Source organism: Plecotus auritus (assembly GCF_963455305.1).
Source record: "Plecotus auritus genome assembly, chromosome: 4".
Classification (NCBI taxonomy): domain Eukaryota; kingdom Metazoa; phylum Chordata; class Mammalia; order Chiroptera; family Vespertilionidae; genus Plecotus; species Plecotus auritus.
Window position 1 is genome coordinate 149,294,282 of NC_137775.1, and position 144,179 is coordinate 149,438,460.

Here is a 144,179-nt window from a genome sequence, read left to right on the forward strand (position 1 = left end):
AGTGGTGGGTGCAGTGTTGAGGTCACAGGCTGGGCGGGCTGGGCTGGGAGGGGATCTTAGAGTGGAGACGTGAGGAAGACTGTCCCAGAGCATTGACAGAAACAGCCGCAGTCCTCTTGTGCAGTAACCACTTACAAGAGTTCTCCACCCGGAGCTCATCAGAGACCCTGGTCCTCCCCTTGGCATTGGGCCTTGGGCTTGGTGGTGGCATTAAAGGTCCATGGTCACTGGGCATTTGTGGTTCTAAGCATGATGTCCAGAGGCCTCTCGGAGTAACTAGGTATACCGTGTCCAGGTGCTCTGCCCTGTGGGTCCCATCTGGGTTCCTCCCCAGGTGAACCATGTTTGAAATCACAGAGCATGGTTAAGGAATAGGCTTGGGGTGGGGTAGGGGGCTCACAGGTCCAAGGAGAGCAGAAACACACAGGCAGATGTCCCCCATCCTGCCATCCTGCCATCCTTCCCAGGGGGCAGGGGAGCCAGGCCTGCGGGCAAGTCCCTGGAGGAATGCATAGGCTCCCTGGCTCCGGGCGGAGAAGATGGATAGACAGGCACTGTGTGCGGTGTCTCAGTGCTCCCTGGGCATTGATGGGCAGGAAGCCTCTGGTCCACAGGAACTGAACTTGGGTGCAGACCCTCCCACTAGGAGAGGGGGCCTGGTTCCACCAGCTCACCTTCCAAACAATGCAGAGAGAGCCCCCCGGGGCTCATTCTGGCACACCAGCCCTTTTTCTGCCCACCCAGGGGAAGCTGCGTGCTCCTCAGTGCTCAGGATGCCTCTGGCCCAGCCCTCTGGACAGCCAGCTGATGGTCTGAAACCCTTCACGTGCAAGGCCCCCTAAGTCATTCAAGATTCTGGGAGGTCTGTTGCATGTGCACTGATTGCCTCGGTCACAACCGTGAGCTCACACAAAGAGCTGCGTCCCACGACTGTCTGGAGCCCACTACTGGACAGACCTGCGGCAGCCACCCCATATCAACTTGCAGCCTGTTACAGAGAAAGCCACAGGCCCAAATGGCATCACTCAAACTACAAGCCCCAATACTAAACCTAGATTTAATAACTGATCTGATTGCAGTTTCAACTTCTCCCAGAACCATAATTTTTTTAAAAAATTGATATCAGAGAGGAAGGGAGAGGGAGAGAGAGATAAAAACATCAATGTTGAGAGAGAACCATTGATTGGCTGCCTCCTGCATGCCCCCCACTGGGGACCGAGCCTGCAACCCCAGCATGTGCCCCTGACTAGAATTGAACCTGGGACTCTTCGGTCCTCAGGCCAACACTCTATCCACTGAGCCAAACCAACTAGAGCCCAAACCACAATCTTAATAAAGCAGATTAGAATTTTCTGGTCAACCTCAATAAGAGGTTCTGTCACGTGGGCCAGCTATACCCCCCTTCCCCCCTTGAAAGAAGAGGCAATCTGCCTGACAATCCTTCCTGCTTTCTTCCCTCTCCCCCAAAGGCTCCTGACCCCCAAATAACCCTTTCTTTTCTTCTGTTCATAGCTCCTTTGCCCCACCTTCTTCCTATGAAATCCTTCCACTTTGTACATTCCCTCCCAGCGCCCTTCTAGTTGCTCTGGGATGCTCCCAATTCATGAATCACTTAGTAAAGCCAATTAGATCTTCCAATATAGTCAATTGAATTTTTTTAATATATCTTTATTAATTTCAGAGAGGAAGGGAGAAGGAGAGAGATAGAAACATCAATGATGAGAGAAAAATCATTGATTGGCTGCCTCCTGCACACCCCCCACTGGGGATCGAGCCCACAACCCGGCATGTGCCCTTGACCGGAATCAAACCCGGGATCCTTCAGTCCTCAGGCTGATGCTCTATTCACTGAGCCAAACTGACTAGGGCTGAATTTTGTTTTTTAACATCAAATTTTCCCTTCTTGCTCTTGGAGTCAGTGTTTGGTTGCAGTGTTTTGTTCTGTGTTGTTTGTTCTTTTCTCTTCTTTTTTAAAAAAATATGTTTTTATTGACTTTTTTAAAGAGAGAGGAAAGGAGAGGGAGAGCAAGAGCGAGAGCGAGAGCGAGCGAGCGAGAGAGAGAGAGAGAGAGAGAGAGAGATGGCCTCATATACACACCCCAACTGCAGACCCAACCTGCAACCTGGGCATGTGCCCTGACCGGGAATCGACAGGCAACCCTTTGGATGATGCTCAAAACCAACTGAGCCACACTGGCCACACAGGGCTGTTATTTTCATTTCTTCATGCCCTTCCCACCGTCTGTGGGTGTTGTTGCAACCCCTCTCCTATCCTGCATGTCATTTGAATATGAACTTAATGGATGCTAAATAAGTCAGCAAAGATGCTGTTTTTAGTATGGTTGAGCAGATGTGTTTCTGAGGAAATGTGCTTGTACAGGCAATGTCACCCAAAAGGCACCGCGAATCAGTGCCTTGCCACCCAGACAAACCACAGGCACACCAGCCTCCCATGGCGCCACCTCTCTGGGGAAGTGAAAGTATAAATGCCACCCCCTCTCCCCCCACACATTTTCTCCCCCTGCCCCACACTGCACTAAGGACTCTGGGGTCCTTCACCAAGGAAGGGACAGTCCCCGACCTCAAGTGGCACAGACCAGCCAGTGCTGGGAAAATAGTCCGTGCTCAATAATTTTGATGGATTAAAACCAGGGATATATCATTCAAGTTCTATCCCAAGTTCCAGCACTTTAGGGAATTCTGGGAAAAGCAGTCCAGGCCAAGGAATGCTCTCCAAGCCTGGCTGACTCATTCTCAGGGTTGAAGAATTCTTGCCCTGAGAAGAGGTCTGCTATTCCTGGTTTAGGACTTACAAACACTCACAGTGGCTCCTTAGGGCAGCTGAAAGTGGAGCGGTGACTCAGGGGGCTCGGTCCCCTCTCCCCCACAAGCACTGTGGCTGAAGCTGCTCTCCTCTGGGGCTTTCAGGCGCTTTCTTCCCAAGTAGGCTCAGCACTGCGTGGTGTGGGAGCACAGGGACCGCAGCGCTGCTCCTAATTAGCTCGGTCACCTTGCCCTCTCTGGGCTTTCCTCTTCTTACCGAGGGTTGAGGCAGAGGGCCTCGAAGCTATTTGCAGATTTAAAACTCCCCAGGAGTTTTCTCACCTCCACGCTCAGTCCAAACCACAAGATTGTTCGGAGGTTGGCACGAGGTGTGTGAGGTCCCCTGCAAACTGAAAAGCACTGGGCACATCAGCTCTCCTAACGACAACGAACCTGTGGGCCCTGGGGCTGCCGGGGCCATCACCTCCCAGATACTGGGCCAGCTCCTTAGATCAGCAACTTAACAAAAGGCTGCTGAGCCCAGGTAAAGTTCTCGGAGCCTGGCCTTGGGGCCTGTCCTGGTGAGCCACCGCTGTGCCAAAGGCAGGGGACTTTCAGAGACCAGGCGGGATGGCAGGGGGGGCTCCTCCCCAGGCACATGCCCTGCGTGGAAAGTCCTGGGCCCAGTGACATCAGACAGCAATAGGCCCGAAAAGGAAACCCCAAACAAAGAGTGTGGGTCACTCACACCCAGCAGCACTCAACACACTTTCCACCTGGTGAGTGGCCCCCGTTCAGACTCATACGGTCCGCATCAGCTGTTGCCTTGACTGTCTTCCCTCAGTCCAGTGACGTTCGGCCTGAGGCCTCTGAAGAGAGGCAGGAGGGACCGAGCAGAGAAAAGAATCCACGGTGCCTGGCCGCGGTGTCTCTGCCACCTCATCTGGGAGGCTCCACCGTGCAGGCGAGCCCAGCAGGCTTAAGAAAAAAAACCCGTGGCTCATGGGGGAAATCCTACCCGGCCAGAAAACAACAGTGAATGTTTACTGCTTACTCTGCACATGATCTCCTTTTAATATACACACTCTGCTCCCAGGCACACTGTGCCGGCTCCCTTTTACACGGAAACATAGCACAAAAGTGTTAAATAACTTACGGTCCCAAAGAGCTGATATTTGACCCCAAGTGAATCTAATATCAAAGGTCACACTCTTAGCCACTAAACCACATCTTCTCCAGAGCGGGAACAGCTTACCTTGGAGTTATTCATCTAAACTAGAGACCATTTTACGTCTTGAGATACTATTTTGCAGTGAAGGTCAAGTGTCATCAGAATTTGGTGGATTGAATAGATAAACCTCAAACAAAGACCCTACCACTTTGGGTTGAGAAGTTATATCTTTAGGATTCTAGGAGTCTTCAAATACAAAAGGGATTAGACTTCAGTGATGGTGTTCTAGGTCTCAGCAGAAGTCGGTCCAGGTGGAGAGGTCGCTTCCCCAGTGTCATACTCAGCCAACCTGGGCAACGCCAGGCCAAGGCAAACACCAAGTTGAAGTGGAGACTTCTGGTCCAACCCACCCAACTCACTAGATTCCCTCCCACTGCCAACCAAGGTGGTTATGGTTATTTTATTAAGAAAGGAGGCATTCTGGTGTCTTACAGTTCTAAAAAAAATCACACTGTGAGTTAATGGCAGAGCTCCCAACACTCTGGCTGGTCTGAGACAGGTATGAAGCCCCAGGTATGAAGCCCCTCATTATTTTGAAAGCGCTTTGGCTTGAAGCGGGAGGTTCTGGAGTTGGCTTTTGGGGGGTTGATACAACACTACAGAATAAACTAAGAGCAAGTTAAATGCCAGCATGTCGATATCCACAGCCCTTTCCCAGTGTCAGGGGACCGTTAGAGGGGAAATGGGCCCTTGCCTGGCTTAGGGAAAGGAGTTGAGAATGGCCACTGGACTCAGTGGACTCAGTGAGGGTTGCAGCTGGGTGCTCTGTGTCAGGGAAGAGGAGTATTTAAATCGATGCTCAGCAGTTCTCTCCTCACAGTCCCTCAAAGAACATGAAGCTTAGAGGAAAATAAAATTTGAGAGCTTTCACAGAGACAGCCAGTAAGTGAGATACAGGAAGAGTAGAGGTGTTGGAGGTGAAGCCAGTCCTTCACAGTTATTAATATTCCACCCCTATCATCATCATGAATTTATTCTGTTACTTATAGGAAAGAAGACATATCTATCATGAAAGCTGTTATACTCACCATTCCTGGCTAAGAAAAACTGCCCTAGTCATGACCCTTAAGGAGGGAAGTGTCCCCTACATGTTCCTCATCCAGATTTTGCCCTGTTTTTACCACATGACCCTCTCCCGGACCCATGTGCTTGAGCATGGGTAGATGCCTTGCCCAGGGTCGGCCACACATGGACTGACTAGTATTATCTGATATGGCCCAGCTCAATAACCCTGTCCAAATTAGAATTAGAATTAGCAATTAACCAATCAAATTATATCATTCTCTCCCAGGGAGTTGATTTTGGAAATTAAGAGAAAACAAGCCAGTGGGTAGCAGAACAAGAATCACGAAGTCACACTTCAAAGACTAAGTGAAGATTTTAGCCACTGAGTCACACTGATGCCAGAGCCCCAGCCCCAGTGGCTCCGCACATGGGCTGGCAGCATACCTCACAGGTGGGCACCGTCTTGTGCTCAAGGTGGAGGATGTACCTTTTGTTGCAACTGAAGATGTGTATTGTTACAACAATGCTCCTCAGACAGCATGTTGGGAGGAATGCTTCACGTAAAATGGGAGAATCCCAAACTGGTACATTGGAAGGGAGAGAGAGGGAGAGTGTAATGACAGGCATGTGCAAGGGAACCATGTGTTTGCCAGGAGGTGTGAATACTTGGACTCGTGAGTGTAGAAGAGAGCACAGTTGGGGCCATAACAGTTATCCGCAAATGAAGACACAGGCTTGAAGTGTAGCCAAGTGAATGGTATGATAAGTAGGGATGTAATTTAATCCCTTTAAATACTTGCCAAACATCCTAGTATTTGAACATGCACCATTATATTAGTCAGGACCCTCTTGGTTTCAAGTGACAGAAACTTAACTCGAATTAACTTACGAAGGAATTGGATGGCTCACACAATTGAAAAATCTAAGGATAGATTCAGGGATGACTGGATCCAAATGCATAATATCAGGGGCCAGTACTTCTCTATCTCTTACTGCTTTCCTCCAGTTGGCTTCATTTTTTGCTTGGCAGGCTCTTCCCATACTTGCTATAGTGGCCAAACATTGGCTTCATGTTTCATGCTTACCTCCTTCCAGCTTAGCAGCCTCAACAACAAAAAAAGAGTAATTCACTAGGTGTATAGCACAAGTCCCAGAAACAGCTCTCTTTGGTCTCCTGGGGACATGTATCCATCCCTGAACCAATCTGTGGGACCAGGAGAAGCAGCGATCTGATTGGCATGGCCTGGGTCATATGCTCAGATCTGTATCTAGAGCATGATGTCAGCCCATCAGAACACAGGGCCTAACAGTAGAAAAATGGCTGTTACTGGAGGGATGTTGAACAAGACAGATATCCACCTCAGCCCCAAACAAAAGAGTTGAGTACAACCTCTCTGGAGCAATGATCCTTGAACTCCTGACATACAGCTGCCTTGAATGCCAAATGAATGACTTTCACGTATATATTGATTTCAGGGAGGAAGGGAGAGGGAGAGAGAGAGAGATAGAAACATCAATGATGAGAGAGAATCTTTGATTGTCTGTCTCCTGCACGCCCCCTACTGGGGATCCAGCCTGCAATCTGGGCATGTGCCCTTGACCTGAATCGAACCCGAGACTCTTCAGTCCGCAGGCTGATGCTCTATCCACTGAGCCAAACCAGCTAAGGCCCAAATGACTTTCTGATCCCAATCTCCATGCGGCCTAACCATACTTTCATGATGGGTTTATCAATCAGAATTCTTCTTTACAAACAACAGAACCCATTCTAGTTTGTTTAGATGGAAAAAGAATGTATTAAAGGATATTCACGGCTCACAGGATGTCTGACAGAGTTAGAGAGTGGGGCGGGCGAGAGGCTCTGCAGCCTTGAACAGTACCCAAATCCCTACTGGTCCGGTCACAGACTTGATTCCACTGCCTTTGGCGCATGCTCCTGGGGGCATCTCGGTCTCTGCTGCCTCCATGGCTCCATATCCCCCGCCATGCTCTGTCCCCATCACCAGGATGCAATCCCACACAGCCGTCGCTTCCTTGCTTTTCACTCCTCCATGTTGAAGTTTCATGTTGCCACATCTAATCAGCAGAGCCTAGCTGAATTCAGTGAAACTGAATTCTGACCTCCAACCTGGTGAGGTAATGCCCCTAACATGACCACTTTTCCTTACTTAGGAAGGCTATTCAAATGATGCTGGGCAGGCATCAATATGTCCCACATCCCCATAGCATGCTTCGAGTAGTCGGGTCTTCTGGGTTCTGGAGAGACCAAGCAATGGGGCCAAGGCTCCTTATTTCCACATGCGGCCTCCCAATAAATCTGTGAGTCTCTGATTTTTGCCACCAATGAAACCCAGTTAATGCAAGTAATTTGGCCAATGCAATTTGGGTAAATTTTAGCTTGGAAGTGGTGTTTCCTTCCCAGCAAAACTGGATCACAGAAGCTCAGGGTTTCTTCTTCAAAAGGAAAACCCTCAATGGGTCTTTTGAGGGAGCCTGTAAAGCAGGGCCACGTGGAGCCCTCCCAGGAGGGCCAACCCACAGCCACTTCACAGGCCTTTTTACAGAGCTCTACAAATGCCACACTGCGCTGCTATTTAACCACAGACCATCCCCAGCCATTGACAAGAAGCTGAGTTGCCAGGCGGGGCTCCATCGCAAGGGTCTTCCCACTCTGATACATTTCCTTCAGAGTCTAGAATCCTATAGCTGCCTTTGCCAGGAGTTTGGATTCTCTGACCTCCCTCTTGTGGCTCCCACTGTCTCTAGTCAGGAGCTTAAGTCATTCAGTTGAGAAATAGTTTTTGAGTATCAGCTATGTCCCAGGCATTGTACTAACACTGGACATACTCTGTCCCCAGGAAGCCTTCAGACACGTAAGTTAGCCAAAGCTTAAATGGAGGGGGTGGAAGGAGGGCAGGAACAACAAAGTTTAAGCATCATTATCTAGAAAGAGATGCCTACTTTGCATTTTTAAGCAGACTTATTGATCAGGGTCACTATGGAAGCCAAGGTCTTTGACCGAATATAGAAGTATAGTCATTTTATTTTCCAAACACAGTCTAGCAAAGAAATGTCTCAATTGGAGAATTCATTTGTGTAGAAGTCTTCAAAAGATATCACTATAAAATACATTTTGTTATACTTAATAAGTGAAAAGAATAAAATCAGAAGAAATGATGACCACTTCAGAAAATCTAACCAGTGCAGCCAGTTGAATATACACTGAGTGGCCAGATTATTATGATCTCTGAACGCATGATAATCTGGCCACTCAGTGTATATAACTGGTTATACTAGGAAGTCCAGTCTTTGACCAGTCTCCTGCCCCCCACCCCTGGGAACCCACCCGTGGGGACGTGCAGAACTCCCCTCAGAATATTGACATGTTCCACAAAGCAAAATATGGACTCTGACAGCAAGGAAAATGAGGAAATGTCGGCTCTAGACCTCAAATATTTTCTTCCACAGACCACAGACCTCTTTTCCACCGAGGTGGCAGGTGCCCACGGGGACCACTAGGTGTCGCTGTGAACCTGCGAGAGCGAGGCCTCACGCTGCAGGCACACACCAGCTTGGTCTGTTTTCAATCAACACGTTGTCAGTTTTTCTCCCCAGGCCCCAGGAGTGTGCTTGGAATTTTTATTTCTTGAGAAATCCTGTGATTCCGCTGCCCTTTGTTGGCCCTGCTCTAGCTGTGCTAGCTCTACCAGCCCCCAGGCAGGGGGATCTCCCGCAAGCGTCTTCAGGACACCAACCACAGTGCCACCTCTCTCTCTGCTCTTCCTCTGAACACCCTTTGCCGCTTCCTTACTATCCCTCCCTTTTTGCCTCTTCACAGCCCTTATTCCCGGTGCCCAGTGACACCAATGAGTTCCCAGCTGCTCCGTGCCAAGGGCCCCATCCAAGCAAGGCTTGTCCAAACCCTGGTGAATTTCAAGGCACCTAAATCAGCTCCCACATAAAGCAAATTCCTCCTCACTTACCCGTTCTGATTCTACCACCAACCTTGCCCCCCGCCCCCCCCCCCCCTCAAGCGTCTGGGCAAGATTTAGTGTTGAGATGGGAGCCACAAGAGGCTAGGTTTCTTACCAGCAATCCCAGACCCTAGTCCTGGCATAAAAGAGCATAGAAGCCACCCCTGCTTTCAGACCCCACCTCCCTCTGCCCCTTACTGGGTGTGGGACCTTTGTCAGGTCCCTCACCCTTTCTGAGCCTCCATTCTTCCTAAGTTAAATTAGATAGCACCTCCAGATGCATGTATTAAATACAATGATAAAAACAAAGGACCCACAGGATCTTGCACAGTACAAGCATTCAATAAATGCAAAGCGCTTTTTATTAGTATTACCCGGACACTTTCACAGACACATCAGCACTCACTCAACCAAACAAAGGCATAGCGTTTAGGAGCCTCATTCTCAGAATCTGTTGGGAGATGGTATGTCAAGGAAACAAAAGCCCAGAGTATGCTGTATTCAGAGATACCAAGTACCAGGGCAGATTCTAACCCTCTCCACTTATGTCAACAGCAATAAAGTTGTTCTGAGCCCAGCCGGGAGCTGTCCTGGTCAATAGCCATAGCTTGCTTGGCAAAATGCCCCATAGCTGCCCTGGGGCCTTCCGGGAAGAGGCCGCTTGTGGGTGGAGCCAGCACTCACTCCCTTCCCCAGATTTGGCACTCCCTGGTGTTGAGCTATCACATTGCTGCAGCGGGTTTTGTGGGTACCCACATGGAGGAATTCTGACCGTGGATGCCCTGCGGCTGCTCTCGGCAGCCCTGAGAATACAAACGCTGGAAAGCTTGGGGAAAGGTGGGAAGAAAGAGCCTGTCTTTTAAAAGACTTCTGTACCACTCAGTGGAAGCTAAATGGCAAAAGAGCCCCTGCTGGCCAACTTTGGTTACTGCAGCCCCTTCCTCTTTGGGAAGAGGGGGCTGTTTCTGAGTGAGGAATCTTGATTTAACGTCTTTGAAAGGCGTTTGGTAACTCATGCTGAGGCGAGACTGCTTTTGTTGAGCAGTAGACAGGTAGGGAATGTGTATAGAAGAGAGAGAAGAAAGAACTTAGCCTTTTATCCAGCCCAAAGCCTTACGTGCTGGGCTCACCAGGGCTGTGGGAGGACAGGGATTATTTCGGATCCCAACCCAAGCCATGAAGAAGAGGACACTCTCAGAGCTTGTATTGATGCTGCACCGGAGAAGGTTTGATTTCTGTGGCCTCGAGAAGCCTTCCTCAGGGAAGAGAGTTACTCCAACAGAGGACTCATCTGAGGGTTTGTCTGACACCTTTCCACACCAGAACACAAATCAAAGGCCACAGCTGAGCCCTTCCCACTGGAGAGGACACACCAGGTTTCTGTCCCAGCTCTGGGTCCTCCACAGGTTCCCTTATCTCTCCACCCTCAGCTTTCTCATCGGTGAAATGCAGATAACCAGACCATCCTCAGAAGAGTAGTGTGGGGATTAGAGACAGGCAGCAGCTCAGCGCATGTTAGACACACATTGCAATCCTGAGGTGTGGGGGGACCTATATGCAGAGGACTCAGGTGCAAGGGAAGATGCTACTGTGAAGCTCAGTGCGATGGACCAGCATCCAGACTGCTCATGCCAGAGCTGACAACACTGGGGAAAGGCTGAATGTCCCACGGTGACCTGGGCTGAGGCATCTCACCTGCCGATTCTAAAAGTTTTTCAAACCCTTACGCATCGTTAGTGAGAACATATGTTTGCACAAGAACTTGTACATGAACATTTATTGCAGCATTATTTGTAAGAGCCAAAAGGTAGCAACAACCCGAATGTCTATCAACTGATGAATGGATAAACAAATGAGGTATATCCATTCAATAGAACACTATTCAGCCACGAAAAGGAATGAGGGACGGATATTTGCTACAACATAGATAAATCTTGAAAACATGATGCTAAGTGAAAGAAACCAGTCGCAAAAGGATAAATATCATATGATTCTATTTATATAAAATATATAGAAGAGGCAAATTCATAGAGACACACAGTAGATCACTGGGTGCCAGAGCTTGAGAATGGGGAATATCTATTAATGGCTACAGAGCTTATTTTGGGAGTAATAAAATGCTTTAGAATTCAACAGCAGTGATGGTTGTACAACTCCGCAAAACCACTGAATTTTATGGTATGTAAATTAAATCACAGAACAAACAGTAAAGTCGTTACCAAAAATAAAATCAAAGACTGCTTAGCATGCCAGCTGGAGTGTGCTCTGACTGCGGACGAACAGATGAGATGGGCAGCGCAGGGAGTGGAGCTCTTATGAGCCTCACCTGCAAATCAGATTAACCAGCTTCCTTCCCTCAGTCCCGCCTGGTCCTGTAGGGGCCACAGCAGCCACAGACTGTTTCCGAATACCCCTGACATTAAAGGGCTTCTGAGGACCGGGGGCGCCCTGCCAGGGCAGCGGGGTGCTTACCTCCGAGCAGGCACCACACAGGAAGAATGCAAAGCTCATAGGCACGCTTTGCCTTGGTCTTTTTTTTTTAATTTAAATTCTTTATTGTTTAAAGTATTACATATTTCTCCTTTCCCCCCATTGTCCTCTCCCCTGCCTTGGTCTTAAGACTTACAAGAATCATGTTTTTCAAAGCAAAAATTAGGACTGATAATTACGGCTTATACTCATAGGAATGGTGGGACACACCATTTTAAGTAGGGACTGTCTCCAAAAATCTGATCATATGGCTCCAGGTTCCCAGGACGCACTCATCTCCTTTTTCCCTCTAAAGAGAGGAGTTTCCTAAGAACTTAACTTCTCTTGGGAGTCACAGGCAACCATTTTTCATAAAACACAGATCTCCTGGTGCAAGGTGTTTAATCAGAGTTGTACTTTTTCAGATTGAGAGCTTATCTAATGCACTGTTCAGGTTGAATGGGGTGCCTGCCACCTTTCCCACTGCAGGGCACCACATCCAGACCTAGAAAACACCGGTCAGGCCTGTTTCCTCTGTTTCTTTGAAGCTGGTTTGAAGTCTTGGCAGGAAGTTCGATGTGGCAAAAACTTTACTCTTTACTCCTCCAACACACACCTGACCACCGTCCCCAGAGCAGTGGATTTCACAGAGGAGGCACGGGGCATTCAGCAAGAGCTACCTCGTGTGATCTGAAATAGCTGTATCTGGTAACGTCCATTGAGCGGGGCGCTAACCCTACAGGGCCCCTTTATCTAATTCGGGAATAGGGCCCAAGAGAGGTCAGAACTCCTCTTATAGCTAGGGCACTTCTTCTGGAAGGTCCTGCAAGGTTTTTACGCACCGGCTTCCACCATCCTCCACCTCTGCCACCCGGGACCAAGCCACTGCCATCTCATGTCCAGATGAATCCAATAGCTGCCTAATTTGTCTCTATTTACACCCCTGTTCCCTGCCTCCCTGACATCTACTCTCAAGTCAGCAATCAGAGAGATGCTTTTACTTTTATTTTAAAAAATTGATTAATTGAATTTTTAGAGAGAGAGAAACATTGATTTGTTGTTCCATCTATCAAATGCACTCATTGCTTGATTCTTGTTTGTGCCCTGATTGGGGATTGAACCTTCAACCTTGATATATCAGGATGATGTCCTAACCAACTGAGTGAGCCCCTGGCCATGGCCCAGAGAGATGCTTTTAAAACATAAATCAAATTATGCCACTCCTCTTCTCAAAACCCTGCAATGACTCCCCACCACACTCAGAGTAAAAGCCAAAGTCCTTACAACAGCTCCCAAGGCCCTACGTGATGACCACACATCCCCACCCCCAGGTACTCACCCACTTCCCCTGCCTGGAGTCATCTTCTCCGGTCCATAGGCTCATCACTCTGTTCCTTCTACTGATTCTCAGCTCCTCCTTGCCTTGGACTCTCTACTGGAAGGTTCTTCCCAGTTACTTGCATGGCTCTTTCCCCACTTCCACTGCTTCCCTCTCATGTTAATGGGGCCTTCCTTGACCACCCTACTTACCATGGCCATCCCCACCCTCCATCACCCTGACCCTGTTCACTTTTCTCAATAGCATTTACCACCATTAACACACACACACACACACACACACACACAAAATCTATCATCCCAGTAGAAATAAACAAGGAACAACCATATGAGAAAAGCAAAGACTACTTATTCATAGGTCACTATGGCCAGGGTGTCAGCCACTGTCACTTGCATTTTAGCAGAGACTCAGAGGTGAGCAGAGGAATGGAAAAGCTTTATCGTGGAAAAAAAGGAAGGCTTCAGGTGTGCCTGGATTGGAGGCTGTTGGCATGGGGCAGCTGTAGGTGGGTAAGTAGGAAGGGGGCACCCTGTGTGATTGGTTGTGGGTGCATATTTAGCTTTCACTGATCAGTCCTAAGTTGGAAGCAGAGACAAAAATTAGGGAAGCTCTGAATTATGTTAATTAAGTTCTGGCCACTTGGGGCTGGTTGTTACAGAAGTGATGCTCAACTTCCTGGAAAGGGGGTTGGTCTCCTGGACAGGTTGCTGCAGGTTGTAGGTCAGAGTTCTATTTCTATATATGGTCTGGTGCTTGTCTGTTTGTATATTCAATGCCTCATCTCTCATTAGGATGCAAACACTAAGAACATTGTTTTATTTACGGATGGATCCCCAGAGCCTAGAACCATGCAGGTACTAGTAGGTACTTGGTAACTGTTTTGATTATCATGATGTTTGTCTGGATCTGGTTAGAAAAGTTGTGGCTGCTACATGATCTGAGTAGAAAACCAACTACACCCATGCTTATTTCAATCCAATTCTACAAATGTCTGCTGAGTACTTGCTATATACCCAGGAGGCTCTGTATTGGGTTGAGGTTATTCACTCCAGGTTACACAGGACAAGTATTGGTGGAAAATGGATTAAAGATCAGAATTCGGAATGCTTTAGTCTTTGCTCAAATTTCTCTTCTCTCCCACTTTGAACTCATCTCTACCTTTAAGATCCTTCTCTAAGGTCCCAGGTCTCCCATCATATGTTCAGAGTCTGGTCCAGCACTCACTACCTATGAAACTCATTTAGTTCTTTTGTCAATCAGCCTGTTCTCTTCTCAGTTGGTTTTTTCCCTTAGAAGAGGAGCCGCATCTTGCACCAATACGGGTGACACATAGGAGAGTCTCAGTGACCTGAGTCTCCCCACAAATTCTCCCACCTCTGTTTGACCTTTTCCCTGAGCTCAAATGTTTCACTGACCTCAGGACACTTCCATCTTCCCTGCTTCCAAGCTGCCATCTGGAGGTGTATAAACAGGATGCTAGCCTGATAACCCAAGGCTGGGCCCGTGTTTGGGAATCTCAACTATTTTCTGACAATGGCTACCCATTACGTTTGTAGAAATATTTAAATGGTTCTGAATTATCTGTTCTTTCAGAAAGGAGATTCCAGGTTTTGGTTAATTTATTTTTCAGATAGAACTCTCAAGGAACCAAGAAATAAATAGGCCAGGATGGACCTGGAAATAGAACCTTTGGGGATGCTTACGAGCAGGCTGCACCCAGCCTTAGCAGACAGGATGTAAGCTCCTCAAGGGCAGGGGTCTCGCTGCTGTGTTTACTTATGAGTCTACACCTTGTGCACAGTAGATGCTCCATAAATAGTTATTGAATGAGTGGGAAGTATAAACACGCACATGAAGTTTGAAATTAGAAACATCAAGTTTTAATTGCAGTCATTTTCTATATTCACTCATTTTGTTACTTTAATTTTCTCAGCCATCACAAAACACATTTCATAAAAAGGCAAACGATAGAACTACAGATGTGAACAAGGGCTCTGAGGAGCGAGCGTGTCACTGCCCATTTCTGTTATTGAGCCACACGTGCTTTTAACACAGACAGAGATGTGGTCCCTGGTCCCTGCCTCCTACTGAGCACACGAAAAGCTCAAACTTGAGAATTCACCACATGGTTTTAAATCCCTCAACAATTAGGGATCCCTCTAATTGTGGTCTAATCCCTGAACGTCTTTGCCCCAATTTTATAATGACTCAAAATCAGACAGGTCAAAATTAGCTGTAATAAATTCATTTGTGTCTAAGGCTTTGGGAGAGAAATGGGGGAAATATTTCACAAGATCTGCAATGATCCCTGGCTTCATTTCATTCAGATCACTTTAAATATATATATATTTCAGAGAGGAAGGGCAAGAGAGAGAAAGACAGAAACATCAAGGATGAAAGACAACCATTGATCAGCTGCCTCCCGCACTCCCCCCACTGGGGATAGAGCCCACAACCCAGGCATGTGCCTCTGACCAGAATCAAACCAGGGACCCTTCCGTCCACAGGCCGATGCTCTATCCACTGAGTCCAACCAGCCAGGGCCAGATCACTTTTATTTTTCCCAAACCTGGTCAATGTTAGAAACCAATGGCCTTAATCCTGGACCTCAGACTTCTGATTTCCACTAATTAAGTAGCCAAATGGGCAAAAGAAAAAGCAGGTTTTCTCTTGGCCAAAGCCTCCTGGTGCTCCCCTGACCCCACGTTTGGAGTTCTTCAGGGTTCACATGTTGGGGCTGGGAAGACAGGAAACTCTTCCTGCCCATCACCAGGGAAGAAAGTGAGGTCTTCAAGCAGCCCCCAGCCTTCGGGAAGTCCCTCCCTCTCTGCGCTTAAATCTCTTCTCCTGGCCGAGAAGCACAATTCCCTCTAGCCCTGTCACCGCTGAAGAAAGGAGAACAGCTGCTCACCGCCCTCCTTCTAATCATCCTTAATGGGCTCATAAACAGTTATTAGGTCCCCCTTCAGCCTTCTCCAAGCCTCATTCTATTTGCATTGAGGCCGAGAGCTTCTGAGGAAGGCGTTTTACTCAGGGCTCCACAGACTTTCAGAGTCTTAAATGGGTAATCGGCCACTTCACCCACTTTAACCTCCACAAATGAACAGCTCTGCCTTCTTTTGCAAAATTTAAACCTATTCAAGGGAGTTCCCTGGCAACCAACCCTTATTAATTAATCATTGCCTGCTCTAGGCCAAGCATTTTTTGAAATGTTTCTTTTTCTTGTGAAGTCACACTGGCACGCAGGCACACGATAAACCAGCGGCGTCACCCTCTGAAGTTCTGCATTTGCAGGATGAACCTTGAGTGCCCCCTACCGGCCACTGTGGGGAGTCCTCAAAACTGGGCAGGGGCTGGTGCTCTGACAGACTCTCGCCTGGTCCTATCTTGTGGGTTTTGGACTGATGCCTCTGCCATTGGGGAACAGGACATGGAGGGAAAACAGATTGCTCAGTCTCCACAAGTCACACGCTGAAAAGTTCCATTTCTTACCCCATCGTGATCTGGTTTATTTTCAGGTCACTGCTCACCCCAGCTGCAGGGTTAGTTAGAGTGTCCCACTGTGTCCCCAATTGACTCCTGGCTCCCTCAATCTCAGGAGGCAGGAGAGGAGCAGGGTAGGGAGGTTGCAAGGTTCATGTGTGTGTGTGTGTTTTGTTGTTGTTGTTGGGGTTTTTGTTGTTGTTTTGGCTTTAAGAAAAAACATGATTTCGTTTCATGAAAAATTTTAATCTGGATGGCTAAAATTAAAAGGACTGACAACACCAAGTGTTGACAAGGAAGGAAGGCAACCAGAACTCTCAGTCATTGCTGGTGGAAGTATAGAGTGGAGCCACCAACTTTGGAATTCTCAGCAGATTCCAGCAATGGCTCAAGCATGTCCACTCCTAGGAACATGCTCCCAATAAATGTTTGTGCTCACAAGAAGACTTGCACGAGAAAGTTCACAGGACGAATTTGTGAGAGTGAAAAACTTAAAGCAGCCTCCACAACAGTGAAGAGAACTGGACTGATGACCTACAGTACGACACAGATGAATCTCACAGACATGATATACCCAGCAAAAGAAGCCAGGCATGAAAGGGCACATCTGTGAAGCTCAAATAAGCAAAACTAATCTATGATGATAAAGACCCTCCTGCCTCTGGGAGAAGTCTGTTATCGAGCTGACTGCCTCAGTTCTGTGCACTTTACTGAATACTAGAGGCCCGATGTACGAAATTTGTGCAAGGGGCTCGGCCCTCGCAGCCCCAGTCGGCCCTCCCAGCCTCGGCTGGTCCTCCCAGCCCTAGCTTCATCTGAAAGGTATTCCAGACAGTCATCTGGACCATTGTTCTGCTATTCGGTCTAATCAGCATATTAGCTCTTTATTATATAGGATAAGTTGTACCTCAATAAAAAATAAAAGCAGGTGTTTGCTGTTTTCTTCTTCCCAGAAGAATAACCCACTCTTTATTCACCCATTTCTTTTTCACTGCATGGCTTCTTTTGAAAAAGATTTAAGGTGACTTACAAAGGTGGATGGTGTTGAACTGTATTTATAAATGAAGAATTCTGGGTAATGCTAAAAGGAAGGCAGGAAAAGAAGATGAAATCAGATGTGTGGGTAGTCCTCAGCATTAATATCATAAAGTTCTGTGTTCTTCCTAGGGATGGGCTGAATGGAGCTTCCTAGCAATCAATGGGAAGAAGAAACACAATAATTCCATGTCCAAAAGTTAGCAGCCCAGCTGATTAGAGGCACGGAGACCTGGGACCAATTTCTCCTGTGCTGTCTCAGAAAAAGGCAACTATGCCATCAAACCCTTTTGTGCTGTTTTAAACATCCCATTTGGGACCCTGGGTCTCCGAATCCCTTCAGGCCGTATTTTTCCTCCCGTGGCACCTCATAGGCTCTCGTAGAATTTAGGGGGAGGCAGCATCCCTCAGAGTGTCGAGGTCCCTCTCTTGCTCTTCTGTGGGACCAGCAACCACACACTACTTACTTCCCTGGGTGAGGTTTGGGGGAAGCTCTACTCTTGAGGGCGGGGTCTCTGTTCTTTGGGGTGCCTGGCTTGCCATCGTCGTTTCTGGAACCTGGGCCTGCATCCGCAGCCTGTGCTTGGCCGCTCAACCCATCTCCTTCCTTGTCGGTGCTCCTCAGTGGCCCGGTCCCTCCCGCGGAGACAGCGCTGCTTGCAGCAGCTCCCTGGCGGCTGGACTCTTTCCAATTTGACATTTGCATTAAGGAACCTTTCCACTTTCTGGCTCCAGTTCTTGAGTTGAATTCATATTTTGCACCCGTAACTGGGGGGAGGAGGGGGAATACAATGACCATGTAAACAAATGACTCTCTCCTCCCCATCTCCACCCTGTCTAGCCCCAGGCCCAGAGCAGATGAGGAATGCCAGAAGGTGAGAATCTGAGAATCGCCAGGATGGAAAGCACGCTTGTGAACAGAGCAAACAGTCCTCACCAGCCTGCCCTTTCCGCGGCTGCGTGGCTTCAACCACACTGGTAGCAAATACTATGCCTCCGGGGGTAGGAAGGTTCAGGGAGTCTCAGGCCGTCTCAATTGCAAGATGAGAAGGCCACATAAATCTGGAACTCCATGGGAGCTTCGGACAAATTAGGTTCACTTTCTAATGGGGTTACCCATCTCATTCTGACTTGTTTTAAAAGACCCCAGAACACCTGCTATTAAAAGGCATTCACCAAGGGAGGAGGAGAAGACTTTGATTTGTATTTATGTTCGGGTAGCAGAGGTTTGTGGACACAGACACACAAATCTGGCCCCCGTTGAGATGAAGCAGGGGAGCCATTTTTATTGTGTCGGAGCCAGCAGACGCTAATTGACGTGTCTGTTCACATTTGTCCGGTTGGCTCACTTCTTCCTTCTTCCTGCTTCAAACACACAAACACAGAGCGCCGGCCCTGGTTCCCCCTGGCCTTGCCCTCGGAGCGTCAGGCGAGCCCCTGCACCTGCCATCTCCATGCAGCGAGAGTGGCCTCTCCGCTGAGGATCCACCAGCACTTATGCTAATGTGGGCACATTATGGTAACAAGTATCTAATAATAGAGGGAAATTTAATTCCAGCAGCAGCGGCAGCAGCCCATCCTGGAGAGGAGCCATCCTCCTTCCGAGGACGACCGAGCCCTTTGCATGTGAGCGTGGCAGGGAGCCAGCACACTTGCCTCCTGAATGTGGTTTCCTTCCCTTTATTCATGTCTATAATTGAGCCTTTGTAAGTGGAAGGATGTGTGTAAAGGAGCTAAATTTGGAGCTGATTTCATGGGGGTGAGGAGAGCTCTGGAGGCCAGCTTTACCTTCTGTTTATCTTGCCAACCAAGAAGAAATTCTTGGCCCTGGTCTAGGAAAAAAAGAAGCCATCCGTCCCATTTCTCCATATCTCTCACTACCACATAGGATGGCGTTGGAAGCATTCAGAAAGGATCAGGGGTGGAGGCTCAATCCCAAAGAGCAGGAGAAAAATGTGGGCTCTTGAATTCACCAGTTCCTTGACTTGGTTTGTGATTTATAAAGGAAGGCTAGACAGTGGCATGGTCCTTGAGTAGCAGCCTGGAGGTGGAAACCTCTGAGGCCTCGCACACGATCACGTGTCTGCAAACCAGCTCAGCTCAGAGCTGGTCTCACTTTGTACTGCAGCCTAGAAGGGTCAGCGCTGTATAGCTGACCAAACGGATCGAAACTGAGGTAAGGGCATGACATTGGACAAGGTTCTACCAGCCTGGAATATGAAAAACACTCTAATGGGTGGCATTGCCACTTAGTTACCTGGGTCTGTGGCTTCACCATCAAAGACAGTGTTCATCTGGATTGTTTGCTAAGGAGAGAAGAGAGACAGCTTCTAGCACAACCTCACACAGTTTCAAGCACAATCCTCCTCCCAGGCAAGGCCACACCCTCACAGCCTCAGGTTCTTACCCAGGGCCTTCTGGGCACTTATTTACTTGATGGGCACCGTGCTAGATGCTGGGACACAGCAGTGAACAGGCAGGAGTGGTTACTGCCTGCACAGAGCTTGCAATCAAGTGGAAGCCACTGACATGCAGGCACTACAATACAGAGTGAGAAGGGCTAAATGAGGGGCAGGGGATAGAGATGCAGGTGGTAGTGGTAGGAGGACATTTAGCCCAGACTCGGGGGTAGGAAAGCATCCTGAGTAAAGGTGTCTAAGCTGCATAGAAGAAAGAGCAGAAACACCACAAGCACCGGCTAAGCTCTGCCTTGCCTAAGCCCGCTGCCGGGCACATGTGGAAGGCAGGCACAGATGAGCACCCACGTGCTCCCACCCTGGGCTCTGTCTGTGTCCCTTAAGTCAGTGCAGCATTGCATCAGGGCTTGGCCTGCCTTACCTAAGCCCTGTGCTCCATACCTTTTTCTCCCCCGATCCATTTTCTGTGCCACCCTCTTGGACCTGACCTCCGACCCCATTGAAACACTCTCTTCCCTCACACGGTGTCCTCCAAGGCTGTCATTCTTTGGCATGCTAATGAGGACGGTGTTTGGAGTTTCGTGGGCCCTTCAACCCCTGTATTTATCACTTATGCCAACACCTACTCACTTGTCCACCGCTCCCCAGCACGGAAGAGAGAGGAAATGCAGACTGGATGGGTTTCATCGATTTGATCAGCTCAGCAGCCCCACTTTTTATGGTCATGGAGATTTTTTTATTTAATTGATTAATTTAATATTACATAAGTCTGAGGCAGTCTCTGAATGAAGGGTACTGTCCTTAGACAATAAGACCTAGAAACAAGAGATCACCTCTTCTTCTTATTTGTATCAAGACCAACACATATAAATACTTAGCTGATGAGCCTGAAGCAAAAATTCCAGTGCACTGAATTGTCCCCCTGGCTGTGCTTATCACTCCCCAAAGTTATGGGTCTGGGATCATAACAAAGTCTTATTATTAGAGGTTGGGGGAGGTGTGTGTGGAGGGGTGTCTTCTCCAAGTATCATCATCCAGTAAAAGAAAAGCAAGGCGTTAAGCGGGGAGTAACTCTCCAGCTATCACACTTTGCATTTGTGTGACTCTTAACATTTTCCAAAATATCTCCCCACCTGTTATCTCCGGGCAGACATCCTCACTCCCATTTCACAGATGAGGAATCTAAAGCTTAAAGAGGCTGAGGGAGCCCTGGCCAGTGTGGCTCAATTGGTTGGGCATCGTCCCATGCACCAAAAGGTTCGATTCCTGATTAGGGCACATGCCAGGGTTGTGGCTCAATCCCTGGTTGGAGAGTACGGGAGGCAGCCGATCAATGTTCCACTCTCACAGAGATGTTTCTCTCCCTCTCCCTTCTTTTCTCTCCAAAAAATATCAGTAAAAATATATTTTTTAAAAGGAGGCTGAGGGAGTCTGCAAGATCATATGTCCAAGTGGGCAGAGCCAGTCCTAGACCCAAGAACTGCACTTTCTCTATCACTTTTTCCGCAAGGTTATGGAAGGGCAAAGGAAAGAAATCCTATTGAAGGCTAAAGCTTAAATATTGGTCTTTAAGCTCCTCTTCCCCAACTCACTCTCCTGGAGAGCTGGTGTAGATAATAAACACCACTATTCAATATTTATGAAATCCAGTTCTTCTGCAAATATATCAGCAGACATGTTCAGTGGAGGGAACAAATTCTACCAGGAGCACGTCACACAGCAATCTGTTCCAGTGGCCAAATACAAGCATCTCCCTGAATGATAAACACCCCTCCACCCCCCGAGGCTGTGGCAGGGCCTGCCTGGGAGGGGGACAGGAGCCCCCCACAACCCTCCACCCAAGTCAGGTGCCCTGTGGCCAGCCAAGCTTACCACCACCACTTCTCTCTTTGTGCTCTTCATTTCTGCAGGGAATAGAACAGACAGAAGTTAAGCTTCTTGGACACTAAATTGACCTTAAAATTCTACCTCCACATGGGATTTCTCTTAAACAGGCTTTGAAATCAGAATGGCAGACACGGCAAAAAATTTTCTCTGTAGACATGTTTGTTGATGGCTTTCCATCTCCTCAGAAACACACACACACACACACACACACACACACACACACACACACACCACAATACACACAATACATAGAATTAAAAAACAAAACAAAAAAACTTTTTTGCTCTTTTTCCAGCTTATCATTATTATTGGACCTAAGAAATTAGTTTTTAAATGGAATTTAGTTTTAAATAAGTTATAGGTAAAAAAGAAAGAAAGAGTTGATATATTTGTTCATAATATGGGGATTCCTTGTATCCATTCCCTATGCCCTTTAAAAAAGGAACTAGGGTGGGAGACTGTTTGTGAAAATCTCATTTATTTAAATCATCCCATTTGATATGATTAATAACCATTATAATTAAATTTCTAATCCTGCTCAGATGTGCTGTGTGCATGTCAAACACATACATTGGAGTGATTAAAACAATCATTTTTAAAAACACATTTTTCCAATTTTTTGTTCTGTCTCTCCCCATGGCCTGGGTTCTCCTTGAGGCAACAACTTGTTGGGACCAGGTGGCAACATCTCCTTAGGCTTACAGTTAGTTGGTCAGATGGACCTTGCTCAATTCACCAACGTCCCTGAAATCATTCCGTTCTCCCAGCCCATATGACTACACCACCCCCCACCCCTTTTAACTAGCCTGACCTAAATAACTTGGGAAATAATAAAATCCATTACAATCTCAGAATAAAGTATCATTTGTTCTTTAAAAAGAGGCATCTGTCCAATAGCATTAGCTGTCTTCAGGAGGGGTCAGCAGAGAGTAGATACCGTCGATATTTAATCCACAGAGAATTCTTTGATCCTGTCCCACCCAGTGGGGAATGGACCTCTAGGTGCTTAGGTTGAGCTGATTAGAAGTGACTCTGGGTAGGGAAGAGGCGGGGCCAAAATGAGTGACTTGAGTGGGCCAACGGCACCATGTATCCTGACCTTCCTTTTCTCCAGCTACGCCTGACCTCAGTTTCATTCCACCCATGGATGATGAGGCTAAAAACCCACCCATGGATGATGAGGCTAAAAACCCACCCAGACAGGATTGCATCCTGATTCTACGCCAAGTCGGAGCCCTTTTATGTACTACAACAGAACCAGCAAAAATGATGATGATGATGATGATGATGATGATGATGATAATAATAATAATAATAATAGCAATAAAGGGAGTAGGCACCATACATACCTCCTTTCTTCACCCTATGGGGGGGGGAAAAGGAAAGGACAAGAATTAACCTGAGAGCATTCTGTACTCGTACACTCATAACACGGGGGCCTTTGGGCAACTGTGTTCCCTGGGATTCAGGAGTTGACTGAAAGGGGTCAGGGATGGGGACTAAATTGAAGGCTGGGCTCCCACCCTTGCTCCAAACAGAGCAGCTCCATCACTCTTGGTTTGGGACTAAGGAGGTCCTGATAGTTTGATAAGTTTGAAAATTATTGCTTTATAAAACTTCAGGGAAAACATCCTCTCTGACAACTGGGTGAGGCTTAACAACCCCAATCAGACTGATCGGCAATTCTTCCTGCCCCATTTTTCTCCCTAGTAGCTAGCTGAGCAGAAGTGTTAGCTCACAGCAGGATGGTTCAAGGGCTGGCAGCTAAACCTTGATTTCTGGTAACATAAAGAGCTGGCCTTGGACTCTAAGACCCTTTCCCTGATAACCTTGGATTCTCTGATTTTATTCTATTTTGCTATTGAACAAATGTTGGCTGCCACGTGGTATAACTAACTTCCAGAGAGAGAAGGTCTGAGTCTGAATTACTAGCGAGTTTTTCTTTTTTACGTCAACCGTGTTGAAAATGACTAATATTTAGAATGTAAGTTAAAGCAAACAGGTACTAGGTGCATATTGAACATTTAACCATAAATTGCTTGTGAGTTGCAGCAATTTGGATAACTGACTTGCTTTAAGAACTTCTGCTCAAATTCCACTACAGAGTACCATCATTCTTACAAGTTTAAGCATCACTTTTGGGAGCCAATTTTCTTTTTTCCAAATCAATTTGTGAGCAGAGTCCAAACAAAAATGCCTTTTTAAATTTCAGCAGATGCTAAAGGATTTCTTACCTTGAAGTCAAGGTTGCCAATAGCAACTTCCCCAATAAATATAGCAAAATGCAAAGCACATCTTTATGCTAATGCCTTATAGTTTTATTCTGAGTCTCTCATCTATAGATTTTAGATTATTTGACAATACTAGTTAGTCTTCAAAATACCTTTAAAAGGCACATGAGTCTTATCACCCTTTTCTTTTGCCAGTGAGAAATTCTAAAACTCAAGTTCCAACACCATAAGATTCTTGGGCTTATTGCTGAACTGGGAATCTAGAATCCTGAGCTCAATGAGCCATGAAAAACAATATAACAAGCTTTTAAAAAACAGTGTGTTGAAGCATTTATATCAGGAACAGTACTAAGTGCTTTCTTTGCATTTGCTCACTTAATTGTTTAGTTTTCAAAAAAGGACACAGGCTGCCACTTGCCTAAAGCCATATACCTAGAAAATGGTAGAGCTAAGATTTGAACCCAGGCCTGATCTAACGCCAAAGCCCAGGCTCTGAACCATCCTGTTCTAATTGTAAGAGCTTCTGAAACTCAAGAAACTGGCTCTGGGGGAAGCTTATAACAATCTAGTGATCTCTTTCTTCACTCTCGTACCTCACGTGGCCAGTAAAAGAGCCCCTGCAGGGTGTTGCAGTTAGAGGTGTGTTAGTGGAGAGCAGGCGGGAGAGGAAACAGGTCTGTATTTACAGCCCTAGAGAGTGAGAGATCAGGGCCATGTGTAAAAGAACAATGATTATTTGGTTACACGAAAGCCCAATTGAATCACTGGAGCCAAAAGCTTAATTTCCTTATCAGTTTTTTGTGCTTCCTCTAATTCTATTCCATCCTTTAAATATTCTACAAAGATGAGCACAGCATAGCTAACATTACTCACAGTTGGGCTTTTTTTCTGAAGCATGTATCCAGGGCAAGTCACCGAGGGGTTGAAACCCAGTTTCTTTGAGAACAAACATATCGAGGACAGGACAGTGCCCAGGAAAACCAAAGGAACTGTCTCCTGACCCAGCATGTGAGGAAGAGGGTACACCGTGACTAAGGGCAGCTAGGATTCTTTCCCCATGTGTCCTTTTCCTTCCTTCACACCAGGCACCCTCTCTACCCTGTAAAAGAATTTGAATTTTCTATCTTTCCTTGGCCTGACATCACTGGAAACAGTGTCCCAGAGGAAGTTGTGGGAAGGGCCCAGCCCACTGGCAACTTACAGAGGTTTCTTGTGCTTCCCAGTCTTGCAGGGACAGTGTCTGGGGATGGCTTTGGCCAACGGGATGATCAGAGCCACCAGGAGAACCAGAAGCAATAGGGATCCCAACGTGATGACGAAAGGCACATACCATGCCGATGGAGAATAAACGTTTTTCCTCCGGATCTGGTAGGTGATCCTGGGCTTGAATGACAGAGAAGCAGGAGGGGGAGTGGAGGGTGGTGGCATTCCTGATATCAGCACCTCCCCATGTTGAGTGTTTATTTCACTCTTTGTTCTTGTTCTATAAATGGGACATCTTTGTGTGCATAGTTCTTGTTGCGTCAACCCATTGCCCTATTTATAGTCTTTCCAGAAATCAATTAGATCAAAGCACAGAAAATTTAGGGAACTGGAAAGCAACTCGAGGCCTAATTTTATTCTCTGTCTTTCTTCCCCTTCCCAAAAGCTAAAAATTCCATTGGCTTTTTTCCCTGCCCCAAAATGGCATAGCTCAGGGACTAAGAGCTCCGTTGTCTCTCACTGGGAAGGCATGAGCCACGAAAGTTGTTTTTTGTAACACTTTGGTAGGTTTGTTGGTGTTCACTCACTACAAGCTGCACTGCCAGGTGAGTGGGCTGGTATCACACAGTGAAACCTCAAGCTCAGCGCTTGCTTCTTAGAGTGGGAGACAGATAAACAAGCGATGGGGATTTCAGGAGTGCGCATGCCACAACTGGGTCATGCTGTAAGCCCCAGGAATGTGGCAATTCCTCACTCAGGAGCTTACTGGCTCCTACTACAAATGAAAACCCTTAAGGTTACCTTATGCCTCCATTCACTGGAGTGATACTGACTCAAGCATCTGGAAAATGAACATTAACCCACCCACTCTTGGTAAGACTGAGAGGCAAAATTTGACCATGTGTCATAGGTGATTTTCTAAGGTTTTGATTACCATTCCTTTGGCATACAACAAGCGTGGGGCTGCCGACCCAGGGCATGACTTTTACTGGGAACAAAAGGAAAGGGGACGAAAGAGTCAGCACAAATATAAGTCGGTTCCTCCACAGCGCAGGGGCAGCGGGTCCTGTTGTCAGAGTCCAGATCTCCCTCCCTTCGTCACACTGGTTCTCTTTCTGTGCCTGCTTATTTTTCTTCCTACCATTTGTCACAATCTCTAGTTATTTTATTAAATCGCATGCCTTTATTAAATTGCATGTATTTGTATTGTCTCCCCCTTTAAATCGGTTGCTCTCAAACTAGCACCCATGAGAATCCAAGAGTTTAAAAACACAGATTGCTGGACCCCACCCCCAGAGTCTCTGATCTATTAGGTCTGGGGGTTCCAGGTTCCACCGTCCTTTCCGTGAGGGTGTGGTGATGATCATGGTTGGGTGAGGTACAACTCTAATATTCTGGAATGGGCCCAGGAATGTGCATTTCTAACACATGTCCAGGTGATGTGGATGCCGCGTGTCAGGGACCACACTTTGAGAGCAACTGACCCAGATTATAAATTCCATGAGAGCAGAGATCATGTTGGGCTTGTTCACCAAAATGAATGGCATATCATAGGTGTTAAATCAATCCTTGTAGATTGAATGAATTAACTTTGATGGAGTGAAGACAGGGAGTAGGGTACAGATTGGTGCATGATAACTCTTCAAAAGAAGTGCAGAAGAGTACCTGGCGGCTACCTGCTCTCACACACAGACTTCATGGCCCTTAAGAGCAAGCAGAGAAGGTCTTGTGAAGGTAGCAGCTAGCCACATGCCCATGAAAATTGTCTCTTGTACCACAGCCGGCCAGTACCTGATCTAGCACAAGTTCCTACACAAGGGTACTCCCTTATTTAGCAGAAGAGGAAAAGTTAATGGTTCTACAAGTCTCAGGCCTCACCCAGATCTCTGTTTACCCACAGTGACTACTCCAATTTAGCCCATGGGTGCCATTTCTGGCAACATCCTAACACCTCAACTCTGTTCAGCCAACCCACATATTTCCCCCTCCATTGACGTTAATCACAAGGATCTAACTGAGGAGTGCAGGTCCTAAAATCCTTACCCTGGGGGTCGTAGTGACAATCGTGGTTGGGTGAGGAATGACGCTGATACTCAGTGTCACTGTCCCTGTTTCAATCAGGGCCTCAGCTTTCTTCCTGCCAGACAGCAAGTTGTCATCAGTTATGTAGACAAGTAGCTTATAGTCCCAGGTCTTGTCAAGCCCACCAGGATAGTCAAAACGAGTTGCAAGGAGCAAGTGTGTGATGTTGGACCCAGCATTGGGAGAAAAGGTGAAATGACTGTTGACATTGCCTAAATGAGATTTGAGACAAGGATTTGGGGCAAAGGAAGAAAAGAGAGTGAGAAAACAAATGTTTACAGGAAAACTACATCCAGTCTTTTCCACAAACGTCCATACCTCTGTGTAGACTACTTCTGATGTACCAGGGTTACAATATCGGCCTTGTCTGTACCAGAAAGTTCCATTAGTATAAAGAAACTCTTGCTCACAACCAGTGTGGCTGCAATGAGGATGAGAGCAGAGAAAGCAACAGCACACCTGTCCCAGGATAATGGCTGGTATCTTGCAGAGCATCAGGCAGAGATTTCATAATCCTGGTGCAACCTCTCTAGCCAATCCTTATCATGCAGCATTTATTTGGTAACCACATGTAACTTGCTCTCAGACCAATAAGTTGGCACAAGAGGGTAGAGGGGGCCACATCCCTAGCCATAGGCCAAGTTCACCTCATGCATTTCATGGAAGTTGGTGGGCCACACAGAACTGGTGACATATGTCCCTGGAGTTCCTCTGCAGGGATTGTAGTCCCAGGCCCTCCTGAATCTACCCCATTCCCACCTCCCCGCTGCAGTCTGTTAGGGCTCAGGGCTCACAGCTTAGGGAACAGGGCAGGAAGGCTGCCTGTCCAAGCAGCCCTTGCTCATTCCTCCAGTGGCTCCAGACTCATTACCGACTGAAAACCAGTAAATGGAGCAGGAGATGATGCAATTTTTACTTCCTTAGCAGTGAAGTGCTCCATAAAGGCCTGAGGGTTCTCAGTATGCGTTATTTCCATCTTCAGCAACTGCAGTCTCAAGGCTGCCTCTGCCCCTGGTTTTGTGACACAGCCTGCTCAAGAGGCTCCCTACTGTTCAGAGTTCATGCTCACCAGGGCTCAGCAGGCGGCCAAGATGGGTTTTCAGTCTTTCACTTGGAATTGTTCTGCTTGTTTGGGTTTAAATCTCTGACCCCAGCACTTCATTAGATGAGCTATTTTGGTCTCATTTCCATTGAGGGGTGCTCTTCCCCCTCCCCGCCGCCACCCCGTTTGCTACCTCCCCCCACCCCCACAACAGTGGTATATTTTTAAAGAGAGCAAATGAATGGAGCAGAAGAGAATTCCTGAGGATACATTTAAAATGCATATAATCTATTTTAATCTATTATCATCCAGAGAGAGGACTGGGATTCCCTGCCCCCACTATAAGCTTGCAGGTCGAGCAGTTGGACTAAAAAATTTTTAACTACACTAATAATACTCATGAATCATGTGATAGTCTGGGAATTTGGGGGTCACCATCGGTGGCATACACCCTCCATTGGACCTCTAGGCAGCCTTGTGTGGGAATCTGGGAGGAGTTAGGTGAAGAGAAGAGGAAGCCAAGATGAGGACTGGGAGGCACTGGGACCAGTACGCTCCTTATCCCTGCTTTCCTCATGTACAACCCCACACCCATACACACTGTGCCCAGATCAGCATGAGAGCACAGGCCCCCCACCCATTCTCCATGACCAGCGAGCAGCTAAGGCCTCCAACCCCAGGAGCCAGGCCATGTCAGACACCGTACCTGGGCCAATGGAGTAACGAAAGGACCTGGGGCTGGAATCACGATCAGTACACATCAGCTTGAAATTTTGAATGTTTGTGCCAACTTTCAGATCCACTGGGATGGCCAGGAAATAAGAGTTTGGGATACAAATTGGCTTTTCATCATTTTCTTCCAGGACGTTAACAGTAACCTGGAACAGCAAGAAGGTGGCCATTGTTAGCAGCTAAAACTGACTGAGTGCTTCCTGTGTGCCCGGCCCAGGGCTCTGCGCTTTTGTGGTCTAGCTCATTTAACCTTTCCGGAGATAGATGATATGATCATTCCCATTTTACAGATGATGAAACTGAGGCTTAGAGAGGTTAGGTAATTGACCCAAGGCCATTCAGCTGGTGAGTTCCAGAACTGGGGTTTGAACACAGGCCTGTCCTACTCCAAGTCTTATACTATTAACTTCTATACCCTGTGTGTGTGCACATGTGCATAATATATGTATACATTCATAGAGCCCCACATAAACGCACCTAGACACACGGGGCTCATCCCCAGGTAATGCTGGGTTGTTTTTCCAGTAACAATGATGGGTTTATGGTGAGCCTCTGTACTTCCTTGCTCACTGCCCTTGTGAATTGGAAGTGGCATCTTTAACTTTGGAATATTGAGCAATGGTTCTCAACCCTGGCTCTACTTTCTCAGGCCCACTCCAGACCAAATAAATTGGACTCTCTGCAAGGTGAGGCCTGGGTACCTTTTCTTATGTTCCCCAGCTGATTCTAATATGCAGCCAGGATAGAGAACCACTGGGATGAAACGAGAGAACCTGGCTTAGCTGGGATCTCATCTGTAACCTGGGCTATTAGAACGCACTAAGCGGGTGGTCATCACCTGCCACAAGCAGGGCCAGGCTATTCTCTTTCACTGCTGTCTTTTATGCCTGGCGGATTGGAATATGGACTGGGACGCCTGCCAGCACAGAATCATAGACTGTCAGCCCCGAAAGGGACTTATGTGATCATCACCCTTTTGAAAAGCTTATGAATTTTGAGTCAAATTTATTCTACCTTTGAAATTTGGGGATTTCAACAATTTCCGAGACCTGGAATAAATTGAAATGTTCACTCTAGTCAGCTCCCAGAGTGGAGTCCATTCATTTTTTTTTCAAAAAGCCGGCCTCACAAACACTACAATTATCTCCAGCTTAGCACGTCTCTCCCTCAGCAGGCAATGCTGAGCCTCACGCATCATTAAAACCATCGTCCAGTTAATTCAAAGCAAGTCATGAGAGGAGCTGGACTAGTCAGGCTTTGGGTGACCGGGTACTTTCCATTTAAAAGATGGAGAAATTGGGACACGAAGACAAGCACGGCTCAGACCCCCCTTGGAAAATTGGGATCAAAGTTGAGAAATGAACTCTGTCTCCAGTCATTTTCTCTATCACACAGGGCTGCCTGCCGCTAGCTGAGAGTTCATTTTGCCTTATGCTTTTTCACTTTACTAATGGGAAAGAGCAAGACGTCCTTGTGGCCATCATATTATTCCCAGATAACCATAACCACTGACAGCACAGACCTGTTAAACCTTGTTACTCCAAATGCGGGCCTGGACCAGTGCAACGGCACCACTTGGAAGCCTGTTAGGAGTGCAGACTCTCAGGCCCTCCTCAGACCAGAGGATTCAGAATCTGCATTTAACCAGGTTCTCAGCATCAAAGGTTGAGAAGCCCCAGTCAAGCCACATCATTTTAAGGGTAGGAACACAGCAAAGCTACTGGGAGGGGGAGGACATGCATAGCTACAAAACCACACCCCACTTCTGGCAGCGTGCATCTCACCGCCAGCCCACTGTGAAAGCACGGGGTTGTTTAAAGGGCAACAAAAAGACACTTGTCCCACAGAGAGACCATCAATCTCAGCGCTCCTCCCAGTCCCCCACACACATGGGCGTCAATCTTTATTTCCTGGACACTGCTCTGTGAGTCCGATTGTGCTGTCTTGGACACCACTAGTCATTTCCTGTCACATCTGGAGGATGTGCCCTATTAAGATATCTTCACATCTGGAGGGTGCCAGAGACACCCTATGTCAGCCATTCAGGCTGGCGTGAACACACCAAAACAGACCCACTCACAGTGACTGAGCTTGTGTCCTCGTGGTTGGTGGCCTGGATGCTGAGAATATAGAATGGGGTTGTTTCATAGTCCACTTTAGTCACCAGCTGGAGCTCTCCTGTTTTGGGATTAATCCAAAATATGTTTGGGTACTGGAGGCTGGCCCCCCCAGTGGAGATGGAATACACAGTGCTGCTCTGGGGGAAGTCTTTGTCAGTGGCCTGCACCTGTCCAATCCGGGCTCTGGCTGGAAGAACAAAGTACCTGAGATTAGTTCTGCTCTGGAGGTGCAGGGAGGGTCCAGGAGCAGACACTCTCTCTGCTAGGGCAGAAATGCTTTTGGAGGTCCCTTTACTGTTCAAACTCTGTATGTTTTATATCTTCAGTTCTATTAAATTCAGATTATGCTAATGAACACCCACTAGGTCACTGGTCCTGTGATCCTAGCCATACTGTGAGACGTAAAAGACAATTCATGCCTTTATGTAGATTCCAACATCGCCAGTCATTATGCTACCATACACAACACTGCAAAGAGCATTCTAAAAGTCTTTTGTATTTTTCACATTTTCTGTAATACATGAGATGAAAAATAAACAATTTTTTGTTTGTTCTGTTTTTTGTTAATCCTCACTCGAGGATATTTTTCCATTGATTTTTTTAGGGAGAGTGGAAGAGAGAGGGAAAGACAGAGAGAAACATAGATGTGAGAGAGGCACATGGATTGGTTGCCTCCTGCACAAGCCCTGACCAGGGCCTGGGCCAGGGAGGAGCCTGCAACCGAGATATGAGACCTTTGGTCCAGAATCGAACCTGGGACCCTTTGGTCCACAGGCCGACACTCTATCCACTGAGCCAAACCGGCTAGGGAGAAAAATAAACAATTTGTAAGAGTTTAGCAATGGAGGATTACAGAATATAGATTTTAAAAAATGTTTTAATCATTTTTTTATTTTTCAATTAGTTGACATACAGTCTTATATTAGTTTCCGGTGTACACCCCATGATTAGATATTATATTACAGGGTATTGATTTTTAAATACTGTTCCATTTTGTTTATTTTACAAACCTTGTTGGTGGGACTGCTGCATTTCTGGCTTGCTTGTTTTGTGGAAGTCCGTTTTCCTAAGTTTTACTCCTCAAGGGCAGAAACCTTCTCTCATCCAACTACTTAACCTCAGCACCAAGCGCTTGACTCAAAGTAGGGGATCAATAACTGGAGGGAGATCTCTGAATTGATAAAGAGCCTATCCCTATTGCACTTGTTAGGCACTGGGTAAGGGATAAAGAATTAAAACCATTTCCTTTAGACCCTCTTTTGATGTTTTATTTAAAACTTAATGTCAGGAAATAGAGACTATCATAAAGAGAATAAAATGGAGAGGAGATAATTTTAGGAGTGTTTTGGTTTAGCCTTTTGTTTTAAATATAGAAGTATCCATGATAAAAGGATCAAAAACTGAATACTGGAGTTAACCAGACCACTTTCAAACTGAAGGAAAGGGGTGGGGGGAGTCCCCTCTTTAAAGGGGAAGAGCCTGCAGAAATCCAGGCATTGTAAAGGGCAAAAAGGAGGCCTCCAGTGAACCGTAATAAGGGAGAGAAGATGTCTTTATTTTGTTTTTAAATGAAGGAACTCTAGAAATGGGAAACCTTTTCTCTATTTTTAAATTTCAATTCTCCGAATGAGCTAGATAAACATCACAGTGGAGACCGAGGGAAAACTTTGGATACAACAAAGGAGGATTAGGGGAATCAAGCACTCAGGCAAGCAATCAGCGGGTTCAGAGAAATGCAGTTTAATCAACAGTTTTCAAAATCTAGAGTTCACCTGAAGGGCTCCTCAGCAGTGAGGACGATTTAAAAGAATAAGAGATGCAATAAACTCGATTCAGCTGTGAATCACTGTGCACAACACCTCTCAGGGCCTCTGGAATGGAGCTTCCCCTCCGCTGAGTGCACATCTGGTTGGAGTCTGTCAAGAGCACTGTGGCCTGTTTCTCATCTATTACTCACCTGGGCTTATTTCTGACACGTCAAAGACATAGGATGGCTGATCAAAGACAAGAGGAAACTCATTTTCTGGGCTTGTTAGGACATAAATGTAGATGTTATCTAAAAAGAGAAATAGAAAAAATTTAAATCACAGTATTCTATTCTCATTGACTTGTTTATTAAATATTGGAGAACCGGTGCACAAAATTTGTGCACTGGGGGGAGAGGGACAGGGGGGCACGGGTCCCTTAGCCCGGATTGTGAGAGAATACAAGCCAGGCCAAGGGACCCCATTGGTGCACAATCAGGGCCAGGGAGGGATGAGGGAGGTTGGCCAGCTGGGGAGGGACTGTGGGAGGGTTCAGGGTGTGCCTGGCCCATCTCACTCAGTTCTAATCAGCCAGACCCCAGCGGCAAGCTAACCTACCAGTCAGAGCATCTGCCCTCTCGTGGTCAGTGCATGTCATAGCAAGTGGTTGAGCAGTCTTAGCATATCATTAGCATATTATGCTTTGATTAGTTGAATGGCCGATCAGATGACCAGACACTTAGCACATTAGGCTTTTATTATATAGGATTTTAAAAGTATTTTCTGCGTAACAGGTGCTGTGCAAAATATTGAGAATGCAAGGAGAATAAGACCTGGAAGTTTCTGCCTTCGAGATGCTTCAGGCAGTTCCTTTTGATAAACACATGTACAGGTCACTACGGAAGCCAGAGGAAGTGCAAGCTGAGCTACACAAAGATCATTAGAGCTAGACAAATGGGGGTAGGGGGGTCATGGGGGTGTGATTCTAGGCATGTGCATGGATAGCAAGGTATAAACTGCATGATTCAGTCAGAAAAACGGCAAGTTGTTTGGCTTAGTTAGAAAAAAGGGGGTTTAGAAGCAAGCAGCTGGAGCTGAAGCTAGAGAGTTAGGCAAGGGCTGAATGATAAAAGTCCTTGTGTGCCAAAGAATTAGAACTTGAATTTGACAGCTATGGGGAGACCCTCAAGGGCTTTAAGCAAGAAAGTAATATGATGACATTCGCATTTCCTAAAAATTACTGTCAGAAATGTGGAGGATGCTTTGGAAAGGGACAAGACAAAGTCAGAGAGATCCTTAACACGTTAAGCGCCCAGCCTGTTTTGTCTTCCGGACGGAAAGTATAGTGTCAGTCACTGGTGACTGACAGGGCACTTAATGTGTTAAAGATTCTCAAATGTTGTAATTCAGCCAAGAAAGAGGAGGTTCTGCATTAGAGCAGGACTAGAGGGATGGGGGCAGGGTAGGGAGGGCAGCAGAAGCTTGAGATTTTAGAAGGTGACACCGAAGAAAAGCTTGGAGACCACTTCAGTATGCTTGGTGACGGACAGGAGGAAGCAGGGCTGATTCCCAAGTGTTTGGGTTTTTTGAAGTCTCCTCTTTAACACAAATACCTAGCCCAACACTGAGCTGAGTACTGCCTGGCAGTCTAGTCACTGCTGCTCAAGGAAGATGCTTCATGACATAAGTCAAAATGATACTTGCTTTTGTAGTAAGGAGGGGCAACATCCTGCACCTGGATTGTCACACTGTATTTATTGCCGGCTGCTAGATTGCTTGGATTTTCATAATCGAGATCACCAATCAACTAGATTAAAACAGAGATATCAGATTACACAGAAAAGCAATCCTTTTAATTCAACTGATGAAGACATTTTTCTATCTATAAGTAGAAATGCAAATTGAAAAACCTTTCTGGAAAGCATTTTGCCTGCATAAGGAACTTTAAAGCGTTATGCCCATAACTGTCCATTGTGTCCATTCTCTGCTCACTGCTAAAGAATTTATTGGAAAGAATCTATGTTTAAAGATGTTCATCAAGTACTATTGCCCAACAGGCTCAAGACTGCAGGTTAGTTGAAGAGAAGCACAATATAGAATCCTATATGCAGGAATAATTCCATCATTTAAAATACTTATGCATATATGTAGAGAATATACATAAAATCTAGGTATAGTGAAGAAGGAAATATACCAAAATGCTATTCGTGGTTATCACTAAATGGCAATGCTTTTCTATGTTTTCTACATTGAGCATGTATTAATTTCTTAAACAGAAAGAAATTAAAATTATTTTTTAGCTGACACTGTGAATAAAATTGGTAAAGATGTGCTTGGGGACAGAAGAAGAGCTTGGGATGGGAGGTGGAGAAGGGGGTAGGTGAGAATATGCCTCCTAGTGGGCTGCTTGCTCTCCTCCCTGAGGATTTATCTCTGATGCAAAGCCCCCTCCCCGCTGGAACCAGGACCACTGCCCCCCCCCCAACTCCCCCCACAGCCTCCCTCTGCCCTTCCTTTTCCCTTCATACAGCTCCTTGAGATCTGCTTTTCTTTTCTCTTTTTTAAAATATATTTTTATTGATTTCAGAGGAAATGAGAGGGAGAGAGAGACAGAAACATCAATGATAAGAGAGAATCATTGATCGGCTGCCTTCTGCACCCCCCACACTGGGGATCTAACCCGCAATCTGAGCATGTGCCCTGACTGGGAATCGAACCGTGACCTCCTGGTTCATAGGTCAATGTTCAACCACTGAGCCACGTCAGCTTTTCATGCGAGATCTGCTTTTCATGCCCACCCTGCTTCCAAGTCTGCTTTTGCCCCTGTGGGGATGCTGTTGAGTGAGGCTACCTAAACAGCCTCACTTTCTCATTCGCCTCCGGGTCTGCAGTGTCTTACAAGGCTGCCTTTAGCAGGACACACTCACCAAGGCCCTAGACCTGCTTTCTCTCATCTCTCACCTCCACTGTCCAGAAGGAGCACTCAAATACACAAGAGTGCTTGAGCCCAGGGGGCACTAACGTGACTATCGAGGCAGCTAAGCAGGCACAGCAAACTGCAGCTACACAAGAGAGAATCCAGTCTTTAGCACCCCAGGCATAACTATGCATAACAGACGATTCCGGAACTTGGGTAAAATAAAGAGTAAATGGGGAAAACAGAGTCAGGATTACGTGTGTCAGTTACAGCCGTGCAGTGAGGGAGTCACCTTGGAAATTTCTCTCTCAGAGGCAGCAAAAGCACTATGCATGTTAGACCAGCTTCCCCCATGCCCTCTCAATGATGCAATGACCATTAACTGACCACCATTTTCCCAGATCCAGCTGGATCCTGTGAGAATCTGCGGCGGCTCCCCACTCCAGATGGCTCGGTGAAGTTGAACTGGCTGTTTGGTGCTTCGCTGTCATCATCAAAGCAGACCATGTTCAGGTCCAGAAGCAACGTCCCCTTGGCTGCTCTTTCGGGCACCATAATGCTGGCGGAGAGACATGATTCAATATTTCCCCCAACAAATGGCGACTGAGGCTTCCTTCTGAATAGACCCAGGCTGCACATCTCTGCTTTAGTTCCAGTTCAGAGCAAGTCCATGGCAATTGCAGTAACGGCCTAGCTAGGGTCCCTGCTCTGCCCCGGCCTCCCTTCTGGCTGTCCTTAACACACCCGCCGGAGGGATCCTGATAAATGCTGTCAGGTCGGGTCACTCCTCTGCCGTTAAATCCCACGTGGCTCCTCACTGCACTCAAAGTCCTCACTTTAATCTGTGCACCACCACCACTCACGCTTACCTGTCTGAACTCATCACTTCCTTGTTCCCTCTACGCGGGCCTGGTGCTCCTTGAACACTCCCCAGGCTCTGCCCTTAGGGCCATTCCGCTTACTGTGGGATGCCCTTCCCACCAAGGTCCACGTGGCTGCCTTTTCACTTTCTTTAGTCTCTAATCCAATGTTACCTTCTCAGGAGGCTATCCCGGCTCTCCTATCTAAACTGTGAATGAGCCCTGCCCATTGCTTCCTCTCCCATTCCCCCTTTTATTTTTAATTCTTGGCACTTGATGTTTCCCAATATACTAAATAGCTTACTTATTTACCCGGTTCATCATATTTCCCCCCACTAGACTGTAAGCTCTACAGGGGCAGGGATCTTTGTCTGCTTTGTTCTGGGCATGCTCACTAGATATTTGTTGAATGAATGCGTGGTAGCTTATGAGACTAGCACAGTAGTAAAGAAGAATATAAAAAAGAATATAAGAAAAATATAAATTCTTACACTTCCTGTCAGAGTTTATAATCTGGTTAGGGGAAACCCTGCACCCCTCACCTTCCATGCTTTGAAGATTGGGAATTCCTCTACTTGTGTTCTAATAGCATCAATATCATAAAAGGGTCTCCTAACACCTTAGTATTATTCATTCCATAGAGGTTTATTAAGAGTAAAATTCAAGGCTCCCAACCTCCAATGATCCCAGGGTCTAAGCAAACAGCACAAGTAAAGCTGCCCCCAAACAAGAGCTATCTGGTCAAGCCCAGCTTGGTATGGGAGACTGAGGAAGCATGATTAACACCGAGAGGCTTCAATTCATTGAGGAACTTTATCATGCTTCCAGGTTTCAGTTTTCCCATCTATAAAATGGACGTAAATGATGCCAGTTAGCTTTTGTTACATAACAAACCAGCCCCAACTTAGTGGCTTAAAACAACAGGCACATATTGTTTCTTACAATATTAAGGGTTATCCATTCATTCTTTGGGTTCTAGTTCAGCTTGGCTGTGGTCACTGGCAGCTTGGCTGGGGCTAGATGTCTAGGATGACCGTGTGCACACGTCTGGTGGTAGGAAGGTGGTCTGTCTGTTTCATGGTGTCTCCCATCCTCCAGGAGACTAGGTCGGGCTCTTCACATGAAGATCTCAGGTTCCCAAAAGTAGCAAAAGAGGGCAAGCCCCAGTGCACGTATCCTTCCCGGCCTCTGCTGTGCCACATTTGTGAATGTTCCAATGGCCAAAGCAACTGATGTGGTCAAGGGCAGATTCAAGTAGTAGAAAGAGAAACCCTATCTTGATGGGAGGAATGGTGAAATCACATTGCACGGGGGCCGCAGACAGGCAGGGAGGGATTTGTGGCTAGTGTTTTGGTTTGGGGTTTGTTTGGGTTTTTCGTTTTGTTTGTTTATTTGTTTTTGCTACCTACCTTCAATCACAGTTTGCCTGGGACAGAATTTCTTACAAAAGTGTAGTTGGCTGCCATGAGAATCTGCCTGGAAGACCTTCAATCACAGGAACATAATTGACCCCAGATGCCAGCTGCTGGGCTCTGAAACCCATTGCTATATTTGCAGTGAGGCCATGAGCCCATGACTGGGAGTGGCAGAGATTAAGACAGGCTCATTCCTGTGCTATGACAGCTGACTTTGGCATCAGGACTCCCCAGTGCCCTAGACCCGTGGTCGGCAAACTGCGGCTCGCGAGCCACACGCGGCTCTTTGGCCCCTTGAGTGTGGCTCTTCCACAAAATACCAAGGCCTGGGCGAGTCTATTTTGAAGAAGTGGTGTTAGAAGAAGTTTAAGTTTAAAAAATTGGCTCTCAAAAGAAATTTCAATCGTTATACTGTTGATATTTGGCTCTGTTGATTAATGAGTTTGCCGACCACTGCCCTAGACGAACCTTCCATGGACAGCATGCATGCTAGAACATTTCTGCCCACCTCGTCCCCTCTTTCCTTCATTCAGGTCAGACTTGCGTCGTGGTCTGGGGACTCTCCCAGCCTCCTCATTGCCTTCTGCAGGCATTTCCCCTAATAAACGCCTTTAACATTTAATCCTATGGTGTCTTCTCAGAGCACCCAGACTAATGTGTTCACTTCTTTAAAATTTTTAAAAAATAGATCTTATTGATTTTAGAGAGGAAGGGAGAGGGAGAGAGATAGAAACATCAATGATGAGAATCATTGATTGGCTGCCTCCTGCACGCCCCTACTGGGGATCGAGCCCACAACCCAGCCATGTGCCCTTGGCCAGAATCGAACCTGGGACCCTTCGGTCCACAGGCTGACGCTCTATCCATTGAGCCAAACCAGCTAGGGCAATGTTCACTTCTTTAATCCTCTGAACTATCACCTCTCTACAACCAAATTGTGCTCCCTTCTACTATTGGCAGCTAAAATGGGCTCTGGGCTCAGCAAACGTGGAGCAAATTCTAACAGCAAGGATGGTCTTAGGCTGCTGAGGATAACTGGGTTTGCTTCCTGGAAAGCACTTTTCCTGACAGGTGTAACTGAATCTCCATGATGCCTCATTGGCAAAGATCACCTCCGTGTTTCCGCAGGACTGGAGTCCAAGCATTTCTATTCCTGCCTTGCATACACAATGTCATGGTTTTTATTCATAAGTACTTGGAATAGATGCCATTTATTAAACACCAACTATATGCTGAATCACTTTAAAAATATCATCTCCAATCCCCTCATCTCCAAAAGGTTTATATTCTTGTCCCCTTTTCAGAGGTGAAGAAAGAGTCATTTGGAGTGGTTTAAAGACCTGTCCAAGAAAGTTGATGCATACAGGCACAATTCTCTATTGTCTGCATTAGAGTCACAGTAAATATTACTTCAAGTTCCAAGATTCAGTGAGTCTCCAGGCCCACAGATGGTTTGGGAATCTGAGCCTTGATTCTAACTCTGCAGAGACCAGGAGGTTGCATCATGCAAAGAATCCAGGGTCCCAAAGCCAGATGATTCACTATTCACACACTCAGCCCCTGAGGGCTGCCTGGCATGTGCTTTTCATTCATCTCTGACACTTGGTATTTTCCTCCTAAACACTTGACTTGGAAAACCACTCCTCATTCATCAATCCCTGCCTCAAAAGCAGGCTGCCCCACTCCCAGCCATCTGACCACGGTTCCCTCCCCAGGCAAAGGTGGCTGGCCCAGTGACATTTGAAATCAGCTGACCTTCTCTGGCTCTGGCTCTCAGTAAGCACTTTCAGCCTCATAGTTTACAACTAGAGTGGGGCTGTCACAGGCTTTTGATGCCTCCATCAGGGACCTGGGCTCATTCATCGCCAGCCTGGGAAAAGTAGGGGCCTGGGTCTAAGGGACATTTCCCTCTTGGCCCAGCCTGAGAGCCTACGACTCACGAGGCAGCTGGGGGCCAGGCACGCAGCCCTGCCTCCTCCCACCCTCTTCTACCTGCTCTCCCAAACTCCAATGCAGGGACAGCACCAAGAGCCTTGAGCCCTGAAGGAGTAAATATTCAGGGACAAATGTTGTTAGAGTCAGGTGGCAGCACTATTCCTATTGTCTGGTGTGCTTTTGACCTTCCTGTGTGCTTGGACTCTGGCATGGTGGGAAGGGGAAGGAGATAAGGAGGTATGGAGGATGGGAGGTGATGCAGGGTCAGGGTTCCCAGCCCCTGCAGTATGCAAATGAGGCTGGGCTTTGGAGTAAAGACCTCCAAGGAGCTTTTTGTTGTCCTTCCTCACATCTTGGCTGCGAGTTACTCTCACTTTAAAAGCCCGAGGAGGGACTTGAGCATTATTTAGAGTTACCTTTAGTAATAAATACAATTAGTTCATTTACTTCTGGCATTGACTATCAGAGCTAATTTGGAGAGAAGATTATCAAGAGTAGGATTCTGCATGGGTTTGCCTGGACAGTCCAGGATATTTAAAATGTGATTTTACCAGCCAATATGGAATGCTATCTGCAAACGGCCATCCCGCCATCCCATGCATTGGGGTTCTCCAGAGTGCAGGAAGCCACAGTGTGCATTTAACAGCACTGCACCAAGGGGAGACACTGACAAGGAAGCGTGGAGAGAGCACAGTCCTCTTTAGTAAGTACTCAGACTTCTTACTCTTCAACCCCTGTCCTCGCCTTTAGGGCAGGGAACAGAAGAAGAGCAGCAAGGCCTAGCAGGGCAGCATATGAGGAGAGGAATTCCCCAGGATGCACTGCAGCCACCCAAGAATGCTAGCATAGATTTAGATTTATAAAGAAAGTAGAGGTGTGACTCTGCATATCATCTCTACTCCATCCCCAGGGCCCAGACTTCTGGTAACAGTGGTGGATTCGATTTATACATGTAATGGGGTAGAAGTCACAATCCTAACTACACCCATCAAACAAACTCTGAGGTTACAGTTGGAATAGAAAACTATCACATGATCAAGGTTATTATTGACCTGAGGGCCTCAGCAGGAAGAGGATGGCAAATTAGGATAACTCTAGAGGAGGTTTAGTAAAGGGACTACCACAAAGGCACACACAGGGTATATGGGAATATCAATGAGTGGTGCAATATCTCTGGCCTGATAAGAGTGGATCTTCCATTTCTATGTCAGAGGAGTCAGTGCAAGAAGCAGTCCCTGAAACTGGAATCCAGGGATGGACAGTGCCATGTGCTGAGGGCTGCCTTATAAAAACTGAGACCTTCAGGGGGTGGAGGGACTCATCCAGCTGACAGGGAGGGAGCCAGGGGAATAAATATGCTGACTTCATGCTTCCCCCTCCCGTCCCCCCCCCCCCCCCCCCCCCCCGCCCACAACCCTTACTGGCCAACCAGAAGCTGCAGGGCAAAGGAGCCCGTTGATATATACACAAGTCAGCCTCCTGGGGCACAGAGCAGGGAGGGAGGCTGGAGGCTGGGTCTTATGGGGCAATGGAATGTGTCTAGAACAGGGTTTAACAGTTTGATATCAGGCTCAAAGCCACACTTAATCCTAGCATGATGCTGGGCATGCCAATTGGGAGAACAGGGAGACATTCACCAACATAATAAAGAAATTTATATTTCTATTGCTTGCCCTGCCTAGACAATCTTTGTCCAGGATCTTTTCCTCTTTCCACAGCCACACTATGGATTGTGCCTGTGTCCAATGTCCCCTGGAGTTTAAAAAGTCAACTTGCAAAACCAGTCAAAGATAAACTGACAGACTTTGAAGGAGACTCTCCCTGTGGACATCTGAACATGGAACTACTCTGGTTATCAGCTTGCTCCAGGGGAGCCACCTTCAGATTCCTAAGAAACTGGAGCTAGCTATTCCAAAAGCACTGTGGAGATGAAGCTAACCCAGCAGTTGCTAAACTTGTGGCATTTAGACAAACTACTTAGTAGAAAGACAGTACTGTTTTCAAAAAGGCATATTAACCCAGAGTCACAAGGGACTTTTTAAAAAATAATGATGAATAGATTGTGAGACAAACAACAGATCAAAACACACAAAATAACTTGCATCCCACTTCTATCTGCATTTCCCCTTTTCTATTGCCTTTCTTTACATGCAATTAAGTTGCGTAAAGTGAATTAGATGCTTTGTTTTGTTTTAAGTAAATACTTGGTTTGATTTATTCATATTACTGGCGGTGTGTTTCTCTCTCAACTGTATATTATAACCACTAACAGCACCATCTTTCCATGAATGGCAATAAATAAAGGGAAGGCACAGCCCAGATAGAGTCTAACAAGTCCCCATAGTACTTTTCACCGATGGAGATGAACAAGTTGTAGAAGAGAGCAAAATAAAAATATTTTTTAACCCAGTTCGAAAGTGGAGAAGGAGAAAACGAAGAGGAAAGAAAATGAAAGAGAGGCAAGAAAAAAGGATGATGGAAGGAAAACCTATCAACTAAATCGGACATTTCAAATCTACTTATTTCATGAGCCACTTCCTAGTGCCCGTAATTCTTCAACTTTACCTAATAACCAGCGCGGCCAAAGGGCTGAGGACCACTGAGGAGGTAAAATCCCCAGCACGTGTCTCAGGGTGTGAATACCTGAAGGTGAACTTGGTGCAAGTAGCAGGGTTGTCATTAATGTCCTTCACCAGGAAGGTTATCTGCATGCGATTCTCCTGACCCCCCAAGGGTCTGTCCTTCACCAGAACTTCCAGAGAAATGGCGGGATTTTGTCTTAATTCACCTGCATCTCGGTCTAGCCTGTGGGCCACTTGGATGGTACCAGTCACTATGAAGGCAAAGATTAGAACATGACTCTTTGGAGAGAAATGAAGAGTAAAGGCAGATGGAGACCTATAGTACATTGAAAAGAACATTCTGATATGGGGCTAGGCTTACACAGAGACTATCCTCATACAAACACATTTTTAAAAATTCATGTGTAAATTCATGTATTGGACATTGATTGGGGTATCTGGCCTGACCCTTCTAGAATTGTTCACCCCATACTTCAGGGTTGGGCCCATGGATGACTGGACTGGTAGGCAGCTAATTCCAGCCTGACCCCCTGGGTTCCCTTAATGGAGATTTTTGTAGCTGAGAGACATAAGTTGGGTAACCATTCAGATTAATAGTAGAGCTACAGGTAAGAGGCCAGAACTCGAGCTGCTGAGGTTACTGGAGCAGTGCTGGTCCCCAGCCTTTCCAGGTCCAGACTGCCCCACTCTTTCTCATGAGATCCCTAGCATCCTATTGATATGTCCCTATCTTTATTTATCCCCCCTTGCTTGGTTTGATTTGCCTTAATTTCTGTTACTTGCAACCAAAGAGTCTTAAATATGCTCCCCCCACAAAACACTGTATTTGTTAAAAGTTCCATTTTGCAATACTGGCATGAACAACATTTTAAACCGTGGTTGTCTGTCCCTATACTCTCAGTTGAGTGAGGTCCTTGATGACAGAAAATTAGGAAGTTTTCAGAGGTAGAGCACAGTTATGGCCTTTGCCTATCTCTCCTGGGAGCAAGTATCCTTTGCCCTAAAGCCTATGGGGCAAATAACACATTGACTTTCTGGGATTGTTCAATGCTGGCCTCCACAAAACCATTATGTAAAGTGAGGTCTCTTTTGGTGATGTATAGGAACTCTTGCGGTGATACAGTCTAGGAGTGGTGAAGAGGGTCAGATCTGAAGTTGGGCAGCTTCAATTTGTAACTCAGACTCACAACCTACAAGCTGTGAGAGCTTGGACAAGTTGTTTAACCTATCCGAGTCTCTTTCCAAGCCTCTGTTTCCTCATCTGTCAAGTGCAGATTATGATAGTTTGTTGAGTTGCTGGGCTGAGTACTTTGTTTTTTAATTTTTTTATTGATTTTTTTAGAGAGAGGAAGAGAGAGAGAGAGGACCATCGATGTGAGAAACAGCGATTGGTTGCTTCCACTATGCACCCAACCAGGTATAAACCGCCCCTGGGTATATGCCCTGACGGGGAATCAAACCCACTACCCTTTGGTGTATGCAATAACGCTCCAATCAACTGAACCACACTAGCCAGGGTGTGCTGAGTAATTTAGATGACAAGCATGTGGGTCACTCAACAGAGAGCCTGGTATATATGAAAAGAAACTCCCCTTCTCTGCACCAAAACACCTAGATGGGAAAATAATGCCCAGTAACCCAGCAAATTGATCTAGATCAGTGTGGTCCAGTACAGTACCATGAGCCACATGTGGTTAGCACTTGAAATGAGGCTAGTCCAAACTGAGATTTGCAGTAAATACAAAATACACAACAAACTTCAAAGCCTTGGTATAAATATATATATATATATATATATATATATATATATATATATATATATATATAATACTTCATTCATAACCTTTAAATATTAACTACATGTTAAAATATTTTGATCTCTTGGGTTAGCTACAATGCCTTATTAAAATTAATTTCACTTGTTTTTTTACTTCTTAAAAATGTGGCTACTAGAAACTTTAAAATGGCTTATGTGACTTCTATTTCTATTGGACAACACTGATCTAGACCCTCTTTTCAGGCTAATGAACTCACCCATCCTTACATAAGAACCTGCCTCAAGGGTGAAACAGTGATACATCCGTTGACTGTTTAGTTTCTGCAACCGCCAGCTGGGTTTTTTGTTGTTGTTTTTATATTTTTGTTAAACCTCACCAGAGGATACTTTTCCATTGATTTTTTTTTTTTTAAGAGATAGCCGAAAGGAGGGAAAGAGAGAGAGAAAAAGAGAAACATTGATTGGTTGCCTCCTGCATGTGCCCGGACCAGGCCAGGGATCCAACCTGCCAGCCAGGTAGACGCCCTTGACCGGAAATCGAATCCACGACCCTTCAGTGTACAGGTCGACACTAACCACTGAGCTACCAGCCAGGGTGATGCCAGCTGTTTTTAAGAGGCTTGTTACCCTATTAACTTATGATATTCTAGACCAAAAGGCATGCTCAGATCAGAAGGCACACAAACTATTTGAAAAACAACCCAAATGGCTGGCTGAATTAAAAGATGCACATAAATGATGTGCGTGTGTGTGACTTACACTGATTTATCACGAAATAGCTGTTACCAGTAGTGATGCTGTAGAGGAGGAAACTGGTCAAACCTTCATTATCAGGGTCCTCAGCTGTGATATTGGCTACGATGGTTCCTAGACCCATCTCCTCTGGAATCACATACATTTGCGTTGGGCTGGAACAGAAATACAGCAGACACAGCTAATTTTCAGGGACACGGGAGGGTAGAGACTGGGAGGTGGGTATTTTGGTTCATGCTAAATATAGCTCTGAGCTGTTGAAGTTGCATCAGCATGCTCAGAGGGAGGACGCAGCAGCTGAAAGGATGGGAGGCTGGCTTTTGTATTTCCAAGGATCACATCCCTGTGGATGCAAAGAAAGCACCACGCGGTTACTGCAATGGTTTACATGGGCCGTGGTCTCTGACTTCACCCACACCTGATGCCATTTCAGATCAGCGTTAACGTTGTTGCAAAATAGGCATAGTTGGTTTGTCCAGCCATCTTCTCTTTTTCTTCCAATTCTTGTGCAGAAGTCCCCTGAATGATTTTTAAAATCCATCTGGAAATAACGTCCAGAATGACAGATTTCTGATTCCCATCACATGGCAGCCACCAAAAGCCAGACACATTGTAAACCTTCTCTATTCTAGTTTTTTGTTGTTGTTGTTGTTTTTTTTCATCTCTTTCTGCTCAGTTTTTTTTTTTTTCTTCCTTGTCTTTTTTTGTTTCTTTGCTTAAGGAGGCAGAATTTATGCACAGAACTTGTGTACCTTCCCAAATAGCATTAATCATAAGGTCAGCCCTCTGAATGGAGAAATGAGCGCACTGCCCCCCACCCACCCCAACCTCTCCACAGAAGCCAAGGTCAGAACACTGCCTTCCAAGGATGACTTCTACAAAATAGCCTCAAATCACCAATTTACCCATCTTCCTCAGACCTCCGCTGCCTTTAGAAAAGGCTGGTAATAAGATAGGGAGGTTTGAAGTTTTAACTACATAACTTGGGTAAATTGAGTGATTCTGAATGCACCAAGGGAGGCTTATTGTTTAAAATTACTCTGCAGGAAGTCCTACTGCTGAGGAAAAATCATTTCAGTGGGGCAAATAGTCACCTCTAATTTGCCAATTTCCTAAACGTGGATTTTCCCACATGAGATCTTCTTTAAGAGGGAAGGCTACACCTCAGATCTAAATGATGGCATTCATTTCCTGAGCTCAGAATATTTCTGCAGCCTGGCCAGTGTGGCTCAGTGGTTGAACATCGACCCATGAACCAGGAGGTCATGGTTCAATTCCCAGTGAGGGCACATGCCTGGCTTCTGGGCTCGATACCCAGGAGTGGGTATGCTGGAGACAGCTGATCAATGTTTCTCTGCCATTGATGTTTCTGTCTCTCTTTCCCTCTCCCTTCCTCTCTCTAAAATCAATAAAAATTTACATATTTTTATGAAGAATATTTCTGCATCTCTGTCTCATCATCCCTGGAGGGCAGGTGGGGCCAGAGCAAGGAAAAGGGAGAGGGAACCTCTGGTAGAGCCAGAGGCAGGAAGAGAAACCTGGGCCCACGCCCTCCCCCACCTCTTCCTCTGTGCACCCTGGGCCTGCCCCACTCATGAAGTGACCTCCCAGAGGTGAGGCCACTGATGGGGGACAGTAATCTTGTTCCGATCAAGAAGCCACCTGGTGCTCTGGACTCCTCCTCCTCCAGAGTCCCACTGAATCAGCCTGTTAATCCATTGACTTACCTCACACACCCGCTCTCAGGGGATCTGTGCTGTGCCCACTGATGGGTCCAGGATTAGACAAGCGAGTAGGGCCGAGGAGGCAGGATGGCAGGAACCGAACCAGAGCCAGAGGAGAGAGGGGCCAGCCCCAGCTCCTACGTCGCGACTAAGCCCTTATGTCCATCATCTGAGAGCCCCCGTTTCTAACCTGTTAGAGTTTTCCTTTGGTTACTTGGCGTGGGTTCTGCTAACCTCCACCAAAGAGAGTCCTGTGACACCTGTGCCACCATCCCAGCCGTGTCCCTGCTACCTCAATCATGGTCCCTGATTTCTAACAGGCTCCCTGGGGGTGCAGACCTCAGCACACTCCAACCCATGAATTCAAAATCTGCATTTTCAGAAGACACCCGGGGACTGACATGCATTTTAAAGTTTGAGCAGGGCTGTTACAAGGAATCACCAGAGGTGACAAGTACAGGCTCCCAGCTTCTCATAGGACAGGCCCAGGACACCTTGGGAGAAGAATTCCCCCCTCCCCTCTCTCCCTCCCTTCTCCCTAAGGCTGTGGTCTCTCTGGGGGTGATTATGTTGCTTGTCACAGTAAGGGAAGGAGGCTGCTACTGGCATCTAGGGGGTAGAGGCCAGAGATGCTGAGAAACATCCCACAATGCACAGGACAGCCCCTCTATCACAAGGAAGTATCCAGCTCAAAATGTCATCCGTTTCGGACTGTACTGCTTCTGAAGGCTCATCTGGTCCATGCCGGACACCCCAGGGAATCAGGTCCCTGGGAAGGGGACTGGTCAGGCTGCTGGTGGTGGCACAGCGGCTCAGGTAAAACATTCTCCCCTTGGCTGACCAGACACTGAGCCTGGCAGAAGATGAACTCTTTGGTTTATTTGGTTTGGGAACCCAAGTATGAGTAAAATATCATTTAATGTAAAGATGTTACCCTCAGGCCACAGTTAAGATCCATTCAAAGCACAGTGAAACCAGGGGCCTTGCAGCAATCCCATAGGGTAGAGCTCTGACTCACTGCTGTACCTTTTTCCTCCTAACAGGATCTCCAGAGCCTGGGTGATGGGTAGACAAGGGCCAGTGGCCACGCTCAGGGGGAAGGGGGTGAATCCTGGGTGACTGTGATGTGATGACTTCATCACTATGAATAAATATTCAGTAGGTGCATAAGGTTGTGTATATACTGCCAGGCCCCAGGTTGAAAAGGACTGTGAGTAAATACCAAAAAAAGGGTGGAAGGGGAGAAAGACCTACTCTGAAAACAGTGCTCTGCAAAAATAGCAAGCACTGTGCTTGGCACGTGGAGAGGAAATGTAAGTCCAGTACTTTTATAATCAAGTGCTCCACCTGAATAATAGCAGAATCCCAGAGGGCACTCATGAGTCCCTAAAGCATTCAGATGTTTGTTACACCCAGGGAGACTCTTTCAACAACGGAAATAGTTCTTGCTTTGGTCTTAGTAGGACCTTAACAAACAGTAAAGATAGAAGAGTTGTTTTCACAGTTTACATTTTAACTTCACACTCAAATTCACTATACTTGAGTCAGTTTGAGGATTTAATTTTGTTAATCCTGAATTAAGCAACTTATGGTTAGTCCTAGCTCTGATTCAGGGAGCGGGGGGTCGGGGGTGGAGGAAAGAGTCATGGCTGAACCATGAAAACCCTCAAAGTCAGCACCTAGTTTGAAACCAAGCAAACTCTTTTGGATCGTGGATGGCTGAGGGACTAGGCTGACTGACCCTGAGGAGCTGTGCCACCACCAGTAGTCCAGGCAATGTCAGGGCAACTCCTGCCCCAAATCCTCCTTCAAGAACCCAGACTTTCACAGACCCATCCCTACCAAAAGCCATGGAACACTGTTTGAAATACAGACGACTGGTTTTTTTAAATGGTTAGATGGTCACATAGGTCATGCTCTCTGTCTGGGGTGGAGCCTAACAGGTTCATCTTTCAAACCAAAAGTGAGAACCAGAGTTTCAGATTGATCTCTGGGGCCCTAACAACCAGCCAAGGTCATGTTCTCTCTCTGCTGAGGTCAATTGCTTTATTTTGGAAGACGTAGTCCAAACCAGATGGTCTACAAGTTCTGCCCCTTGGGGGACATTATTTTCTCCTTTGCAACCCTATTAGCCTGTTTTCCCACCTCACAGACCGGGGGTGTGGGGAGGGCTGCAGAATGCGTCAGCTCCAGCCCCAGCCCCATCGCCATCACCTTCCTCTGGGGGTTACTGATGAATCCACGGTGCTGTGTGGCCAGTGCTGGAGTCTGAATCCAGGCTGGGATGTCATAACTATTTATAAACTGCCTGGATTGTGCCCCTGGAGGAACCCATCAGCAGAAGTGCACTGCCTCATGCTTTTGAGCTTAACCTGGCAACAGATATCGGCGGGAAACATTACCTGGGGATGTATCCGCTGCTGTTCCCTCCACATCAACATCCAGCAACTGGGCTGTAGACTGCTAAAATCCAGAAGTTTCACAACTGTGCTGTGTTTTGTTAAATGGCACCAGGTTAGCCTGGGAGTGAGGTGGTCTTAATACCTCCCAACTTCAGAGAGATAAGAGGCCCAAGCATTCTGTGTAGTGAAGCCTCCTGGCTGAATTTATTCACAGCCATTAATGCAGTTAATCCCAGGCAGGCGGTTTTGCTTGTGGCTGCCTCTGAGCCCACCAGTGACTGGGGCAGGCAAAGTCTTCTGCAGTAAGCCAAGCTGTTTGCAGGGTCATATGCTATCTCAGAACCCTATCTTCCCCTCCTAAATCCCCATCTATGACAGGCTCAGGTCTCCCCTTTGTGCCCGAGCTGGTGCTGGGCACATTCCCACAGGCTGCCTCCATCAGATTCACTTACCTTCTCACCTCTGCTGGATGTAGGAGCTGCCAGATCTCTTTACTGGACCCGCCATGGCAGGAAGGAACTCAGAGCACCCAGCATGTTTTACAAATTCTTGCGGCACACCGTTTGAAAAAATCACTGGTCTATCTGATAACCAGAGGGCTCCTAAGTGACTAAGGGGGTGGAGAGGTTCATATACAGTGTGGCTACGCTGGACAAAGAGATGATTCATGTCCTAAGTGTAATGGAGCAGACATTGCAAGATTTCATCACACCACTCAAGACTGTGTGCAATTGAAAACTTATGATTGTTTATTTCTGGAATCTTCCATTTAATGTTTTCAGTCTGTGGTTGACCCCAGGTAACTGAAACCACGAAAAGCCAAACTATGGAAACATTATACTGTATTTACCTTCTCCATAAGCCCAGTGGCAAACCTCCAATGGGGGCATCGTGTTCAGCCATACCCACAATCCTTTGGTGCATGTGAATGTGGAGGTGCAGAGTCAGGGGGAGCAAAGGTGGAAGACGGAAGCCCAGAGACCCAGGGAAAGGACACTGATGATCTCAGGCCTCTTATCTCTCTTCCAGGCCAGAGCAGGACACCTCTCTGTCTTGTATTCAATGTGTCTGAGGAGGCTCTGTCACCTAAGAGACATGTGCCCACAGCCCATGGAGCCCTGATTGCCCCAGACCTACCTGGTAAAGCGTGGGATTTCGTCATTGATGTTCACGATGTTCACCCGCAGCCACGTAGAGGCTCTGAGCCCTTGGCTATCCCTCACTTCCACAGTGAGAAGGTAACTGTCAGGAGAACAGTCGCAGTGTGCATGTCAAGCTTTGAAATGTGGGGTGGGAGGAGGGAAGAAAGTCTGTTGCCTTCCTGCCGCCCCCTCCAGGTGCTCCTGCAGAGTCCGGCCTGCTATGCCCACTCTTCTTTCCTCACCTCTAAAACCCCACTCCTGCATTTCTTGTCCTGTAGGTCTCATTCATGGCCACCACCTCACATGTGCTCATGCCCACCATCTTGCACACTCCATCTCCATCATTCCTCACAGCATCTCTGCAAAGTGTGTATTGCACTCATGTGAGGGAACCGAGGCTCCTGTGGATTAAGCCACTAGCCCTGGTTCTCACAGCCAGTGCAGAGCCAAGAGCCTGTGTGTTTTTATCTTCAAACCCTGGCCTCTCCTCACGTCTTTTCTCAGAGGCCTGCTTACTTCCACCCTGCTGCTTTCATGTTAGCCAAGAGCTCTGGCAGCTGCCTCTCCCCATGCTTTGGGTGCATTCTCCCACACCTTCATTCTTATTATCTGCAGATGAAGATTTTGGATGGGGAAGGAGGCCTTCCATATAACTGCCTTATTCCCTTTCCAGGGCTCCCTACCCTCTTCACTTGGCAGGAAGGCAGCAAACTGCTCAGGGCCTCCCTAGCTGTCCTCACTCAGGCTGCACTATGCCTGCTCCTTGACCCTCAGATAAAGGAACTTCAAGCAAGGTCATCGGCAAAGGCTACCTGTTATGCCCTGCTTCAAAGTCAAATCCTGTTGTGGAGAAGAGAGTCCCATTAGGAGACATGCTGAAGCTCTTCGAGGGAGAAATCAGGAAATACTAAAAAACAAGGACAAAAAGAATGTGACTAAGCACACTTATCTTTCCCCAGAAGACATGTCTGTTCAGTTCCCATTTTATATTGTTGGCTCATGGAACATTCTTGATGCATCAGGATGAAGCCCAAATAGTGAGTTCTCAGGTGTAATGGCTCTTGAATCAAGAAACGTCTGGAGAAACCAAGATAGTGGCATAGGTAAACACCTAAACTGCTGCATCGCACAACAATTTCAAAACTACAACTAAAAGACAAAACGGACATCATCCAGAACCACAGGAAGGCTGGCCGAGTGGAAATTCTACAAATAGAAGGAAAGAGAAAAGCACACTGAGACTCAGAGGAGCTGCGGAAGGCAGAGGTACGGAGGCGCACGCATGGAGAGGGAGGTGCGCAGGTGCGGAGAGGGCTGGCAACTGAGTACGAGGCTGGCTTTCTCAATCGGGAGGGAGACAAAAGCTCCTGACTGCACTGAACTCCAGTTCCGGGTAAGACTCTGGGGACCCAGACTCATACGGGGAAAAACTGGACTGTCTGGCAGCGGGCAAAACTCGAGGGTGGCTTTCTCTCAGAGGTGCTTGCAGCAATTACCGCAGGACACTGAGACCTGGGGCCTCTTAGGGCAGGGCTGACGGGAAGCCATTGCTGTGTGCTCTGCCCTGAGATCCCGCCCCATGAAGCCATTGTTGTTTTCTCTGCCCTGAGACTCCGCCCCATCCAAGCTGAGTGCAGAGGCTTTTGCATATGAATAGCCAGGTCCTTTGAATTCTAATCTTACCTAACAAACTGCAGCTGAGTCAGTGAGACCCAGAACATCCAAAAGAAGGCCCAAGGCCCCGCAGCAGCTTGCATTGCTTCACAGCTGGACCTCATCTGGGCACCTCCAAAACCCAAACAAAGAAGAGGAATCTGCAGATCTCTCCATAGCTCCTGCTGGGTGGCCTCAGGCAGAGGCTAAATTTACACCTCCTTGGAGATCCAAGAGCCAGTGTACCCCAGGGTCAGAGTGGGACCACCCAGATTACCACTCCTCAAATCCATAAGGGACACACTCTCGTCTCATAAGGGTGTCTCCAGCACAGAAGTTCTCTCATGGTAGACACAGCTTATCCTCACAGCCAATTGGCCTGGAGGTCAATTCCTCCCAGTGATACCAACAACAATCAAGGCTTAACTACAACAAGACTGTGCACACAGCCACAAACGGGTGCACCAAGAGTGCCCACCTCAGGTAACTCGGGAGGCTGAACCACTGGGCCCTAGAGGACACCTAGCACACAAAGCCACTCTATCAACACAGGGAAGCAACCAAAATGCGGAGACAAAGAAACAAGTCACAAATGAAAGAAATGGAGGAAAGCAAACGACTGGATATAGAGTTCAAAACCATGGTTATAAGGTTTTTCAAGAATTTTCTAGAAAAGGCTGATAAATTTAGCGAGACCCTCGAGGATATGAAAAAGGACCAACTAGAAATTAAGCATACACTAACTGAAATAAAAAATAATATACAGAGATCCAGCAGCAGACTAGAGGATAACAAGAATCAAGTCAAAGATTTTAAATACAAAGAAGCAAAAAACACCCAATCAGAAAAGCAAAAAGAATCCAAAAATATGAAGATAGTGTAAGGATCCTCTGGGACAACTTCAAGCGTACCAACATCCGAATTATGGGGGTGCCAGAAGAAGAGAGAGAGCAAGATATTGAAAACCTATTTGAAGAAATAATGACCGAAAACTTCCCCCACCTGGTGAAAGAAATAGTCCAGGAAGTGCAGAGAACCCCAAACAAGAGGAGTCCAAAGAGGACCACACCAAGACACATCATAATTAAAATGCCAAGAGCAAAATACAAAGAGAGAATATTAAAAACAGTTAGTTACCTACAAGGGAGCACCCATATGATTGTCAGCTGATTTCTCAACAGAAATTATGCAGGCCAGATGGGAGTGGCAAGAAATATTCAAAGTGGTGAATAGCAAGAACCTACAACCAAGATTACTCTACCCAGCAAAGCTATCATTCAGAATTGAAGGTCAGATAAAGAGCTTCACAGATAAGAAAAAACTAAAGGAGTTCATTACTGCCAAACCAGTATTATATGAAATGCTGAAAGGTATTCTTTAAGAAGAGGAAGAAGAAGAAAAAGGTAAAGATAAAAATTATGAACAACAAATACATATCTATCAACAAGTGAATCTAAAATTCAAGTGAATAAAAAATCTGATGAACAGAATAAACTGGTGAATATAATAGAATTATGGGCATAGAAAGGGAGTGCACTGACAATTCTCAGGGGGAAGGGGTGTGGGGGGTGCGGGAAAATCGTACACCTATGGATGAGGACAGTGGTGGGGGGTGTTAAGGACAGAGGGTGGGGTGGGAACCGGGTGGAGGGGAGCAATGGGGGAAAAAAGAGGAACAACTATAATAATCTGAACAATAAAGATTAAAAAAAAGAAAAGAAAAGAAACGTCTGGATCGATTGGTCTGAGCCTCTGACCCTGATTTGCCACATCCTGAGGAGCTGGCCACTGGGTCCTGCTTTAGTTACAGAATGCATATAAAAGGCCCCGCCTGGGCCTCCTGCTTCCGAGCCCAGTCCCCTTTTCTCTGTCACGGCATTCTCACTGCTGCTGCCCAGGCCCACTTCTTTAACCAACACTGTTTAAACACAGCCACCATGCCTTCTGTAACAGGACAATACTCAAGTAAATGAGATCTGGTCTTTACACTTAACCAAACTTATGATAGAGTCGGGGTGCAAAAATGTTCCTAAGCATCATTCATTGAAATGATGGAAGGGCCAAGGGAAGGACAAGTGTGAGAGAAAATGAAACTTAACGGAGCCCAAGTTTGAAGCTGGTTTGGAGATAAAGAAGGTCTGTTTCAAAATCTGATCTGAGGGTTGTGGCCACTGATCAAGTCTTCCAGTGTCTTGGGGACTTGAGAGTCTTCATCCTTCTTGGCTTCCAGTGCCCAGTCCAGCTCTCTTGATGACCCTCTGCCCAGCACCTCTTGCTCTGACAGGAATATAGGCTTATCTGTCCAGTCCACAAAGGGCCTGCTCATAGAAGGACCACCCTGTGCTCTCCACAGTGCTCATTAAGATTGAGCCCTTGCTCCCATGATGGAGTCAACAATGCAGGGGAAGGACCTGGATCAGAAGGGTTGAGTCCAAATTCTGGTTGGGACAAGTCCCTTCCTTGCCTGTAATTTAGGATGATACCACCAACTGCTTGTTGAAGTCACTGTGAGGTTTAAATTCCAATGCATACTGTAAAATGTGAAGGGCCACAGGCACACTTTGGGCTCACACATGTATGTTCATTTGTTCCAAAGGGCTTTTTAAAAAAATATTTTTATTTCAGAGAGGAGGAGAGAGAGTCAGAAACATCAGTGATGACAGAGAATCATTGATTGGCTGCCTCCTGCATGCCTCCTGCATGCTCAATCCCTACTGGGGATTGAGCCCACAACCTGGACATGTGCCCTTGACTGGAATTGAACCTGGGACTCTTCAGTCCGCAGGCCTATGCTCTATCCACTGAACCAAACCAGCTAGGGCCCAAAGGGCTTTAAGGTTAGAAGGTTTTATTATTTCCCACACGGATGAGAATGACCTCTCCTCCAGGAGGTTTTGCAACTACAGCCATGGCCCCTGAAGTCTAGAATCAAAGGCAACACCAGCCAAGGATTCCAACCCAGAAACTTGGTACTGTCATCACAGCTGAGCTCCCTATCAGAGAAGAGAGGATGCACAGAAAAGACATTAAAGGTCTCCTTCGGGCATTTATAAGGTTTTAAAAACCATTTTAAAAAGTGTTTACTTTCCATTTCCTATTTAATAACATTTTCCTAGTTGTGGTGAATATATCTTTTACACAAAAATTGGGAAAGACAGAAAAGTATAAAAAAGAAACTCAATTGTAGTCATCATTATTTTCATGGATAGCCTTATGCTCTTTTCTATGCAAACACACCCTCCAAAAAATTGGGCTGATGTTATAATATCTGCACTTTTCATTTATAACTTGAGCATTTCCCTGTAGTCTTAAATCTTATTTTACAGCTTGGCTGGTTAATGATGGCACCGTGTTCTACTGTAGGGGGTACTTTACTAAGTCTCTCTTGCTGGTCACTTAGAGAGGAAATATTTTTGAGGGGAACTATTTTGGCAATACCAAGGAGTGCCCTTCTCTCAGCTCCCAAATTGCATATGCACTCAGAGGCATGATGTTTAAATGCCAAGCTCCCTCCCCCTCAACTCTCCTGCTCATAGCCTGGGAGCAACGGCCTAGGCTTGCAGCTGCCTGCACACGGAGCAGTTCCATGTCTTTAAGCAGAGCCTTCCTGGCAGAGAATCTTCACGTATCCACAGATCAGAGGTTCGCACTAGATGGGATACAATGGTTTATAGACCCAAGCGGGGCATTTACCACATGCACCTAAAGGGGGATGTCTTTTCACATGTTTTGAAATGCTCTAGGAGATAGGTCTCCAGTTCTGGTTGGTCCCCCAAACATGCAAGGTCTTGGGATATGGAGATGAACAGTCAGGTCCTGCTGTGCAAAAGCTATGGTCAACTGAGGAAACATAGGAAGATGTGGGAGAGGTAGTCCAAAAGGGATAAACACAGAGTGTGATGGGAAGAGGGAAGGAGGACTCTTAGGCCCGTCTGGAATGGAAGAGTCACAAAGTGGGGCTGTGGAGTTAAGTTCAGTGGCTTTGGAGCCAGACAGCTGAATCTGAATCCTGTTTCTACCACTTTCCAGCTGTGAGAGCTTGTGCAACAAAGAGTTAACAAAATAGGGCATGCCCCATGGTGTAGAGTTCCAGAGCAGTGCCTGGTACATGGTGAGCCCTCAGTATATGTTAACTGTTACTGTCCAGTTAGGATGTAAGATCCAGGAGGAAAGGGGCTTCATTTTACTCACTGCTATGTCCCTAAGTGCCTAACACGTAATAGCTGCTCAATAAATATTCGTTAAACGTTACATATTGGGGTTTTCTTCTTGCCTGTTTCCCATCTGAGAGCAGCATTCCAAACTTAAACGATCTTAAAATCTTTATTGAAAAATCTTTGAAAATACAGCAACAAAAAACTTGTCAAACTTTTAAAAAAATCTGTGTTGAATTTGGTAATGTCAGTCTTGATTATGAAATCTTCTCCAGTTCTGTCTACAGTCTCAGCAAAAATGAACAAGAAAAAAAGAAAAAGAAAAAGAAAAATAGAGCCAGATAGAAAGAGTAAAACTGTAGAACTAGGAGCATGGGGAATTTTTATTAAAAGTCTGATTTCCTGGAATCCTGATTTTTTTTTCCTTTTAGCATCATGCTAATTTCCTTTATCCCTGAACCTATGAGCTTGTGTTAATGGGAATAGCAGTTTTGTGCTTAGAAAGGAGATAATATCCATAGACTAAAAATATTGTGTCATGTGGCCATTTGCCAGCAATTCCGAAAGCTTTCTGTAAAACCTGGCATTCTCTCCCCTTTTTAAAGGCTTGTTTAATCAAAGCTGCTCCCTTGATATTCATTCTTGGACAACAGAAATTAAATAGAATGAAAAGCAACTGCAGCCCCTCTCTGCTCCAGGACTGGCTAAGGAAAGTCCTGAGTAATCAGATCAATTCGGTTAACAAATGCTTGTCAGACAAGCTCCACAGTTTCCCCGCTGGGAATATTCCTTTACCACCACCCCAGGTTTCTCTCTTTGCAGCCCCTTGGCAGCTGCGGTTTGCTCACGGACACAAAAGCTTCAGTGTGGAAGGCGAGGAGCCGTGCTTCCTGCCCCATTCACCCTTTATGGTGCCATTGGTGTAGGGAGAAAGGAGGGTGAGAGGGAGCTGGCCCAGTTTCCTGAAATGTCAGGCTCCCTGGGGAGGGCACACCACCTCCGGCCGGCAGGCTCCCCCACTGCAGTTGGAGTCACAGGCAAATAATGAGCCAACCTGTGCGGGTTTGCAGCCATCAGTTGCTTTCAGGCCTGCAATGGAATTGAGCTATAAGAATTCCGCCTTCTGTTTCCTAAGAACAGAGCAGTCAACGTCCAGAGGGAAGGAAGGACCCTTATTCCTCCCAAGTCCTGGGAGTGCCAATGACTGTAAGCTGCTGAGAACATGCCCCAGACCCACCCAGAGGACAAGCAGCACAGGGCACACCTTGCAACCGGGCTGTCTCAAGTTATGTATGTGATGCCACAATCCTATTATGTTTTTAATTGAAAGCTGAATATTTTATAAAAGCCTCAATTCCTCCCCTTTTCCCTTTTCCCATTCCTATCCCAACTCAGAAGTGGGAGGTGGGGGTGGAGGGGGGGGAGGGTGCTTAGGAGAAAAAAAATTACCATAAAAAAACCCTGCTTCAAGCCCTTAACTTGGCCTGCTCATGTTGTATTATTATAAAGGTGAGCTAAATGGGTTATAGGCAAGTATTTGAATGTTTTTAAAAGGGCCACATTTGTAAATGCAGAATGCTATCCATAGCAATCCTTTACTGATAAAGCTGCAGAATCTATCTCATATTTTGTCATTCTTTTTTTTTTTTTAATCAGCCTGGGACTAAATCAAGTTTTTTGATTTAGGCTTCACTAATCGTAAGGACAATGATCCCTATCTATTCGAGAAAGTGTCTCTCCCAGTGTACACAGTGGTCAGTGGTGATGTATTTGGAGTGGGAGTTGTCCAATTCCCCTGCTTTCTCCTTTCTTCGGCATTTGAATAAGAACCTGGAGCAGAATGTGTTTTGCAAAGGCTTCAATGGTGGCTTTCAAATGAACAGGTAGGTACAGGGTGACTGGTGTGTGTCTGTGGGGGAGGGGGAGGGAAGTGGAAGTGCATGGGGAACAGGGAGGATGTTGTCACTCAGGAAAGAAAGGGGCAGGACACCAAAGACAAAATGTGTCAGAACACAGGAGAAGGGGATGAGCAGGAGCCGGGTCCGAGACCTCCATTCTCACTAGAGTGACCTGTCCAGGCAAGGGCCTCACTTCCCTTCCTCATCCAGAAATAAGTGGCTCTGAAAAGGCCCATCTCCTGACGGTTACTATAAACTCAAGAAGATCAAAAGACACAACCCGCTGCCACAGCTCGGAGCCACGAGCAAGACAGAGGCGGGGCGAGAATTACTTTCCCTGTTGCCCTCCTGGTAGCCCCGCTACTAGCAAGGTTATTGCTCTTTTAATTTAATCCTTTGTCTGCCCTGGTGAAGACAAAACACATTTCACTTTATGCAAAAGTCCTTCCCTAATGGAAAGGCCAAGAGAAAGCCCCTTAATGGAGGAATTGCTGCACTAGATCACTTTGCTTCCAGCTGCGAAACTGATTAACGTCCTGAGAGTCTCTGAGGAGGCTGTGCAGCAGTTACAGTGCCCTTTCCAAGCAGAGGGAGAGGAGGGACGTGGGAGTGGGTGGGAGGGGTTGGGTTGCAGGGAGCCTCCTTCAGGAGGTGGAGAAAGGGCAGGGGGAGGCGGTCCAGGGAAGAAATGCTGGTATATATAATTATTCATGTACAGACCATCCTGCGTGTCTTTATATTCCGAGCCCACCACAGACGCCTGCCTCTGAGGGTGCATCACCTTCACCCCATCACAACACAAAAGGTGCACAGGGACCGTGGGGGGGATGCTGGCTCAAAGCCTGCACTGTCCAGCCACAGGCACCTGTGACAGCTGAGCATTTGCAGTGCGGTTGGTCTGAAAGGAGAGGAGCTGCATGCACCTGTGCATGCACAACGAGTCCGAAGACTTGCTATAAAGAAGGGTGTGAAATATTGCATAAATCGTTTTCATGTTGACTATAGGTTGAAATGATAGTAGTTCAGACATACTGACTTAAACGATATTAAAATTAATCCCACCTGTCTCATTTTACTTTTTGAATGGAGCTACGAGAACATTTAAAATTATATATATATATATATATATACATATATATATATATATATATATATATATATATATATATATATGCAGCATTCTGTTCTGATCAAATTCCAACTTGATGGAGCAGTGCTGGTCCCAACAATTTACAATCGCATGCTCTTTGAATTTCCCTAAAAATGAGGAAGCAAAGACCAGTGGTTTCTGCATTAGCCCCAATTTTACTTCCTCTGTGACACAGTTTCACTTCATTAAGCTGGATAAGGATTTGTCATTTTAAAGCAGTTGGGTTTCTGGACATGTCCTAGAGCAAGTTTTAATTCATCCTTTCTCCGCTAGTTGCTGTCACCAGCAAAGTGACTCCTGGGACACACCGGGTAAGATGACAGGCACAAACCAAGTGTAGGTGGCTTCATGCACATGCTTTGGTGTTTATTAAAGTCTATACTTGTTTGTTCAGTTCAGTGGTTCTCAAAGGATAGATGCAGCAGAATCACCCGGGAAGTGTTCCAATTCAGCATTCTGATGTGGAGTCCAGGGATCTGCATTTAAAAAAGCAGCCTATGTATGTTCTCACACAGGGGCCTGACCCCTCTGAGAAACACCCATATACTAGTGTTCCCGGCCTTTCTGACCAGAACAATTGCCCAGGGTATTTGGCAAATTTGCAGATTCCCAGGCCCATCCCAGACCCACAGAATCCAAAACTGAGAGAATTGGGAAGTTTGGGAAACTATTTCAAAGCAGCTATTCTCAGCCCTGTTTGTACCTGAGATTGCCTGGGGGCTTTAATTATTATTTTAAAATATTTTATTTTACTTTTAAATTTTTAAAAAATACGTTTTTATTGATTTCATCGATCCACTGCCTCCTGCATGCCTCCCACTGGAGATCGAGCTTGCAACCTGGGCATGTGCCCTGACCAGGAATTCAACCGTGACCACCTGGTTCATGGGTCAACGCTCAACCACTGAACCACACTTTTAAAGCCTGACACCTGGGCCACTCTCTGGGTCAATTACATCAGACTTTTAGGGGGCGGGACCCAGACATCTGGGTGGTGTTTTTTTAAGTTCCTCTGGTGGCTTCAGTTTACAGCCAAGGTTGAAAAGCACAGGTTTGATCAATAGCGCATTAACCCATCTCCTTTCTCCTTGTACAGAGCAAAAATATGTCATTTAGTACCCCCAAGAGCCCAAAATAAAATGTCGAAGTACAAAGGCCATCATATGTTACTTCCTAAACTGTTATTACCTTTTTCTAGCCTGTGAAAGTTTCCTTCTAGATTATGTTCACTGCTCCTGCAGGCTGGCTGTCAACCTTCTGTGCAGCTATTCATTCCAGCACAGGTGTTAAATACTCTTAACACTTTGCTGCAACTGGGCGTGCTCCCTCCTCCAACAACTCTGCAGAAGCCACTCAGTTCCAGGCTCCACATCCCTGCAGCTGCTCTTAGCCCTTTTGGATTGCAGTACATTTTCTTTTATGGGAACAACACCTGCTGCATTGCTCCCTACCTGGGCAGCTTCCCTTCATCAGAAAGGGACAACTTGATCTAGTACAGTGGTCGGCAAACTCATTAGTCAACAGAGCCAAATATCAACAGTACAATGATTGAAATTTCTTTTGAGAACCAAATTTTTTAAACTTAAACTTCTTCTAACGCCACTTCTTCAAAATAGACTCGCTCAGGCCGTGGTATTTTGTGGAAGAGCCACACTCAAGGGGCCAAAGAGCCGCATGTGGCTCGCGAGCCGCAGTTCGCTGACCAGGGATCTAGGAGGTGTGTTTAAAGGGGCCATGACCTTGTTCCTTCTGCAGAATTTGGAACAATACAGTACAAATGGATATCTAAAAATAAATATTTTTCTTTACAGCTGAGATTCCTCCCACTTTGCTCCTACTACATCTTGTACAAACTTTACAGTAATTATCTTATTAAATTATAATTATTTGGGGTATGCATGAATGCCTTCAATCTCTAGACTGTGAACTACTTGAGGTACAAAAAAAAATGTGTCTTCGTCATCTTTGTATCCAAAGTAGCTAATAGAAAACCTGGCACATAGTGGATTCTTGGTAAATGTTGAAATGAACTAAATGTATAAGTGTATAACTTGGGGTTGCTGACCTCATCTCCATCCGAAATCCCTTTTTCCCCAGTCACCATCAAGCAACAGTGGCCATAGGACAGAGTTCTGGACAGTGAGAAGTGAACAGAAGTCTTCTGGTTAGGGGTTCCAGGAGGGTCTTTGTTTTCCTACCAAAAAGGGACAGACTGTCCTGGCCTGCCCCCTTCACCCTCTATCCTTTCTTATTTTCTTTCTCCTCCTCTTACTCTTCCTCAGCCTCTTCCTCCTCCTCCTCCTCCTTCTTCTCCTCCCTCCTACCTGGAACTTAGAAGTAAAGGCTGGAGATGTAGCAGCCATCTTGTAAACATGAAGTGAAGAAAAAGAGGACAAATCCCATATGTTCTGGATGGAAAACCAGAAAGATAGGAAGAGCCCAGGTTTTTGATGGCAGCAGCTATGCCAGCTCTGGACTGCCTGCCTGCCTGCCTCTGAACTTCTTATAGAAGAAAATCCCGTATCTGCCACTGTGGTTAAGTTTTCTGTTTTTTCAGACAAACACATTTGTAACTGGTATAACAAGTATGTTATTAATAAGTATGCATTTAAAGGACCTAGTATTGCTCTTAGCACATAGTAGAAACCCACTAAGTGTTTGCATATTCATTTACTTATTCCTGCAAATAGAATCTTAAATGAATGAATGGGTTGTATGGATCCTGAGAAGATTCATTTGATGTGATCCCAGAAAAGACATTTATCTGCTGAGATGGACTCCCCACAGTCAACTGAGGGCCCAACTTTTATAAATAATGAGAGTCTAGTGGCCATCTGCTGACAGAGGCTCTCACATATTCTGTACATCAGGAAGACTCTCAGAGCTTTCAACCTCCTGCACTGGGCTCCTGCTGTTTGAATCCACTTTACAAGACAGTTCCTAGTTTTCACTTTCAACCAATGAACTGAGACCTACTCCATCCAATCAGAACCTCACAGCTACATCCTTATTTGCATCTTTACTAACCAATCAGAATTGCTCCATAATGACCAATCAGAGTGCATGATGTTGACCAATTAGAACTGTGCAGTTTGGATTCCTCATTTACATAAGATCGGACCAATTGGTGGGTCAGGAACTATTATTTGAATAAAGTCTCCCCTTTTCCTCTCCATTATCTTTTAGATTTGTTAACAGTTGCTTTTATTTTTTGACAGAAGGATATCTTCTAGTAATAACATCGCCTATGCTCTAACTTAAGATGTATCCAATAATCTTAAACAGCTTTATTTCAGACCCTGTGGACCACATTATATTGGTCCTGGAGTTTACTCCCAAGGCTCACTTCCTCCTCTTAGAAAAAGTAGTCCTGTTGAAGCTGCAAATCATGCAGCAAACAGCAAAAACAGCCTCCTGGTGTTACCAATTCCCTGAGTGTCATATTTCAAGTATTCTCTTCGCTGTAAGGCAGGGTTTGCAGGAGTGTAACCTGCTCCAAGGTTGGTCCACTGGCATTATCTTCTCCTACCTGGGCTGCCCAGCTTCAGTGGGCATAGCTAGGCATTGAGGCATCCTTGCCAAGCTAAGAGGCTTCTTTGCCTAAGGTTTGGTGGTTACAAGAGCTCCATAGGGAGAGAAGAGAGATCAGCTGTCTCAGACTGAACCATGAAGCAACTCTCCAGGACCTAATCTGCTTTTCTATATGGAATTCCTCCTTTTCTTTGGAATTCCTGGGACTCGTTTTTAATTTTTTTTTAACTTGGCTCCAAGCAGCTTGGCTTCATCTCTGAAAAGGAAATGTTAATGTCTTTGGGGTATACATTTTATGCTTATTTTAAAAATAATATAGCTGGATTTTTATCACCTTCGAATTAAAAAAAACAAAACACTGAGCAACTTTAATATGCTAGGCAGGCAATTTTAATATGCTAAGTGGCTTTACATGCATTCTCTAATACTTATGATACCCCTACTGAGGTAGGTGCTCTTATTAGATGAAGAAATTGAAGCTCAGAAAGATTAAGAACTTGTCCAGGATCACACAGAGCCACGAATCCAATCTGAGGTGTCTGTCTCCAGAGTCCCCTTTCTGATCCCCACCTCCCCTGTCCTCTATGCTTTGGCAGTGGGCACCAGATTTCTCCCATTACCACTGCCCAAACCCACCCTGCCGAGATGCCAGGCTTTTGGGTCAGCCCCTCTCCAGTTTAACAAGGAGACTTACACTGAGGGGTATATTTTGACTTGTATCTTCTGGATCGAAGGCCTCAACCTGGTAACTGAATCCAGGGTTTGCTCCTTCCACTATGTAGAGGTCTAGACCTACGCCCACGTACAGTGAAATAAGAAACATTTTATTAGATAAAGCAAATGAGAAATCCCCAAACCAGGTAAGCCAAAGGAAACCAAACACAGCCAAGGAAATGAAGTGTATTGGCACTGTGGGAAAAAGGGCCGCACTAATAAAGGCCATGAGTGAGACCATGGCCAACTTGCAGAGCGGATCCTTTTATGGGAATATGTAAAGTATTAGGGTTGGCATGGCTGGTAATCAAGTCTTCACATGTTTCCTCTAATGAGAGGTGACCTGGGGTACTGTTGTTTGGTGGGAGAGAGGGAGGTGATAAGGGCAGAGAGATGGAAAGTATCCTCCAGGGTGAGGCTGCTCCAAGTTCCAGGGCCCCTTTCATGTGTAAATTCCTCCCACCCTGAGCTAAGGTTACCCCTTAAACGGCACGTAGCCTCTCTGTTCCATTATAAGGCCTCTCATTGCAGAGACTCATTTCTGCTGGGAGAGGGTTGCAGAGAGAGGCTCAGAAAGGGACAAAAAATTGATTTCATCTATTTCAGAGTTCTTGGCGATCATGCGGAGGGAGGGGCAGGCAGTGCCACTTGGCACCACCAGCCCTGCCCATGTTCTCTGCCCTGGCCTCTCTCTTTCTGAGAATGTTTCTGATCAAGAGATGAATGAGAGGCTAGGGTTAGCTCACTCTTTTGTAAGGCACTGTGCTGAGGTCTTAATGTATAGGGTGGGGCAAAAGTAGGTTTGCAGTTGCAAGTACACAAAACAGAGTTTATTCTCGTGTTATTATTTATTAGCTATGGAATTATATTCCATACAAACAACTGTAAACCTACTTCTGCCCCACCCTGTATGTTTTCCCCTTTAATCTTCACAACAGCCCTAGAAAGTATGTATTGTAATTTTCTCCCCTTTATAAACAGGAAAACAGGTTCAGAGGAGTTATTGGGTTGTCTCAGCTAGTAAGTAATAGAATCAAAGTTCAAACTCAAGCCATCTGATTTCAGTTTTCATTCATCTTCTCACTGCTCATGCTTTCATTTTTTAAAAAAGGCATTTACTGAGTTCTCACTACATAGCAAGCACTGATCTACACATTGGGAATACAGCAGTTCACAAAACCCTGCTCCCATGAACTTGAAATCTAGTGGGAAAATATGGATAATAAATGAGTAAAATGTGTGAATGTTACTGAACAATGTTATGGAGAAAAATCAGGGAAGCAGTGTTGTGAGTTGGGTTACAACATTAAATAGAGTGGTTATGGAGTTTCATTGACATTTGAATTAAGATTCTTAGAGAAATGAGGAGGAATCTTAGAGATATGGAGTCGGGGCGGGGTGAGGGGGGCGCAGAGGAAACAGCAAATGCCGAGAGAGATGCCTTGGTAGGTTGTGCTTGGGGTACTCACAGATTGGTGAGGAGACTGGGACTGCTGGAGCAGCGACTGAGGGGGAGACATGTGGGAGACAACATGGTAGGTGGGGAGGGTGGTATGGGCGTGCCAGATTTGATGGGGCCTTAAGGAGATTCTGGCTCTCCTTTTGGGTGAGATGAGAGGTCCTCGTAGGGTTTTAAGCAGAGGAATGCCTTGATTTAAGTGATGTTTAACAGGATCTCTCTGGCTGCTGTATGGAGAATCAACTGTAGCAGCAAGGGCAGAGCCGTGAGCCCACTGAGCTGGCCATTGTAGTAGCTTACACCATGGAGGCAGTGGTGAAGAGGCTAGGGACGGTTGGATTCTGCATAGATTTAGAAGGTGACAACATTTCCTAATAGATTTGATGTTGGATGTGAAAGACAGAAAAAAGTCAAGATTAACTTCGAAGTTTTGGTCCAAGCAACTGGAAGGATAGAGTTGCCATTAATTAAAATGGGAAAGACAAGAAAAGCAGCTTTGGGTGGGGATGGTGGGGGTGAGGGCATTGAAGTAGGAGTCAAGAGTTTGGATTGGGAGCACATTAAATTTGAGATAGCATAATCTGCAACCAACTCCGGTGTGTGTGGGTTTTTCCTGTACCACCAAGAAATTCTCTGACCTCAGCTGAAAATCCAACTGAATTCAAGTCCAGGTTGTCCCCTATGCTTCTGACCCACCAGCTATAAATCTAAGCTTCCTGAAACGCCCTCATAGAGTGGCTCCCAGAACTCAGGGAAACATTTTAGTTACTAGATGACTGGTTTATTATAACAGGTTGCAGCTCAGGAACAGCCAGATGGAAGAGTGCATAGGGCGCGGAGCTCCCATGCTCTCTGGGCACGCCACTCTCCCTGAATCTCCACCAACCTGGAAGCGCTCTGAACCCCTTTTAGATTTTACGGAGGCCTCACAACCTGGGCATGATTAATGAAATCATTGGCCATTGGTGATTGAACTCCATTTCCATCTTCTCTCCCCTCTGCAGTGGTGGTGGTGGCAGGGGGTGGGGGAGGGAGAAGAGCGTGTGTGTAGGGGTGGAGGGGACTGAAAGTTCCAACCCTCGAATCACAGGATTGGCTCTGCTGGCCACCATTCCAGGCTTAGGTGACCTAGGGGCATTCCAAACATCACATCATCAACATCACAAAACGTATCTTTATCACTTTCATCACAGAAAAGCCAAGGGTTTTAGGAGCTTTGTGTCAGGAACGGGAGGAAAACCAAATATATATTTCTTATTATAAATCACAATATTACAAATGTCTATTAGATATTCAAGTGGAGATGTTAGCTAAGATACCTGGATATTTGAGTGGAATTCAGGGGAGAACCTGGACTAAAATGATAGACTTGGTGGCATCCACAGCCATGAGCCAGAGGGGAGATTATTCAGGAATTTACGGTACCCTATGCTCCCATCCCTTTAAAGTATCATCCCTGCACTGTAGCCGATTCCAGGCACACATTGCTCTCAAGGGGTCAGCGTCCTTGGGAAAATGAACAAGTCAGTCAATGACCAGTAGTACATAGTGATGAGCCTGGTGGGCTTGGCCACATTCCTTCAGAATGATCCACTTGCGGTCCCGAGCGTCCTTTTCCTCCCCAGGACTGGGAAAGACCCAAGAGAAACCACGGATGTGAAGGGCTTTGTAAATTGCTGGGCATTATTCCTGGGAGCCCTGGGCTGGGGGACATTTTATTTATTTCCTGCGCATTAAGCACCGGCCTTTTCCAGGGAAACAGCTGCTTTTTCATTTACTTTTCTGGTTTGCTCTGTCCCCAGGGTCCTCCCTGATGCCACCGCCTGGGCTGCATGGCACACCCTGTGTATCTTACCTTTTGCCAAGTTGCCTAGAAACTGAGGCGTCTCATTCACATCTGTTACCTGGACAGTTAGGATCTGTAGGTCAGTAACACCAACGTCATCCTTAACATAAATCTGCAAATCAAATATGTTTGGTCCTGTTTCAAAATCTAGTTGTTCCTTCCCAGTAGTGACAACCTAAAAGTAAATGCAGAATTCTTAGCAATCCTGTGAAAGAAGGTCTGCTTTGTGTGCATGCATTTTGCAAATGGCTATTACTAGGAAGAAAGCAAACAGCATCCTGGGAACCACCTTTCACTCGCTGTCAGAGGAACTAGCTGTTTGCCTTAGTCCTTCCAACACAAGCCCCAGGACACTTCTCCACTAAAGGGACTGCTGTGGATGCTGCTGCTTTTCATAAAAAAGAAAAATGTTCAGGAGATATTCTGGTTCCACTGACAGAAAATGGAAAACCAGAGAATTAAAAAACCTATCACTACTTAAGTTAGGCTCCTAGATGAGTCCCTTAGCAACCCTGAATATACTGGATTTTCCAGTCTTTAAAAATGAGATGCTGCACTTTCCCGGGATTGCCGTGAAATTACATCTTGACTCATCACTCCATTCTAATTTTTCCAAGGCCACTTCCAAGAATAAACAAGGGAAAAAGGATACATCTACAGAAATAAGGAATGACATGTACTAACATGAACAGGTGTGTGTGTGTGTGTGTGTGTGTGTGTGTGTCTGTGTGTGTGTGTGTGTATACCTTTCTACACATTCTTCCACTGTCGGAAAATTGCCCTCTGAATTACAGTGATTTGGAATTGTGGAAGGGACACCAAGAAATGGGGCCAGAGATATCACTAGAATATCCGGTTCTCTTGCTCTCCCCTCCGCTCCTTTACTTTGAATTTATATTAGTTCACACAAACACTCCATCCATGCTTTTGTTCCGGCCCTCCGGTCCAGTTTAAGAACCCATTGTGGCCCTCGAGTCAAAAAGTTTGCCCACCCCTGACTGTTGCCATCAGGAACCCACTGATCCACGGTGGGAGGGGCCTGCTGAGGCTAACAGGAGATCAGTCTGTGAGCTCTCGAATCTATATGCACATCCTTGACTGTGAGCTCCCATAAGGCCCTGAGTCCTTTGGGACATCAAGGACTAAATTTCATAACTGTCTTAATTATGTTAGTAGAAACTTTTGGTTATTAATACAACTTGGGGCAGATAGTGAGGCATTCAGTATTCTGTAGTGAAGAGAGTACTCAGCTCCAATCCCACTTCTGCCACTGAACTTCTGTGTGACCTTGGGAAAGTCACTTCAAGAGCTGAATCAGAGGGAAGAAAGCTCACTGTGAGCTGTGTTTAGTCAGGGAAGCCTTCATGGAAGGAGAGGCTGTAGGTATTGTGCTTGACTTTGTAAGATCTGGATGGGTTAAGGGAAGAGAGAGCAGCCACAGATGTGAATGAGTGTGAGCAGTGGAGGGAGAACTCAGGGAGGAGGGTTGAGAGGGAAAACAAGGTATTCTTGTCTGCACCCATGAGCCAGGTCAGCCTAGTATCCACACAAGTGGAGATGACCTGTGTCTATGCTTAGCATGTGGTAAATAAGAGGCAGCATAACATAGGGGTCTAGAGCTTAGACTGGCTTCAAAGCCCAGCCTTCCCATTACTTAACCTTTCTGTGCCTCAATTTTCCCACTTATAAAATGGGAATAAGAAGAGCATCTACTTTATATGATTGTTGTGAGGATTAAATGAGTTCATCCATGGAATACTTAGATACTTATACTTGTACTATAGTTTGATAACAGGTAGAGTGATACCTCCAACTTAGTTCTTCTGTCTCAAGACTGCTGTGGCTATGGGGTCTTTTGTGGCTCCATATAAATTTTAGTAATACTTGTTTTAGTTCTGTGAAAAATACCATTGATATTTTGGGAAGACTCAAACAACAAATTAGAAAACAGAGCAGTGGTACCATGGCTCTTCAACATGAATGACTGGGTCTGAATTATCCAAGAGGAAACATTCACACAGTAGCATTGGACATTGAGGCTCATATTTTTTTACTAAGGGTATGTTCTTCCATATTAAGTCTCCTCATAGTTTTCCTTCTGAAAAGTCACAGAATCATAGAAAAGCAGAATCACCGACACAATTTCATCAGAACCCAGCTTTAAAGGAGATCAATACTCAAACTAAAACACCCAAAGAGTTTAGTTACTATCAGCACACCTTACACCTGATATCATGTCAGGATGGTTGGCAATAAGAAACAAGCCTTTTATTTATAACACTAGAGGCCCAATGCACGAAATTTATGTGGGGGGGGGGAGGGGAAGGGGTCCCTCAGCCCAGCCTGCACCTTCTCGCAATCCCGGACCCTTCGGGGGATGTCTGACTGCCGGTTTAGGCCTGATCCCACAGCTCCCTTCCATAAACCGGCAGTCTGACATCCCTCTCACAATCCAGGGCCACTGGCTCCTAACCTCTGGCCTGCCTGCCTGCCTGCCTGCCTGATCACCCCTAACCACTCTGCCTGTCTGCCTGATCACCCCTAACCACTCTGCCTGCCTGCCTCATTGCCCCTAACCACCTCTGCCTTGGCCCCCGCTGCCGTGGCTTCATCCAGAATGACTTCTGGAAGGTCGTTCGGCTGTCCAGTCTAATTAGCATATTATGCTTTTATTATTATAGATTATTTGTAATGTTCAGTTGGACTAGATTAAATAGAGAAAAAAGATTCCAAGGCTAGAGGGGCACCTAGTGCAGCAGAAGGCTCTAGCATGCCCAAAAAAGGACTTCTGGATATTAGAATAAGGGAGATTAAACCAGGGAAAGAGGAAGAAATGATCACTGATCTAGAATCCCATGGGGCTCTCATCTTTAGGACTCCTCTTCACAGGTAACTCCCATTGCGAGTAAGATGGTACTTACCTCAAACTCGGTGCCTGACAGACAGTTCACGTTGAAGGCTTCAGTGAGGGGACTGGTGTTGATTATCAGGGGCAACCCTGGCATCACAGGTGACAGTGATGCTGATAATTTCACGGAAAACTTATGCACTGAAGTCCCAGGTGAAGAATTCTCTGCCACATTACTAGTAGCAGGTAAGTGAATCAGGTGTAGTGCCTCTCCCGCTGTGGATTTAAAAAGTATAAAAATTACATGAACACAAAGCCTTGTGCTGGGAACAGGGACTTAACCGCTTGTTCTGTGGCTTCAAGTCGTAGCTCGGAGCAGCGATGGAACCTGGTCACTCCCCAAGAACAAATACTCCTGCCAAGACTTGGAGTGGGGAATGTGAGATCTTATAACTAAGAAAACAACCACCACCAAACAACCATGAAATCTGCTCTTGTCATCTTGTTAATGAAGCTGCTGCTTTTCTCTTGTCTCCCTGCTTCCCTTCTCTTTTCTCCCAATCTTTGTGAAGAGCCAGGAGAAGAGAAACATCACCTTAGCAGGTAGACACCCACTTGAAGTATCTAGTCTACCCATGACATTCTCTCTTTTACAAGGGCCCAATATTTTTTCAAGAGTTCATTTTCCTTCTCTGGGTCAGTGTTTCATTCATGCTGTCATCTGAGAGTTGAGTGTGCATGACTGAAGAGCTCCTTGGTAGACATTCCAACAGTCATAAGTAATTTCAAGGACAGTTATTTGTTTTTATTGGATGCTATAGGTATCATGTAGAGAGTCAGTCAGTACTTTCTAGTTGATAGATTAACTCCTGTTTCACAGAGAAGGAAATGAGATACTTAGAGAAGGCATGTGAACTACTCTGGACTTCATTACAGACAGAGAACTTTACAATTTAAGAGAAAGTATGTTTCTTCCAGGAATGCCTCAGGACATTCTCAAGTCTCCTCCACACCCTGCAAGACTTTGCCAATACGGAGGAGAGCAACAGGTCATGTTTTTTCATGCTTCCATAATAATGGTTACTGTAGGGGGTTGAATAGTGTCTTCCCCAAAATTCAGGTCCACCCAGAACCTCAGAATGTACCTTACCTGGGAAAAGAGTCTTTTCAGATGTAATTAGTTAAGAGGAGATAACACCAAATTAAGATGGACCCTAAATCCAACAGCTGTTATACCTATAAGGACAGGACACAAAGACACACACAGAAGGAAGAAGGCCATGTTATGACAGAGGAGGAAATTGAAGTAGTGCAGCTACAAGCCAGGGATGGCAAGCAACCACCAAAAGCTGGGAGGTAGGCAAGGAACAGATTCTCCCTCAAAGTCTCTAGAGCAGCCGTGGGCAAACTACCCGTTTGGCTGTTCTATCCGGCCCGCGGAGCCGAAAGAGCGGAGGGTTCTCTTGCTCTCCCCTCCGCTCCTTTACTTTGAATTTATATTAGTTCACACAAACACTCCATCCATGCTTTTGTTCCGGCCCTCCGGTCCAGTTTAAGAACCCATTGTGGCCCTCGAGTCAAAAAGTTTGCCCACCCCTGGGACGGAGCCAACCCTGCCAACACCTTTAGTTCAGACTTCTGATCTCCCAAACTGTGAGATAATGAATTTCTGTTATTTTAAGCCATCCAATTTGTGGTAATTTGCTATAGCAGCACTAGGAAAATCATAAAATTATCATTTATTCAATGTTCCAAATAGGCGCATAATATAAAATCCTTTTTCTCATTTACTCCTTAAAACCATCCTTTCAGATAGGTATTAATATCATTATTTTACAAATGAGGCAACTGAGCTAAAGGACATACAGTGAATAGTATTCTCCCTATTCACAGGGATAATGTCCAAGACCCCCAATGGAATACCTGAAACCATAGTTTAACTATATATATATATATATATATGTTTTTCCTATACATACATACTTATGATAAAGTTTAACTTATAAATTAGGCACAGCACAAGATTACCAACAATAACTAATAATAAAATAGAACAATTATAATAATATCTATAATAATAAAAGTGTAATATGCTAATTAGACCAGACGTCCTTCCAGACGACCTTCCAGACAAAACCTGGGGCTGTGAGGGTAGCCCAGGTCCTGGGTGCCTGCCAGCGGCTGGAGGGAAGCCAGTGCCGGTAGCCAGGGGAAGGAAGGTCTACTCTTGCAAGAATTCCGTGCATTGGGCCTCTAGTACTGTCATAAAAGTTATGCAAATGTGATTTCTCTCCTAAATTATCTTATTGTACTGTACTCACATTTTCACTTAAAGGAAGCACTTTAGGGCTTCCCTTGGGCATATTCAAATTGCCAGCATCACTACTCTTGTGCTTTTGGCCATATGAAATAAGGTAAGGGTTAATTGAACACAAGCACTGCAGTACCCCAAGAGTTAGCCAGTGAGTGACTAATGGGGGGGTGGTGTCTACAGCTTGAAGATGATGGACAAAGGAATAATTCAAGTCCTGGGTGGGGCCAAGCAGGACGATGTCGGATAAGAGATTTCATCATGCTACTCAGGACAGCAAGCAATTTAAAACTTATGAATTGTTTATTTCTGGAATTTTAGAAATTTTAGGTGTAAAATTTCTAGAAACAAACAGGACAAATGTTGGTTTTATTAAAAAAGAATACATTTATTTCAAATTTGGGGGAAGGGATGCAAAGAAATAATGGAAATGTAGGCAAAATTGAAATATAAATACATTCATTGATACAAGCTGTTATAAATCTAAAATCATCTTATTTAGATTAGAGACTAAAATGCATTATGCTAAAATGCATTTTTTTACTCAAGAATTATCCAGGTTTATGGACAAGGACTGTGCAAGGACTCAGATAAATCAAAACAGCTGAGGCTTAAGGTAATGTGAGTATGAATAGATTTTAAAAAATCTATTAAAATTGTCTTTCGTATTATACCATTCTTGTGATAAAAACCCGAAGCAAAATAGTATACTGGAGTATTTAGAGGCAAAACATTCCCAAAAATAGTTTTTCAAAATGAGCAAAATAATCAGTTGCTTTGGTGCTTGGGTTTTTTTAGGCATAATTTCCTCATGCCCTCTTTTCCCACAATAAAAAAGTCAGCAAAGCCCACCTTGAGCTGTCATGAACATGTTTTCCCACTGTTCAGCAGGACAAGGACAGTCATAAGCAAAATGAAAGGTTGGCAATTTGTCTAACAATTTCCCACCTTTTCTTGGCCCCTCCCACCCACACCCAGGACTTGTGCCCCTCCAGCCAAGAAGAAAGGACACCTCTGCTCAGATTTAACTCACTAAGGTTTTTCTCAAGAATGGTATGGTGAGTGATAGCTTTGCTAAAACAAGAAACAACTTGCATTTACTAAGAACCTACTCATCAGGCATTATGCTGACTACTTTACTGCCTGATTCCGTCCACTCTACACACAACATAGGTGTTGCTGCCTCAGTGTTACACTCCGTAAGCGGCTGCGGTGGGCCCTTGCTGCATCTGGGTCTTGTAGATAACAGACTGCACATACTTATTACCGTGTCGTCACTCCACACTTGTCAGGTGACTGTGCACATGTGATGCATCATAGTTTTTTTATGACAAGGCAACAAAGCAGCAAAATAGTGCTGGGGCCTGGTATGAAACTGGCCCCTCAACTCAGTTGTTAGATTTGGGTGATGTTCTCTGTAAGAGGTTGTTTTTGGAGCAACCTAAGCAATTGTGCAGGAATATTAGCTTGATGTGGGGTCCCTTGGCCTGGCCTGCACCCTCTCACAATCCGGGACCCCTCGAGGGATGTTGGAGAGCCAGTTTCAGCCTGATCCTGCAGGCATAAAAGGCTAATATGCAAATTGACTGAACAGTGGAACAACTGGTCGCTATGATGCGCACTGACCTCCAGGGGGCAGACGCTCAATGCAGGAGCTGCCCCCTGGTGGTCAGTGCACTCCCATAGGGGGAGCGCCACTCAGCCAGAAGCAGAGCTCACAGCTGGCAAGTGCAGCGGTGTGGTGGGAGCCTCTCCCACCTCGGCGGCAGCACTAAGGGTGTCCGCTGCAGGCCTAAGCAGTCAGTCGGACATCCCCTGAGGGCTCCCAGACTGCGAGAGGGTGTAGGCTGGGCTGAGGGATCCGCCTGAGTGCACAAATTTCATGCACCGGGCCTCTAGTACAGAATAATGACTAACATTTACTAAGCATTTACTACATACCAGTCATTCCTCTAAGTGTTTTACTAAAGTAACTCATCAAAGATGTAAATTATCTCTAAATTAACCTGCAAATTTAACATGATTGAATTCTATACATTATGGTATGCTACCTATCAAAAAATAAGATTTAATTTAAAAAGCTCAATTTCTGTCCTGACCAGTGTGACTCAGTTGGGTGGAGCATCATCCTGTACACCAAAAGGTGGCAGGTTTGATTCCTGATCAGGGCACATGCCCAGGTTGTGCTTCCATCCCTGATCAGGCCATGTACAGGAGGCATCCAAGCTATGTTTCTCTCACACATCAATGCATCAGTGTTTCTCTCTCTCTCTCTCTCTCTCTCTCTCTCTCTCTCTCTCTCTCTTTCTCTCTCTCTCTCTCTCAAAAGATCAATAAAGGGAGAAACCAAGATGGTGGCATAGGTAAACACCTAAACTGCTGCCTTGCACAACAATATCAAAACTACAACTAAAAGACAAAACGGACACCATCCAGAACCACAGGAAAGCTGGCTGAGTGGAAATTCTACAACTAGAAGAAAAGAGGAAAGCATATTGAGACTCAGAAGAGCTGCAAAAGGCTGAGGTATGGAGGCTCGCACGCGGAGAGAATGGGTGGCTGTGTGCATGGGTGGCTGAGTGCGCGGCTGGCTTTCTAAAGTGGGAGGGAGAAGGAAACTCCTGACTGCACTGAACTCCAGTCCCGGGTGAGATGCTGGGAAACCGGACTCATTCAGGGGGAATCTGGACTGTCAGGAAAAAGAAAGCACACTGAGACTTGGGAGCTGCGGAAGGCAGAGGTCTGGAGGCGCGTGCGCACAGAGAGGACTGACTGCTGAATGCACGGGAGGCTGAGTGCGCGGCTGGCTTTCTAAAGCAGGAGGGAGACAGAAACTCCCGACTGCATTGAACTCCAGTTCCCGGTAAGTTTCTGGGAACCCCGACTCATTTGGGGAGAAACTGGACTGTCTGGCAGCGGGCGAAACTCAAGGGTGGCTTTCTCTCAGAGGTGCTTGCCAGTGATTACCAAGGGACACTGAGACCCAGGGACCTCATAGGGCAAGGCTGACGGGAAACCAAGGCTGTCTGCTCCGCCCTGAAACTCTGCCCCATCCAAGCTGAGCACAGAGGCTTTTGCAATTTTGCAAGTCTTGTCTCATAAGAGTGTCTCCAGCACAGAAGTTCTCCCAGCGTAGACACATCTGATCCTCACAGCCAATTGGCCTGGAGGTCAATTCCTCCCAGTGATACCAACAACAATCAAGACTTAACTACAACAAGGCTGAGCACACAGCCCACAAAGGGGTGCACCAAGAGTGTCCACCTCAGGTAACTGGGGAGGCTGAGCCACTGTGCCCTAGAGGACACCTACCACACAAAGCTACTCTACCAACTCAGGGAAGCAGCAAAAATGTGGAGACAAAGAAACAGATCACAAATGAAAGAAATGGAGGAAAACAAATGACTGGATATAGAGTTCAAAACCACGGTTATAAGATTTTTCAATAATTTCCTAGAAAAGGCCGATAAATTTAACGAGACCCTTGAGGATATGAAAAAGGATCAACTAGAAATTAAACATTCACTGACTGAAATAAAAAATATTATACAGAGACCTAACAGCAGACTAGAGGACCGCAAGAATCAAGTCAAAGAGTTGAAATACAAAGAAGCAAAAAACACTCAGCCGGAAAAGCAAAAAGAAAAAAGAATCCAAAAATTTGAAGATAGTGTAAGGAGCCTCTGGGACAACCTCAATTGTACCAACATCTGAATTATGGGAGTGCCAGAAGAAGAGAGAGAGCAAGATACTGAAAACCTATTTGAAGAAATAATGACAGAAAAATTCCCCCACCTGGTGAAAGAAACAGACTTACAAGTCCAGGAAGCGCACAGAACCCCAAACAAAAGGAATCCAAAGAGGACCACACCAAGACACATCATAATTAAAATGCCAAGAGCAAAAGACAAAGGGAGAATATTAAAAGCAGTAAGACAAAAACAGTTAATTACCTACAAGGGAGCACCCATACGACTGTCAGCTGATTTCTCAACAGAAACTATGCAGGCCAGACAGGAGTGGCAAGAAATATTCAAAGTGATGAATAGCAAGAACCTACAACCAAGATTACTCTACCCAGCAAAGCTATCATTCAGAATTGAAGGTCAGATAAAGAGCATCACAGATAAGAAAAAGCTAAAGGAGTTCATCACCACCAAAACAGTATTATATGAAATGCTGAAAGGTATTCTTTAAGAAGAGGAGGAAGAAGAAAAAGGTAAAGATAAAAATTATGAACAACTGATACATGTCTATCAACAAGTGAATCTAAATATCAAGTGAATTAAAAATCTGATGAACAGAATAAACTGGTGAATATAATAGAATCAGGGGCATAGAAAGGGAGTGGACTGACAATTCTCGGGGGGAAAGGGGTGTGGGAGGTGCGGGAAGAGACTGGATAAAAATCATACACCTATGGATGAGGACAGTGAGGGGGAGGTAAGGGCAGAGGATGGGGTGGGAACAGGGTGGAGGGGAGCTATGGGGGAAAAAGAGGAACAATTGAAATAATCTGAACAATAAAGATTTATTAAATTTAAAAAAAGATAAAAAAGATTGATTTCTTTCAATAAAAAATAAAAGAAAAATAAATAAATAAAAAGCTCAATTTCAATAATCTGAGCTGACAACATTAAAAAGATCTCCTAAGATTCTTGAAGTTCTTTAATAAGGACAAAGATGCACAAGAATCTTTGGCTCTTCAACCAGAAGGCATTTCCTCTACTCAAGAGTAAGACAATATACCTCCTCAGTACCTCAATTTTTCGACAGGATTTGCTAAGCTCAAGTTGTCCCCAAAAGTCTCCAGAGAAAGGCCAGAATCTCCACAAAGACTAACTTGACATATACACTGAAGGGATTCAGAACACATTTTCCTAGATTGTGCCACTTTGACATGGGGACTATTTTGAGCCAAAGGCATGGAGACCCAAAAGATTCAGGAATAGCTTTTTAAAAAAAAAAAAAAAAAAAAAAAAAAAAAAATAATAATAATAATAATAATAATACCTTCCCCTTAACTTTCTAAAAGAGTTTAGATCAGCCTTGGGCAAACTACGGCCCGCGGGCCGGATCCGGTTGTTCTATCCGGTTCTCTCCTCTCCTTTACTTTGAATTTATATTAGTTCACACAAACACTCCATCCATGCTTTTGTTCCGGCCCTCCGGTCCAGTTTAAGAACCCATTGTGGCCCTCGAGTCAAAAAGTTTGCCCACCCCTGGTTTAGATAGAGGGCCTGGTCTAGGAGAGAGCTAACAGCAAAGATAACTACAAAGCATATGGGCTAGGTGTGGTGGGCAGGGGAGGGGGGGAGCTCAGCAGGACCTGGAGCTCAATGTCCTCTCTGTGAGGCTCAATTGCCTGACTGCCTTAGGTCTCATATTCTTATAGGGCCTCCTTATGTACATAATTAAACTTGTTTTTCTATTGTTAATCTGTCTTATGTCAATTCAATTAATAGGTCAGCTAAAACGACCTAGAAGAGTAGGAAAAACAATTTCCTCTTCTGCAACACTAAGCTCTGCTATGAAAATTATTTTCCAAACTTTGGGTCTTGGAAGGACTTCCAGCTCAGGCCAGTTAACACCAGAGGGAAAGTGAATTCTTTACAGACATGGACTAGATTGTGGCATCTATAGGCACCCCGTTCTCTGGGTTACCCCCACCTCCTGCGGCTCCTGTTGCTACATCATTTCATTCATCAGTGCAGATAAGCCCACAGTTAATCTTGGCCTCCCAGAGGCAATTTCCTTTTTCAGGACTTTATCATACAATGATATCCTGTAAACTGAGTCGAGCAAACAAGGTGGCAAAATGAGTTCCTACCTGACATGGCCCCCAGGAGAAACAGGAGGAGGGCTGCTTCCTGCATACTTGATAGTTCACCTCTGTGCACACTTCCAGCAAATCACCCAGGAGCGGAATCCCACCTTATATCTAAGTGCATTCCAGATGCCGCTCATCTTCCCCTCCCCGTTTTGTTGCTATGCAAGAAATCAAACAGATGCCTGGTGGTAACTAAGGGAGACTCTAAACAACGCAGGAATGTTTGTTCTTCGATTACCTGCTTCTGTGACTGCATGGTACCCAAGAGGCCAACCAACCCGTCCTGGTGAGCTCAGAGTCCATCTCAAAATTCCACACCTACTGTGCGGACGGAGAGCCCCAAAAAGGGAAGTCAAAGAGCAAAGAAAAAGAAGAGGCAGTGAGATGACAGTAAAAGCTGGACATGAGCTCAGTCATCCAGGATGGTCTCAATAGCCAGGCACTCTGTCCTTCTCAGAAGTAGGGTGGGGCCGAAACCGGTTTGGCTCAGTGGATAGAGCGTCGGCCTGCGGACTGAAAGGTGTCGGGTTCGATTCCGGTCAAGGGCATGTACCTTGGTTGCGGGCACATCCTCAGTGGGAGGTGTGCAGGAGGCAGCTGATCGATGTTTCTCTCTCATCGATGTTTCTAGCTCTCTATCCCTCTCCCTTCCTCTCTGTGAAATATCAATAAAATATATTTAAAAAAAAAAAAAGAAGTAGAGTGGGGAAGTGGGAATTTTTCTGCTGACAGAATTGATGAATTGGACTCGGAATTGGGACTAGACCCCTCTTCAAGGCGGCGATAGACACGGCCCTTTGACTCCCATCACCACCACTGCCACTCTAGCCCTCAAAGAAGTCTATGGAGGAAGATTATTGGAGTCGCACGAGGCTTCTGCCCAGCAGGCAGTGATGTGCCCGCCCCTCATAGGCAGGTGCTGCCCTGTATGGTGCTTTCATGTCCCATGCAGCCCATGCCAGCTGCAGGCCTGGTGTGTGAAACACAGTTGAGCTGGAGCCCAGCCTCCACTCAGGGAAGGAGCAATGGCAGCAAAGAGGGCAGATGGCCATGGAGCAATGGCAGCAAAGAGGGCAGATGGCCATTGTTACACGGTGCAGTAACAATAGCAGTGGGTACAGTGGAAGGAAGTCAGACTTGGACCATCTCTCCTCTTCCTTTCACTCAAGAACTGCCCATAGGGGGAGGGAAGCCCAGAAGCTCAAGGCTAGTGGCAGGAGGAGGGTAGGGGGCATTGAGCCAGATCCTCCCCACCAGGAGCATGAGAAGCAGGAGTCCCTACAGGAGCTCTGAAGACCACGTGTACCCCACAAGCAAATCCGCATTTGGTCCCTGCTGGCCAGTTAGTCAGTATGAGCTGGTAGCTGCCACAGTCATGGTGAGAGCCAGCAACGTAGGCCAGCAAAAGGGGACACTCACCACGTTTCCTCTCCCTCCTCCTCAACCATCCTCCCCAGGGCAAAGAGGAGCCTCTTGGAGCCAGACCTCACCACTTGCCCAGGCTCCAAACTGGCAGTCCCAGCTTCCCCTGCTGCAGCAGCCAGTAGCAGGGGGGTAGCAAGAAATGAGATCTAAGTCAAGTTTGAAACAGAAGCCTTAAAAACTGTGGTGGACCATGAATAACTGAAAATGACCGGGAAGCAAGATATTAAGGGACAGTTAACAGAGGCAGGTCGAAAACACAAAACCATTTCAGTTTGTGTGCCCCTGAATTGAGACTGTTAAGTTAGCTGGGTATAATGCCTTCCGGGCACAAGAAAAGCAAGGCTCAGAGAGGTTGAGTGACTAGCCCCAGGTTAAGCCACTAGTAGTGGCCAAGCTGGAACTGTGTGTCCCCTGCTTCCCAAACTCAGGGCAGCAAGGCTGTCTTCCTTCCTTGCTCACCACACCCAAAGCCTTAGCAGGCCCCTTCTAGCACCCAGGGTGCCTCCTAGAGCCCCTTCTCCCAGTCTTGCTGCTACCATTCTGGCTAAGGTCCCGGCCTGTGGCCTGGACCACCTCAGTAGCACCAATGCATTGCACAGACAACTGTCAGGTTAATTTCCCCAAAGTACATTTTAATCACTGTCTTGCCTGCTTCAAATACAAAGCAACCTTTACCCTAGGAAAAGCTGACTTTACCTGCATGAAGCAGGAAGTAAGATTCAGAGTGTTAGTCTGTAGGTTTTGGTGTGAGATAGGTTGGGTGGCAAAAAGCATAGGTTTTGTTGTGTGAACTTAGGCAAATTACCTAACCTTTCAGAATCTCAGTTGTGCTTCTATAAATCGGAGCAATAATACCTGCATGGAGTATTATTGAGAGCAGGACATGAGATAATGAAGTGAAAGAAACTGGCCCAGAGTCTGGGCTATGATACTGTTTTTCCCCGAATAGCACCTCTATAGGACCGTGGCAAAGGCTGAAACCCAGTAGGTACTCAATAAACATGGGCTGAAAAGAAGATGAATGAATACACAGTTGCCAAGTTACCAATTTCTCACCTCTCAGTTTTCCCTGTCATATTAGTTACTGCAAATAATCCATTTCATTATTCATAATTGAAGCTGAAGTGATGGCTCCGATTAAGTTATGGAAACCGTCAGAACAATTAAACCTTTGAATTAAAGAAACTCACATCTATTTAATTTTCAGCCTGACTACACAGTGTTCTTCATGTTGCCCTGTTTTCACCAAGTTAAGGGGAGTCTCCGCTTCCTTCCTCTCCCTGGTCCAGGGATCATAAGGGCCATAGTATGGAATTTGTTGTGGGGTTTTTCTCTCGTAGTTACAGCTTCTGGGTCCAGTCCTGAGGCTGTTTCTGCCATTATGATGTTCTGTTGTCTATTGGTCCAGCTCCCATCTGCTTCCGAAAGCACCAAGGACCCGGTTGGGCCAGAATCACACAGAGGCTGAATGGGACCCTAAAGCCCCTTGCCCTCTTGTTCCTGACTTCTGACACCCTGAGTCCTCCTGGTTCTACCGGGGTCTCAGCCAGGTGGGATGAATGGGGCGGCTCAAAGGCAGGGCTGGAATCTTTGGGGCAAGAACCCCTCCAGAAAGATCTGGGAAGCCTTCTCCCATGGCATGTCTGGCCCAGCAACAAGTGGCTCAAGCTGGTGCTTAAAGTAGGGACTTTCCTGAAATCTAGCTAACGCTACTGCAAGTGTCCAATTTGCTTACAAAGGAGTTGTGTTCCACACATCCATTGACTTTAGAACCTGGAACACACTTCCTACAGAGGGATTGCTGACAGCCTACAGACTGTTACATAATCTATAAAGTACCCAAAATATTATAGACTTAGGATGAGAACTAGAAGTGCTGCTGTGCGTGTTCAGTTAAGTTTCCTTAGTAGTTCCGTGGGTATTGGGGGCTGGCCAGTGAACCTGATCCCCTTTATACTCGGGTGGGGGGGGGTCGCCTTTATATCTCTGTCCATGTTTATGCAGTTACTGGAACTATGGGCTTCAGGGACCCAAACCCTAGGACACGGCACCCAGATTCCACCATTTGTTATGCCCAGATTTCGTGATTCCCAAAGACCACGAGGGAGCCGAGTCCGATGCAAAAGCAAAGAGCCTTTTAATCGAGCTAGCTCGAGCTCAGTCCCACACACACACACACACACACACCGGCGCAGCGGCGAGGTGGAGAGAGAGAGAGAGTCAGCCCCCAAACGCGCTGATTTATAGGGGGCCTGGGAGAGGTAGGAGGGGTGAGGTAGTGTGGTCTCTGCTGATTGGTCGGGATCAGGTTGCACATGGGGCAGGGTGCGGCTTACCTTCCCCTTGCATTTCTATTGGCTAATCCAAAAGTGTGGGTTGGGCTCTTGAAGAGGTTCTAGGGCAGGAACCTGACTCCACGAGGTGGAGGACATAGAACAAAAGGAACATGGAGTCTCCCCGCCCTTTCATTCCCCCCTTGTCTTGAAACTTACAGGCCCAATCATGGGTCGGTTTGTATTTCTACTGGACAACATTCCTGGGTCACGAGGGTACACCACCCCAAATTCCCTGTACTGATAAAATCGGAGTCCCCAAGTCTTCCTTCCCCCTCCAGCATCAGGCAGGTCGAGCACGCTGTAGTTTGAGCTTGAGCGGGTTGCATTGATCTCGATCGATGCTCCATTTGGTGACGAAGTCTTCCTGGATCACAGATGGGTCCGCTGACCGGACGTGAGTGTGATGGACCCAGGTTGCGATGCCGTCTACCTTGAGAGCGGTGGGGGTCGTCAGCACCACGACATAGGGACCCTTCCATCGTGGCTCAAGGGTCTCCCGGCGGTGTCTCTTGACATAGACCCAGTCCCCGGGCTTATGCTGATGAGGAGTCGGGGCTGGGCCGGTCTCGTAGATAGCGCGGAGGCGTGGCCAAATGTCTTCGTGCGCCCTCTGGAGCCCTCTCAAGGAAAGAAACAGTTCTTGACTTTCAAATTCTGTAAGAAATTCGGCTTTAAGGTTAGGGATAATAGGGGGTGGCCGGACAAACATGATCTCATAAGGAGTAAAACCCAGGGTGTAGGGGGAGTTCCTAACCCGGTAAAGGAGAGCCACCCAGTCCCCGCCAGTCTCCATGGTCAATTTGGTAAGGGTCTCTTTTAGAGTTCTATTCATCCTTTCTACTTGCCCTGAGCTTTGGGGCCTATAAGCACAATGCAATTTCCAATTTGCCCCAATGGCCTTGGCCACTGCCTGCGTTACCTGCGAGACAAAAGCTGGTCCATTGTCTGACCCTATCTCAGCGGGAAAACCATACCTGGGCAAGATGTCTTCCAGCATATACCGTCACCCCTTCTCCTTTGCTTGGGGAAGCTTCCTAATGTGCTGTAACTCCTCCAGGGAATATCCTGGCTGAAATGGCAGAACTGGGTCTCCTGGGTCTGGGAGCTGTAGGGCCATGGTGAGGATCGGAGAAAGGGCTACTGCCTTGGCCGCCTGGTCAGCCCTGCGGTTTCCTCTTGCCACTGGGTTGTCAGCCTTCTGGTGTCCTTGGCAGTGTATGATGGCCAATTTGGCAGGGAGCCATAAGGCTGAGAGTAAGTCGAGTATCTCCTGTTTATTCTTTATAGTCCGCCCCTCTGCTGTTAGTAGCCCTCTCTCTTGGTAGATTGCCCCATGAACATGAGCGGTGGCGAACGCATACCGGCTGTCTGTGTAGATGTTGAGCCGCTTTCCAGCTCCCAGTGTCAGGGCCTTGGTGAGGGCCACAAGCTCTGCTCTCTGGGCTGACGTCCCGGAGGCAGAGCCTCTGCCCATACAGTGTCCGTTTCAGTGTCTACAGCTGCACCCGCATACCTGCTCCCGTCCCGTACGAAGCTGCTTCCATCGGTGAACCAGGTGACGTCTGCATCTGGAAGGGGCTGGTCAGTCAGGTCCTTCCGGAGCCCATGCACTTGCTCTAGGATTCCTGCACAATCATGTAGGGGAGCATCGAGGTCTGGGTCGGGCAGCAAGGTGGCAGGGTTGAGGGCCGCACTGGGATGAAACCGTACTCTGGGAGGGTTGAGAAGGAGACTCTGATAGTGGGTTATACGTGCATTGCTCATCCATCTATCAGGAGGCTGCTTCAGGACTCCCTCAATGGCATGTGGGGTGGTGATCCAGACTTCCTGCCCCAGGGTCAGCTTGTCAGCGTCTTTGACTAAAAGCTCCGTTGCCGCAATAATCCTTAGGCACGGTGGCCAGCCGGCAGCTACAGGGTCTAACTTCTTGGACAAATAAGCCACCGGGCGGCTCCAGGGGCCTAGGGTCTGAGTTAGGACCCCTTTCGCTATTCCTTTGTGTTCATCTACAAAGAGATGGAAGGGCTTCGTGATGTCTGGCAGGCCCAGGGCCGGAGCACTTAGGAGGGCTTTCTTTAACTGCTTAAAGGCTGCCTTCTCTCTTTCAGTCCATTCAAAGGCCTTTCCCTCCTTGGTTGCCTCGTATAGGGGCCTGGCAATCTCTGCGAAACCCGGTATCCAGAGGCGGCAGTAGCCAGCCGATCCTAGGAATTCCCTTACTTCCCTTCGGGAGGTGGGGGATGGGATTTTCAAAACAGTCTCTTTTCTGGCATCCGACAGCCGCCGCTGTCCACCCTCCAGGATGTATCCCAGGTAACTCACCCTTTCTTTGCATATCTGAGCCTTCTTTGCAGAAGCCCGGTATCCAAGGGCCCCCAAGGAGGCCAGCAGGTCTCTTGTCCCCTCCTTGCAGTCCTCAGCTGTGTCTGCTGCAATCAGGATATCGTCCACATACTGAAGGAGAGTGAGGTTGGGGTGTGCTCTCCGGTACTCACCCAGGTCCTCATGCAGGGCCTCATCGAAGATGGTGGGCGAGTTCTTGAACCCCTGAGGCAACCGAGTCCACATCAGTTGTCCACTGTAACCCTCTTCCGGGTCATGCCATTCGAAAGCAAACAGGAATTGACTACGGGGAGCGAGCGGCAAACTGAAAAAGGCATCCTTCAAATCTAACACAGTATACCAGACACGGGAGGGTGCCAGAGAGCTTAAGAGAGTGTATGGGTTGGGGACCGTTGGATGTATGTCCATAACTCTTTTATTTACTTCTCGGAGGTCCTGTACCGGCCGGTAGTCATTCGTGTGGGGCTTCTTGACTGGCAGGAGGGGGGTGTTCCAGGCAGACTGGCAGGGGACCAGCACCCCTAGGCCCCTCAGTCTCCGAATGTGTGGCTGAATTCCCTTCGGGGCTTCCTGAGGCATGGGGTACTGTTTGATTCTCACAGGGCCTTCCCCTGGTTTTAACTCTACCAGGATTGGGGCCCTGTGGGCGGCGAGCCCCACTCCCCCTGTCTCCGCCCAAGCCGTGGGGAACTCCTGCAGCCATTCGTCTGTGCTGCCCTCTATTGGAGAGGCTTTTTGGTGAAGCCGGTACTCATCCTCCAGCCTTATGGTCAGGACCTGAATGGGGTGGCCCTTGCCATCAGTAACCTGAGGCCCCCCTTGTCTGAAAGTTATCTGAGCTCCAATCTTAGTGAGCAAGTCTCGTCCTAACAGTGGGTAGGGGCATTCTGGAATTACCATAAAAGAGTGGGATACCCAGCCCGTCCCTAAATCCACCGTTCTTCGGGTAGTCCATGACTACTGGCTCATACCAGTTGCCCCTTGTACCCAAGACTTCTTATTTGTTAATTTTCCTTGAGGCGTACAGAGGACCGAGTGTTGCGCTCCGGTGTCAACAAGGAAGTCAATGGGGGTCCCCTCCACTTTAAGAGTTACCCTGGGCTCGGGGAGGGGATCCGAACCCCGACTCCCCTAGTCACTCAGTTCATCTAGCTCCAGGACCTTCACTCGATCTGCTTCGCCTCCCTTTTTGCTGGCCCTTCTCGGGCACTCTTGTTTCCAGTGCCCTATCTCCCTACAGTAAGCACACTGATCTTTCTGCAGCTTCCGCCTCCCGCCCCGGGCGGTCCCCTTACCGTCCTCCTGGTTGCCGGCGAGTTGGTGGAGACGGCGGTTCCGTTCCTCGGAAGAGTCCGCGGTGGTGGCGAGCAGGATCTTAGCTAGGTCTCGGGTTTGTTTGCTGCTCGCAGCCGCCGCAGCGTGAGCCTGCCTTTCTTCCGAGGGCTCCCTGTTATTATACACCTTCTCGGCTACCTCCAGTAGGTCCTTTAAACTCTTCTCCCCCAGCCTATCTACTTTTTGCAGTTTCTTTTTAATATCCCCAGCCGATTGGTTTACAAAGCTTATGATCACAGCTGCCTTGTTTTCAGGAGCTTCTGGATTCATGGGGGTGTAGGTGTGGTATGCCTCCATGATCCGTTCTAAAAAGATAGCTGGAGACTCATCCTTTTCCTGCTGAACATTCCCTACCTTGGCCAAATTAGTTGGCTTTCTAGCAGCCATTCGGAGACCCCCCATTAGAGTCTGGCGGTAGACCCGGAGCCTCTCCTTACCTTCTGCCGTGTTGAAATCCCATTCAGGCCTAGTTAAGGGAAAAGAGACATCTATCTGGACCGGGTTGGTTGTTGGGTTCCCGTCCACGCCTGGAACCACTTTCCGGGCCTCATTGAGGATTCTTTCCCTCTCCTCAGTTGTGAACAGGACCTGTAAAAGCTGTTGGCAGTCATCCCACATGGGCTGGTGGGTGAAAAGGACAGAATCTAACAGAGCAATAAGCCCTGCTGGCTTCTCAGAGAACTTAGGATTCTGAGACTTCCAGTTGTAAAGGTCACTAGTGGCGAAAGGCCAGTAGTGATGGGGTTGATTGCCATCTGCATCTGGGAGCCCACTGGAACCGTAGACGCTCCCGGAACTCCGCCCCCAGCCGCTCCCGGAACTCTGCTCCCCGTGGCATCCGCTTCCCCTCGCGTGGGAGGATCACCCCCCTGTGGACTCCTAGGGGCCTGATATGAGGGAGGAAAGATTAGTTCCTCTTCAGTTCCCCCCTGAAAGACAGGGTAGAGGGGAGCTGATGGCGGGGTGAGATCCTTCTTCTTCACCTTCTCCGTTTCCTGCAAAGCAAGTATGGGTTTCAGCTCCAGGGGGCGCGGGGACAGAAAGGGCTTAAGCCAGGAGGGTGGATCTTCCATGAGGTCCTGCCAAGTAATAATGTAAGGGAGTTGATCAGGATGTCCCTTCTTGGGCTGAGAAACGATGTCCCTCACCCGGTGGATGGTGGGGAGGTCGAAGGTCCCCTCCGGCGGCCACCCAACACTAAAAGTCGGCCATTCCCTAGAACAAAAAGTTTGCCACCGGCCCTTCCGGACCTCTACACTGAGGTTGCTAGCTCTTCCCTTAACCTCTTTGAAATGATCAACCATAATGCTTAAAGGAGTGGTTTGAGTCTGTCCCATGATGTCTGTCAACAGAGTCCACAAAACAAAACAGAAAAACACAGACACAGACAAACAAAGGGCCCTTTAGACAAGCTTTCCAATGCGAATCGTTGGAACAAAAACTGACAAAACCGAAAGTGCGGACGACGGCCTCACGCCGATCGGTGGGAGCGACCCACCTCGTCCCAGAGGTTTGAGGGGAATACTCGTCCCTCCTGAAGGAGGATCAGGACGTCTCCCGATTCCTCCCGCCCGTGGTCCTCCGGTGCGTCCACCTAGACCGCTTCGGGCACTACCAGAGATTCAGAAATGAGCTCACACAAAAAAGAGACAAGGAACAGACAGACACCTACCGTGGCCAGTCAGACTCTCCGGATCGGGGGTCCCTTGAGGTTCTTGGGGATCCCGGACGAGCCCCCAAATGTTATGCCCAGATTTCGTGATTCCCAAAGACCACGAGGGAGCCGAGTCCGATGCAAAAGCAAAGAGCCTTTTAATCGAGCTAGCTCGAGCTCAGTCCCACACACACACACACACCGGCGCAGCGGCGAGGTGGAGAGAGAGAGAGAGTCAGCCCCCAAACACGCTGATTTATAGGGGGCCTGGGAGAGGTAGGAGGGGTGAGGTAGTGTGGTCTCTGCTGATTGGTCGGGATCAGGTTGCACATGGGGCAGGGTGCGGCTTACCTTCCCCTTGCATTTCTATTGGCTAATCCAAAAGTGTGGGTTGGGCTCTTGAAGAGGTTCTAGGGCAGGAACCTGACTCCACGAGGTGGAGGACATAGAACAAAAGGAACATGGAGTCTCCCCGCCCTTTCACATTCAAGCACCCCTACACCACAGATGCCCTGGAGAAAGAGAGCACACCAGGTCGGGCCCACACTCACAGCAAAGGCAGCCATGCTGATGGCACTTCAGGAGGAGTGGCGGTGAGCTCTCTCCTGGTCTCCTTTGCGGGCCACTGTGCCAGCAGCACCCGGCTTCCGCACTGTACCTGCAGTTCTCTCACACTGTCTCCAGGCAGCTCTGCCAGCTTCTCCAGGCCAGAGGAGCTCTTATGCTTCTTTGTATCCCAGTTACTTCACATGCAACATTGTGCCAGATGCATAGCTGGTGCTCAAAAATGGTGGAATTAATAAATTTAATTTATACTCTCTTGCCTTGTGCCATTTTCTTTCTTGCTCTAACACCCATCCAGCAAGGGCCCCTCAGGCTTTGTGGGAGGGAAATAAAGAAGTTCTACAGCCCTCCCGAGTTCTGGACCCCAGGGACACTCCTTCCCTCATTAGCCCTGAGGATCACGGGATGGTCTGCCTCGAAGCCAAGCTCAGTAGCTACCCTCTACCCTTCTCAGTTCTTAACTGAGTCCCCTGTAATAAAAGACAGATTAACAAGAGAAAAACAAACAGAAGTTTGGGAGAGATCCAGGGAAAAAAGAGTAACTCCTGAAGTTGCTCCCAACTGGGGCTTAAATACCATCATGCTAGGGAAAGGGGAGGGGTATGTAAGTGATCTTAGGGGAGGGTAAAGGACTTTTAGGAAAGAGAATGGGCCCTCAGAAGAATCGATGGGAAAAACAAAAGAATAGATAGGAGGTATGACGGTTTGTGATATTTGTCTGGGTGTGGGGTCCATCTCCTTTCCTGTGATAAGAGTGCATCTCCTCTGCTTGATAAAATTCCCAGACAGGGGATTTATGATAACTGAGCTCCTGTTGGAGGATCGATCTTTAGGGAGAAGAGGGAATTCAGAGAAAGCCTCTCCTTGCATTTGCTATTTTTCCAGTGCCCATAGCTCAAAATTATCAACACACTAAGTGGCATACCCTGGGTGGCATGGCTTAGACTCCTACAGTAATACTTTGGGGTGATGTATTCTGCTACCCTTCAGCCCTCAGGACCCACGGGTGGAACCCTTTCCCTGGCTTTATGGGTAGAGGTCTGTAGAAGTATGACTTCCCTGGGGCTCAGCCTCATCTGACTCCAGGTCTAAGATGATGGTTAGCATGGGCCTGAGCCCAGTTCACACCAGTAAACTCCAGATCATTCTTATCTTTAATAACAGCTTTATTGAGATATTATTCACATACTACACAATGCACCTGCTTAGTGTTCAGTTCGGTGGTGGTTTTTAAAGTTATTCACAGAGTTGTGCAACCATTGCCATAATCCATTTTAGAACATTTTCATCATACCACCCCCCATAGGAGTCACTCCGCAATGGCCCCCCACTCTCTCCCACAGCCCTGGCACCACTCATCTACATTTTGTCTCTGTAGACTGCCCTATATTAGACATGTCATATAAATGGATTCTCTGTCCTGCTATCTCTGTCCTATTCTAAATAATAACAGTAGGAGCAGTGCAGTAAATGACTAATTCTTGTATGTTACTTTATAGAAAACACTCTACACTTTCCCATAATTGGCTCCTTTTCATCTTGCACATCTCCGATGAAATGTTCTCTTCAAAGAGGCCTTCCCTGACCGCCCACTCCTCCTCACTCTCCCTCCAAGCACCTCTGTTCCTTTTATGGTGGTTCTTACCACAGTTTTCACTGTGTATTTCTTCATGAGGTCATTTGCTAGCCCATCAGACTGTGAGCTCCACAAAGCAGGGCCATGTCTGCTTTGTTCATGACTGTTGCCCAGTGCAGATCACAACACCATTAACTTGTTAAACAAATGAGCGAGTCAACGAAGAAATGTTGGAAATGAGCTTGAACCAGTGGCAAGGTTTTGTGTAGCAAACCTGTCCCTAGATCCCAGACAGAGGCTATTGTGGAGAAAACAGTAATAAATGAACCACCAATTGTAACTACATGAGTCATTTAAATCCCTGTTTACATTTCTTTGTCAAACATAATAATTTAGTGTTTAAATTAAGGTCAGGCTCATTGTTTATGGCCTCTTTTGCATGTCAGAAATTGATATGAATTCCACAAGCTTGCATTACTAGATACCCAGGTAAGGGGCCTATCCTTCCTCGTCCAGATGTGAGGAGCCAGAAGGTAACAATTCCTCTCATTTTTCCTCGTAGAATCTGGAAAAGCTAAGTGTCTCATCCAGTCAGGAGATGGGTGCAGGCAGAGCAGAAAGCCTTTGGCCTTGGACTTAGCCTTAAACTTAGTCTCCTAAACCATTTATCCCGACTTTGCTTCCTCATCTGCAAAGTGGGAATCACAGTGTCTTCTCCATTGCAGAGGTGACAGAGAATCAAAGGGGATCATCCATGGGTATCCTGTCCTGGCACATCATAACTGCTCAAAAGCAGTATTCTCCCATAAGAGTTACTGAACCCCTACATCATTCTCACTGTTTTATCAAGGTCTACCGATGTAAGGGTTAGGGGGCTGTCAACTACATCACCATCGTAAACAAACAAAACAGAAGGCAGTTTTTTCCTCTAGTCCAAAACGATTATCCTTTACAAAAGAACTACAAACAAGACCCTCATTGACTAATTCTCCAGTTACTGTATTTGTTCAGCCACTTTAAATCTTTTTTTGGACGTAGCCAGGTATTCATTACAAATAAATTATCATTTAGACTTGCTGCCCACTTCTAAGCAGGGATGGTCAAGTTTATAGTGACAGAAACAGAAATATTGTATTATAGCTATCTATAATAACAGAGCAAGCATTTTATCCATTCCTTCTATGGGCCACACACTGTTCTACATGCTGAGTAAGTGTTAACTTGTTTAGTCATACAACGACCCTATACGATGGTTGTACTATTATGATCCCCCATTTCACTAGATGAGAAAATGAAGGCACAGGAAAATTTAGTAACTGGCCCGAGGTTACAAATCTAGGAAGTGAGAGAGCCAGGACGCAGACCTGGGCAATTGGGCTCCAGAGGCTGGGATCCAGGTCACTACACTGGTAGTCCCTCGGCCCCTGATCATTGGACCATACAGAACACCCACATACAAAGATAGCACATGTGTCCTTTTAAACAGAATGGTGCCCCCTCTCCTACCACCTCTGCTCTTTTATTCCTACTCCTGTATTCACTGGAGAGGAAAGTAACTGGAAAAGGTGTTTGTGTGTGGGAGGGTACAGGGGAAGAACCTACAGAACCGAGAATTAGATCTGGTTTGGTTTTGATTTGTTCTCTCTTTTGTTTGTTTGTTGTTTGCTGCTATAACAAGAAGTCACACTGTCAATCGCTGAGCAGGTGGGGTGGTGAGGAGCTAGCTGTTCCTTAGGAAAGAACGGAAGGGGTTTCTGGGGTCTGGATGCTCTTGCCTCTCAGAGAGAGGGGACAGGCTCTTTGGTGTTTTAAACTTGGGGATTTCCCTAATGGCCATCCAGCTTGACTATGGGGAAAGGGGACAGGTGAATGAACACTGTGTGGGCTTTGTTTGGAGAGATAAGAGCCCCAACCGCTATGGATCCCTAGGCAAAAGCCTGGGAAGGAGGCCTGTGAAGACAGATGACTGAGCCAGCCAGACCAGCGACTCTGCAGCGAGGGGACCCCTAAGGGCAATGGCTGATGTGAGAATCATGGGGCCCCTTTCCAAACGAGGGCTCTATGGCAAAGTTGGCATGCGGAGTCGCCCACACACCTAGACAGACACCCGGGGACTGAGAACACTGTGACCTGCCCTGTCACAGGTGAGGGTCTCCTGGGCCATGTGGCAAGGGGCAGTACCACTGGCCTAGCCCACACTGGTCTGGTCCCCTTGGCACTTGAGAAGACTTGCCAGGGCAGCCAGGTTGAGGTAAACCTGAAAAGAAGAAAATTTTTAATGTGCCCTCAGATTTGGACACCTCTCCAACAGGCTTTTCGTGAGAGAATATTCTAGCAAACACTTACCTAATTATTCATGGAAGTCTGTAGGCATATGAACTTGAGTGGATGGGAGAAACAGATAAATATAGGTGTTTACTCAGGTATCCCGTATTCCTTCCCCTAACAAAGGGGGTCTGGGAAGGAACCATATGCCTTTTCTCTTTAAGTATTTCTGAGGTCGTCAGTTTGTCAGGGTTCTTTCTGCCTGAGATGTCTCCACTTTTTCTGCATTTCCTCTGACTGGGGATAAAGGCTCTGGCCCTGTTAAAGGGATGTAAGGCTCAGGGAGAAAGGGCATGGGGAATGAGGGAGCCTATTGAGCCTGGTCAGGGGCTGCCCTGTTTAGTAAAGGTGAGTGGTTCCAGGAAGCTGGACACAGGGCTCTCAATCACTGCTACGCTTGCTTTAAAATGCCTCGCTGCTAAGATTAGTTGATACACCAGGTTCCCTGGGCAATTCCAAATGATGCAAGAAGCATGAAAGAAAACACGGAGAAGAATCTGAGGTTCCTATGTACGCAGGGTAACAAAAAGCTCTGTTTTCATGAGTCAAATCACCAGGTTAATAGCTTATGCTGAGGTCTAGTTGTTAGAGCTGACAGAGGACAGCGTGTTCTTGGGAAGTCAACTCTAGATTAGGCTTGGTTGTCAGCTACTTGACTCACAGCCTGTGATAATGTGTAGTCTGTGAGGGAGACTGTGCCATCCTAGCCACGGTGGCAGCCAGAGTTGGTAGAAGTAACCATCACCAAGGGAGAGTTGATTCAGACCTCCTTGGGTTACAATGGAGATGAGGTTTCAGAGAAAGAAAAGACATCTCTATAGGAACCAAATCAAGGAAGACACATTATATGTATATTTGAATATTATAATTTGAATACATGGCAGTAACTCTTGGATTGGTTTAATCTACTACATGTGGTGTGTGTGTGTACATGTGAGCATGAACGTGCACACACACACACACACATACAGGAGTGTGCATGTGAGAGACTTCTGGCATTAGGGTAGGCATGCCAGAGATGCTGGTGAGAGCCTCCCCTTATCCACCTTCTTCTTGGGGAATCTGACCTCCCAATGCCCCTGGAAGGAGGAGCCTCATTTACCCTGCTCTTCCACAACCCTGGCTACAGATCATGGACCACAATGCTCAGCTAACTCAAGGGACACCAGGCCATAAGCAAGGCTGTTCCAGTTATAGTTCCTCCTCCTTTTTTTTCTTCTCAAGACATTAACCTGAGAGACACAGAGATGGTCAAACGATGGTGGTTATGTAGAACCAAGCCTGGGGAAGTGTGCTGATGAGTAAGTGGAAAGGCAGAGAAGCGGGAGACAGGAGCAGACACAGAGAAAAGCAGAGAAAGGGGGACCCTGAGGCCCACGAGAAGCAGGGAAAACTTGGGATCCCAGCACCCCAGATCCATCCTGAGTGGCCCAAAGAGCCTTCATTGCCAATTTCAGTGTCTGGGAGTTGCCTGTCAAATCCTTGTATCCTGACAGTAAACCCCAACAAATTCCAATAGGTTCTCTTCTTTGCAACCAAATAATCCCTAAGACAGTTTGATTGAGCAAGATGAGAGAGTAGGTGTCACAGACACAGCGACAAGCGGAAGTTGTTGGGATGTCTGTGACTTACTTCAAATACTTCAGTAAGGCAGTTAGTCATGCTCTTCGTTACACTAACGGCCGCCGGTTGCTCTAATGGAAAATTCTTCTCCAGGATAGTCACCTAGTGTTTTATCAGGAAAGCCAATTCAAGAGCTTTCCATCGAATACCTGAGGCTTTGTGCATTAGCGTTTGAATGTCAGAAATTAATTTTCATTGTTGAAATTAGTTTGTTGTTAATAAGTGTGGTATTAGAAATGGACTCTTGTTGATGAAGTTAAAGGTATTCAAGATATGTAGATTGGCTAAAATATTTTAGCCGTGTACTGTTCTTCACTATTCCACGAGCAGCGTGGGAGACGTGAGATGTGCAGACAGGTTCCTCCTTCAAAGAAACCTCCACTGCCCACTCCTTCAGGGTCAGCTTCAGTAGAACCTCCTCGCCTGAGCCACCCTTCCAGTGGCAGCCTGCATCCAGTGACTGAGCCCGATGGGGAGGAAGTCCCAGTCATTTTGACCCAATGCAAGACAACCCGATGGACAATATTAAGTCCAGAGCTCAGCACTGGTTTGCTTGAGGCCTCCTTGAATGTACATTATCATTCAACTTTTCCCTGTGCCCAATCTTAATCCCTCCCCCATCCTTTTTTTGAAAAAAAAAATTTACCTTAAATTATATTGACTTAAATTCTAACTATATATTAGTATTGTCTTAACATTGATAATATATTATTAGCATTAAAAATTCCATCCAAATTGTAGATTATAAAGCTCCCTCCATATGAAAATAGATAAACCCTTAATTGTGTTATACTCTTTATAAACTAATAAGGGAAAACAAGTGCAATAGGTATAAGTCAAGTTTAAAGATCATCTCTACTTTTTCTGATATTCAATTATTTTGAGCTTTTTCTATTTTTAAAGCAGGACTAGCTGGCCATATTTGTTAACTGGTGTCATGTCCTTTGCATTTGTTTTTGATGGTGGGTCTTTCCCCTTCCTTTTACAGGGTTTGATCCCTACTAAACCTTTTGTACCCCAAATATTGTCTCAGCACCTGCTCCTGGCACACTTGACTGGTGACAAATGGGCTGTAAGAAACCACTGAGGCTCACAGCACAGTAATAATGTGCTGGGGCTGCCAGAAAAAAACACCACAGACTGGGTGGCTTCAACAACAGATCTGTATGGTCACACAGTTCTGGAGGCTAGAAGTCCAAAATCAAGGTGTTGGCAGAGCTGGTTCCTTCTGAGGGCTGTGAAGACAGGATCTGTGCTGGGCCTCTCCTTGGTTTGTAGGGGCTCTTTTCTCCCGGTGTCTCTTCACATCATCTTGCCTCCATGCCTGTCTGGGTCTGTGACCCAATATCTGAAAGATCACAAGAAGCACCATTAATACTCATATTTCTAGCATCATTCTGTTCATGTTGATATGTGTATTCTCTAAGACAGTGGTCGGCAAACCGCGGCTTGCAAGCCACATGCGGCTCTTTGGCCCCTTGAGTGTGGCTCTTCCACAAAATACCACGGCCTGGGCGAGTCTATTTTGAAGAAGTGGCATTAGAAGAAGTTTAAGTTTAAAAAATTTGGCTCTCAAAGGAAATTTCAATCGTTGTACTGTTGATATTTGGCTTTGTTGACTAATGAGTTTGTCAACCACTGCTCTAAGACATTAGAAACTTGCTCTACAGCTCTGTTCTTTCTGAGCTCTCATCAGAATCTGCTTTAGCATTTATATCTTCCCACACATGGAAAGGTTGCCAGTTCAATTCCCAGTCAAGCACATGCCCCATTGGCTAGCTCGATCCTCGATAGGGAGCCTGCAGGAGGCAGCCATAGATGTTTCACTCTGTCCCAACAACCTCTTCAAGGCAATCCAAGCTTTTGCTATTGTACACTTGTCCAGCCACTACTCTTACCCTATTCCAAAGCCACTCTTAGATTTTTAGGTATTTGTTACACCTGCACCCCACTTCCCAGAACTAAAATCTGTATGAGTTCAGGGTTCTTTAGAGAAATAAACCAATAGTGGGGGAGGGGAGAGATTTTAAGGAACTGGCTCATGTGATTGTAGTGGACAACAAATCCAAAAATCTGAAGGGCAGGGAAGTCTGGTAATTCAAGTAAGATTTATTGTTGCAACTCTTGAATCAATTCATCAGTTGAAAGGCTGGAAATTCAGGCAGAATCTCTATGTTGCAGTCTGGAGTCTGAATTCCTTCTTCTTTAAGATATCTTGGTCTTTGCTCTTAAAGCCTTCAACTGATTGGATTAGGCCCACCAACACCATGGAGAGTAATTTGCTTTACACAAAGTTTACTAATTTAAGTGTTAATCACATCTTAAAATACTTTCACAGTAACAGAAACACTTTGGTGTTTGATCAAGCATCTGGGCACCATAGCCTAGCCAAGTTGAAACATAAAATTAACCATCACAAGTGTGTAGCTTTAAGGACGGGTCCTGAGGCTTAACCCTGTACAGTCCACTGTCTGTGCATTGGTTAGGAGAAGCTCTATTCACCTGTTGCTGGGTTTCAGTGAAACAGAATCATGTCTCTGATGTACTGTTGCCTCTACTTCAAGTGAGCATCTTACTCAGGGCTCCTAAAAGGACAGAATCCTGGGTCTCCATTGAGCTCATCAGTTTGTGTATACTATTAGAATCTGGTAGTAAAAAGTTTCTTAATACATTTTTGTATGAATGACCGGGTTTGGTAGATTTATTTTCTTTACAAACTCCGGGGACAGCTGCAGGGGAGTAGTTCAGCTTTACTTACCTCAATTTTCTCTCAGTAGCTATCCTCAACTATCAAGAACCTAATAGCTGTGCATTGTGACCAAACTGACTTAGGTCAGTTCATAATAATGGTGATGTGTGGTTTCCATTTAGCTCAGGGACACTCACTTGACTCACTTCTCATTTCACTCAGGTCTGTCTGTTCAAATGTCACTCCTTCTGAGCAGCCTTCCTTGATGGAGCTAACTGAATTAGCCAATGGAAGCACACATACTGTACACAATCTCACACACACATGCCATCATCTATTATTATGTCCAAACTCTGCTTCACTCCTTATTGACACTTATCAAACCTGAATTATATTTAACAGTTTCTTTATTTGTTTTTTATTTTCTCCTCTGCAAGTATGTAAGCAGCACTGAGGCAGATGCCTTGCTCACTGCTGCATCCCTAGAGCATATTGGGCATATGTTAGAAGTTAATTGTTAAGTGCTGATGGAACACATGAACGAATCTATGCAAAATTCACATCTGCCAGGTGTCAGCTAGGTGGCACTGGGGCTTTAAGGCACAAAAGAGGTGGTTTAAAATAAGTGTCCAGCCCTGGCTGGTGTGACTCAGTTGGGTGGGCATCATCGCATGCATGGAAAGGTTTCCAGTTCAATTCCTAGATGGGCACATGCCTGGTTTGCAGGCTCAATCCTCTGGATCCTCAGTAGGGGGTTTGCAAGAGGCAGCCAATCGATGTTTCCCTCTCCCTCTCCCTCTCCCTCTCCCTCTCCTTTGCGCGCTCTCTCTCTCTCTCTCTCTCTCTCTCTCTCTCTCTCTCTCTCTCTATATATATATATATATATATATATATATATATATATAAACTTTTGGTCCTGTAACTCTGCCTTGCTACCCTCACCCCTTGCCATTCTCGCTCTCTGCACACCTTGATTCAGTCTTTCACATCAGCTCACCTAGGTTCGATTTCTGGTCCCCAAGAAGCAGTTCATCTGACCAGCCCAATTGTATGAGAAGTTCAGCAAATGTTGTTTTTATGTGAAGTGATATGTTTTGACTTTTCATGGCTCACTTGGTGTGCCTCAACAGAAACACTGAAATACAGTGACAGGTTGTTAATTAAAAGGACAGGGCCCAGGGAGTGGGGGTGGTTGCTAAGCAGAAAGAGTGTGCTAAATAAGCTGATAATGCAAACAAAACTCCAGAGGATATTTTCAGTACACACAGAAGGACACTCTGTTTTCAAATATTGCTTAAGTAGATAAGAAATGACTACTTATCTACCAAAAAATGATATCAAATACAAATCATTCTTTATTACAGCAATTCTCCTAAGTTTCTATACCAGGTAGCAGTTTGCTAATCTAGTTGTAGCATATATTTGAAAGAAAAGGAAAGGAAATATATGTATCTCTAACTGGATATAGTGGTGGTGGTGATAATGGTGATGATAGTGATGGTGCTGGTGGTGAAGGTGGTGGTGCTGGTGGTGGTAGTAATAATGGTAGTGAAGGTGGCGGTGCTGGTGGTGGTGGTGATGGTGGTAGTGGTGTTGGTGATGGTGGTGGTACCAGTAGAACAGTAATAGCTAATACCACTGAGCCCTTCCTATGGACCACAGGCCCTGAGAGATGAACTATCGAGGCTTACCCTTCCACCAGCTCTGGCTTTAATCTTCTCTTTCCATAAGTTCATGTTACATAGAATATGTTGGGATTGGCAGCTGTGCAGAGTTGACCTTCTGTCAACAGGTTCTTGCTTTTGCTAAGTTTAGGTTTGCAGAAATGTTGCCATCCAGTGCCCCACAGGAGTCTTAACTCTTTAAGCCAATAAACTGGTCTCCCTCTACCTAGCTCCCCAATCCCAGGTAAGTAGTCAGGTACACCAAAGGCCAAAAACTGGTGGGCATTGCCAACTTACCTATAGTAGAAACCATACAAATATCTCCAGAAATTTGTTTTAAATCCCTTTTTGCTTTACAAATTGTACACAGAGAAAGAGCTAGACAGAGGCAAAGGAATAGCAATAAGATTTAGTAATAAATTAACACTGTATATACATATTAAACTTAGTGAGAAATGGGAAAAGAAATTTAGGAGAGATCTAGGTACAACTGCGAAATAAGTGAAGGTAGTCATTGGCATGGCCTTCGCTTACACTTTGGGTCACTGCCTTTCTGAACCTTTCATACCCCTCCAGGCCCAGCCAGCAGTAAGCCTTCCCACCCTTCCCTCCTAAAGCCCTACGTCTTTTCTCTCAAGTCTGTCCTCTTTGCTTTCTGCAGTACCAGCTGGCTGCATCCATCAGCTACTTTGTGTTCTATGTTTCAAGTGGAAAAGGTATATTTTTAATGGAAACCTTCAATGACCTAACAATAATATACTAATCTACCGAGTGGCAAGCCAGGCTGGTGGGGGAGAGGCTTAGAACAAGAAGCATTCTATAATCTATAGTATCTCTCAAACCCCAGGCCTGCTCAAACTTCAACCATGATTTTGTTTTTCATGGACTATACATCTTGCTTTAGAGTTACATATTCATATGTTTAACACCAGCCTCCCCAACTAATCTGTTAGGTCTATGGGGGTGAGGACCAGGTCTGTTCTGTTCGCTGCTAACTGCCCAGAGCCTAGCACAGTGCCTGGCACACAGGTACACTCTGCCCAATGCTGGGGAGAAAAGCTGGTGCACATGGTTAGTGATACTTGGTGTTGGGAGTGGAGACTGAGAAATGTGACATAAGACACCAGAACTGTGTCATCAGAAGAGACCTGAGCCTTTATCCAATCTTACAATTCTCAAATTATTTTACCTCGGAGCTCTTGGTTCACTTGAAATCTTTAGCTGGAGCCCCTACCCCTTTCTGAAGAGAGCCCCTTTCTCTCTCTCCACGGGGCCAGCCACGCCCACAAAAGGCTCCAGCAGCACAGTTGGAAAACAGCTGATCCAATTCCCTCATCTCACAGAGAAAGAAACCTGTGGGAAACAGAGAAATGTGGAAAGGTGACAAAGGTGAGACACAGAAGACCAAAACATTGTGTCCGGGAAGGAAATTGTCTTGTCATATTTTCCCACCACAGCTCTTCACTGTAATTCAAGAACACCCGTGAAGATTTGTTCTCCTTCATCCAGGAATTCGCTGTGAGAAACAGCCAGCCTGGCCTGGAAACAAGAGGCCTGAAGAGCATGGTGGGGGCCTGGTGTGGAAGAGGAACCGAGTGTGAGGAGGTGGCTTTGCAGACCCTGATGATGAAGAGGGGGTGAACACTGTAAAGGGTCCATCTGGGAACGAGCAGCCCATTGAGATGGTAAGGACAAAGGCTTTTCTGTCCTTTGCCACCCGAGAGGCAGTGCTTTTCTGAGCAGCTCTAATTATAAATCCCTGTCCTGCTAAGATGGGTAAACTTGGCAGCATTCGAGATCTGCCTTGTGTCTTAACTATTTCTCAGTTGGTTTAGGTTTGGCAAAACCCCAAATGCATTTTGCCAAGCACTCTTTCCCTTAATTTCTAATCCCCTGAGTGGCTTAAGGGAAATTTCATCCATATGTCTCTGAGTCATTTACTGTGAACTCATCTTTTGGTAAAAGAAATACGTTCTCAAGCCAGCACAGTCCAGAGAATAGCAAAATTTTAGGCTAGAACGGGTCATGCTTTCTTTGGGAAGAATTCCTGAATTTTCTAATTATAAGAAGGAGGGAAAGAGAGCTATGTTTCCTGTTTTCAGTTCCTTTCCCTCTCTGCATGTTCTTTCAAAGGATGTGCATGAAAACCTCCTTTCTCTATTATTTATGAAGTTGGTGAATGCCACATTTGCATTTGGGTCTAAACAAACTCTATAGATTTGTTGTTTTAGACGCAAATTCTTATTTTTAACTTAGGCAGGGAAGGAAACAGACACGTGCTGCACGGCAGGTGCATCTCGGCAGCCGGGTGAGATAAATGTTATCCTCCTGTATAAAGAATCTGAGATGGAAAAACATTAACTAGGAAAGGCATCTAGACTAATAAAAGAGTGATATGCTAATTAGACCAGGAGACCTTCCGGACATCCTTCCAGACAAAGCCAGAAGCTCTGTCGGCCTGCAAACCACCCCCAAATGGTCCTCAGCCCCTCTCCCAGGCTGGCCATGCCTCCCAGCGGGGACCCTCATCCCAATGGGAGCGTGGCTGGCCTGAAAACTGCCCCAGCCCCTTGCCCAGGCCAGTACCGCCCCTAGTGGGGACCCCATGGCCAGCCTGCAAACCGCCCCAGGCCTTTTGCGCAGGCCAGCCCTGCCCCCCAAGGGGACCCCCACCCTGATCCAGGACCCCCTTCGGGGCAGACCAGCTGGCCCCCACCCGTGCACCAGGCCTCTATCTATACTAATAAAAGGGTAATATGCTAATTAGACCAGGGGACATTCCGGACGTCCTTCTGGACAAAGCCATGGTGGCAGGGCTGAGGCAGAGGCAGTTAAGGGAGATCAGGCCAGGAGGGGAGGGCAGTTGGAGGCAAGCAAGCTGGCAGTGGGGGGCAGTTGGGGCGAGCAGGTCAGCAGTGGGGGGCAGTTGGGGGCAAGCAAGCCAGTGGGGGAGACAGTTGGGAACAATCAGGCCGGTGGGGGGGGGGCAGTTGGGGGCAAGAAGGCTGGCGGGGAGGGGCAGTTGGGGGTGAGCAGGCCAGCAGGCAGAGTAGTTAGGGGTGATCAGGCAGGCAGGCAGGTGAGCAGTTAGGAGCCAGCGGTCCTGAATTGCAAGAGGGATCCCAGATTGGAGAGGGTGCAGCCCGGGCTGAGGGACACCCCCCGGACCCCCTGTGCACAAATGTCATGCACTGGGCCACTAGTGTTCTTAATAAAAGACAAAGTCAAAGTTCCAATCTAGAGCCTCTGACTCCCAAGTTCACATTCTTCCCACCTGTCCATGCTCATTCTCAGGCACAAAGGGAAGGCCCAACACATTATAGTAGACAGCTATCATGCACCTAATGATGGATTCTATTCTAGTCAGGTGTTTTTTGTTTGTAAAGTCAACAGGGACTAGACTTGGCATTACTGCAAAATAGTTATCCTTTTTTTTTGTTGCCTCAGGAGAGTTTGGGACCCACCTCACTCACTGTGGCAAGATGTCATACATGAAAAGTGTTAGTCTTGGAAGTGAAGTCTTTAGTATTACTAATAATGATGATGAGCCTCCAGGTATATAGGAATTACAGGTAATAAAGGAACATGTTAAACACTACCATGAATGTGCAATCTGCAAAACCAAGAATGTTGAAAATTCCACAAGGCAAATAGCCCACTTTATTCAATAAATATATGGCAAGGGCGGGGGGGGGGGGGGAAAGAGGGCAAAGAGGTCTATAGATTTAAAAAGACAAGAGGCATTTCAACTGAATGCAGTCTGTGTGTCTTATTTGGATCCTGATTTGGGCAAGCCAAGAATAAAAAGAAATCATGAGATAATCAGGGAAATTTGAACACTGCCTAAATATTTTATAATATTAACAAGTTACTGTTAATTTTTAGATGTGTTGAAGGCATTGTGAGTACATTAAGGACAAGAAAGACATACTTTTTTCCTTTATGAAGTATCTATTCAAGATTTTTAGTCAAATTTTCAATTGCACCATTTGTCTTTTTATTATTGAGTTGCAGGAATTGCTAAGATTTACTGGATGTAAGTCGTCCGATATACGTATGGCCAATATTTTCTCCTAGTCTGTGACTTTTTTCTTCTTTTTCTTAATAGTATCTTTTCATGAGCAGACATTTTTAATTTTGATGAAGTCCACTTTAACACTTTTTTTTTCTTTTATGGCTATCAGGGACGCCTAAAATAAAATCCCCCCCTGGGCCAGCCCCAGATATTTTGTTCCATTGGTCTGTGTTGGGGCCAAGCATTGGTGCTTTCTAAAGGTTGTTTGAGTCCTTCCAATGTAGAACCCGGGTTAATAACCCCAGCACTAAAAAGAAGTATGACCTGAAGTATAGAAACCTTCAGAAATGAAGTTCTGAAAATATAATAAGGCATAATCCAAATGAACATCGAGGAGGTACCTGAAACCTTTGCAATGTCAGCACAGGGAACATTTCAATGAGAAGGTAGAGTGAGAAGCATGCCAGAAGGACATGACTTTACAGAAGAGGCTGTGGTGCTGTGGCAGCTTCAACCTCAGGCCTGTGTAATATTCAGAGGGCAAAAACAGACCTGTAGCTCTGGCCGGTGTTGCTCGGCGGTTAGAGTGTCAGCTCATAAACTGAAGGGCACATGCTTGGGTTGCGGATTTGTTCCCTGCCCCCAGGTCAGGGCACATGCAAGAAGCAACCAGTAGATGTTTCTCTCCCCGCAACCCCCACCTTTTCACACTCTATAAAAGGCAATGGGAAAAAAATATCCTCAGGTGAGGATTAACAACAACAAAACAGACCTGGTAAAATTGTGTTTGGAGTGAATCAATGAACGAAAAGGGTGATGGCCTAGATGGAGTTGGGCAGGTAGTGGAACTGCCCAACTGTGGTTTTACTTCTGTCCTTGACGCCTGGAAGCAGAATCTCCAACACCAGGAAAGAAGAACACAGATGACTGAGAGGGAACAGGAGCTGAAGATGTATGGAGAGATAGAATCACTCTAAATGAGTGCAGGACTCCAGGCCCAGGAATTACAGCTTGGGAATGGGAAGACCTAGCAGAGGTAATTGAGGAATCACGCTGTAATCTCTGAAAATCACAGAGTAAGGGAACAGTGCCAGAAAACCCAAGATGAGAAAACACTCCAAGTTCCAAGTATGGGGCTGTCAGAAATGCCAGGTCCCCCGCAGTGCCCAGCATTGGCCTTGAGGATGTGCCCCTCGGAGGCTGGGCAGCCCCTGGCACCCATCCAGGAAGCTCACACCCGCCCTGCCCACAGAAAAGCAGCTGTAACTGCAAACTCAGGTGACAATTCTCCTCTCTGGGATAAATCCTCAGTTGAGAACATGTTCTGTCCTCAGAAGCTGTGATCCTGATTTCTTTGCCCATGACATGCTTTACCACCAGCCCCACCCTGGTGTACCCTGGGGGTACAGATCCCATGATACCCACCTGCTGTCCCCACAAAGAGTTCTTCAAGATCAAGTGTTTCACAGTTATTTATTTTCCATCCATCTTCTTCGGTCCTCTTTGTGAACAAATAAAATCAGGTTGCTAAGGCTTAGAAGGCCTTCAATGCCAGTCATGCATGGCTGCTGCCCAATTCACGAGGCCGGTTTTTGGCAGACAAGTTCTCTACCGGATTACACTTTCAGAGGCCTAACAGCTACCCAGATAAGTAAGGGGTAGACCAGACATAATAGCCTTCTGAACTCAAACTAATCACTAAGGATGCTTTCTATGCTCACCAAGCAACAGTTTTATTATAATTTGGTTCCATACAGAATTGTCTACAAGCTAAAAATGTACTGATTAGTGAACATGAATATTCCATCCTCTTAACAGTTATTTTTTTTTTCAAAGTAAGTTATTTGATAATCCTCCACTCTTTAAGAAGTAAATCTGTTTCCTATTTCTGCTGTTAACAATGATCACAGACATAGCAGGTTCAACAACACAAAATTATTATCTTAGAGTTCTGTAGGTCAGAAGTATAAAATTAAGGTGCGCGCAGAGCTAAATTTTTCCCAGTGATGCTACAGGAGAACCTACTTCCTTATTTTTTCCAGCTTCTGGAGGCTGCTTGCTTTCCTTGGCTCTTGGCCCCTTCTTCTATCTTCAAATCCAGACATGTTACATCTCTCAGACTCTTCTTGTATTGATCACATTTCTTTATGTGACCACAACTAGGAAAGGTTCTCTATTTTGGGTAGCTCTTCTGACTAAACTGGGCCCACCCAAATAACCCAGGATAATCTCCCCATCTCAAGTTCCTTAAAATAATCACATCTACAAAGACTTCCCCACATAAAGTAACATATTCACACATTCTGGGAACCAGGACATAGACATCTTTGGGAGGGCATTATTCTGCCTACCACAGAGATAAAGGGTAATCTTAATGCCATTTTTTTAAGTGCCTCTCATAATCCCTGGGTTTGTGAATTAGAGTTTATGAGATTGATATCATATATTTCAAGTTTTATTAAGGTAAGAACCATCTTTCATTGTTAGACTTAGCAGTATCACAGAACAAAGTACTTGTCAAAGAATATTTGCTGAAGCCTACAATATGAGATAGATTCTATTATAGAACTATCATCTAGGGCAGAGTAGTGCATTCTTGTAGGGAAAAAGTTTCAAGTATATGTTAATTTTTCACTCCTTGACCAGAAGGCTCTGCCTTACAGGTTAAATACAAAATTGTAGAAGTCCTTTAAAAACAAACAAAATGGTGGAAGTCAAATTTCTGAGTCCTACCAACTTCAAGCATGACATCTAGATGGATCAACATCATCCCCAACACACCTTCCTCCTTCAACTCCAGGTCATTCATGTTTATATTGAGGACCTCTCACAAAAAAAGCAGCTATCAAAAATTTATACCTTTCAGGAGTCATCCACTGGATCTTTGAAGAACTGAAGACATAAGTTACCTCTGTTATGTTGCATAGCAATCTTTCCTGGGATGGGATAGGTGGGGGAGGCTTCATCATCGCAATTGAACTTCTTCTATCCTCACCTGGTCTAAAAACCACCAGCATAGTCAGACCGCAGGAGCCTGACATCCCAGATTGTTCTCCTTCAAAGAAATCTGACGGGTGCTACCAACAGAACTTTCTGCAGCGATGGAAACGCTCTTAGTGAGTACTGTTCAATACTCATTTCACTGGCTACCTGTGGTTATTGAACAATTGAAACGTAGCTAGTGTAACTAAGCAACTGAATTTCTTATTTTGATTAATTAATTTAATATAAACACTCGCATGTAGCTACTGACTACCATAGTGGACAGGTCAGATATAGACCATTGGGGGCGGGGGGGAAGGAGGACTTGGCCATCAGGTCATATTTTGATCCTGTTGATCCCCTCTGGAGGGATGGGGGATCAGGCACTCCATTCTGCCATGCATGGATCAGGGCAAGCTCAAACATTTCCAGAGCCTGAGAGACTAAAACGAAGCACCAAACCTACTGATTCAACATCAATACACAACAGCATTTGGAGCATCCAGAACCACGGGTTTTCTGTTCTGGCTCATAGGACTACCCGGTCCCATTCAAGGTAACAGGCATAATGGGCAAGAATGTCCAGAAATTTGCCACAGCTCAGCCTTGCTGTCTTTGTACCTCTCAGTAGAAAGCAGCAGCAAAAGGCACAGACCATGGCCACTACTTGGCCACTATAGCAGCCACAGAGCAAACTTTCTATCTAACCCCCAACACCGATGTGATAGCCGTGCCTTGCCTCTTATTTCTTAGTTTGCACCTACCACTCCATTTTGTAAGCTGGAATTTCTAGCAGTTCTAGAAGGAGATGCCAAGCAAAATAGACATATTCCAGGAGGGTTCCTGGGTCAACTCTTCATTCAGTTTCCGCCACTGGTTCAGTAACTGAACCCAGTAACTAGGTTATGGTTGTAACTGGTATTATCCTGAGTTCCCCAAGGCAGAGCCTTTCGCTGTTATTCATCACATTGACTGATTCATTAACGAACATAGCTCATTTCTACCAGACCCACAAGAAACCCACAGTGGCTACAACTGCCCATATTTGTATCCAAAATGCATTTATTTTTACAAATGTTCCCACCTGGGTTGCTTCCTTAATGTACACCAGTTTATACACCAATTTTTGCAAAGCAGAAGTTTAAAGATCACTTTTCCTCTGTGCTCTGCTGCCACCATCACCAAGTGATCACTGCTCCTTACAGTTAAATTTTCCCTATAACACCCATTTGTTCTGCTACATTTACCCCAGTTCCTGCCAGCCCCCAAAATCGTTAAAAGCCATCAGGATAGGAATAACTACCAGTACAAACATGCTGCTGACAGGCCGATTATATCTTACACCAGATCAGGTCTGTCTATAAAATTAAGTTAACTGTCTCCCATGAGTCTAGTATAGATATTCACCCATTCACCCAATTCTTCCATATAGAAAACTCTAAGAAGACAAATAACACTTCCTAGTCCTATTTCCCATTGCCTAGGTCATCCATTCCGATGGACTGGAGTTGCAGGTCCTCCCCACTCCAACATTTACCCCCTTCATCATCATCCCTTCCTCTTGGCCACCAACCTTGAAGCCACATCATAACCATAGCACCAGACTGCCTCCTATCCTAGCAAAGATACTAAAGGTTCTCAGCCAAAAAAGCTTTCTATCCTAGCAAAGATACTAAAGGTTCTCAGCCAAAAAAGCTTCAGTTCCCTGTGAACTAGATCTGACATGGTATTGTACCTCCGACATTAATGACTTCTACATATCGAGGCCTTTCTCTCATCAGAAAGTATCATGTACCAATAGACTTGAACCTTGGATAGGGGAAAATCATGCCTCAAGAGAGAGAATTTTTTAAAGGGCTGGTCTTCAAAACGGGCTGTTCTCTTGTTCATATTGAATGTATGAATTTATGAACAACTGGATTCAACAAACATTTTTGTTCACCTCTATGTGCCAAGCATTGTGTTAAGCATTAAGGATCCCAAAATGTTTTCCAGCCCTCAAGAAGCTCATAATCGAGAGGAGAGACAAGCAAATAAACAAATTTTTACTCTAAGAGTAATTATGTCTTATGAGAGAAATAAGATAAGGGCTCTCTGCGTAGATTCTTCACAATGGAGAGGGGAGCAGGTGGTAGGCTGGAAGGACATACTGAGTGGAGTAACAATTAGTTAGGTCAGTGGTCGGCGAACTCATTAGTCAACAGAGCCAAATATCAACAGTACAACGATTGAAATTTCTTTTGAGAGCCAAATTTTTTAAACTTAAACTTCTTCTAACGCCAATTCTTCAAAATAGACTCGCCCAGGCCGTGGTATTTTGTGGAAGAGCCACACTCAAGGGGCCAAAGAGCCGCATGTGGCTCGCGAGCCGCGGTTTGCCGACCACTTAGTTAGGTGGATGGGGGTTAAGAGGCAGACATTTTTAGTAGCAGAAGCAGCATAGTCAATAGCATAAAAGAGCAGCCACAATATGACCATCCAGAGCATGGACTGCCAGAGCCTGAGGTGTGCAAGAAGTGGGGGGAGGGAGTGGAAGGTGAGGCTTCCTAGGGAGGTGCAACTATTTCTGGCTAAAGGTCTTGATTTTATTCTGAAGGTAATAGAAAAACTACTGGAGGACTTTTAAGCAAGGGAGCGATATGATCAAATTTGTGCTTCAAAATAAGGGCTCAATCCATGGTGTAGAGATTGAACTAGAAGCCAAATCTCAGAGGCAAGAGGACCAGTGAGGTAGCTATGCAGTAATTCAAGAGATAACAGTGCATTGGAGAGAAACAGCCAGTTTTAGAAATGGCAGGGCTTGGTAAACTGGGTGTGGGGAGGCTGAAGGAGCAGAAGGATTGTAGGAGGACACTTGGATATCTGGTTTGGACAATAGGTAGTGTCATTTGCTGAGACAGGGAATGAAGTTGTCCCATTACAGGGGGCCCAATGAGGCAGCTCACTTCTCCAAGACCAGTCCTCACTCTTGTCTTACATCAGCTTCACCTCCCTGACCCTCTGTTTCCTTGGTTTCTGGTTTCAAACACCAGCCTCCAGCCTTTCCCGGCCCAGTGGTTTACTCCCTGAGGGAGCATCTGCCTTTGTTCCATTCTAGATCTTTCCCTGCCCCAGATGCAGCCTTAGGGTAGATACTTTTAGTCAACTCTCTATTCTAATGAACCAGCCCTGGCATCTCTGCACTTAACTCACCACTGAAGCAGCCTTCACTCACCACCCACAGGCCTTGGCCTTCCTGCCACTCCAGGCTCCACTGCAACCCATCCCAGTCTGAACCCAGCCCTTTCTGAGTTGCTTAGAGCCCCACAAAAATGTGAGCTGATACCAATCCACAGAAAAAATCTAGACTATATTATAAAAGAGATGTTTGTGACCCGTAAAGGGGAAAGGTGACGATAACTAGGAGCTCACAGAGGGTTAGCTAAGGAGTAAAATTAAACACTCCCCTTTTTGGATAAGCTTACTAGATTAATTAATCAGGAAAATGTTGTAGACAGAAAGGCATTTGACCAAATTTCTCATGTCCCTATAGATAAGACTGCATGGTAATACAGTTAGGTGTGTTCACATTTGGTTGAGTAACTATATCCAAGAGTATTCATTAATTAATTCCCCCACAGGTATTCAAAAACTCTGTCTTTGGTCCCACCTTCAACAAAAATTTTACCAATGATTTGGACAAAGAGGGACATCATATATATTAACATATGAGAATGACATTGAGCTAAATAATTTAATGGGTGATCAAATTGGGAGGCTAGAAGATATATATAAGGTGAAATGATAGGTTACAACCAACAGGAAAAATAGTGGGTTTCTTTTAAGACCCAAAAATCCATTTGCAAGGGTACAAAGTGAGTAGAACCTGAATAAATACTAGTTTATTAAAACAATTAATGAAACTAATTAACTAAAAATAATTAAGTAAAAAACTAAGGGTTTACTTGCCTACAAAGTCAGAGTAAGCAGAGACCTAGGCCTTGCCAGCAGCCTCTGTGAGTCTGAGGGCACACTCATTGCAGATGGAGCCCCAGCAAACGAAGCAAAGTTCTCTGCTGCTCCAAACAGAACCTCCAGCTCTCAGTGGGATGCTTAAGAAGGACTTAGCAAATCTGACAGCGGCTGCCTCTGGGCGGAAAAATCGGAGGGGCTATACTTTTATACACTTCAATTTAATACTCCTTATTTAGCATCTACTTATTTGCATTTAACAAACCAAGAAAATAAAAATCAGGTGCATAATGTGTTAATTAAGAGTGCAGAATTTGGAGTTAGAAAGATTGTTCAAATGGCAATTTAGCAACTTATTAGCTGTGGGAACCAGGGTAGGTCACTTAACCTACCAGCCCTCAGTCATCTCTAACACTGGGATGACAGCCACTCCATAAAGTTCTCAAAGAGATCATCTAAAAGATATAACTAAATTTACTATAAAACTCCAATCATATTCAGAGGAGGACCAGGACTGAGAGCCCAGAAACGGGACTCTGAGAGATCCTGAGAAGGAAGCAGTAGTTGTCTTCAAGTGTTTGAGGGAAAAGTAGGAATAGCTTTTCCCATGCTGCTCTAAAAGGCATAATTAAGACCTATAGGTAGAAACTTTTGTGGTGGAAAAGGACTGTTTTAACTCAGGCCATTTGTACAAGTAGTGAGTGCCCCATGGCTGGAGGTATTCAATGCCAATGACATGGCCACCTGCCAGAGATGATATTCAAGGGAGTCTTGCCCTGAGAGTCCAGTTAGCTTAGTGGTTCTGAAACTTTAAAAGCACAAAAAGAGTTTTTTTAAAAATGCAGGTTTCAGAGCTTCTGGGTTAGTGAACAGGTGCAGGGCTGGGAGGGTAGCAGACCTGGAGGGGGTGGGAGTCCCACACCCCTACCCACACACCTTGCCCTGTGCATCTCTTCCATCTGGCTGTTCCTGAGTTACAACCTTTTATAATAAACCAGTGATCTAGTGAGTTAAAAACACACAAAACAAACCAAAAATGCAAGTTTCATGTCCACACACAGTCGTAATGAATCAGAACACATGTGGGGGCAAGAACATGTATTTTACAAAGTTCGCCAAGAGACTCTGATGAAAAGTCAGGATTGGAGACCAGTGATATGACCTCTCTGTTCCCTTGAGTTTAAGAATCTCTGACGTAAGAGAAACCAAGATGGCGGCATAGGTAAGCACCTAAACTGCTGCCTCGCACAACAATTTCAAAACTACAACTAAAAGATAGAACGGACATCATCCAGAACCACAGGAAGGCTGGCTGAGTGGAAATTCTACAACTAGAAGGAAAGAGAAAAGCTCACAGAAAATCAGAGGAGTGGCAAAGGGCTGAGGTACGGAGACACGCACGCAGAAAGGAAGGGCGGCTGAGTGCCTGGCTGACTTTCTCTGGCGGGCGGGGGAAGGAAGCCCCCAACTGCACTGAACCCCAGTTCCGACTGCACTGAACCCCAGTTCCGGGCAAAACCCCATGGACCCAGGCTCATACAGGGGGGAGTCTGGACTGTCAGGTAAAGAGAAAGGCACACAGAGACTCGGAGACTTGGGGGAGCCACGGTGGGCAGGGGTCTAGTGGCACGCACACAAGTGCTCACAGAGAAGACCGAATGCGGAGATTGCCGCAGGCATTCCCTAGCGGAAAGGAGTCAGAAGCCCCTGACTGCACTGAACCCCAGTTCCGACTGCACTGAACCCCAGTTCCATGCGAGCCCCTGGGGACCCACGCTCTTACGGGGGGAATCTGGACTGTCAGGCGGAAACTCAGGGGAACTGCGGAAGGCGGAGGTCTGGAGGCGCGAGTGCAAAGGCAGGGCTGACGGGAAGCCAAGACTGTCTGCTCTGCCCTGAGACTCCACCCTGAGACTCCGCCCCATCCAAACTGAGCACAGAGGCTTTTGCAATTTTGCAAGTCTGATCCTATAAGGATGTCTCCAGCACCGAACTTCTCCCAGCATAGACACAGCTGATCCTCACAGCCAACTGGCCTGGAGGTCAATTCCTCCCAGTGATACCAACAATATTCAAGACTTAACTATACAACAAGGCTGTACACACAGTCCACAAAGGGGTGCACCAAGAGTGTCCACCTCAGGTTAACTGGGGAGGCCGACCCACTGGGCCATATAGGAAACCTAGCACACAAAGCTACCCTACCAACTCAGGGAAGCAGCGAAAATGCGGAGACAAAGAAACAGATCACAAATGAAAGAAATGGAGGAAAACCAACGACTGGATATAGAATTCAAAACCACGGTTATAAGGCTTTTCAAGAATTTCCTAGAAAAGTCCGATAAATTTAGCGAGACCCTCGAAGATATGAAAAAGGACCAACTAGAAATTAAATATACACTGACTGAAATAAAAAATATTATACAGAGACCTAACAGCAGACTAGAGGACCACAAGAATCAAGTCAAAGAGTTGAAATACAAAGAAGCAAAAAACACTCAGCCGGAAAAGCAAAAAGAAAAAAGAATCTAAAAATACGAAGATAGTGTAAGGAGCCTCTGGGACAACTTCAAGCGTACCAACATCTGAATTATGGGGGTGCCAGAAGAAGAGAGAGAGCAAGATACTGAAAACCTATTGGAAGAAATAATGACAGAAAAATTCCCCCACCTGGTGAAAGAAACAGACTTACAAGTCCAGGAAGTGCACAGAACTCCATACAAAAGGAATCCAAAGAGGACCACACCAAGACACATCATAATTAAAATGCCAAGAGCAAAAGAGAAAGAGAGAATATTAAAAGCAACAAGACAAAAACAGTTAATTACCTACAAGGGGGCACCCATATGATTGTCAGCTGATTTCTCAACAGAAACTATGCAGGCCAGACGGGAGTGGCAAGAAATATTCAAAGTGATGAATAGCAAGAACCTACAACCAAGATTACTCTACCCAGCAAAGCTATCATTCAGAATGGAAGGTCAGATAAAGAGCATCACAGATAAGAAAAAGCTAAAGGAGTTCATCACCACCAAACCAGTATTATATGAAATGCTGAAAGGTATTCTTTAAGAAGAGGAAGAAGAAGAAAAAGGTAAAGATAAAAATTATGAACAACAAATACATATCTATCAACAAGTGAACCTAAAAATCAAGTGAATTAAAAATATGATGAACAGAATAAACTTGGTGAATATAATAGAATCAGGGGCATAGAAAGGGAGTGGACTGATAATTCTCAGGGGGAAAGGGGTATGGGGGCGTTCAGGAAGAGATTGGACAAAAATCATACACCTATGGATGAGGACAGTGCAGGGGGAGGTAAGGGCAGAGGGTGGGGTGGGAACCGGGTAGAGGGGAGCTATGGGGGGGGGGGGGAAGGAGAAACAATTGTAATAATCTGAACAATAAAGATTTATTAAATTTTAAAAAAAAGAATCTCTGACATGATGTGCGCTAAGTTGAATGTTGAAGATTGAAACTGGAGTAAACGACGGTCAGAGTGTATTTGTAGGAAACTGGGAAGGGGAAAGGGTGCAATGAAGTGGGTTACAGATCCCTGCCACCACCCAAGCACCCCAGCGCTCCTAGGAGATGGTGCAAATCCCTGGGGCCTTGCTGCCCTCTGCCAAAGGGACCCTTAGATATATGTCAGTGCTCTGCAAACCACAAGCATACATTTCCTCTGAAAGCCATAGTCACAAGCAATCCCTTCCCAAAAGAAACACACGACATACTGTTTTGAAGTCTCAGACAAAACTGGAGACAGAAGCAGATGTCAAGATGTTATAGCCAATGAAGGGAACAGAAAAGAGGTGCAGCCTTTGTTCCTTTTTAATTGGAAGAAGATGTTATTTCAGGCAGTAAGACATTTAAGCAATGCCATTGTTTGTTGCTGTCACTGATGAGAAGAAAGTGGACAGGCAGGAAGTGAACTTTTAAATGAGCTAACTTCAAAAATTAAGGTGTGCCTAGGCTTAACAGGGAGCAGGTTACAGTATTAAATACTAGTTAAGTCCAAGTGACAATGACAAGCACTTCCCTAGTCATCTTAACTAGTTAAGCACCTCTTAGTTATAATATTAAGATACTAGAGGCCCGGTGCACAAAATTCGTGCACGGGGGGTGTGTCCCTCAGCCTAACCTGCACCCTCTCCAATCTGGGACCCCTCGAGGGATGTCCGACTGCCCGTTTAGGCCCAATCCTGGTAGGATAGGGCATCCCTCTCACAATCCAGGACTGCTGCCTCCCAACTGCTTGCCTGCCTGCCTTCCTGATTGGACCTAACTGCTTCTGCCTGCCAGCCTAATCACCCCCTAACTACTCCCCTGCCTGCCTGATTGCCCCTAACTGCCCTCCCCTGCAGGCCTGGTCATCCCTAATTTCCCTCCCCTGCAGGCCTGGTCCCCCCCAACTGCCCTCCCCTGCAGGCCTGGGTCCCCCCCAACTGCCCTTCCCTGCAGGCCCCGTCGCCCCCAACTTCCCTTCTCTGCCAGCCTGGTCACCCCTAACTGCCCTCCCCTACAGGCTTGATTGACCCCAACTGCCCTCCCTTGCAGGCTTGGTCCCTCCCAACTGCCCTCCCCTGCTGGCCTGATTGCCCACAACTGCCCTCCCTTGCAGGCCTGGTCCCTCCCAATTACCCTCCCCTGCTGGCCATTTGTGGTGGCCATCTTGTGTCTACGTGGGGGCAGCCATCTTGTGTTTTGGAGTGATGGTCAATTTGCATATTACTCTTTTATTAGATAGGATTGGCCTATTCTCAGAGCAGCATTTCCCAACTTTGTGCTGAGGACACAAAGAACTCGAGAATGCAAATGCACATCAACATTGCATGTAGCTGGATAAACTGGTCTCCTGCATGTTCTTTACTATTATTTTTAAAATTTATGTAGACACTATTGAAATTAATAAAACACATAGCTACTTAAAAGCATTGCTGAATCCAGAGCAGCTTTCCATCACCATGAACTGAACTGTCCCAATCAATGGGTACCACTGCACAAATACTATCATCTGAGTGTGCATAAACCTTCTGCTTGAATGAGTGAAAACTAAGCTCCAGAGCTTGGGAAGGGCCTATTTGCACTCATTTTCCTCCCATGCACTCTACAGATTGCTTTTCTTTTATTCAGGTTGAGCTGGCTCTTCCAGAGAAAACAGGAAAAAAGATGGGAGTGCAAGGAGAGGCTGGAGGAAAGAGCAATGGTTTAGCTGCTATACTTTTGCACTGTGGGGAGATCTACTTCCCACCAAGTGAAAATTTTTGAGCTTTTTCCAGCAAACAAAGCTCTGAGGCTACCAACCTAAGTGAAATAAAGTGTAATATAGTGTTGTTGTTGTGTGTGTGTGTGTTTTAAAAAGCCCTGCTATTAGAAATCTGAAGAATTATTAGGAAGAGGGGTTACCTAAAATATTCATTGCTTCAAAAAATAATAATTGATTTTCTACAATGTGCAATGTTTGTAAACTGCCTCCCTCCCCAGCAATTTACAAAACAGTGGGATGCCACCAGAAAAAGAATTGGAGAAGGAATGTTATGCATGCCAAAATGTTGGACAGTAACTTATTAGTTTCGATTAAATTTAGATTATCCTATGTAATAAAAGCCTAATATGCTAAGTGTCCAGTTGGCCGTTCAACCAATCAAAACGTAATATGCTAATGATATGCTAAGGCCGCTCAACTGCTCGCTATGACATGCACTGACCACCGGGGGGCAGTCAACTGGTTGACCAGTTGTTATTATGTGCACTGACCACCAGGGGGCAGACAGTCGACTGGTTGACCAGTTGTTATGATGTGCACTGACTACCGGGAGGGCAGACGCCGGTAGGTTAGCTTGCTGCTGGGGTCCGGCAGATTGGGACTGAACGAGATGGGCCAGACACGCCCTGGAGCCCTCCCGCGGTCCCTCCCCAGATGGCCAACATCCTGTGTCCCTCCCCGGCCCCGATCATGCACTGGTGGAGTCCCTCGGCCTGGCCTGTGCCCTCTGGCAATCCAGGACCCCTTGGGGGATGTTGGAGAGCTGGTTTCGGCCAGATCCCACAGGCCAGGCCTGGTGCATGAACTCATGCACCAGGCCTCTAGTAGCTGTATAATTTGTAAACCTTTTCAAATGATGACATTCAATGCTGGAATGTTATTGAAAACAATAATACCCACATCCTGCCGGTAGCAAAGCAATAGTACATTCAAGACCCTTAAAATGTTTAGACCCCTGATCCAGTAAGTTATGGGAATTTTAAGAAAATAAGCCAAAGGAAATTCAAAGTTATATGAAGAAATATTTTCATTGAGAACAGTCTCTAATATTGAAAACTTGGAAGCAACCAAAAAGCTTAACAACAAAGGAATATTAAAGTAAATTATAAGGCAACTCATTGAAACATTATGAAGCCATTAAAATGTCAATAATGAAGAACTATAAAAACATGACAAAGTACTAAGTGAAAACAAGCAGAATATAAAATTGTATCTATGTCATAATTGTGGTTGAATAAAAATATATTATCTATTTTACCTACAAATAAAAAACATGAAAATATCCAAATGATTTTATTTACTGTCAGGAATTTGTGTGTAAATTTTATCTGTTTTTATCTTTAAGTATATTGACATTGTTATAAAGCTTGGTACACAAAAGAAAGTCTGAGCATGAGGTCAAAAAGATTTCTACCAGGCTCACAATCTCCTCCACCTTCAGATTACGGATTCAGGAGGCATGATCACTCATTCCCAACCTACACATGCCCCTTCTCTCAGGTGCGGGGATAAAACTGAATTCATGATACAAGATATTACAGGGTTAGGGTTTTCACATAAACTAGAGGCGCAGTGCACGAATTCATGCACGGGTGGGGTCTGACTGGGGGGAGGGGCCGTGGGCAGTTGGCCAGCCGGCCCGCCCCCTGGTCGAACTCCAGGTCAAGGGGACAATTTGCATATTAGCCTTTTATTATATAGGATATGGCACTGTGTCTCCCTCTCAGTCTAGAAGGTCAGGCAGAGATGCATGATCACAAAACAGCACTGTTAGAACTAGAAAACTGGCCTGTTTCCTACAAAACTGCTATGAAATAGTGTTCTTTCCAGAGGAGAACACAGACTCCTTCTCTCTGTTGGCAAAAACAATGCTCAGAGAGGTTGTGGTTTGCTCACAGTCACACAGCTAGTTGGTAGTGGAGATGATATTCAAACTGATTCCAAAGTCTCTTCATTCTGCTCTCTACATTCAAGCAAATTTGGGAGAAGATGAAAGGTTCATTGTCTACGATGAAGTCCAAGTCAGTTTGCACATAGGTCTGAGTCCATTTGACCCTCAAGATTTTAGGCCAGTGCTCTCAATCTTAGTTGTACATTAGAATCATCTGGGACTGAATTTTAAAATGTCTGATGCCTACGCCTCACCTCCAGAGATTTCAATTTAATTGTCCTCCCGTGTGGCTAAGATAAGGGTATCATACAAAAACTCCCCAGGTGATTTATTTTTCATTCAATACGGCTAAGAACCACTAGTGTAAGGCCCTTTGCATTTCCAGTCTTAATCCTGTAAACTTTCCAACTGGCTCCCACAATGTGAGTTAGAACAGCACTCCAGTCACTCTTTTAATTTATTATTGTGGTAGATGTACATAATATTGACCATTTTAATCATTTCAAAGTGTATAATTCAGTGGTACCCAATAAGTAGGTTCACAATGTTGTGCAGCTATCACCACTGGGTTTAGAAGTTCATCATTGCAAACAGAAACCCAATAAGCAGTCACTCCTCATTCCTTCCTACCCCAGCTTCTGGCGACCACCAATCTGCTTCCTGTCACTATGGACTGGCCTATTCCAGACATTTCATAAATGAAATCATGCAACATGTGGCTTTATGTAACTGACTTCTTTCATTTAGCATAATGTTTTCAAGATTCATTCATGTTGTAACAGGTATCAGCATTTCATTCCTTTTTATGGCTAAATAATATTCCACCCTATATATATATATGACAGATGAATGTATGTATTTATATCACATTTTACTTATCCATTCATTTGTTAATGGACATTTGGGTTCCATTCTGAAACTGAAGTGCCTTAGGCCACACCTTCACAGAAGCAGAACAGGAGAGGGTAAGTTTTATGTTAACAACAGGGCCAGGAGTAGACTTGTGTTGTCCAAGTGTGATCTCCCAATCAGTAGCATCAGCATCACCTAGGGACTTGCTAGAAATGCAGATTCTCTGGCCATGCCCCAGACCTACTGAATCAGAAACTCTGGGGGTGGGGCATGGCATTCTATGTTTTAACACCGCCGCCCCCCCCCCGCCGTCCCCCCCCCCCCCCCCAGTGACTCAGACACAGGCTGAAGTTTGAGAACCACTGGAGTAACTGACACAGGCATGGGGTTCCAACGCGAGGTGTTTTTGCTGCCTTCACTCGGGTCAAGTGGGCCCACACTGCACACGAATCACAGTCAGCCCCGGGCAGCCTCCCCGGTGGTTCAGTAATAACATCCCATCTGTCAGGATGCTAGTGTCACTGAGTTCAGCTGGTACATGAGACAAGGTTGACATGACACCCTCGAGTTATCACAGCTCTCTGTAATAAACAAACACATGTTGTAAGAAAACACACTGAATTACAGAGCTGCTCCCTAGCAGTTTACAATGTTGAGTATCTCTTATCAGGAAACCACAATCAAGGCGTTCGCTTCAGAAATGCTACCAGAAAACCACGGTCACGGGCTCCACAGCAGCTCTCTGCTTCTCCTTCTCCCCTGCTGAGGAAACCTGCTCTTCCTGCTGGCCGGACCCCTGCTCACCCCACAGTCCTGTGCGTCCCATGCCATGCCACCTCTGTGCCTTTGCTCAGGCTACTCCTTCTCCCCGTGACACCATCTCCTAACTCCCCACACATCAAATCCCATCATCCCTCAACCTCAATCCAATGTCTACTTTCTCCCCTGAAAGCCTAGGGGGGCCACCCCAGCCAATAGCCATCTTCTTGTCTTCTCCCTTATTTGGAGGACCACCATTACTTACTAAATCTCCTATTTGGAGTTGTTTTTTTTTAATAGACTTTATTTTATAGAGCAGTTTTAGGTTTACAGCAAAATTGAGCAGACAGTAGAGATTTCCCATAGTCCTCTGCTGCCCTCACACACACAGCCCCTCCCCCTTTCTCAATATTGCCCACCAGAGTGGCACACTTGTTACAACAGATGAATCCACATGGACATGTCATTAGTACTCAAAACCCACAGTTTACATTCCTTACATTCACTCTTGTTAGTGTTCATTCTATGAGTTTGGACAAATGTATAGTGACATGTATCCATCATTATAGTATCATACAGAGTCATTTCACTGACTGGAAAATCCTCTGTGCTCTTCCTATTCCTCCCTGCCCCCAACCCCTGATCTCCATAGTTTGTCTTTTCCAAGATGTCAGAGCTGGAATCATAGAGTATGTAGCCTTTTCAGACTGGCTTCTTTCATTGAGTAATACACATTTTAGTTTTCTCCAGGTCTTTTCATGGCTTCACAGCTCATTTCCGGTCGTTTTTATTATCCTATCTAATAAAGAAGGAATATGCTAATTGACCATCACTCCATCACAAAGATGGCTGCACCCACAGCTGAAGCCAAGTTCCCATAAGGAGCCTTAATGAGCAATCAGCAGGGACCTGAGGCTATGCTCTCTCCTACCCTGTGGGGCTTAACAGGGGACCTCAGGCCACGCCCCCCACCCTGGCACCAGGCCAGGGAACCTGAGGCCATGCCCCCCGCCCAGCAGGGCTTGACGAGGGACCTCAAGGTGCGCTTCCCATCCTGGTGCTGGGCTAGGGGACCTCAGGCCGTGCCCCCCACCAGGTGGGGCTTGACAGGGGACTTCAGGCCACACCCCCCAACCCGGCACCAGGCTGGAGAACCTCAGACTGCACCCCCTGCCCCAGCACCGGGCCAGGGGACCTGAGGCTGCGCCCCCCTGCCTGGCTGGGCTTGACAGGGGACTTCAGGCTGTGCCCCCCACCCAGCGGGGCTTGACAGGGGACTTCAAGGTGCACCCCCAGTGCTGGGTTAGGGGAACTCAGGTCGCGCCCCCCACCCCAGCACCAGGCCAGGGGGACCTCAGGCCACACCCCCAACCCCAGCACTGGGCCAGGGGGACCTGAGCTGTACCCCTCTGCCTGGTTGGGCTTGACAGGGGGCCTCAGGCCATGTCCCCCACCTGGCTGGGCTTGACCAGGGACTTCAAGGCACGCCCCCCGCCCCGGTCTGGGGGACCTCAGGCCACGCCCCCCATCCTGGCACCAGGCCAGGGGACCTGAGGCTACATCCCCTGCCTGGCAGGGCTTGACAAGGGTGGGACTGGTCAGGTCTGGATCTAGCCCAATGGGGGCGGGGGCCAGCTGGGTCTGGGTCTCATGAGATTTTGAGGCGCATGTGGGTGGGCAGGGACTTGACTCTGGGTCCCTTAGTGCGCCCCAGACTCTGACAGGAGGAAGATTTTCATATACATTTTACTAATTTTCTTTCATCTCTGACACTTCTATTATAGAGAAAGGGCAAACAGCAACATTAAATTATTTCCTCTAATTAATCCCCTTTTCATGTGCACAAATTTCTTGCACCGGGCCACTAGTATCATTATTTTGTCCTTACATTATAAAGATTTAATTCCCAACTATTTTGTAAGCTCTGGTACATATGATGTAGCAGGGAGGAAATGCTTTTTAAAACTATGACTGTGGCCACTTTCACATATCTTAACTAATAATAAAGAAACATGTAAATTGACTGTACCTCCGCTACACCCACAGCCAATCAGAGTGAGTATGCAAATTAACCCAACAAAGATGGCGGTTAATTTGCATACATACCTGGGTCCCGGGAACCTCCTCAGCACCCAGGTCACTCCCAGCCGGCCATCAGAGGGGCCAAGCCTGCGATCGGAGGGGTGGGGCGGGGCAGGGGGGGGGCGCGCTTCCCAAGCCTAAAGCCTGGGGCTTGGGAAGGGGCCGAGCCTGCCACCAAATGCAGACCATCCGGAAGTCAGCGTTGGGTTGCCCAGCTGCAGCCTGGCGACCCAACACTGACTGCTCAGGTGGCTGAGACCCAGAAAGTGAGTCAGGGTCTGACCTGCAGCCTCAGTGGAAGCTGTTGACCTCTCTCTTTCGCTCCCTCTTTCTTTCTGATCTTTACCAGCAGCCAGGCTTTTGTTTCTCTCCCGGCTTCCACGGGGGCTGCTGTTAAGCCCCGCTTCTTTAATCAGGCCCAGAGATAGGCCTGGAGATGCTGACTGGCATAGGAACCAACCAATCAGAACCAAAGGTGGGTGCTGTGGGGAGCCAATGGCTGCCTAGGAGGCAGAGCTTCTGACTCTGACTGGCATAGGAACTGACCAATGAGAAACAAAGGTGGGTGCTGTGGGGAGCCAACAGCTGCCTAGGAGGTGGAGCTTTTGATGCTGACTGGCATAGGAGCTGACCAATCACAACCAAAGGTGGGTGCTATGGGGAGCCAATGGCTGTCTAGGAGGCGGAGCTTTTGACGCTGACTGGCATAGGAACCGACCAATCAGAACCAAAGGTAGGTGCTGTGGGGCACCAATGGCTGTCTAGGAGGCAGAGCTTTTGACACTGACTGGCATAGGAACTGAACAATGAGAACCAAATCTGGGTGCTGTGGGGAGCCAATGGCTGTCTAGGAGGTGAAGCTTTTGACGCTGGCACAGGAACCGACCAATCAGAACCAAATTGGCCAGCAGAGGAGGGCAGTTGAGGGTGACATCAGGCCTGCAGGAGAGGGCAGTTAGGGGTGATCAGGCTGGCAGGCAGGTGAGCAGTTAGGAGCCAGTGGTCCCAGATTGTGAAAGGAATGTCTGACTGCCGGTTTAGGCCCGATCCCTGGGATCAGGCCTAAAATGGTTGGACATCCTGCAAAGGGTCCCCAATTGGAGAGGGTGCAGGCTGAGTTGAGGGAATTCCCCCCTCTGTGCACGAATTTCATGCACCGGGCCTCTAGTTAGGACATAAATTCCCTTACAGTGAAGAAACATACCATGTGAGCCTGGTTGAGACTTCATTGGTGAGATAAGCAAGCTCTGGCTGTGGCCTGGGAAGTAAAGGGGGAAATGAAGCATGAGCTAAATTCTGCTTTGTAAGGAAGTAACTGGAATTTGGGGATTGGAGGAGGCAGTTAGCTGGGCAAATAGCAGCTCCTGGGGAAGAGCAAACCTAAGAAGATAACGGCACGACAGAGCCTTAAGGGAACATGGCCCACGATCCTCATAAGGGACAGGACATTTGCCTGTGCTATGTTGTATTCTAATTCCTCCAACTTGACCACATTTTGAGGACAAGTGGGCCCTGTACAGCAGGGGGTGATGCAGGTGGGGTAGGAGCAGTCACCACTGGGACCTGACAAGCCTGGATGGGGGGCTGAACAGGAAACCACCAACCCTCAGACAGTCTCGGGAAACCCTGAGGGGGGCCCAGCTCTCACAGAAGGGGACACGGCACTCTGTCAATTACTATGGATATACAGGAAGAGGAGGAGCCCAAAGTCTGCACCACTTAGAGTCCTGCTTCCGTTACAATTACAACCACGTCTACCACACAGAAACAGCACAGCACTATATTTGGCCTTTCTAGAACATTGCATTGCGATGGTGGCTACCGGGTGGAGGAGCTTTGGGAAGGCTTTCTGCCAAATAGCTTAGAGGTCCAATACCTTAGGCAAAAATCACAATAGAAGGAGTGTGCACTGAGTAGCCTATGGTACCATATATTCATTTGTCAAAACATCCGAAACAGGACCTTAACTGCCTAGACACGTTTTCATACTAAAATTATTGCAGCCATAATACACAGAAAACATTGAGTCCTCAACCATCCACTTGTCTGTGCATTAGAGTAGATTGCAGATTCCTTTCTAAGGTGGGTGCGGCACTGCTCCCCTGTTTGACCTCCCTTTTTCTGAGCTGAGGTCATTTGGTTCCAGCTCATGAGCAAGAGTGTGTCAGTCCTGTGCCCTCTCGGCTGACAGGGAAAGCACACGGCTCCACACTAACCAGCCCCAAACAGCAGCTGCCCGCCAGCATTTACATACACATCTTTTTGAACTCACTGATGCCGAAGTCTCATGAAAGGCTCAGCTGCCAGGGACGACCACAAGGATGCTGGTCCAACGAGTCTCCCAGAATGATGGTGGGGGGAGATGAGTGGTCCCAGCTCTGGAGCCTGCCTGCCTGGGTGGGAAGCCTGTCCAGGGATCATGAGCTCAGTGGCCCTGGGCCTATTTTCTGGGCCTTGGTTTACTAATCTGCAAAATGGGAATGGTCATATTACCAATCTCAAGTCGTTGTTATAAGATTTAAATGAGGTAATACATGCAGAGGGCCCAGAGCTATTGAGGGTCCCTATTATGCTCATAACCATCAGCTCTCATGCCCCCAATTAAGTCAAAACAGTGGAGAGAACTGTGCCTGGATCGTCATGCCTCTCAGCGCAATGCTTTCTGATGGATTATGCTGTGGCCTAGCCTCCATTAGGGACAGACAGTAGCACTTGTCACCGGGTTTACACTAAAGTAGTTGCTGAGGACACTGTGTATAGCACTGCAGTGTCCTCCTCAGAAGGATTCTAGCGAGATCCTTCTTTCCACCTTGGCCTGGAAGGTTGCCTCTCCTGAGCACTGCGTTCCTGGTGATCATTGTGGATGATTCACTGATCAGGTTCCTGTCTTCACACTGGCCCCGAGAGCCAGGATGACTTTGTGGTGGGCGATTTTGTACAGGCCTCAAATCTGGCTCCATTGTATGACCCTGCCCTTGTTTTTCTTAGGGTTCATTGTTGTCTGCCTTGTAACATTCACCATCATCATCATCATCCACCGACCATCTATTGGTGCCAGGCTTGTGCTGGGACCTTCACAGGAACTGTCATTAGTACCTGCCCAGGAAGACATCATTTCCAATTTAAAGGTAAAGAAATGGCCCGAGCTGGTTTGGCTCAGTGAATAGAACATCGGCCCACGGGCTGAAGAGTCCCGGGTTCATTCCAGTCAAGGGCACATACCTTGGTTGCAGGATCGATCCTCCCTGGCCCGGGTCCTGGTCAGAGCGTGTGCAGGAGGCAACCAATCAATGTGTTTCTCTCACATCAACATTTCTCTCTGTCTTTCCCTTTCTCTTCCACTCTCTCTAAGAAATCAATGGAAAAATATCATCGGGTGAGGATTTAAAAAAATTAAGGTAAAGAAATGCAGGTGCAGGAAGATGATGGGATCTGTCTAGCTCCCTGGGATTTCTAGGAGCCTAAGAGAGCCTAACTGATGCTCTCTCCCAGAATGGGAGGCATTTCTTTATACTGTCATAAATCCCTTATGAAACAAGTCATGGTATAAATCAATCATCACATCTTAAATGATGCCTTCCCTTGCCAGTTCCCTTATGTAACTGGTGGAACTATGAGTGCAGTATCTGATGCTTCAGAGGCCACTGCGGGTCCCAGGACACCCTGACCAACAGCCCCGGGGGTGAAAAGAAGAGATTAGAAAGTAGTAAAAGCACAAGTGAATTCTGTTCCTGGTGCCAGAGACGTGATTTGACAATCACAGGGCCTGCCTTCCTCACTCCCCTCCAGGCCCCAGAAGCACTACCCGGACTGCTGGGTTTGCATCCTGTGCCACGCCACTAGTTGCTCCCACAGGAGTTCCATAGTCACATGTGGTCCTCGGGCTCCTCCTGCATGAAGTGTTGGGTCGGAAGATGCTCTTACATGTCCCCGGAGGAGGTAGTATGACATACCAGGTAAGACCCAGGCTTTGAAGTCTCATGTCCACATTTGAATCCAGGATTACTTCCTCTCTCTGTGCCTCAGTTTCCTTATCTGTAAAATGAGTATGATAATAATATTAAAACCTTCTCGTGGGGAGGTACTAGCTATGAACACATAGCCAAACAATCTTAGTTTTAATCCAGGCTTTGACACTAGCTGAATGACCCTGAGCAAGCTGTCTAAACTTTTTGAGCCCAGGTCCCATCTGTAAAATGAGGATGCTGGTAGTTACTACTTCAGAGACGTACTAGGGAATAGCATAAATTAATTTATAGAAAACAATTTAAACTCCACTTTGCACATAGTAAACATCCTATTAACTGTTAGCAATTACTATCACTGTGCCTGCAAAGTGCTTAGAGTGACTGGCCATTGATGTGAGCTATTACCCCTCCCTGATAATTAAGACTGAACTACAAGCAGCGCTCCGGGAATGCTGGTGTCCTCCACTACATGCAAGGGCAGGATTTCACTAGCACCTCTTTGCTTCGGAAAATGGGTGCAAATCCTCCCAGCTCCATTGGCCTTGCAGCAAGGAGAGAAGGCTGGAAGGAGGTAATAGGGTGAGGACAAATCATCTGAGATGCAGCTGGAGGAGGCTTTCTCAGTTCAAGAGAGAGAGCCCATCCTTTGAATTTCTAAACTGAATAAACTCATATGCTCCACTCTAAGCAGTATGTAGACCAATTCAAGACCTAATGACTGAGGATGTGTTTCTTATATAAACTCACATGAACAAATCGAGCACCATCTTCTTCCTTTTCTAAGTAACTCAGCCACCTAGTAAGAAGTCAGCCTCTGGTTGGGCTGGTTAGGAAGGGGTGAGGCTGAAGCAGTGGGGGATAGAGGGCGGGACCACGACATGGGACCATACCAGCCTTCCCTCCACCCGCTCCTCACAGCTTCTTTTCTCCTCTCTGCCCACCTGAATCACTTTTCCTTATTTTCATTCCTTTGGGCACAGAAAACTGCCTTGGTAAATTAGAGAAGAAGTCAGAAATAGACACGGGGACATTTATTGAAAAGAATTTCGAATGAAAAAGAAGCAAACTACAGAAACAGAAGCTGGAGCACAGCAGAAAGGTTCCTAATGCTTCAGGTAAAGAAACGAGCATGAGAGAGAGAAACGCAAATAGGAGAACCGGGCCCGAGAATCAGGAAGCATGGTTATTATTTCACCTTTATTAAATGCTCATTGTGTGCGAGGCATATGTGTATCATCTCAATTGATCTTTGGAGAAAGGTAGATACCATGATCCTCATCATTTATAAATGGGTGAATTGAAGCTTAGAGAGATTTACAGATTTGCCTGTTTAGTATTGTGCCCAGCACGAATCAGGAAAGATTGGAGAGGATTCAGAAAAGATCCATAAAGATAAATAAGAGACCTAAAATACAAGAGGTTAAAAGTCCTAGAATTGTTTAGCATCATGAAAGGAAGACTGCAGGGAATTGCAGAGTGGAGGAAAACTTTGTACTAAGGTCTCTTCCCTTTCCCTAATGGGTCCTTGAGTGTCCCAGGGATGTGGCTGGGGAACTAGCCCCACCCATGATCCACGGAGAGGGATCATCTCATGTGCTCCAGCCAATCAGCACTGACCATCACACACACACACACACACACCAGTGAATGATGAAAGGATGGACAGAAGACCCAATTTGAGCCAATGGGACATGAGGTGTGTTTTCTGGGGTTTTCCAATACGAATATATTTGTTCCCTTCCATGGAAGCTCCAAAAAAAAAAAAAAAAAAAAAAAGACATTCTGTGTCCCTTGGGCCTGAATAAAGAAGCATGTGGCCCTGAACGGCAACAACTGCTGCTTGCCTTCAAATATTCATTGTCCCTTTCTTCTTGGGAATAGGCATGATTCAATTCCCAACTGGGCGGATTTGAGCCCAACAAAAGATTCTATTTCCCAGTCTCTCTTTCCCACCCTACACGACTAAGTTCAAGCCAATGCGATGAAAGCAACAGCGTTGTGAGGTACTTACAAAGCGTCACCTCATCTTCCTTCCTCTGGCCTAGAATGCAGATGTAATGGTTGGAGCTCCCGCAGTCATTTGGACCTAGAGGTGACCTTGAGAAAGGGAGTAGTGCCCTCATATGTGCAGCATCAAGTTAGAATCTGGGCCCAGGACATGATGGAGCCTAGACTGCCTATCTCTGCATTTCTCCTACATAGGGGAGAAGAATGCTTCTATTATCTTATAGCCGCTATTATAATGGGTTTTCCATCACACTGAGTAAATTCAATTCTAACAGATGGACCCAGACTTCTGCTGACAACCATCTTGCAACTACAGGAAGGCAGACTTGGAGTAAAGCTGATAACAAGGGAAGGAGAGAAGAAACCAGACCCTTCCATCCATCTTGGAGCTGCTGGGCCAAGCGAACTTTATCATGGGACTTCTCAGTTACATGAATCAATAAATTCATTTTATTTTTTATGCTACTTTGAGTTGGGGGTTTTGCTACATGCAAAAGCATCCTAGTGGATATATACATACTAATACTCTTAAGGACGTCATACACTAGTGCACAGTATTTCATTCCCAAGGAAAGCAGTATAAGCAGAAGTGTGTTATAAGTGCCTCTGGGCTTTCCTTACCGTGGAATCATTAAACACATGAATAAGACTCGAAAGATTTCTTAAAGTCACTTAACATGTATCGAATCCCTACTATGGGCCAGGTATTTTATGTAAATTATCATTCATCCCTGTAATAGTACTGAATGGCAGAAATTATCCCATTTTACAAATGAAGAAATTAAGGCCCAGAGGTTTAAATAAGTTGCCCAAGGTCATATAACTATTAAGACCACAGCTAGGACTATAACCCAGGCTTGCAGGGGTCCCACATCCAAGTTGTACATGTGACAACCCTCAGCTTAAACACATTTAGTTAAAACAGTTATTATTCTAAGACCTTAAACGCAACTATATGCAACTCAGCTCTTAACATTTGCCCATGGAGAAAATCGGGGTCTATTTTACACCCTCAGGCCAAACACTCAACCACAACCAAGTCAGTTTTGTCAGGTAATAGCAAAGGCTCAACCAAATGCCACCGTATGCCTCTGTCAACAAAAATTAGCTGCTGCCAAACCAATATCAACAGGAGTCCCCAGTCTGGAGTGTGGAAAAGGAGACTTCATTCAGGTGAACAGTTTGCAAAGTGGGGAAAGACAGCCTCAGGAGGAAACTGAAAGTAGCCTCCCTTCAAACAATGCAGAGGTTCCACTTATATAGAGCAAGTGCTCATCCTGGTCCCCGATTGGTCCGTTTTTATACAAATGAAGAACCCAAATTTGCACACTTTGATAGGCCCCAAAACACTGTCCTGGTTGGTTGGAATTTTATGGAGCCACTCTGATTGGTCGGTAAAAATGCAAATAAGGATATAGCTGAGTAGCTCCGATAGGATGGAGCAGGTCTCAGCCCATTGGTCAAAATATACATTCCAGGAACTCCTTTACTAGTATAAGGTGGGTTCAGACAGCAGGAACATAGTGCAGGAGACTTGGCAGCTTGAGTGTGTGTGTGTGTGTGTGTGTGTGTATTTGTGTGTGTGTGAGAGAGAGAGAGAGAGGGAGAGAGAGAGGCCCCCTGTAAACAACAGCTGCTAAACTCTGATTATGAATTTGGGCCCAGTTAACCACAAGGAGTCCTTTTTTGACAGGAATATTCCTTTTCAGGATCAACACCTCCATTATCCTGCAGGGTGGTAGCATTTCCACTGGGCACAGGCCTGGAAATAGACCAAGGAAGTTTCTGTAACCCTGGAAACAAAGCCAGACATATCATTTCAGTCTAAAGGGCAGATTCTAAACAGCCCAAATGCTATCAAACACCATTGTTAATGCCGCACATGTAGTCTTCACACTACACATGCCATTCGTGGGAGGTGTGGCAGGAAAGTCCATATGAAGAGCTCAGCACCTCTGGTCTGAAATTAAAGAAATAAATGTGGAAGAATGTTTTATGCAAATTATTTTTCTTCTAAAGCTTAGAAAGATACTTCATGCCAGTCAGAAAGGCTCTTTGCAGCTATTGCCAGCTGAAAGACTAAAAGAAAACAACGCCATAGGGAAAATCATTTTACTTCTGAGGAAGTTCATGGCCATCAACATGAAAGTGTACTCAAATAGTTTATACATCAGGGTATGCACTAAAGTCTGGAAGTTCGTATTTAACAAGAAAATAAGCATACAGTCCAGCGTCCTATTGGAAACCCTACTAAAATGCAAACTTACATTTGGGATTCTTTGAAAGGACCTTGAACGGAAGTTAGTCCAACCTGCAACTCAATGCGGGACTCTCTTCTAAAGCACATTTAATAAATTGTCCAGCTGCCCCTGCTTAGAGAGAGAATCTGCTGTTCTTAAAAACTCCCCATTCCACCATTAGGATGTGTTTGCTCACCCTTAGCAAAACCTGCCTCCATCTAACTCCCTGACACTGGACAACACTCTCCCTCTAGAACCAGAAAATAAAAATAATCCCTATTCCCGGGTCTAGTCCTTACCAGCTGTGAAACATTCAGCAAGTTACTGACTCCCTCCATGCCTCATCGGTATCCACTGAAACAGAGATAACAGCACCTACCTCACAGGGTGGAAATGAGGACAAATATTAGTACACTGCCTGGTTATGATTAGCATCCCATAATTATTAGCTATTACTATAATTAGCTATTGTACACAACAACCCTCACAATAACTATGGCTTGCAAGGAAGAGAGACATTCTCAGATTACTTTGGTCAGTGACTGTCATCCTTTCTGTGGAATGCTAGATTTGGGGGCTACATAATTGAAGGCTTTTAATGGCATCCCCATATATACTGGGATTCACCTGGTCGCCTTCTACATCACTATTGTTTGGGTCTGACTTTACCTCCCCAACAGACTCTCAGAAGGCCAAGTTTTCACATGTTCTCATTTCTTTGGCACCAGCTTGCCATCAGGTTCCACCTTTGAGCCCTAACCCGGTCCTGCAGCAGGCTGGACTCACTGTGCATTACTTACTGAATTGATGGAGATTGGCATTTTTTCTAGCATGAGACCATGAACAATAACGTTATAGATATGCTTGTATGTATATTCCAGTTTGAGGCAGTGCAGTAAACCACCAAACATCAGTTAAGAAGCACTGTCTTAAATAATGGGGTACAGTAGGGGGCCACTCTGGGAAACAGAGGAGTCCAGAATTTCTACCTCAAAGCCAGACCTCCTGGAGAATAAAGCTCGGTCCAGAAGCTGGAAGGTTGCTTAGGATACAATGTGGCTCTAACAACTGGGTTATAACAGTAAATAAAATTGCCATCTGTTGAGCTCTTAATATGGGCCAGGCACTATGCCAAGCATTTTACAAGTGTTAGCTTTCTTTTTTTTTTAATTGTGGAATAAAATACTCTTAGATTAAACTGTTCAAAACAAATGTACAACATAATGAACAATCACAAAGCAAACACTTGTATAACTACCTCCTTGATCAGGAAATAGAATACCTCCAAGTACTGCCAAATCCTCCTTATGCAGGTATCCTTGTCTAGTCCCAGAACCCGCCCCTTCCCCAGAAGCAACCACTGTTCTGATTTGTGATAATCACTTCTTTACTTTTATCATTTGCTCAACAATATATGGTATGCAATAAAAACTCCATTATATGGCTTATAGTTTAGTTTTGTCTAGTTTTGAATTTTAAAATAAAATCATATGCTATGTTATTTATGTTTAACATTGTGTTTCCAAGATTCATTCATGTTGTTCACGATAGCATAGTTCATTCATTTTTCAGTGCCACACAGTACTCCACTGTGTGACTATATTACAATCTACTTATCCATTCTACAATTGGAGATTGGCATTTTTTCTAGCATGAGGCCATGAATGATAGAATTATAGGTATACTTGTATATTTCAGTATACATGAGATGTTCTTCTTAGATACAGAATCACCGGGTTGTAGGATGTGCATGTTTTCAATTTTACTGGATAATACCAAAGCAGGAAAACACAGCCTCTGGGGGAAACTGAAAGTGGGCTCTCTTGAGACAAATGGGAGGCTATATTAATCTACATTCCCACCAGCATATAGATTTCCTATTGTAGCACATCCTCACTAACACCCAGTATTATCAGATTTTTTTCAAACTGTGCCAATCTGATGTATATGTGTATAGTATTTAAACTGTAGTTTTAATGTCTGTTTTTTAACTTTTAAAGTTTTAATACACTGACTCACACTTCACACATCCATCCCTATCTTGTTACTTTTGCTCAGCATTACGTTTATAAAATTCATCTATGTTGTTGCATGTGGAATCTCACTGTATTTCCCTTATTATTTATTAACTAGAGGCCTGGTGCATGAAATTCGTACACGGGTGGGGTGTCCCTCAGCCCGGCTTGCACCCTCTCCAACCTGGGACCCCTTGGGGGATTTCCGACTGCCAGTTTAGGCCCGACAGTCAGACATCCCTCTCACAATCAGGGACTGTCAGACATCCCTCTTACAATCTGGGACTGCTGGCTCCTAACAGCTCACCTGCCTGCCTGATTGCCCCTAACCGCTTCTACCTGCCAGCCTGATCGCCCCCTAACTGATCCACTGCCAGCCTGATTGATGCCTAACTGCTCCCGGGCTGGCCTGATCGCCCCCAAATGCCCTCCCCTGCCGGCCCGATTGCCCCCAACTGCCCTCCCCTGTCAGCCCGATAGTCCCCAACTGCCCTCCCCTGCCAGCCTCATCGCCCCCAACTGCCCTCGCCGGCTGGCCTGGTCACCCCTAACTGACCTCCCCTGTGGTCTGGTTGTCCCTAACTGCCCTCCCTTGTAGGCCTGGTCGCCTCCAACTGCCCTCCCCTGCCAGCCTGATGGCCCCCAACTGCCCTCCCTGCCAGCCTGGTTGCCCCTAACTGACCTCCCCTGCTGGCCTGGTCACCCCTAACTGACCTCCCCTGCAGGCCTGGTCTCCCCCAACTGCCCTCCCCTGCCAGCCTGATTGCCCCTAACTGCCCTACCCTGCCAACCTGATGGCCCCCAACTGCCCTCCCCTGTCAGCCTGGTCACCCCCAACTGCCATCCCCTGCTAGCCTGATGGCCCCAAACTGCCCTGCCCTGCTGGCCTGGTCACCCCCAACGGCCCTCCCCTGCTGGCCTGGACACTCCCAACTGCCCTCCCCTGCCAGCCTGGTTGCCCCCAACTGCCCTTGTGATGACATGATGGTGGCCATCTTGTGATGATGTTGCATGAGGATGTGATGCCACCTAGGCTTTTATTATATAGGAATCTTGTGGCAGCCATCTTGTAGTGGCCATCTTGTGATGACGTGAGGGTGGCCATCTTATGGCAGCCATCTTGTAATGATGTTGCGCAAGGGTGTGATGCCACCTAGGCTTTTATTATATAGGATGAGGTTGATCTTATTTTTATATATTTTTGGCCATGTTAATATCCTCTTTTGATAAATGTTTGTTCAAGTCTTTTGCTTGTGAGGGGGGAGTTGGCTGTCTTTTTCGTATTGATTTGTAAAAGTTTTCCACGCCCCCTCCAACTTTTTATTCTGGATACCAGTTCTCCAGTGGTTTTATGTGTTGCAAATATCTTCTCCCATTCTCATGTGTATCTCTTTAATCCTCACAACAAGGCCCAAGAAATAAATATTATGGTGTCTACTTTGTAGTTGAGGGAACAGAACTGAGCCTTAGAGAAGTTTAGGGACTTGTTTGAGGCCATGCAGCTATCGGCATCAGTGCTGGGAAACCAAAACTACACTGCTCAACTTGCAAGCCCAGCTCTTAACCAGCTGGCTACACTCAGAGTCAGGGGCCCATCAGTCCCTCTCAAGTGCCCTATGGCCCTTCAGCCACTTCTCCTGCCCCAGCTTCTCTCTTCTCTCCTACCTTCCTTCTTATGACTTTTGCTTACTCATGACTTCCACTTTCTGCCTTTTTGTATGACCTTTCTTATGTCCACAGTTCTAAATATTGTCACTCACTTGGGTTCTTTTTCAAATTCCCCGAAGGAGGTCCCATCAACTCTTTCTGGCACAGCCCCCTTCACAGACAGGCTTTCATATAGACCATATCATGGCCACAGCTCAGGCGTTCTCCCAGTCCAACTTGCTGTGGCCCTGGTGGCAGGATCAGTCAGCTTGCCTCAGATGGAGTTGTGGGCATAGTGGCTGCTCTCCAAAGCAGTTTCTCCTCTGGATCTTCACTTTGCAGGCTAATCATCACCTGCTCCTTCAGCAGCTCATCATCCTGGTGACAACTCCCATCCATCTGGCCTACAAATCTGGGAGTCTTCCAGGATACCACCCTCTTCCACAACCCCCACCCAAGACCATTCAAGCATCGGTGGCCTAAATAATCTTACATCTGCCCACTTTCACCATGTCTAGCCTCCACCTTAGCCCAGATTCCACCCTAATCCAGGCTACTACCATCTCTTACCTGGACTCCCAAAATAGCTCCCTCATGTTCTCTTCACTCCACCCTCCCCTCTTCCTAACCCCTTCCCCACACAGCAGCCAGGAGGACCTGCTCAAGTCAGACTGTTCAAAACTCTCATTGGCTTTCCTTTAAAAAAAATTTAATTGAATTCAAAGAGGGAGAGGGAGAGATAGAAACATCAATGATGAGAGAGAATCTTTGATTGGCTGCCTCCTGCACACCCCATACTGGGGATCGAGCCTGCAATCCAGGCATGTGCCCTGACCGGGAATCGAACCGTGATCTCCTGGTTCATAGATTGATGCTCAACCACTGAGCCATGCTGGTCAGGCTCTGCCTTCCTCTTAGGAGGACATATATAATGGCATTTTAGAACTCAAATGGATAATTCAGGATAATATCTCCAATTCAAGATGTTTACTTTAATCACATCACCATATATGTACTACTATAGGCAGTACCTTCAAAGATTTCAGGGATTAGGACTTAATCTCTTTGGAGGCCAGGAATCAGCCCCTACAGATGTCATTTGAAAAATGACATCTGTAAATGGCCTTTGAAAAATTGAGACATATCATGTATCCAGGATTTCTCTTTCTCACTTCTCTGGTGTTGCCTACCACAGAGGAAAATCTTAGCCAATGAGTGAATTTACTTGAGTGAATAAATGCATAGACAATGATGATCTGCTCTACCACTTCCCACCAAAGCCCTAAAAAGGAGAAAAGAGTGAGCCTATAATTCCTTTAGTCAAACTGGCTTCCCCAAATCCAGATTCTCATGAATCCAGAATGGGTTTGGAAATGCAGAAACTCTTTATAAGTGATCTCCATCTGACATGCTGCCAATACTCAATGGGAAAGATATATGATTATTGAATGGGTAACAAGAATCAAGTTATTTATAAATGAGCCTTGCCTACAATAGAGTTTGAACTTTGCTCATATTTGATTTTCTTCCCTGGCACTCGGAGGGTTGTATTGAGCCAAATTAGTTCTTTAACTTTTGTAATACTAAATAAGAGGATGGGGAGAGGGAGACCAAATGGCAGAAGGGAAATCCATTTATCTTCCCCAAATTGAGGAGACCCCTGATGTACTTCATATTGAAGTACAGATCTGGAAAAGAAGTATAGAGCTTTAATCCATAACAGGATCATTCCATAGTAAAAAACTATTTTCAAATCCCTGGTCTGGCCCCCCAGAGTGACATTATAAACCTGATTCCCTGCTGATATGAGCAGGTTATTCTACAGTTCTTATTTGTTATTCTACAGTTCTTATTCTTTAATAATTCATTGACTAAATCAGAGAAGGAAGACTTAGCAATGATGGGGTTCTCTTGAGAAGTCAATGGGTGGGTTTGGTACCCTGAGATTTTACCTGGGCTGGACCCTGGAGTCCCCACTGGTAAGCAGGAGGAGAAAAGCTCTGAGAGCTGAAAATGAAAGTAGGTTGCCCTATCCCAGTATCATGATGGTAGTGATCATCGATCTTACACTCAACTCTCAGTGGTGCTCAAGACCTCTCCTCCCTCACCCCATAGGAAGAAGGGCCTCCAATGGAAGGAGGCTGGGGTTGAGGACAACCAAATGGACTTCCATGAATCTGTAAGTGGGAGAGGATTTTCTTTTCTCCCTATCCCCTGGAATAAAGATTGAGAGGGCCAATCAGGCACGGGAGAGCACCAAGGAGAAAGCAGGGTGCTCAGGTCTAACTTGAAAGACAAAGAAAGGGTTTTTGAGGCTCACATGTGGTTCAACCCAGCACACCAGTGTAAGAACCCAGATACAAGCTCACCCACAACATTCCCATCTAGAACTAGAAGCACATTTGTCTGGAATGCCGTTCTCACCACAGAGTGGTACCTCTGCTGTGAAGCCCAGGGACTCCATTCCAGGGAAAGCTGCTTGCTTTGAGGGAGCTATGATAGGCCGTGGCCTTTTCTTGACTGTGTATTAGAACCTTGGGTTGGTGTTTCCTGAGAAAACATCAGTGCAATTATAAAGCTTATCAATGGGACAATGATTCACTCTGCAAAGATTCTAAACAAAGTAGTCTTTTTAAACTTCCATTAGACCGGGCCTGAGTGGTTCAGTTGGTTGAACATCATCATCATCCTGTGCACTGAAAGGTTGCCAGCTGAATTCCTGGTCAGGGCACATACCTGTGTTGCAGGTTTGATCCCAGGATGGGGCTCTTACGGAGGGCAGACAATTAATGTTTCTCTCTCATTGATGTCTGTCTGTCTCTCTCTCTCTCTCTCTCTCTCTCTCTCTCTCCCTCCGTCCCTCCCTTCTTTACTCTAAACAAGTCCTGGGTGAGGATTAAAAAACAAAAAAACTCCCCTTACGGCTTTTCCTGAAGGAAGGCATATATGTTTTGTGGTTGAGGGAAAGAATGCATATCACCAGTTCTTACTAGCAGTAACTTATCAGTGAATTTGTAAAGTGACTAAACCCCTTCTGGGAAATATGCGGAACCATAGAAACAGAAACAAAAATTATGCCTCATCTATCTACAATGCCCATACTGTAAAGTTTGAAACAAGGAACCCAATTTTCTCAGGTTAATTTTGTTGAAAACCCAGTCCTTTAAAAAAGCACATAACTTCACAAAGGAAAAGACTAATAGGTATCTATAATAATAAAAGCGTAACATGCAAATAAACCGAACAGTGGAACAACCATCTAGACGCCCTCCCGGATGACCTTCCGGACAAAACTGGGGCTGTGAAGGCCTACTCTGGCACGAATTTCGTGCATCGGGCCTCTAGTAATTGTATAAAAAGTAAAGACTTCTGAACCTACACATAACCCGCATGCACATAAATCTACCATAAATAAAGTTAAAAGACAAGTAGTAAATTGGGCAAAAATCTTGCAATTTATAACACAAAGGGTTACTTTATTTAATATATAAAAGAGCTTTCACAATTTACTGAGAAAGCTGAATACTCTAAAAGAATTATCAATTTATAAAAAAAGGAATATAAGTAATCAATAATCAGACTTGTAACTAAAATAACTAGAAAATGAAATTCTTTCCTACCAGACTGACAGATAAACAAAAATAATAGATACATCATAAATGAGGCCATGAGGAATAAGAATTCTCACACATGCTGGCTAAATTTGACAACTTCAAAATTTTAAATGCATATCCCCTTTGACTTATCGATTCCATTTATAAGAAAGCATCCTAAATAACCATGGGGATGTGAAAAAACTTAGCTCCATAAAACATTCACTACAGCACTATTAAATATCTATCTACATATAGAGAGATAGAGAGATATGACACAACTTAAATGCCCCAAATTGAGGATTTATATATACTATAGTTTAAGAATAGCCATTCACTGGAATACCATGCAGTCTCTAAAAGTTATAATTTTAAAAGGTGATTACATCTATCTATTTTGAGTGTGACTAAATAATTTGAAATATATATTATGTAGTATGTATATCCACATTTATATATGTACTAGAGGCTCAGTGCATGGATTCTTGCACCGGTGGGGTTCCTTGGCCTGGCCTGCACCCTCTCGCAATCCGGGACCGCTCGGGGGAAATCGGAGAGTTGGTTTCGGCCCAATCCCCACAGGCCAGGCCGAGGGACCCCACTTGTGCACAAATCCATGCACTAGGCCTCTAGTACGCATATAAGATCTTTGGTTACTCTCTACCCACCCTTCTCCCTCCCCGCTTCCCTCTGAGATTCATCAGTCTGTTCCATGCTTCCATGCGTGTACATTGAGCATCTGCCCCCTGGTGGTCATTGCATGTCATAGCTACCGGCCAGTCAGCCGGTCTCTTAGGCTTTTATATAGATATATAGAATGCCACTCCAAATAAAGTGGTTTGGCTTGAAGATTGAAGATCTAAAAATATATAAATGGCCCTAGCCCAGTGGTCGGCAAACCGCGGCTTGCGAGCCACATGCGGCTCTTTGGCCCCTTGAGTGTGGCTCTTCCACAAAATACCATGGCCTGGGCGAGTCTATTTTGAAGAAGTGGCATTAGAAGAAGTTCAAGTTTAAAAAATTTGGCTCTCAAAAGAAATTTCAATCGTTGTACTGTTGATATTTGGCTCTGTTGACTAATGAGTTTGCCGACCACTGCCCTAGCTGGTTTGGCTCAGTGGACAGAGCGTCTGTGGACTGAAGAGTCCTGGGTTCAAGCCCAGTCCAGGGCACATACCTCAGTTGTAGGCTCCTCCCCAGCCTGGGCTTTGGTGGGGGCGCGTGCAGGAGGCAACCAATCAATGTTTCTCTCACATTGATATTTCTGTCTTTTCCTCTCTCTTCCACTCTTTTTAAAAATCAATGGAATAATATCCTCACGTGAGGATTAAAATATAATAATTAAAAAGGAAAATAAAAATATATAACTATATGATGGATCAATAGACCGATAGATATGTTTAGGCATGTAGATATATAGATCAAAATATTAATGTTTATTTCTAGGTTTATGGTAACTCATCTTATTTATGTTGTTTGTTTTTCTTCTGAATTTTTTGCCATCATTTGTATGCAAGGGAGAAAATACAACAATTTCAAAAAGATAGAATGCACATGGCGGGCAAATGCCCTTAAGCTGGAGAGCGTCCCTTTGGCCACTGAGGATCCACAGAGTAAGCAAAAAAAAGGTCCAAAGTAGATCACTTAGAATTAGGGTAGCATATAATTTATCATGCAAACCAGGACACTTTTGAGACTGGAAGGAGGAGCTATTAATAATTTTGCATAATCCAGGACTCCCTAGCCCTGCCTTTTGGGTCAGCCTACTTATAGCGAAATGTCTTTTTAATTTGTCTTTGAAAATGACCCAGTTTTGGAGGGTTAGAGGGTAAACCACAAAGGAAGAAACTACCCTTTTATTAGTACAACTGGGTGCAATTTCTAAACATGTCAGGTGGATGGTTGAAAGGTTCAAGTTTCTCACCTAATTAGCTCATTAGGGTCAACAGGGCCTTCATTTCAGAGATTTGTTCTTGATAAAAAGTATTTCTCAACAAAATGAACCACTCCACTTAGAACAAACAGTATTATTTCCCATGTTATCTCATACTGTAGATTTTAATCTTAGAAACATCCTGTAACTCTTTTAAACCTTTCCTGATTCCAAATCCCTCCATGATTTACCCGTTTTCAACTAAGAGCAAATTTAGGGAACCAGTTTCTACGTGACCCGAGGCTCTTAGTTAAGATGGTCACTGTTCCATGGGTCACTCTGCCCACAGCCTACTTATATCCCCCAGTCTTTGCCCCGCCCAGCTCAAATTTCTTCTCTCCCAAGCCTTCGCTGCCCACCACAGCAACCTGGCCTGCTCGCCTCCAAAAGCCTTTATCACCTGTACCTCAGATCAGCCCCTTCTCACAGGCTATCCTGTTCCCCCTTTTGATTGCATGTACAACTCCTTTAGACACAAAAAGCTAACTGTTTCAAGGAAAAGCCCGATACATCCAAATTGGGGGGGAAATGTATGGAAAACATGCCATAAACAGGTTAAAAGGACAAAAGCAACAAGCTGGAAAATTACATTGTTTTCAAACAGACAAAATATCTAAATCTAGAATGTATACAGAATTTCTACAAATCAATAAAAAGATCTAAAAATACCAAGAACAAATCATCAGGTGTTAACAGCAATTTACAGAGTAAAAATACAATGAACATAAGAAAAAATGCTCAAAAATATATAGAAATGAGGAAAATACAAAATAGGAAAAAAATTACCATAATATTGGCAAAAATTAAAACATCTGAGAATGTTGAGTATTAATTAGGATGTGAGGAAATGGACACATTTCTATGCTGCTAGTGGGAGTATAAATTATTCAGCTATTTTAGAAGATAATTTGGCAGAACTATTAAAATTCAAAATGCACATACCCGGCAATTCTACTTTTGAGTAGAAATACTCCCTCAGGTGCCCAGGAAACATATATAAAAGTAAAGATGGCCTGGCCAGTGTGTTTCTCAACGGTTAGAGTGTTGGCCTGCCCACTGAAGGGGCCCGTACGTGGTTGGGGTGGTGAGGGAGGCAAATGATCGATGTGTCTCTCTCACATCAATGTCTCTCTCTCTCTTTCTCTCCCCATCCCTTCCTTTTTCCCTCCTTTCCACTCTCTCTAAAAAAATCAATGGAAAAAATATCCCCAGGTAAGGATTAATGACAAGAACAAAAAATAAAATAAAGATGTTGACCAGCCTATTTCTTGTAAAACCAGACACCTATATGTCCATCAATAAGATATAGAGAAATATACTCTGGAACATCTTATGAAATACTATGTAGCAGTTTAAAAGAATGAGGTGTTTCCATATGTAATGACATGTAATAGCCGTGAAAAAAGAAAGCTGCAGGGAAATATCCACAAAATGGTCAGCTGCACCTGTCAATCTTGTTTATGCTCCCACAAAGCTTCTTTCTCAACCACCGATAAAAATAAAATAAAAAAAATATGTATGTGTATGTGTATATATATACACATATGTGTATATCTCCACATAATGAAACTATGCATTAAAAAAAGACACAGCAATATCTTCACCTGTAATGATAAATACATACAATAAGACAATGTATAGGAAATAGTATTTAAAAAATGCCGTTAGACCTGGGGTATGGAAGTAATCTGGGGGCAGGGAGTGACACATTCATACAAGATTTTTAGAATTCAATATTAAGTTTCTTTTACAAAAGAAAAAATAATTTGCAGAGATGCCCTCTGCTTACTATGAGGACAACTGTTTATAGTGTCATGCAAAGGCAGTTTTGTGTCCACACAGACTTTGGGTTGTGCAGTTCCTTTACATAACAAAAAGGTCTTAGAAGGTCTTCCCTGAACAAAGGGGGGTTCGCCTTGCCCTGAAGTCCTGGTCCAGAGGAAGCTTCAGGCAGAAGTGTCAGAGGTCTCCACCAATTGATGCAGGGCAGCAGCCAGTACAAAGGAAAGAGAAGAGCTTTTGTTTCCTTTCTCCAATGAGAAGGACGTTCTCAGCAGCAACCTCAGGAGCCCTCCTAAGTGTCTGAGGACCAGCCTGCTTCTGACTGGCTGCTGTTGTCTACACAGTGCATGGCAACCAACGTAATAATCACAGCGGACACTTCCAATTGTCCACTGTGTGCCAGGCCCTACGCTGGGGGGCTCAATACCCAGAATCTCACTTAATCTTCACAACCATCTGAAGAGAAGAGCCTTAGTACCCATTTAACAGAAGTAAAAATTGAGGTTCAGATGGATTAAGAAAGGTTCTCAAACAAATGCCTGAAGAGCAATTCTAACTTAAGCCTGTCAATCTCAAGCCTGAGCTGACCCTCACCCTACACTGTGTCCTCAACTGTATTAATATGGTTCTTTTAGAGGGGTATGTGGACCTCACTCCAATTAATACGTGTATGTTAATGTTAAGTTTTATTTATATTTAGGTTAAGGGCCCAAAGTGATTTCTAAAGAACACTAACGAGCAGCTATCTTTCCTTCTGTCTAAGCCCTGAGAGAGAGCACTGGCTAAATGGGGCTGCTCTGCCACTCTGCGGACCAGAGGCCTCAAGTGATCAAAGTTACAGATGAATCTGCCAGGTGTTTCAAGGCAGTTTTATCTCAAAATAATAATACATTTGCATTTTTTTTGGCTGCAGTTGGAATGCAAATTTCATGTTTTTGTAGTTATATTTATTGAATCCATGTTTATTCAGCCCTGGCACATGGCTAGGGCCCCATATTGAAAAACCTGGAATTCCTATGTTCTTTTCTACTCCGGTTGCTACTGGGGGTCTTTTATCCCAGCCCCGTTTGATCCAGCAACATGTGCGGGGGCAGGGAAGAGGCAGGCAACCTTGTCTAACAAGGCCAGAGAGACAGCACACCTGCCCTCCAGATGCAAAGAGCTTATATAAAAGGAACAACGTATGTAACAAATTTCCCCCAAATTACAATTCTCAGAGAGAGTGGGTTAGGGAAATAAATTTAGAGAGAAGAGTGGCAGATGGGATAGATGGATTCAATTAAGGCAAAGAACATCAAACAATTCCAAGGATGCCTCATTTTAATGGAACATGTCATTTTCTCCTCGTCGCCTCCAGGAAACTCCCAACAACAGTCTAGGTAGGAAGTGGGTTGTGCACACAGCACCTCGACCCCAGCAGGAGTTTAATATTCTAAAATGAGAGAGCTAATATTCCCTCTTCTTTTCAATAATGTGGTGAAACAGTACATGAATCAGATTAAGCAGGCTACGTACTCAATGCACATTTCCACAGAACGGGGTGTTATTCAAATTAAATAGGCACTTCCCATTGTCACCTTCACTGAACTGATTTCTCAATTTGGTCTATGGGAGAGACTCCTTTTTAATTAAATCAACCACTGTCATTTTTCTCAGAAAGAGGATAAAACAATAAAAATATTTACATTCCGTTTATCTTGCTAAACATTAATCATGAGGAGTAGAAGGTGTTGCTAGATGGTTTTATCAGAGACATTATGTTAACATGCTTTAAATTGCTGCTTTGCAGGTCAATTTATTCCTATTAAGAATGTATAAGATTCTTGTTGTCACTAACAGTATTTATAACTACTTACTATCAAAAGGAATTCAAGTCTGTGATAAATTTGCAATACACAGTTGACTTATATGTATAGATGTGTAAATAATAATATGTGTGCACCATGTTGACCTGAATACTACACCCAACTGTCCTCAATTTTCATCGAAAGTCAAGTGTGAAAGTCTAGTAGTTTGATGAGCAATGCTTTCTTTCTTCTCTGGTTCCTAGCAGTGTGATGTAATTGACAGCCATTTTATCGAATTTACAAAGTGATAGGTGGGTTGCAGTTTCACAAAGTTGGTATTATTATCTCTGTAGTCAGTGGAGAACCTGTGGAAGGCTTAGAATAGAAACTCTACAATTATACTCCATAACTCTAACTGCAATAATGTACACTTGTTCTGATTATCAGGTAAACTGGCAATGTATCCGGTCTTCTTTTGTAGAGATCACGTTTAGAGTCCAGTCCATTCATTTACTATGTTACAACATAAAATACTCTCAGCTAGAAGAGAATGATATTTAGGTTGTCATACCATCTTCAGGGTGCTGTGCAGAAATAAGCTCAGCTAGGAGGGTAAACTAATGTTAAAATATTGAACCATTGCTTTGTTTCTCTGCAACTGAGGTGCCCTGACTTTACCTAAGGAAAAGCCACTTTGATTTTTTGAGTGGTTTAAAGTGGCTCCCAGGAGAGGAGACAGAATTTTCTGGAAGATCAAGTCACTGACTCCCAGCCACTGGGCTTGAGTCCCCTCATCATTATGCACTCCACACACCTCGAGGAGGGCAGGGTTGTTAACAACCACCAGTGTAATGGCATTGCTGTCAACAGACTTGTTTCCAAAGTTACATTATGACCTTGTCATTGGAGAATTCTTTCTACAAAGTAGTAATCGAATTTAAAGAGCAAAAACATGAGCATCCAAAGGATAAAGATAAATTACAAAACTCAGAGTATAGGAGATACTATTGTAAACCAGTTCCACAAAGCTGGCCAAAAAAAAAAAAAAAAATTGGGGGAAAGATGATACACAATTCACAGGAGGCTCAAAAGAGGAGCAAGGGAACACTGCTCAGACTTTCATTTGTTAAACTTATTTTTTGTTATGCACTCCCTTTATACTCAAGTCATTCTGTGTAGTTACATATCACTACGTAACAAGCTATTCCAAAACTTAACCACTTAGAATGACACACATTAATTATCTCAGTTTATGTGGGTCAGCAATACAGGCAAGACATAGCTAGGTGCCTCCAACTCAAGGTCTCTCACAGATGTGGGCCAGCACTCTGGTCTAATCTCAAGGCTCCACTGGAGGAAGATAAACTTCACACTCACGTGGCTCTAAGGGTTCAACACCTCACAGCCTAGAGGCCTCCCTCGGTTTCTTGCCACAATACGACAGTGGGCTTTCTTAGAGCAAGTGAATGAAAGCAAGAAGCCACTGTCTTTTTGTAACCTAACCTCAGAAATGACATCCCATCACTTTTGCCCTATTCTATTTGTTAGAAGCAAGTTATTAGGTTCAGCCCACAATGAAGGGAAGGGGATCCCACACGGGTAGGAATACCAGGATGTAGGGATCACTGGGGTCATTTTAGAGGCCACCAACCACATCTTCCTTCGAATTCACAATAGAGGAATACACACCAAAAATGGGAGGAAAATCGGAAAGTAGGGGAAGGGGAAAAAGTCCCAGGATCTCATTACTTGTGCCTCACACCTCTACATCCCTCTCTGATTCTCCCCAAATCCAAACATACAACATATCCTCTGATGAGATGCTTTCTCCCCAGTCTTATACCTGTCCCCTCTTCTCTACTTCATGGACCTTCATTCCTTCACACTATCAATAGTGTGGCACTACTTTCCTAACCAGCTTCCATAGTGCAATACAGCCTGGACATCAAGGCCGGAGGAATCTTCCCAAGTCCTACTTTCTACTTATCCTTATGCTGCAGAAAGCCCTGTAGTGGCTCCCAGTTGTCAAACAAACTCTTTAGGCTACCATTCCGTGTCTTCCATAATTTGTCTCAAGCCTGACTATACAGTAACCCACCCCCAACCCCCAACAGTAACCCACTATCCCAGGTAAGCCACACTCAACACCTACACACACCACACTTACACAGCTTGAAGCCTCTGCGAACACCATCATGCTCCCTCCCTTGGCAAAAACCAGTCTTCACCTTACCATTATAAATCCTTCCCATGTCCAAGAGGCAAAGCCAATGCCATCTTCTCAGGGACACATTTCCTGACCTCTCCCAACCAGATCTCAGTTCCTCTTAGGAACAGGCACAGCTCTGAGAGACACGCCACCTACCACCCCGGCCTCTCACTGTGTGGGGGTCTTGTTTTCCCAAGAAGTTTCACACCTTCCTTCTTCCACAGAGACCACCAACTCGAAAGTTGGGCTAGATCTCATTTGTTTTCCTTTGCTGCAGCGCGGCTGGTCCGTTACAGGCAGTGGTTGTTGAAAAGATGGATGGATGATGAATAGAGGGAGAGGGAGGAAGAAAGGATGGAAGGAAATGTTAAGCTCAGGGTCTAGCATACATGAGGCCAATAAGTAATAAATACTGGTTAACGCCACCAATCCTTAAAATGAGAATTCTCCACCCAGTGGCACCGTGGCCATTTAGTGGTCTCTATATGCAATGGCAAATGAAATTTATCTGGGTCTGATAAAACACACACACACACACACACACACACACACACACACACACACACACACCAAGCCCATTCACACAGACATCACAACTGAAGACAAATGTGTAGCTGCTCCTCCATCGCCCACCCTCACCCTGGCTCTCAGATACAGGGAAATTAGATGGCACAGCCAGGGCAGAACTCAAGCACAGAGCAACTTCAAATCAGTGCGCTTCAGCCTGGGGAAAACAGACGTGGTAAGAACGAAAAGGGTGCTGGGGAAATAGAGGGGAAAATATACCTATTGTGGGGGAGTGTCCACGTTTTAGGTAAGTCCGAGTAAACAAAGGGCTTTTTAAAAAGAAATACCAGGAGACCTTTTAAGGCCTTTATTGCCTACCTCTAGGGAGAGAAGGGAAATCTCAATCAAAGTATCAGACGTCCAACATTCAGAGGAAATCCAACGCTTCCTAACTACTGGCTAGAGCAGTTAAAGCTAAAATGAATTCTCCCAGGAATCAGATTCCTGGCGGGAGCCTCCAGACGCTGGTCCCGGCTACTCTCCTCTCACCGTAGGGAGCGCAGAAAACTGCTCCAGAGGCGCGGTGGGCGGGAGCCGGTGAATTCGCTCCCCCGCTACCGTGATCCCAGAGCAAAGTCTACGCAGTGGTTCTCTGCGAGCCGGAGGCGCGCACCGCGCAGAGAATCCGGGGGCGCCGGGCGCAGAGTTTTGAGCTTTGCGTGTCCCGCAGTCCGAGATGGGAAGGCAGCTTCTCTCCCCCCCAACTCACCTGCTTTTTAGAACCACTTCCATCTACTCTTCGGTCTCAGGTCCCACAGGCATTCGCAGAATCCTCCACGGTCCAAGGTCCACCGTGAAAGAGAAGAACGGGTAAAGCGGGTGGTGAATGGGGTGCGAGGTCACCAGGGTCCCTTCCCTGGCTTGGCGTGGTCGTGGGGGTGGGGTCCGGAGGTTGCAAACCTGCTCGTGTCCGCCCCACTCAGCCGCGGGGATCCGTGCGGAGGCCCCTCGACGTGGGCGTCAGGGACCTGGCGAGGGCAGGACACCCTGGAAGGGCTGCAGGCAAAAACTTTAAGTCCTCGCTGCAACTCTGCGGGAAAGACCACCCTTCCCACGGCCCAGGCCGCGCCTCTCCGGGGTCTGTCCCCGGCGCCCTGGCCCGGCCCCTCGCGGCCCCCGGGTGCAGGCGGTGGCGGCGGCGGCGCCGCATCTCCTCACCCGGGAGCGCGGCAGCCTCTGGTCCCCGGCGCACGCCTGGCCCAGCGCGCGGCCCCTCCCGGCGGGCGGGCGGGCGCGGAGCAGCCGGCGCCTCTCTGCTGCCTCTGGCGGCCGTGCACGCCGCGAGCGGAGCCCATCCGGCTGCGGGCGCTGGGGCGCCGGCTCCTCCTCCTCTCTCTCCTCTCCCCGCCCCCCTCCTCCCATCCCTCCCTCCCTCCCGCGTTCAGAGCACTCAATGTCGGAACGTTCCGAAGATGACGTCGGAGCGTTCTCGAATCC

The 144,179-nt window shown here is 46.0% G+C and overlaps 2 protein-coding genes and 1 long non-coding RNA gene across 6 annotated transcripts in view; 1 reads left to right on the top strand and 2 right to left on the bottom strand.

Annotated features, from left to right (window-relative positions):
* Positions 1-17,762: 17,762 nt before the first annotated feature.
* On the bottom strand, positions 17,763-77,705 carry CDHR3 (cadherin related family member 3; the record flags this gene model as incomplete). Its single annotated transcript, XM_080666374.1, has 19 exons — positions 17,763-18,067; positions 19,557-19,605; positions 21,589-21,620; positions 22,953-22,966; positions 25,036-25,217; positions 27,081-27,331; positions 28,868-29,039; positions 30,974-31,200; positions 32,971-33,069; positions 34,442-34,565; positions 36,063-36,234; positions 42,529-42,718; positions 45,004-45,152; positions 50,261-50,365; positions 51,078-51,172; positions 63,346-63,443; positions 66,680-66,845; positions 69,592-69,794; positions 77,660-77,705. The coding sequence occupies 19 exons, from the start codon at positions 77,703-77,705 to the stop codon at positions 17,763-17,765; spliced, it is 2,679 nt and encodes an 892-aa protein (XP_080522500.1).
* A 10,773-nt stretch (positions 77,706-88,478) lies between these two features.
* LOC308247179 lies at positions 88,479-143,925 on the bottom strand. 2 transcript variants are annotated; one of them, XR_013960468.1, is made up of 3 exons: positions 143,452-143,925; positions 122,948-123,029; positions 88,479-94,188 (listed from the first exon to the last, which is right to left on the bottom strand). It is a non-coding gene; the product is annotated as an uncharacterized lncRNA (long non-coding RNA). The 2 variants fall into 2 exon arrangements; XR_013960469.1 differs by having other exon boundaries at positions 143,061-143,925.
* Positions 143,926-144,134: 209 nt separating this feature from the next.
* Positions 144,135-144,179, top strand: part of ATXN7L1 (ataxin 7 like 1) — a 243,254-nt gene continuing 243,209 nt past the window's right edge. For all 3 annotated transcript variants that reach the window (XM_080665901.1, XM_080665902.1, XM_080665905.1), the window contains exon 1: positions 144,135-144,179. This exon is cut by the window's right edge and continues 156 nt beyond it. In XM_080665901.1, coding sequence (XP_080522027.1) covers positions 144,155-144,179 — 25 coding nt within the window. In that variant the 5' untranslated portion in view covers positions 144,135-144,154.